The sequence below is a fragment of the Alexandromys fortis genome, unplaced genomic scaffold, assembly GCF_014885135.2.
Source record: "Alexandromys fortis isolate MF-2015 unplaced genomic scaffold, M_Fortis_MF-2015_v1.1 scaffold_163, whole genome shotgun sequence".
NCBI lineage: Eukaryota > Metazoa > Chordata > Mammalia > Rodentia > Cricetidae > Alexandromys > Alexandromys fortis.
The window spans coordinates 2,737,789-2,858,592 of record NW_026068085.1 but is presented as its reverse complement, the minus strand read 5'-3'; the positions used below and the strand labels follow the sequence as shown (position 1 = coordinate 2,858,592).

The following is a 120,804-nucleotide window of genomic DNA, read 5'->3' as shown; positions in this document are numbered from 1 at the left end:
ATATATATATGTATATATATATATTCTAGATTTAACAAACATATCAGTCCCTCTCAAGATCTGATGTTTTCATAAACAGTGGTCCTCAACACTGATTGTATGTATACTTATATATTTGTGATTCTTTTTCCTTTTATTGAAAATATATTTCTTTGTCCACATAATATAATCCATATTCAAACTACAGTTCCCCTCCCTCTACTCCTCCTAGTTCACCCCCATCTCCCTGTCCTTTCTGTCTCTCATTAGAAAACAAACAGGCAGCCTGGTGTTGTGGCCCCACACCTTTAGACCCAGCAGAGGCAAATCTCTAGGAAAACAAGGCCGCTTGGTCTGCTAACTAAATTTCTCTGGGACAGTCAAGGCTATTCCAAAGAGAAACCCTGTCTTGAAAAACCAAGAAAATCTAAAAGAAAAAAAATTGACCAGCACTTGGGAAGCAGAGGCACGCAGATCGCTATAAGTTTGAGGCCAGCCTGGTCTACAGAGCAAGTTCCAGGATAGCCAGCACTACATAAAAAGAAACCTCATCTAGAAAAAGGAAGGAAAGAAAACAAACAGGCTTCTAAGAGATAATAATAATAAAACAAATAAGATAAAACAAAAACTAACACATTGGAATTGGACAAAAAGAAAAACAAAAAGTGTTCAAGAGAAGGCACAAGAATTAAAGACCCACTTGGTCAAACATTCAGAAATCCCATAAAAACACTAAACTGGAAGACAATACATATACAAAGGACCCGGTACAGATCCATGTAGGCCCTGTGCATACTGCCTCAGTCTCTGTGAGATCGTATAAGTTCTAATCATGTTGATTTAATAGGCCTTGTTCTCTTGGTGTCCTCTATTCCCTTTGACTCTTACACTCTTTCTGTGCCTTCTTCTGCAAGGGAGGGCAAGGATTTGATGAAAGCATCTCTTTTAGGACTGAGCATCCCAAGGTCTCCCACTCTCTGCATAATGTCTGACTGTAATCTTTGTACTTGCAATCAGCTGCAGGAGGAACCTGAGGAAGGCACTGATCTACGAGTATAGCAGAATGTCATTAAGAGTCTTTTTATTACTATTTTTTTCTTTTTTGAACAGGCATTACATCATTGTAGATCAAAGAATTTGTGGCTGGGCTGATGTTTACATTTTTCTTTTGTACAGAGCCCCTAGCACATAGGGAGAAAGCCCTATGACGGCACTAGCTCAACTTCTCTGAGCTGTGTAGGTGTTGTCTTCAGTGGGACCTTGCTGTCAGTAGGGGAGAAACCTTTAATCTCGGCAACAGCCTGTGTTGTTTAGCAGTTCCCATTGAAATGAGCTCCTAAGGCCAACAACTAAATTAGATGTACCCAATCCCAGAAATGCAAGCTCCATTTGATGACATGAGATGTCCAATTAGGGCTCTGTCTCCCCAATTATTTGGTGATTTCATTTAGATCGTTTTACTATATGTATATCTTTCAGAAAGCATCTACTGTATTAGGATTCCATACTACCTCTCAAATGGCTCTTAATTTTTGTTGTCTCTTCCAGTATTCCAGTCCACTCCTCCATCCGTAACTACTGTTTCTATTTCCACTTCCTAGGGAGTTCTGTTTCTCTAATCCCTTACACTATACCTAACCTCTGTGGTTCTATGGTTTTAGCTTATAATAGATTTAACAGCTAATATTCACATACAAGTATATACGCACCAAGTTTGTCTTTCTGGATATGGAATACCTCATGTGCAATGACTTTTTCTAGTTGCACCCATTTACCTACCAATTTTACGATTTCATTTTTTAATGACTGAGTAATAATACTCCACTGTATAAATTTACCATATTTTCTTTATCCATTCTTGTGTTGAGAGACATCTAGGTTGTTTCCTATTACTGGCTATTATAAATAGAGCAGCAATGAAAACGGTTGAGCAAGTGTCTCTGTGAAGCATCTTTTGCCTACTTGCCCAAAGTACTATAGCTCAATCTTAAGGTAAGTAGATTACCACTTTTCTGAGGAGCTGTCACACTGATTTCCATAGTAGCTGCACAAATGTGCAGTCTCACCAGCAATGAACAATTACATGTTCCCCTTACTCAGCATTTTTTCCAGCTTATCACTGTTTGATTGATCTTAGCCATCATGACAGATGTAAGATGAAATCTCGGAGTAGTTTTTATTTGCATTTTCCTGATGGCTAAGGATGATAAACATTTCTTATTGTTTCTCAGCCATGTAAGTTTCCTCTTTTGATAGTTCTCTATTTAGAGCTGTACTCCATTTTTTTAAAAATTAAGTTGCTTCCTTGATATCTAGTTTTTCACATTCTTTATGTACTTTGATATTAGCCCTTTATCAGATATGTAGCTTGGTAAAAATCTATTTCCCTATCTTTAGGCTGCTGCTTTGCCCTAATGATGGCGTCCTTTGCCATGCAAAAGCTTCTCAGTTTCATGAAGTTACATTTATTGCTGATCTTAGTGCCTGTACTAATGGTGTTCCATTCAGAAAATCTTTTTTCTGTTCCAGTGAGTTCAAGGCTACTCCATACTTTCTCTTCTATCAGGTTCAGTGTGCCTGGTTTATATTGAGGTCTTTGATCCATTTGGAGTTGAGTTTTGTGCAGGGTGATAAGTATGGCTCTATTTGCATTTTCTACTTCAACCATCTACTTTGGCCAACATCATTTGTTGAAGATAATATTTTTAAGTGTGTATTTCTGACCTCATAAAAATTCAGGTATCCATAGGTGTGTGTATTTATGTCTCTTTTCTTGTTTCCGACATCCAGATTTAACCTGTGGTAATCTGATAGGATGCAGGGTTTTGTTTCAATTTTCTTGTACCTGTTGAGACTTCCTTTGTGTCTGAGTACGTGGCTAATTTGGAAGAAAGTTCCAGGAGGCACAGAGTAGAGATATATTCTTTTGTGTTTGGGTGAAATGTTCTGTAAATATGTTGGTTCCATAACTTCAGCTAGTTCCCTCATGTCTCTCTTTAGTTGTCTGGATGACCTGTTGGTGAGGGTTCGGTATTGAAGTCTCCCACTATCAGTGTGTAAGGATCAATATATGATTTAAGATATAGTAGTGAACTTGGGTGTCCTTGTGTTCAGTGCATAGATGTTAAGAACTGCAATGTCCTCTTAGTCGATTTTTTCTTAGATGAGCATGTAATGTCCTTCCCTATCTCTTCTGGTTAGTTTCGGTTTGAAGTATATTTTGCTAGATATTAAAATAACTATACCATCTTTTTTTCTCATGCTCATTTGCTTGGAATATTTTTTCATCTTTTTCCCTAAGGTGATATCTATCCTGGATGTTAAGGTGTGTTTTTTAGATGCAACAGAAGAGTGGATCCTGGTTTTGCATCCATTCTGTCACTCTGTGTCTTTTATTGGGGAATTAACATCATTGATGTTGAGAGATTTCAATAAGAAGTGTTTGTTGATTTTGTTTTGTTCTGCTGCTGCTGCTGCTGCTGCTGCTGCTGATGATGATGATGATGATGATGATGATGATGATGGTGTTTCCCCTCTTTTGATTTGTTGATTTGGGGTTAAACTCTTTATAACGATATTTTTCTTCTAGTGCTTTCAGTAGGATTGGATCTATAGATAATAAATTACTTAAATGTTTTATTTCATCCATATATTGTGATTGAAAGTTTTTCTGGGTAAAATATTCTGGGCTGGCATCTGTGGTCTCTCAGTCTGTAGAAGATTCATCTAGGCCCTTCTAGCTTTTAGTGTCTCCATTGAGAAATCAGGTGTTATTCTAGTAGATCTGCGTTTATGTGTTACTTGATCTTTTTACTTTGAAACTTATATTATTTCTTTGTTCTATATGTTTAGTGTTTTATTTTGTGTCCAGGAGACTTTCTTTTATGGTCTTGACGATTTGGAATTTTGTATCCTTCTTGTACTTTAATATGCATTTCCTTTAGGGTTAGGAGATTTTGTTAAAAATATTTTATGTGTCTTTGAGCTGGATTTCTTCCTCTTCCTCTATTTCTATTATTCTTAAATTTGGTCTTTTCATTAGTATCCTAGATTTTCTAGATGTCTTATACCAGGAGTTTCATAGATTTAACATTTTCTTTGACCAAAGTATCCATTACTTCTATCATGTCTTAAAAGCCTGGAATTCTCTTCTATTTCTTCTATTCTTCTCTTCATTCTATTGGTAAGTCTTGCCTCTGAGGTTCTTCTTTGAATTCCTAAAGTTTTCATATCTAGATTTCCCTGAGTTTCTGTTTTCTTTATTGATTCTATTTCTACTCATAGGTCTTGATCTATTTAATTAATTTCCTTCCATCATTTGTGTTTTCATAAATTTCATTAAAGGAATTTTTTTTCATTCCCTTTTAAAGGACCTCTATCATACTTATAAAGGCTATTTTAAGGGTTTTTTTTTTTCCTTTTTTCTTGTGCTCCAGCTATGTTACAATGCTCATAGCCTGCTGTGGCAGGTTTAAGGGCTATTTCTGTGTCTTACACAGTGGAGTCTAAGCTTCTGGGTAGATATTCTGGCTTCTGAAATGTAAGGCAGCAAACCACAACAAGCCAGGAAAGCTCAGTTGAGGAACCAGAAGACCAGGTAGCAAAAGAGGACTCAGAGCAGCACAGGTTAATGGCATGAAACACTCCTTTGTTCCTAGATGTAACAATGCTCCTTTTTTTTCCAGACTTCTTAGCTCATCCTGTGTTCCCCTCCTTGCCTTCCTGAAGGTCTTTTGAAGTGTCCCAAATGCTTCTCTGATTCATCCTGTCAAAGTTACTTTCAATGTATATAACCCTATACATAAGAAGTACTTATAATTGTTGCTTTAACATTAGTGGAATTATTCTGTTTTGCTCTTTCATGCTTTGCAGTATTGCAAAACAAATATAGGGCATTGTGCTTGCTAGTTATGCACTCTCCCAATGAGCTAGCCTCTCGGCCAGAAGCAGGTATCGGAATTCAGACAAATGAAAGTATTCACATTGAAGATGGGTTTAAAAGTCCTTTATCAACATTTTCACTTGTCCTACAAAAGTGGTTAGAAAAAAAATGATGCCAATCTTTAAGACATTGTTTCTTTGATCCAGATGCCAAAGTGATTGAGGGTGATGAAATAAGAGAAGAAAATAAGAATACTAAGGAGTTCAACAGAGGAAATTTGCAGCATTTACTTATGCCTGGAGCCCTGTTGTGTACAGGCCACTTGCGTTTTTGGTTAGAGACCGTTGGTTCCAGTTCAGGACTGAGAATGTCAACAGATGCAAATGCTTAGAAGAAACTGTCATCAAAATAGAAAATGCTGCTGCTGTAAACCCCACCCCTGGACCAGCTCATTCTTTCTCTTATACAATAAAGGGGTAAAAATAAAAAACAACTGTGTTTTAGAACATCATTAGGAAAGATGTGTGGCTCTAAAATGTGCTGGGGAAGACATTTCTCCATTCAAGAACTCAGCCCAGCCACTCCAGTATGGACTCTGTGTTCATACACAGTTCTGGAACTAAATGGACTTGCATTCTAACGATATGCTCTGACAAGTACAGCTCTAAGAGCTAGGAAGGAAGAAATCTGCAAAGCTAGAAAATCTTGTCTGTCGACAAGAGGTCTTTAGAAGGCAGAACTTTCATTTTCTTAAAGCAAAATCACCAATCCTTCTCATCAGCCTGCTGCTTACAAAACAAGAACAGATTTATGGTTAATCTACAGCTGCAGATTCAAAACAATTTCATTTGTTCCAGTTGGCTTTTCTTTAGTGATGTAAAAATAAAACAACCCCCAGAGTGAAGAAGAGCAGAGATGTGAAGAAGGGAGTAGTCAAAAAGGCTACTGAGTAACCAACAGGCTTGACTGTTAAGCCATGACTAGTTTTTAAATCTTGTTTTCTTATCCCTTAGGCTTCCCTTTTCTTTCTGAACATTCATACAGACCCGCAGAGTTTACAGAGGTGTATAATTTTCTACTACCAATTCTTGTTAAGGATTTCCCAGATTTTAAACTACTGCTTATATCATGAAGTTAAAGGAATTGCTAAAGAACCAAGACAAAGAACCAGAGGATGGATAGCCAACATTTCAGTTCTTCCCAACCATTTTTTTTTTTTTGCCTTTGAACAAAGAATTTCTTCTCTTTGAAGGTTCATTCCCTTTCTAGGAAGTAAGGGAGGACAGATTATTTACTCTTAGATTTCTTCTAACTCAATCTTTTTCTGACACTAGAAATACATACTTAAGCACAATATGTTATCTTAAATTTTTCAGTAGCCACATAAAAACGTTTTAGAACAAATAAAATGAATTAAATAATTATTCATTCATCCTAGAATATTCAAATTATTAACACTTCACCAAATAATCTCTATAAAAATATTACTACTTTATAATATCATTAACAGCTTACAATCTACTAGACCTTCATTATGATATGTAATTGATAAAAATTTTCTCAATTCACAGTCACAGTTCAAGTCCTCAGCAAGCACTGTTGGCTAGTGTTTAGGGCAAGGCAATTTTAGACTGGCACTGAACATTATTCCAAAGACTTTCTATTCTGGTAAGAAGTTCAGTTTTGTATCCATATAACTGTTTCTGTCACAAAAGATTACCTCTGTAGAAGGAGCAGCAGGCTGCATTCCTGCCACCCGGCTCCTGGCCGCCTGGCTAGCTTATGCCCTGAAAGAATAACACTAAAACTGTGTTCATTTAAACACTGCCTGGTCCATTAGTTTCAGCCTCTTATTGGCTAATTCTCACATCTTGATTAACCCATTTCTAATAGTCTGTGTAGCGCCACTATGTGATGGCTTACTGGGAAAGATTCAGCATGTCTGACCTGGTGGCTGGCTCCCTGGTGGCTGCCCCAGAGAGGAGAGGCATAGCAATTGCCTAACTTCCCTTCTTCTCAGCATTCTGTTCTGTTTACTCCACCCACCTAAGGGCTGGCCTATCAAATGGCCAAGGCAGTTTCTTTATGAACCAATGAAATCAACACAGAACAGAAGACCCTCCCACATTTACCTCTTACCGACACATTCCAGTCACCAGCAGTAACTAGTAAGCTACCTAGATTATTCAGCTTCTATAGCAAACCTTTGATTAAGAGCAGCTCATCTCCCTAAAATATATTTGATCTACAAGTAAAGTTTTCTTGATTGGTTGTTAGGTCTTGACTCTGAACAATTTGAATAAAATATAATTATGAATTAATAGTTTAAAATATCTGTGTACTTTGGAATAGTATTAAAATACTAGCTGAACCAAAGGGCTAATGTTTTTATTTTTTTACTTTTACAGAAAGCAATTTTAGAGAAACCAGTCACTTGCCTTCCCACAAAAAAAGTAAAAAATCTGAAATATAGCAAGCAGTGAAATTGTAATAGGTCACATATTATTTAACCACTGTACTGTTTTCCAGTGAACTCAACAAATGGCCTTGACTACTTTCTACTGGCCATACTCTGTGTTAAAGAGCATGTGGTTTAGTTCAAAGGTTTCAATAGGCCCATTGTCAGAGGCTCTGCCATGTAAGGGGTGAACAGAGGTGATGAGGTTTTTATTTTACAATCTCTTTTCTCCCTTCCAAAACTGATATATTTTTAAAAGGACTCCTTTTTATTCCTTCAAAACAATTCTTCCTAGAAAACAAAATGTACTGCATTCTGAATATGCTATAAATTTAAAAGTAACATACATTGTTAAAGAAAATATTCAGACAAATCAGAAATCTCTGTAATACAAAGTAAAAAATTTCCTCTCTCAAAGCATTATCCGCACGTGCTTCTGATAGCAGTGGCCACTGTTGGAAGTGATGTCCCAGAATTCTTCAAAAGCATAGGTGTATGTGAATATAATGCACATGTGTGTATACATATGAACATGTATACAAGTTCTGAGAACATGTTTTTATAGTAACATGATTATGATTATGAATAAATGTAAGTAACATAGAAGTAGATTAAAATGGAGTAGTCTATAGTCACATGCAATATTTTAAGAGCTATTTTAAGTAAAGTAACATATGGTTGTAGAATAATAAATTTTTCCTACTGCACATTTTTACAGTCTAAAAATAGTTCTGTGTATGTGGACTTGTGAAATTTCACATAAATATATATGCAGAGCTATGAAATGTTTTCAAATAATTATCATTGTGAAATACAGGGAGTGAACAGATCAATAAAGTAAATTCCTGAACATCAGCACATAAAATAAACTGTAACATTGCTACCCTTCTAGAAATCCCTCATTCCCAACTCTTGATCTCCACTCTGTACAGACTCCTTCCCAAAGGCCTCCACTATTCCTTTTCTGCCAGTAGTTCCTCTACTTTCTTAATTTTACCATGTATGCATACATCTGTAAACACTTCCTGATTTTAAGTTTGTTATTTAAATGTTTGTTATTTATTCCATATGTAAGTGTGTGCACCTCTGTGAGTTTATGTGCACTGTGTGCATGCAGGAAGAAGCCAGAAGTGGCATGAGATACCCAGAACTGGACCTACATGCACTTGTGAGCTACCATGTGGAACCTGGTCCTCTCCAAGAGTAGCAAGTGCTTTTAACTGCTAACCCCAGCTCCAGATTTTAGGGTTGGTATTTATGAATAGATAGATAGATCTATAGATCATATGTATTTCTTTAGTCTGGCTTCTTTTATTTCAAATATGATCTATTTTTAAATCAATATATCTTGGGCATTTTGATTCACTTAGATTTGCAATATGAAATCAAACACATTCACTGACAAATAATTTAACATTTTGGGCATTTACATTCACAATTTAGTTATTTTAAAATTAAAAGGCAATATATAAGTGTAAAATAAGAAGGTGGCATATCAATTATTTCAGAATTACTAAATTAGTCAGTGCTAAAGACAGTGAAGTAGCAGGGCTTTTTCTATTTCCAGACCCCTCTCTAAAACTTATATTTTGTTAAAAGAACAGTAAAAATATTTGGAACACTAATGCTGCTTTCACTTCTTTTTTGCAGTTTTTGGTGCTGGTGATTGAAGCACAACCTGTGCTAGGCTAGCCCTCTACTGAGCCACAGCCCCAATCATAAGCTATGTTCACTTGTTTGCCAGCACTCACAGTTACTAGAGAAACTTAGTAAAATATTTATTAGTATTTAATACCTTTAAATATGACCCTAATACATCAGGATACAATCTTATTTATTGTGCTATATCCAAGGCAATCCAAATTATGATCATGGTAGCAAAACAGGTTATTTCTCACTCATATAACAATCTAGTGCAGTGGACAGTGGACAGGGTGGAGAAGACAGCCCTAGTCTAAAAGGTTGCCTGTATGGTAGAGGCTGTTCTTTCACAATGTCCTTATTTTCAGAATTGATAAAGATAAAATAGGAAATTGAGATAAATAATTTCTCATGAGGAAGAACAGAAGTGTACACATCCTAATGCCAGACAGTACGGTCCCTAGGCTGGGGTGATTGCTGAGTCAGTAAAGTACATGCTGTACAGATATGAAGATATGAGTTTGATCCACAGCATCCACATGAGAATTTGGGTATACTGGTACATATATCCAGGATGGTTGAGACAGAGATCCAGGTGGATCTCTGGGGCTCATTAGGCATAATGAGCCCCAGACTAGGATAATGAGTGAGTTCCAGGCTATTGTCTCAAAATCAAAATAAAGGAACCTAAGGAACAACAACCAAGTTGACCTCTGGTCTTCACAAAGAACAGTCATGTACACACACACACACAAACACAAATGCAAAGCCAAGAAAAAAGTGACCACAGCTAATTATGAAATAGTTGAGGGTGGGTGGTTTCTAGCTCCATGCCCACATGCCTTCCTCAAGTTGGCATCCCTTGGGGTTAATGTCCAGAAAGAAAATGGATACTGGAGGTAGTGCTAGTCAGGGCCAGAGCTGGAAATTTCCTTAACGCCTATGTTTTCAAAATGTCACTAGCCATTGAGCTAGAAGACATTCTTTTCTATTTAATTTAAAATTAAGGCTACCATGTACCCTTAGAATCCCATACTCTATCAGAATTTACTAGGATAAGCAAGTATCAATTTATCATTGATAAGAATCGATGAACAGAATACCTAAAACTATATAGTTCAAGTCAAGAATCTTAAGAGGACTCTTTTTTGACTCTTCAGAAAATTATGAGGTGAATTACTATTATTGTCTGACTACAGATGAATAAATCACAATGGCGTAGAGGCCCTTGCCTATGCTTCAAAGTTAGTCTTTACTGCAGGCTAAAGACCTGAACAAGTCTATGTCTGTACACCAAGGTCTTACCATTTACAGAAACTAGCCTTTATATATGTTCAACATAAAATTTGTTGAGATCAGTGTTGGGATATAGCAATTTAAAATGGTACAATTGTTAGTAGAAAATATCGGAGACAGGCCAAACCCAAATTTTAAAGGTATTAGCTGTCATTCACTGAACCAACCCATGTCCTGGCAAGTGGCACCACAGACGTCAGTCTTGCTGGAACAGGTGTCTAAGCGACTTTTGTCCTTGTACTCCAGTACTCTACAACTGTAATCTGTTCCTGTCTTTACCCATAAATGTCTTCTGACACCAAGTCCTAGGAAGTTAAGCAATGGTATCAGCCATCTGGGGGAAATACACAGGATCACCAATCTGTGTATCTGCAATAACATGGCACGCTCCTGGCCATTAGTAGAAGGGGACGGTCTCTTACCCACTTTCCAAACCAGTTATATAGCATATTCAGCATGGAGATTGTCCCATTCGTGAATATCTTTGGTCTCCAGAGGTTACTAAAGGCATTGGGTAGCACACAGTGAAGATACCCAATACTTCTTCTCTAATATCTCCCAAGGTAAAGTGGTTTGAAAATGAAATGTCTCTTGTAGGACCCAGCTGATGGTACTGTTTTAGAAGGTGTAGGGTGTAGAAGCTATGGAACTTTACTATAGATGGGACACTATAGATAGATCTTGAGATTTTACAGCCAGGCCCACTTCCTGTCTCCTTCTTGCTTCCTGCCTACCGAAACAATGTGAGCATGTATTTCATGCTCCTTCTGACATGCCTTTCCCTCAAACTCAACACAATCTCCTTTATAAGCACATCTTCACTTGGTTTCTTAACTGTAGACATTATGTGACTACCTTCTTCACACTCCTACTATGCTTTTACTGCTATGGTGGACTATACCCATCAAGCAGTAAGCCAACATTAACCCTTCCTCTCTTTTTTGTCAAGCATTTGGTCACAGCAATACGAAAAGTACCTAAAACGCAAGGTATGGTTTTAGGCCAAGAAACAGAAGGAGGGAACAAAGTAGCCCTGTTCTTTTGCCCCAAGCAATATCACTATTCCTTTTACTTACATTCTTTATCTTGAGTTGATATTATCTAGCATACTACACTAAAGATAAAACTCAAAACTTATGTTGCTTTATAAACAATACTCTCAGAAAATATCTTAATAGCATACTTAAAATTTTTCATCTGTACTATGACCTGAAGACTAACTTCTTGCATATGTGTATATAATCTCACCATATAATATATGCATGCTAGAAAGTACTGGTATATAATGCTCTTAGTGCTGACTTTTTAGGTTATAGAGTGCTGTGGGACAATGGTCTTGTACCCTGTCACTGATATTGCATTGTTTTAATAAAACACTGATTGGCCAGTAGCCAGGCAAGAAGTATAGGCAGAGAGACCAGGCAGGAGGTAGAGACAGGTGATAAGAACAGGAGAATTCTGGGAAGAGGAAATACTCAGTCTGCAGCTGTCACCCAGATTCAGAGGAAGCAAGATGAAAATGCCTCACTGGTAGAAGGTACCAAGTCACATGGCTAACACAGACAAGAATTATGGTCTAATACAAGTTTTAAGAGTTAATAAGAAGCCTGAGCTAATAGGCCAACCATTTTGTGATTAATGCAGACCTCTGTGTGTTTCTTTGGGACCAAATGGCTGTAGGACCAGGTGGGACAAAAACCTCAGCCAACAACAGTTTCAGGTAACTGGGTTGTGCTTTTTCTCTACTTCTCTTCATTTTTCTACTTCGTCTATAAAAAAATTATCAACATTACATGATTGGCAGGGCTCCAAAGCTTCTAAAATCCATTATTCTTTAGTATGAACCACATTTGTACTTTTTCAGAAATGTACTGCAGTCTTTTGGATGTTGCCACCAATTTGCTGGAGGAGGCAATAAAGCTAGGTGTGAATTCATTCCCCACATTTGAAAATGTTAATCCATTCAAAAGCATAATTAAGTAGCCACCCAGTAACCCAACTGATTACAACTCATCAGACTCCAAACATTCAATCAAGATGCTCTTCGGCTCCACATGAGCATGCCTGATTTTAGTATCTAAATCACATTCATTATGAGGCTATGCATTTCTATATGACGTTACTGGATAGGGAGTTAAAGTTTCTAAAGAACATGCTTTGAACTGAAAAACTGAGTGACTTAAAATCATTAAGAATCTGAGCTGGAGCCAGGTGTGGTGGTGGATACCTTTACAGCAGCATTCAGGAGTAGAGGCAGAGAGAAAGATCTCTTACCTCACAAGCACACGGACCTGAGTTCTACCGGGTCGCACATAAATAACTCCTACAGCATCAAAGCTTGGGAACTTTACTATCCCTGGTCAGCCAGTCTAGCTGTTGTGTAATAGTATCCTCTAAGACTGAAACATTCCATTCCACAGGGAAGCTTCTTAAACAGAAAAGCAAACAACCCATAAAAGCTTCAAAAAGTCCCTGAAACTGACCAGATTCACAAGGCCTCTTTCAGAGTGAAGCTGAGCGTCCCTCTAAGACTGAAGGAAGCAGAGCCACAAAGACGACTGCAAGACCAGACCACCTGCGTGGGAGAAGCAGAAACTAGCCAGCAGCCTTAGACCACCTGGAGAAGGCACTCTCTAGCCTGTTGAGCAGCCTGCAGGCTGTGCAGTGTGCTCCAGGTTCCGTTTTTATTACCAACCACCCATGGGTTGGGCTCTGTTGATGCTTTTGTCTTTATTGTGCTCCTGGAAGCAACTTCTCATGCATACTTCCATAAGTAACCTCTCACCCATATTCCTGTAAGTAACCCCAGTAAAAGTCATTGGTTCACCAAGTTGGGTTTTAATGGTATAAGTACTCTGGTCTGTCATGGAATCCCTAGCTGGGGTGAATAGATGTGTGTGTAGAATCTCCCCAGGCAAAGATTTGTCACACAATAATAGCCTAATTTTTTAGAACAAACTAACACAAGACCCTATCACGAAGCACATGAATGAATTTCTTGAGTAGGATACTCAAGGTTGTCCTCCAGCATACACACACGCATATACACGTGTGCTTACCCACACACAGGCATGTGTGTGTGTGTGTGTGTGTGTGTGTGTGTGTGTGCATTAAGGGTAATGAATCTTCCATACTTTATAGTAGAGCTAGGTGTGCATTTGTTGTTAATATCTTGTGCCTTCTAAACAGAAATTAATAACACAACCGGTTCTAAATAGTTTTATTTTCTAATAAAAGAACAAAAGCCTAAGCATATACATCCATGTCAGAATCTATTAGCCTAGAATTTGAGACCCCAGTCCAGTGATTCTCAACCTAACTGCACAATAAAGCCATGTAAGAGTTTATACAATATGCCATTGCCTAAGCCCACTCCAAATTAATTTGCTCAAAATCTTAGGACATGTTTTGGGTATGGTATCTGAAGGAGCACAGAATATGTGGCTCTGGTAGCCTTGCCCTTCTCCCCCAGTTCCCCTGACTTGATAAAAAACAGTTAAGATTATATTCCTAAGCCTTGGCACCAAGTTCTATTCCCTTATTTGAGTGCTTCTTTCTCCTGATGCAGACTACCAAGGTCCAGCAATCAGAAGCCCCATTAGGCTCACCTAATTAACATGCCCAATTAAAATTAAACACCTGATCCTACACAGGTTTCCCCTTTTACCTTTATTAACCAGCATTTGCCTATGTACCCTGTCTATCTCCTCTCCATTCAGGGGCGGTCCTTTGTCTCCCAGAGATAAATATCCCTGGTCCTTCCCTTTGTCCCCTCCCTCTTCTCCGTTGCCCCCTCTCTCCTTTGCACCTTAGTTCATTGTAACAGTGACCTTCCCCCCTTTTTCTCTTTGTAAGAATGACCCTGCAAGGTCATTTGCTGCTGTTTTCTGGCTGAGACAGAAAGCAGCCTCTTTTAACTTTTCTTCCCTGCTTAATAAAGGATCTCTCTGTGAAAACAGGTGTTTGGGTGTGGTTCGTGCCTAATCAAGCATCTAGAAGAGGGCCTCTGCTATGTGGGAGTCCCCTTTAGTATCTATTTCCCCAACATTAGCCAATGGTTGTGAATGCTTTTGCATATGGTAATCATTAATGCTTCACTCATGACATAAGGACTATTGTCACTTGTGATGAATTGAGTCTTATCAAAGTAAATTTTCTTAGCCCCTCTAGAACAACAGATCCAACATCACACAAAGGCTCTATGGCACCTAGATTAGGCTATCCATTCTCATGGCCCTTCAGCCTGTCTGCCCAGGGTCCCTCAGCCTATATTCCCAGCATCCTTCAGCCTATTTTCCAGGGTCTTTCAGCCTATGTTCTTAGGGCCTCAGCAGTCCTCACAATTGCTGATGCTATAGAATTTATACTAAACAAAGATATAGCTATGGGTGAATAGCATTAAAAAGCACAGATTGATTTTATTAAAGACACCAGCACAAATACAATAGATGAGATCAATTATTTAGAAACACCTTGAGCCAATTAAAGTTGAGTCAGCACTGTGTTGCTGGTAGTGATTAGGAATGAGTCCTTGGCAGGAACAGAACCCCTTCAGTTCACAGTCCAAAAGACTGTTAAATGGTGCAAATTGAGGATTCCAAAAATCCAGAAATGTTTTATTAGGCCAAGTATTATTTATAAATGAACCACAAGCACTGGGTTCATTTCTAGAAGGGAAAGATTCTTAGGATTCTTATCTGCTGACTGAGGAATTCTGAATATAAATACCAGGTCAGCAAATCTGTTTACCTTTTGGGATTGTCAGCTATTTAAAAAAAATACTTTTTAAAATTTTATGTGTGATGAGTATTGCCTGAGGTTTTCTGTCCTGTCCATTCCTGCAGCCGTTAAGTCCCAAAGAATCACACAGAGTTCTACGTTAATCATAAACTGATTGTCTCAGTAGCTCCGGCTTCTTATTAACTAATTCTTATAACTTACATTAGCCCATAATTCTTGTCTGAGTTAGCCAAGTGGCTTGGTACCTTTTTCAGCGAGGCAGTCACATCTTGCTTCCTCTGAGGCTGGGTCACTACTCCAGACTGTGCTTCCCTCCTCCCAGCATTCTCATTGCTCCATCTCTATTTCCTGCCTAGTTGCCCCGCCTATAATTCCTGCTTGGCTACTGACCAATCAGCACTTTATTAAAAATAATACAAGTGACAGGATAAAAGATAAAATTTCCCACTGCATATGAGAGCCTTGCCCTTATGCATGTATGTGTACCTCAGTCATATAGTGACAATGGAATTCAGAAGGGAGGGATCCCCTGTAAATGCAGTTTCAGGTTTTTTTATGAGGTACCATGTATGTGGGAATGGAACCTGGGTAATCTGTATCAAGTGCTCTTAGCAAACCAGATGTCTCTTCAGTCCTGGTTTGTCAGCTATTATCAACTGAGACAAAGTAGTTGAAAATGGAAAGATGTAATTTGGTTCATTGCTTCAGGAGCTTTGGTCCATGGTCTACTAGCTCCATAGCTTTGGGTCCAGACAAAAGACAAAGAATGTCATGGCAATGGGCACATATGGGAGAGGATGCTCACTCTCCTTGGAGAAATGCCTGGGACAAAGCATATCTTCCCAATGTGTGACCCCAGTAGCTATTTCCTAATCTTCCCACTACTTCTCAACATTGGCACCAGATTTAAAATCCATTGACAAAGTCAGAGCTCTCATTTCACTTCTCAGTTATTGGACCACTAGCTAGGGACCAAGGCTGAAACCCAGTATCTTTCTAGGAGATACTTCATATTCAAACAAACACCTGTTGTATATGTATAGAAACAACTTACATGGGTTTGTGCAACTGCTTTGACTCAGACACTAGATATGTTTCATCTAGTCTAAGTAACAACAGAGGGAGGTGAAACCCCTATTCAAAATGGATCAAAACTGTTGATGTGGCAAATAATATTAATGTCATACTAGTTCTTCAGAATAGCTAATGGGTAGTCTAGGCTTTCATTACGTGTGGCAGAAATCTTCAAATTACTTTTAAAAGTAGGTCATGGGTACATTCCTGAGATAGAGGCCTATAACTCCTTAGAGATTCCTGTTGTATTGTGGAAGATGTCAAACAGGGTAGAAAGCAGCAACTTTTGTCTTGTCTCCAGCATGACCATTATGGAATGGAGCAACACGGTTTGATACCCCTTGGCTATTATCAGGGGATCAATTATTAAATTCACAACTAACCTAATAGGATATTGAGTAACATCATTAAGGGCACAGTAAGGTAATAAATGATTATAAAAGAACCTTGTGAAATTCCCTAGGTGTCTATGCCTGGGCTATACACTTATCAAATCCTATCTGCGGGTGCACAGGTAACCTGAAAGTGGAAATTGTTTAACTAGTAACTTCTAATTGAAAAAAGTCTAGCTTAAGTCTGTGCGTTGAATACTTATTGAATACTATGTCTTAGTTTATACGTAGGAATCTTAAATTAGTTACTGTTAAACCTGAAATCCAGTCATTAAGTCTCATAATACTTAAACTAAATGAAATACAACATTTAAAGTTTAGTAAGAGCAAAAGAATTTGACTGAGAAATGTAACAACTAAAAGTGCTGAAAGCAAGGGATTAAAATGCAGATTATTGGGTACTTCCCAGACCTGCTAACCCTCTCAGCACCTGGACCCAGGGATCTAAATTTTAACAAGCTCCCAGGTGATCCTCGTGTATAGTAAGGTCTAAGAACCTCTGCCAAAGGGTGACAATCCACACCTAAAAATCGTTCATTATCACCAAGTGTTAGAAAGTGTTGTATTTCCAACAGAACTTTGATTGCCCACAGGAAACCAGTACTTCTTAGTATTAGAAACAGTTCCTTTGCAGTTCAATTTCTTTTTATCTGGGGATATCGTTATTTATGTCCTGAAGACTCCCATAGAGGTGCTGAGGAAACCTGGTCTAGCCTATCTAACCCTATATAACCGTGAGCTCAACGCGTGCCCTCTTTTGAGTTTAATCACAGGCTCTTTATTTTGAATGCTCATTCATCTTTTCTAAAGTAAGAAAAAATATTATTTTTGTAACTAATTTTTTAAAGTACCTCTTTCCTGACCAACATTTTAAGGCATGTGTTCAATATTGCTCTTTTCAGTGTATTTATAACAGTTTGTCCCCTGACTATAAAGATTTCCACTCCCAAACAAATATTCTGTCTTTTAAAATACTATACCTAAGTCTGTCACAGCTAAGAAAAGGACAAATACAAAATAAAACAAAGAGAAGGGCATACCTTTAAGGTATGCAGGCAGACCTATCGTCTGAGGAGCTCAGGAATTTCCCACAGTCTCCAAAATTACTGCCTGAGTAGGAAATTTTGTGATTTGGGGAGAAAACACAAAGCTTAGAAACTACTTTTTTTTAAAAAAAGAGTAATGCAAAAGGTACCTTTCTTGTCTTTTCTTTTTTCTTTTTTTAAGAAGTTGCAATGCTTGTTTGTTTTGAGAAAATAACAGCCAGTACTTGATGAAAATAACATTTACATACTCACTGACTCACACACATAATGGAAATTGGAGCATACCTGCTAAGACAAGAAGTCCAATTTCCCCGAGCACTAGAAATCAAACCACTTTTATAAAGAAAATTCTCCCAATCAGACAGCATTCAGTCCCACCCTCATAAACATCGCTTCTCAAACGCGGTTTTAAGCAGGGTGAGTCATCACAGCTGGGTGCCACCAACGGCCACTCGACCCACAGGAAGCTGCTTATTAATGACTGGTAAGCTATTACCATAGTCTGGCTGCTAGGCAGACCCAAGCACCTGTCACCGGTGGCCATTTCTTGGGAAGCCCTCAAAGAAAGTTTTGGAAAGGGGAGTTTAGTAGATGGCTTTCCTGTAAATTTTTTGTGTTTTGATATTGATTTGGGAAAACACAACATAAATACCATAGAAGCTGAGGTCTCACTCTACCCAATAAAGGGGGAAATGAAGATTACCTAACATTTATTTTAGGTTTATAATCAGCATCTAAGTTGAACTTAAGAGACAGTAAAATTGTTGAGAAATAATTCATTTGCTTAAGATGACTGAAAGGAAAATTGGCTAAAGTACTTCACAGACATCTTCTTAGCAGTGATGTTCAAAGGCCAAATCTACTGAAAGTTACAATAAATGTGACTGTGTAGCACTGACAAAGAGTGGACACACAGGTCAATACAGAGCCCTGAGGCCAAAAATAGGCCCACGCAGACACTGGTTGATGGATTTTTGCCACAGGTGCAAAGGTAATTCAGTGAACTGTCTTTTTAACAAACAGTGCAATGACAAATGCCAGATAGTGAAGCCAGACACTATCTTAGACAAAATTAACTCCTAATGGACAACAGAGTTAAATACCGATGAAAACTTCGAAGACTTGGAGGGAAGCGAATGCATAAGAAAATCTTTGTGAGTTCTTAAACATACCACCAATGTATTATCTATAACAGAAAAAAATTGATAAATTGAACCTCATCAAAATTAAAATCAAGTTTGCCTTGCCAAAGAGAGTTTTAAGAAATAAAAAAATAAAGGCACAAACTCAGGACAAATGTTGACATTTACTGACGACAAAAAAAAGTGCGTGTGTGTGTGTGTGTGTGTGTGTGTGTGTGTTTGTGTGTGTGTCTGTGCTTATGCATTGTGAGTGTGTCTGTGCATGCGTGTGTGTATCAAAACTTAAATGATACAATACTTTTTAATAGTACATAAGATGTGAAGAGTTTTCAAAATGGTAAGTTAAGACATGAAACCGGCTCTGTAGCTTTAGTCCCTGGGGAAATGCAAATTGAAGCCACAATTGAGACACTACTATTCTTAAAAGAAACACTGAGACCAGTTAAATCTAACAAAATCTACATGGCCGAGAAAAGGGGCTGTAGAGACACACATTATTCCACAGGTGCAGGTGACATTCATAGCCAAAGTAATAATATGCATAAAGAAACAACCTCATGGAAGGACTTGCTCTTGCTTACTGGCAAGGCTGCCCCCATTTAGATGGATCAGATTCTGATTTGCACAAGTAAACATCTTTACTCTTAAAAACCTTTGGGATACCAGGATATGGGAATGCTTTTCAAAAATACTACTAAAGTCTTTCTAAGGAAAGAAAACGGAGAAGGGGGAGGGAGGAGGAGGAACAACCTGATTGATCAAAGTGACTAACTTTTGCAGTCTGTGATTGACTGAGTTTAGTTGCTTGATATCCTCTAATCTTGGCTTTAAGGCTACAATGGGATCACAAAGGAAGCTGAGAAAGGAGGAACAGGAACTTGAGGCAAGCCTGGACTACCTAGGGAGACTCTGCCTCAAATTAAACAAACTGAACCACCTATCTTAGAGTACTATTTGATGTGATGAAACACAATGACCAAAGAGACTTGGCGAGGAAAGGTTTATTTGGCTTAAACTTCCATATCACTGTTCATCATAGAAAGTCAGGACAGGGCAGGAACCTGGAGGTAGGAGCTGATGCAGAGAACATGGAGGGGTGCTGTTTACAGGTTTGCTCTTCATAGCTTGCTCAACCTGTTTTTTGTCTTGTTTTGTCGTTTTTTTTTTTTTTTTATAGAACCCATGGCACCACCCACAATAGGCTGGGCCCTCCACCATCAATCACCAATTAAGAAAATGCCGTACAGCCATTTTACGCTTAAGATTTACGCAATCTTAAGGAGGCATTTTCTCAATTGAAGTTCTCTCTTTTCAGATACCTCTAGGTTGTGTTAAGCTAACTGGGGTGGTTTGAATAGGCAAGAATCCTGTAGACTCATGAGTTTGAATACTTGTCCCATAAGGAGTAGCACTATAAGGGATTTGGCCTTGTTGGAGTAGGAAGTATGTCACTGTGGAGTTTGAGGTCTCATACACTCAAGCCATGCCCAGTGTGGTACACAGTCTCCAGTTGCCTGCACATCAAAATGTAGAACTTTCGCCTCTTCCTCCAGCACTATGTCTGCCTGCATGCTGCTGTTTTACACTACGATGATTATGGGCTAAACCTCTAAACCATAATCCAGCCCCAAGTAAATGTTTTCCTTTATATGTACAGTGGTCATAGTGTCTCTTCATAACTAACTAAGACATAAAATTAGCCAGCACCACACCCCAATCCAAAGGCACTGACAAGGGTCAGTTTTTAGTTTAAGTTACAATTTATTTCCATACCAAGCTAGGATATAGTTTACTCTCTAAAGAGCTATTTTGGCCGGGTGGTGGTGGCACACGCCTTTAATCCCAGCACTTGGGAGGCAGAGGCAGGCGGATCTCTGTGAGTTCGAGACCATTCTGGTCTACGAGAGCTAGTTCCAGGACAGGCTCCAAAACTACAGAGAAACGCTGTCTCAAAAAAAAAAAAAAAAAGTAATTCTGGGGGCTGGAAAGATGGCTCAGAGGTTAAGAGCACTGGCTGCTTTTCCAGAGGTCCTGGGTTCAATTCCCAACAACCACATGGTGACTCATAACCATCTGTAATGAGATCTGGTACCCTCTTCTGGGCAGAGGGCATACATACAGGTTGAACACTTTAAGAAACAAAAGTAAATAAATAAATAAAATAGCTATTTGGGCCACGTACCAACCCAGGTTTAAATTGAAATTATTTCAGCATCCTCTAAGTCAGTGGTTCTCAACTTGTGGGTCACGACCCCTATCAGATATCCTGAATATCAGACATTTACATTATGATTCATAACAGTAGCAAAATTGTAGTTATGAAACAGCTACAAAATAATTTTATGGTTGGAGGTCACCACAACATAAGGAACTGTATTAAAGGATCACAGCATTAAAAAGGTTGAGAACCACTGCTCTAAGATAACTAAAATAAATAAAAGCCTAACAAAACTAAGTTACCAAATGCTACGGTTGCAGAGAAACTTAAACCATCAAATGCAAAATGGTACAAACATTTTGGAAAATTGGCAGTTTATTACAAGGCCAAATACATGCTTGTAATACTTAGCTCACTTGTAGGTAAGTTCCCAAGAGAAATAATATTTATAGTCAAGTGAAAACCATTAGTGAAAGTATATAGTAACTTTATACTTAATACCCCCGTCTGGACACAACGTCAATATCCTTTAGCCACCATACAAACCGTATCCACACACACACGAAAAATGAAAAACTCTTTCTAAACAAGCAATAAGAGGTAAACTACAGGTGCATACAGCAACATGGGTGAATCTCAAGTGCATTGTGCTTAGTGAAAAGGCCGTCCCGCCTGCCTCAGTTTGCACTGGAAAAGGCAACAGTATATCAGAGAATGAAATGGGATGGGGGTTACTAAAGATTAAGGGTTGGCAGGGTGATGGTCTGAACTCAAATAGATAGTACATTTTCAAGGAAATTTTTTGGTGGCTATATAGGCTAATTTTGTCAACTTGACCCAAGCTAGAGACATCTCAGAGCAGGAAACCTCAACTGAGAAACTGCCTGCATCAGGCTACAGTCAGGCCTGTAGGGTATTTTCTTAATGATTGATGGGGGAAGGTCCAGCTCACTGTGAAAGGTGCTGCCTGTGAGCTGATGGTCCTAGATACTATAAGAGAGCAATGTGAACAAGTCCTGAAGCCCGAGACAGTAAAAAGCACTCGCCGTGGTCTCTGCATCAGCTCCTCCAAGTTCCTGACCAGTTTGAATTCCTGCCTTGGCTTCCCTCAGTGGACTGTAATTCAGACAGACTGTTTAAGAAAAACACTATTTCATCCCAACAATAGTAACCATATCTAAAGAAATGGCATGGGGTAGAAACAGTTAACATTGTTTGTCAATTATAAAAAGTATGTGCTCCAAAGAAGAAACTTTACCATTTAAAAATTACAAATCAATTTGAAAAGTTTATTTCAGTACTTGAATATTTTATAATAAACTTTTGGGATAGTTACCATATAAAACCCCCCAAAATTCCTCCACATTTAAGGTAAATGTCCACTGTATTTCTTGTCAAACATTCAAAATGATCATGAAATCAATCTGCTCAAATCTCTATAATCAGAGTGAGAACATAAAATATACTAATTTTTTAAGCTACAAGAGAGAATTGTTTTAAAAAAAAACTAAAAGTGAGGCAAAGATACTTAGCAAACCAAAATCTACTTAACTCAGACATCTTCTTTATGTAAAGCACTTTTCAACGAAGTAAAATCACGCTGCCTGGCTGTCTATACTACTGAAGGTTACTATAACCTGCTAATTTCAGCCTCAGGGCTTCGCCCTCGGTCACAGTCACAATAAATCAATATTCTAGACTGTTAGTTTTAAGAAATGTGGGTACCTCTGGTGGAACCTAATACTCCTTGCAGCTAAATCACACCTTATACCTTTTGCATTGTTTACATTGGTTTAATTGAGAGATATTGAGGAGAAATATTGCAGTTCAAATTTGAATGAGCTTTTAAATCATCTAGAATTATTTCCTTACATAACAGAAGTCATTTGTTCAGGGCAGGACTCAGAGGAACAGAATAATAAACCAAAGTCCTCTGATTCTTTGTCAGTGGCCATGCTTCTGGGATCTCAGATGACAGAGTCCTAGACACATTTCTGCTAAGTAGACATTATTAAAATGAATTTGCTAAAACAGTTTCAAAGTGACATCACTTTCAGTGTTAGGCAGTCATAGTAGCACCTGGAGCTACATGGCTTCCTTTCCTCTCCCAGTCCAATAAGATTTAGTTGTTCTGAAGTGAAATTTTGGTCCAGTTTGTACATATAGAATTTATTGTACACTCAGTAAACTTATTCAGAAAAAGTATGATATCAATAGAAATAAGCTTTTTACTAAAAATATTTTCAAATTATCGCTTGAGCCTCAAACTGTTCATCATCTCCTAGAGAATCCTTCAATTCAAACTTCTAGTACTAAGCCACCTGTGGTAATTGGTCTATCTACTTACTCATCCTGGTAATCTCCTTGGATCGTTCCAGATCAAAGAGCCATCAAGTTCCCAAACTGTCGCCTGAAATATCTGTGAGGTGTGCAAAGCCAAAACAACATTCTATGGGTGTACCAAACAACCATAAGGCCTAAAGAGTAGTAATGAATCCAACTCCTTTTTCTTCTATTCCAGAAATACATGTCTTATGCAAGCAACTTCAAGTAATGTCGAGCTAGGAAGATCTTGGCACCACACACACCAAAGGCAACAAATATTGTGCCAGTATGAGCAGTCCATGTACCATAACTCTAAATAGAAGAGAGGTGTTTCATCCTTAGCGTGGGCTTGGAATTTGGGAAGACTTTCCAATTCTTTCCTTTCCCATCTTTTTTTCCTCACCATCTCCCTTAGAAAACTTATTCAATTCCACCACTATTATTACTCCAAGGGGAAGATTCTGAGGTCTTAGACCCATATTTTCAGATGTCTGCCAGGCACTGAGTCCAACAGCACCTCTAATATAGCCAGCTCTTATCTGGACTTTTCTTCCTATCTCATCTCCTAGGAAATCAAACATGAAGATAGTAATTTCTGGTATATGCTCACCTGTCATTTCTAAACAGCCCAGGCAATCCAGCCTTTCCTACCATCTCAGAGTCTTTCATGACCTCCTCTTCCTCTGTTCCCATTATCAGTACTTATCTATGGGGTCCATTCTGTTTTGCTTCCTAACTTTGCTCCTTTCATCCACTACTTATTCTTCATTCCCCTGAACATCTCCAGTTTGAATTAGAGATCTCCAACTCAAGAGCCTCCACTAGATCCCATTGTTTACAAGTGTGTACTCCTGTTTTTGTTGTTGTTGATCTGTTTTGTTTTTCAAGATAGGATTTCACTACACAGCCTTGGCTATCCCAGAAGTAACTCTGTAGACCAGGCTGACCTTGAACTTGGAGATCCTCCTGCCTCTGACTCCAGAGTGCCAGGATTAAAGGCATGCGCCATCACTTCCTGGCAAGTCTGTGCTCCTTAAACCAATAGAAAAACTCTCTACAGAGTCTCCACAGAGTCTCTTGCAAGCACCTTCATGTGTCTCATATGCCAGTTAGACCAAAGTACTGTTGTTGTTGTTGTTTTGGTTTTTTTTTTTTTTTTTTTTTTTTTTTAACAGGGTTTCTCTGTAGCTTTGGAGCCTGTCTGGGAACTAGCTCTTGTAGGCCAGGCTGGCCTTGAACTCACAGAAATCCACCTGCCTCTGCCTTCTGGGATTAAAGGCGTGTGCCACAACTGCCTGGCCCAAAGTACTGTCTTTTCCCCCACCATCGCCCACTAGCTCCCAACATCCTTACTCTTCAGTGTTTTAATACTTTATCACAGGTACAATGCTCAATGGTTCTTTTCCTCTTGACTGTGACAGCTGACTGACAGAAGCATCCTAAGGAGAGAGAAGTTTATGTTAACTCACAGTTTGAGGGAATACCAACTAATCCTTGCGGTGGGAAAGCTTGGTGCCCAGCTTGGCTCTCTCTGCAGAGTAGTAGTTTCTTCTTAGAAGGAGCTGACTCACATTTCAGAAAGTCAGGAAGCAAAAAGGAAACCAGAAATATCACCCTCTAGCAAACTAGACCTTACATCCCAAAGGTTCCACCGCTCTCCAAAACATCACCACCAGCTAGGGACAGCATTGAATCCTGTGAGCCTGTAGAAGATGCTTAGCTCCAAGCCATAACACAAGCTTTACATTCCAATGCTAATTCTTCCATGAAGCTTCCCTTGCATGCCTAGCTAGATGATTTCTAGCCATCTAGAAACACTCTGCCTTGTCACTAATTGATGTCTATACAGGGCTTCTTGCATAACAAGCCTTATCCTTGGGGCTTATTTCCCAGAGACTGTACTGCCTAGTTCTAGCTCTGTAAATATATTCTAACCTAAAATTTAGGTTAATTTGTTTAATTTCCAAAATTCCAAGCAATAGCAAAAGGTCCCCAAACAGTACACTATAAAGGACCAAGGATCAAATACTTGAATCAGTATTTGAATGACTGAAAATAAAATGTAGCCCACCACAGCTGCGATTTTACCCTCTAAAATGGATCAAAAAGACCTTTCAAGTTTATAAGTGAGCTATAAATATTGCATACTTTCTGCCATAATAAGTACAAGAATCATGTAATAAAGTAACTAGCATTTTCCCATGGGAACAGGTGACATTATGGAAGTACACATTGTCAAATAAATCAAGGGTATGAATGACATGCAATATAAGCAAAGACATGACAACTATAATGTTTTAATTTTGAATTATCATTTGAGTTTTTCAAATGGCCTTGTATGTAGTCTGCATATTTATTACACAAAAGGTTTCAATGCAGCACAAATCATACATGCCTTATACAAAAATTAGAATTAGTTTTCATAAATCTCACTAAAGTCATCAAAACTGAATGGATCACTTTTTTCTTTCTTGCTATTTAGAAGTATGTTTAGTGTTTAGGTGAAAGAGGATGGTTCAGATGATTCAGTGGTCTTTCAAGAGTATCAACAAGCCGGGCGATGGTGGCTCACGCCTTTAATCCCAGCACTTGGGAGGCAGAGGCAGGCAGATCTCTGTGAGTTCGAGACCAGCCTGGTCTACAGAGCTAGTTCCAGGACAGGCTCCAAAGCCACAGAGAAACCCTGTCTCGAAAAACCAAAAAAAAAAAAAAAAAAAAAAAAAAAAAAAAAAAAAAAAAAAAAAAAAAAAAAAAAAAGAGTATCAACAAAAACAGCCCCCAATGTGTCCATAAGGGTCCAATAGCACATGCTCAGTTTACCTCTTCAGACCTCAGAGCCATGTCCAAAGGAGATTGCTCCACTGGGAAAAATGAAGTCTGAGATCTGGCCTGGTTCTGTTACTCAGACTTTGAATCATACATAACCTCTCCGAGTCTCACTTATCTCAAAAGTACAGAAAGTCTAGAACAATAGCTAACTCACAAAGTTCTAGGAGAAAGAAATACAGAGATACTATATATTAATTACTTTTAAGCTATGAAGCCTTATCAGGAATAAGCTAGGAAGCCTGGTACAGTGGGACATGACCGTGATTTCAGCAGAAACTGGAGGTGGTGAGTCTGAGGAAAGCCTGAGGGCTCCATCCAGCCCCTGTTCCTCTTGTTGATGGTGTGTGTTCACTGTGAGCAGGATTAGATGTGGAAAGCTGGACACACACGAGCACATCCCCTTCTACCTAAATCCTGAATTTAGTTGTAAACGTGTGAACTTCTTTTCCGCACTCTTCCTAGAATCCATTTGACCTCATCTTGGGCTTTGCACTATGCTGGAAAGCCAAAAAGCAATTATCACGTGAGAGGAGATTGTTGGTCACTGAGTTACAAACTAGACCCTTTATCAATATAGGAGTTAGCATTGTTGTTGTGGTGGTATTCAAGAGAATAACATATGACTTTGCTTTCCAAAGGACATGCAACCTCTTAAAGATGTCTCTTCAAATGAGGAAACACAAAAAAGAAAAGAGAAAAAAAATCAGAGCAAAGTAAGCTTATGTTGCATGAGATTTCTGAGTGCTTGGGGGAAAAAAAAAACTCTGAAAAACAGTCTTGTGGCCTCAGTTTCTTCAAAAACACAGAATTGCTCGTGGATTGTACTCTCAGGCCCCGCCCAGGTAGGGTGAAAAGGAATACATTTCAGATTATTCTTTATCACTGGCTGTTGCTGTTTGTTTATATGCTTTCATGAAAAATCATGTTTTTGCTGTTTGAGGCTTGCCCACCACCCTTCATTTTGCCCGTGATTACACACTTCACTCGTGACTCTTCTTAACCCTCAGAGTATTAAATTGCCTGGTACTCTAAATAAAGTTGGCTATTGCACTAGACTTTAGTCTGCCTCATTGATTGATTCCATTCCCCAGGTCCTACTACTGTTAGAGCAGTAAACAGCTTACAAGGGTGTTAGAAAAAAAAAAACGAAATATTAGAACTCTGGAAAAGAATCTGTTGTGTTTGATAGATCTAAAAAAAGAATAAAGATAACCCCATGAATCTACATTATTGCTACGCAGCTCCCAGTGTCAAGGAAGGAATAGAACAGAAGAGGATGCAGGGATGCTGCATGGCTGATCAGGTACCTAGAGGTTAACCAACTTTCCATACCCCAAGATCAAATACTGTCCTAAACGGAGGAAAGAGCCTTGGAGACTAAATATAGTGGATGATGGTCAGAGAAGGATGTCTCTCCTGTGGGAGGAAGCAGGGCTGCCTGTCCCAGGGTGTGCACAAACCAATCCAGTGTCCTTCTACTATCTAAGAGGGAGCTAAACATACAATCTACAGAAATACAAGATGTTTGCTAAAACCCAACTCAGTTCAAGTCCTCTGGTTCTTTTTTATCTATACAGCACTCCAGTCCATCTCTAACCCTTTCTAACAACAAATTATTAAGTAAGAGCCCACTCTAGTGTCCAACTTGGCCTGGAGCTCTTAATTCTCCTACTTCCAAAGTGCTGGAATAACAGGCTTGTCACTATGCCCTATTCAAAGACTTTACTGTACAGAGGACATACATTAATATGTTTGGTTAGATGCCAATAAAAATCAAAAGGTTCGCGTAAAAATTCATGTCTCCTAGCTTTGCCTAAAAATCAAATCTGTCAACACTGAGCCCCTTCAAGTTCACTTAAAATAATCTGTTTGACAAAGAAACGATCAGGCCTTTAAATACCCCCAGCTTACCATACTCTAGCACCACCATTCTTAGGACATTTTGTTTGGTTTGTTTCAATTATGCGGGTACCAAATGGGTTCTGAAGATAACAAAGACATTGAAAATAATCATTAAATATACAGCAACCAGAGACGAGGGGTGTTCCTACATGAGAAGTCCAGAAAATTTGAATGGTTGGGCAGTCTCTGTTTGAACTACACAGGTACACATCAAAGCCATGGTAGGCCCTGGCTCAAATTATTTCCCGTTGTCATTTTGTGGCACTAAGGTGGGCTTCTTCAACAGTATCTATTTGGTGTACAGAGGCACTAGATTAAAAAGCTGACTCAGAACCATCTCTTCCAATTAATGTTAGGAATGTTGCTTTGAAACTGACAGGGTCTGTGTTTCCTCATTCACAAAATGAATGGGTTTATCTAGAGTGATTATTACAATAATTTTGTTGGACTCTGTTTGTACCACCTCTACTTATCAGGAATCCATTTGGCCCTCAAGATACCTTAAAAGTTTTTAGTACCCCTACAAAACCTCCCTGGACTTCTTTTTTTGCATTTTTAAGCTAATCACCAACATATCCAAATCAGCATTTACTAATTCTCTAATTGCTTTGCTGTGTGTTGGTTCATTCACATTTATACAGAAAACTCCCCTGAAAACTGTAAGGTTTAATTTTTCAATTTTTCACAGCATGTTACACTTAGCTAGCATTCAATGACTCTTTAAGCTGAACAAAGATACAGAAAACATGTATGTGGGGGTAACTATCCCAAGAGTGACTTTCGTCAGCCTCCTTCAAATCTTTATGGGCAGCATAACTTGACCACATGATTTGGGCCAGCATAGTCAATTAAGAAATCTGTTAGACATTGCTCATAGAGATTACTGCCACCCTAGTTGGGAGTCTCAAAAGGGGAAAAGGAAGTACAAATAAACATTAACTTCCTACAACACCATATTACCCATTAAAAGGTTTGATTCTCATTAATACAACAAATGAGAAAAATTTACCTAAAATTAAGAAAATAATCAGCTACTAGAATATGGGGCAGAAATTAGACATTTGAAAACTTCCCCATCCTTTGGATGTCATCAGAATTCTTAGTAAGAGGAGACTAAGTTAGGATCTTCTGTGGGCGGGGATTTACCCACCCTCACCGGAAAAGCAGTGGCAGGCAGGCTTAACTTGTTCTAGTGAAGCCTCCCCCATCTCCGTCTTCACTCCACCCCAAATAACTAAGGCTTTAGATATTGCCCAGTTCTTCCCTATAGAAATAAAGGAAACAAGAATAAAGAAGAATTCACCCAGAATTTCTTTTCAGACTATATTTCACTTAAATATGAAATATTTGAGGAAGGTATTTTCATCTTTCCCCTGCTTAGGTAAATTTTGTAATTTATCCTTTGTTATTGCCTTAATTTCCTTATTGAGTGAATTTAAAGGAACTGACACCATCTGGACCACATGTTAACAGAGCCAATGCTAGTGGGCTGAAATAAGAATCATTTACAAAGCGGCCCTCCTGACGAGGCTAGACTTGATCCCATTCTTTTATTCGGTCTCTATACTAGAGAAAGATAATTCCTTTTGAGACTTGCAGTACACACATAGAAAGCTTGAGGGTCTGGAAAAAAGGAGATTTACTCAGGTGTGGAGTGATTACAGAATCAAAAGAGATCATGGCCCCAACTGTATTTAAAAGACAGTTTTACAAACTGAGAATGAAAGGTCTCAAATTTTAAAACAAAAACGAAAGAGTATCTTCACAGAATGCCTATCCCTGCTTTCAATTCTTTGTCTTGATTCTTTGTTGCTTAGTTTTTGTGGTTTCTATTTTGTTGCTGGTGTTTTTTTTTTGAGACGGGGCTAGGTCTGTAACCCAGTCAGCCTAGGGCCCTCCACAGTCCATGCCCCAGTCGCAGCTTACCAATTGTGTCGTGTGCGTGCTATTTTAAAATGATTATTATTAGTATTCTCTCAAATATTGCATCCTGACCTTGTCTTGTGTTTCTGATCACCCAACTAATTGACTTTCTCAGGGAAACCTGTCTCGTCTATACACACACAGTTAGAAGAGGACTGGCTTAGGCACCCTCCTCTAGCCATGCCCAGACACAGCATAAACCGGAGTGGAAAGTAAGCCAAGCCTCCTTACACTTTGGCCTCTACCTCCTCCTTTTAACCTCAATAAGACCTTCTCCTAGCCTAAAGCCTAGCCAGGTTTTCTCACAGCCCTGTCAAATGAAATGTGCCGATCTCAAACAGATTCAGAGAATGGGTGGTCTCCGTGTTTCTTTTCACCGAGGTCACGGTCAGTTCTACTCTTCTAAGGCCCTCTGAAAGAAGAAACCCCAAATGGCTTTCCCATGCCCCCATTAGAAGACATAAACCTGATCATATGGTGAGTGCCAGTGCATATTCTGTTCCTATGAAACCACATGCACGTATGAGTTGATTTTGAAAGACCTTGATGTTCAACTCTATTTCTTGTACCATGCCTACCACACGAAACACATTTAATCCTCTGGCATAATTTTGTGCTGAAGCTACTGAAGACTACAGTAATTTCAAGTCTGGAATAAAGTTCTCTTCCACCCCACTACCGAACTTCCTTTTAAGGAAAAGCTCTGGAGCCTGCCTACTGTGTCCGCCCCACAGGGGCACATCAAGGTCCAAAGCTTCTGCAGCTGTCGGAAGGCAAAATCCGTACTTGGTCACCGGTCCTGCCTTCACCCGCTCCGGATGGGGACCACCCCCACGGACTACAGGGGCAGGTAGACTCTGACACCGCGTTCGGCCCACTATTACCCTGCAAGGGGCGGGGCTCCGACTGAGACAACCAGACCTGGTAACCTTGACGCCCAGTTAGCAGGGGATCCCCAAATCAGTTCAGCCAATCTCCGCGGGCGAGGCAAGAAGAGACGTGACGTCAGATGCGATTAACTGGGCGCGTCACCCCGACGTCAGCCTCTCCTCTGTCGGACGTCCCGTCCGGAGCAAAACTCCGGCGACTTTGGGCCCCGCCCCCTCGAGGTGAAGGGCGGCCAATGAGGGCGGCTCTGTGCGGATCCAGGCCAATGAGCAGAGGCCAGGGCGGGGCGCGGCGCGAGGGTGGGGCGGCCGGCAGCCGTGGAAGCCCGAGGTCTGGCTGCGCGCAGTCTGTGACAGTACGTCAGCAGCGGGATGGCCGTAGCTGTGGCGGCGGCTGCAGGAGCCCAAGCAGCCGTGGCCGCAGTGGAGGCTGGAGCCCGAGCGGCGTCCGCGGTGGCACCCCGGGGAGTTTAAGATGGCGGCGGGGGGGGCAGCGGGGCTGCGGGAGGAGCAGCGCTACGGGCTGGCGTGCGGGCGGCTGGGGCAGGACAACATCACCGTGCTGCATGTGAAGCTCACCGAGACGGCGATCCGGGCGCTGGAGACTTACCAGAGCCACAAGGTGAGCGGCGGGCCGGGAGCGCTCCGGGAGGCGGCGGGCCGGGAGCGCTCCGGGAGGCGGCGGCCACTGCGCCTTCTGTCCGGCCCCTGGCACGGCGCCGGTGGGGCGCTGGCTGCCGCTGCTGCCTCGGCGCCCGCGGAGCTGAGCGGAGCGGGGCGGCCGGGGACGCCGACGCCGCGGGGACGAGGGCGCGGGCGGGCGGGCGGGCGGCCCCTGGTGGCGGGGTCGGTCCAGCCTGGGCTGCGCCGCCGCTGCGGGACTTTCCGACGGCACCCGCGGGGTTCCTGGCTGGTTTGGTCCACGGAGGGGGCTCGCGCAGTTACCAGTAAAGGAGCAAGGGCCGGCGGCCGCCCTCGGTGCGAGTTTTCGGGGAAACGCCGAGGGGCGGCAAAGCGGCAGAGCGAGGGGCAGCGGCGCTCCGTGGGGGTGAGGTCACAACTTGTACTCTCGGGGACTTGGAGGTACTGGCACCCCGCGTGTAGGCGGGAGTGTACACCGTGTACTCGGGAAGGCCGGGACACGGGAGCCGCGGGGAGGGGGAGGGGGACACACCTTGCACTCCCCGGGACTCTGGCGCTTTGCGGTGGGTTCCCCGAGACGCACCGCGTCCCGCGTGGCAGCAAACCGACACCACATCCTGGGGAGAAACTCAAACACTAACTGGAGCCGGGAATAGGACGGCAGGTTCTGGGGAAAGGAATTCTCGGAAGCTCGGCATAGCCGAGAGGCTCGCCGCGTCCGGTGCTGACTCGCGGTTTATAGAAAAGGAGCGAGCCCGAAGGTTGCGGGCAGACACGGCATCCTGAATTGAGACTCTGGTCTCCTCCAGGGCCCCGGAGAGAAACCTTCGCTGTCTCACTCATACCATACTCGGAGCGCCTGTCTCTACTACTAAAGGAAAAGGCTCAGAGGCACATAACCAGCAGTTCCAAACCCAGGAATACTTTCACACTGAAAGAGGGGGGACACCGAAAAGACATTTAACTAGCTGGGAGTACAAGGATGCCAATTTTGAACATCCTTTTCAAGGGTTTTGTGGAGTAGGTAGTCGAAAAGTGGACACTTTGTCGAAGGGAAGGCATACCATATGTGGGACCAGTGACATTTTGTTCAGAGACAGAAAGAGCTACACCCCGCAGGGCTTTCTGAAATAGCTCAGTGCATCTCATAAAACAGGCACAGTTCAGCAGAGGGACACCCAACTTAAACCTCACATACTTAGATAAAAGTGGAGAAAAGAATTAACATCTGTTGAGCTCCCACTAGTGCCAGGCACTTTAAATTCATACAGAGAAAAATAGTCTTTGGTAGAGCCACCAGAGAGGCAGAAACCTGGGCCATCAGAGCTTCCAGAGGCTCCCACACACATGCATACACACGGAGGAGGGCCCGAACAGTTGTGTACATCATGGGAGTACATGAGTTCACATGACAGGGTATTTATAAACAGAAAAGGCAAGATTCAGAGCGTACTCTTGGGAGGCTCCCAAAGAATTGGTTGGACAATGTTCTTCACAGAGAAACATATGGTGAAAAATAGTCACAGGTTTTGTGGGGGATTGAGGGGAGGGCAACAGGGAGAAGCACAGATAGAAATATACCTTCTTAATGCCCTGGGAGAATACCTCAGATATAACTAGGAGACCAACCAGTATACCACTAGGAAAGACACGGAAAGATAGAAGAAATGCCAAACTGAACGTGCCTGTAGCTACTCTCCACAGGTTCACAGGCAAGAAAGACACCAGCACCAGCTTGGAGTGGGAGGCCCATCTGGGGAAAGCCAGATAAGGGGGGGGGGGGGACTGACTGTGGAGAGAAACTCAGCCCTGCAAGATGGAGAGATAAGGTTGTGGGTTCTAAGGGAAGGGCATAGGAAGGAATGACAATGGGAAGAAGGTAGGTCAGGGATGTCAGAAGAGGAGCCCAGGCCTCAATTAGAAAATAAACCAAACCAACCTGGGGATAGGAAAGGCCACAGCACAGTGGGGCAGGATGTCACCTCCAGTTCCTGGAACAAGGCATGCAAACTGCACAGTTAAACAGTGGTATTGCACCACACACTGTTGGAACTGTGGAAAAGAGAAGATGGTGCCCATGATAACTGAAGTGACAGAGAAGCCCAGTGCCCACGGGTCTGTGTGCCTCTTGGAGTCCTAGAAGGGAGACTGTTTTCTTGCCTTTGTGTGGCCTTCACTTCGGCCTGGTGTTTCCACAGGCAAATTTAGTTCTTTGGGTGTTTCAAGTGGTCAGCTCCCCTCCGTTTCCATGTCAGTATCTTTCTAGATCTAAAATTACTTCTCTGTCAACCCTCTCTGTACTCAGTTTATTATTTTTATTTTTTAACATTTATTTAATTAAACGCTGAAGTCTGTGACGTTGTTCTTTACTGACCTTGATGCCTGTTTCTACCACCACTCGTTTTCTTTTCCTGGCATGTAAATTAGTGGATTGGCTCAGTCACAGTCTCCACTCTTCCCATTCTCCTGGAAAACTGGGGTGGAAGCAGCGGTGTGCAGCGGGTGGGAGTGGTTGAATAAGCTGACTTAGCTCTTTCTTTTGGACACCACCTTCTCCCTGAGTTAAACAGCTCCTGTCCTTAGCTTTGTCACTTAGTTAATACTTTCTTTTAAAAAAAAAATGCCTGTTAAGAGGCTTGGGAAATGGAGTCTACCTAGAATGGAAATGACAAGCCTGTTGTAGGAAGTGGAAGAACGCAACACTCCTCTTAATCACCCTTCCTGCAGGTTTCTCTGGAATACACAGCTTGAGCCTCCCATGGGCTGGCCTGGGTGACCAGGGTTCTCCACCTGGCACAGTAACAGTTGCCAGCAGTGGGCACCAGCCTGAACCCTTTCAACTAAAAAAAAAAAAAAAAAAAAAAACAGTTTGAGACTGTTGGTTTGCGGTGGATAATAAGGGAAAGGTTTGGGGATGGTTACTACTGTCCCTGCACTAGTAGAGGAGGGCACTCAGTGAAAAACAGTTACCAAGAAGCTTTGACTTCATAAGAGATGGATGTTTAATGACTTTCTAAGGGCCAAAAGTGTCAGCAAACTTTATTTGCTAAATTAAGCAACAAGAGTTCTTTTTGTCCACATTGTTTTATCTCTTTGATTTATTCTTCTAAATAATACACATGGCATGGAGCCTCATAGAAGCAGAGTTAGGAATTTAGAAGCTATGATTTAGGCAAAGTCTATAATTCTGTAGCTATAACCGAGCACATGCTCTGAGCTCTGGGTTCTCAGGACTCATGGAGATGGACTCTGATGGACACAGTGACATCTTAGTTTGCTCAGATCACAGCTCTTCTTGGTTTCATAAAACAAAGTTTGGCCTTCCCTGTTCCAGTTTCCTGTTTCCGGGAAGAACCTTGATGATGTTTGTAACTGGGCTCCAGGAGGAAGGAGTGCTAGTTGTGCCTTTTTCTCTCCCTGTGAAACTGGAGCCCTTTTCAAACATGCTTAGATGGGAAATACCAACTGGAAAGTTATTTTCATGATTTAAAGAAACTGTAGATGTTTTAATGCAGATCTCTAGCTGTCCAGCTTTGTCTAAACTTAGCTAGATGATTTTGAAGTAAAAGGGCAAGGAAGGAAATCCTCATAAATTACAGCGTTGTGCTCTGTGACTGTGTGGTCTGCCTGTGCTCAGCATATGTGAGAAGAGCTTTTATTATGATTTTATATTTCCCCCAATGTCAAACTATTTATATGATTAAAATACATTTTAGCTGACTTCCTTACTAATATACTTTCTTTCTTTTGGCATTTTAATAATATTCTCTTTTTTTGGTTTTTCGAGACAGGGTTTCTCTGTGGCTTTGGAGCCTGTCCTGGAATTAGCTGTTGTTGAACTCACAGAGATCCGCCTGCCTCTGCCTCTAGGCATCTGAGTGCTGGGATTAAAGGCGTGCGCCACCACCACCGCCCAGTTAATATTCTTATATAATAAAAAGAATCTCAAAATCCTGGCTTTAGATTTTGTTGTGCTAGACAAGTAACTCTACCACTGAACCCTCTTTGGAATAAGAATCTCATGCATTCCAGGCTGGCCTAGAAAACTCTAAATTGACGACAATGACCTTGAACTTCTGCTCGTCTTGCCCTCCCCTTCCAAGTACTAGGTTCACGCCTGGTGGCACCACCCTGTTCAAAGTAGTGTTGGGTTGCAAACACGACTTCCTGTGTGCTAGGCCAAATAATCCATTCCCGACTGAGCTACATTTCAACTATTTTCAGTCTCCTCCTTTCCTTTTGTTTTGAGGCACAGCCTTACTTGTTAGGGCTGGCCTTGAATTTACTTGGTAATTCAAGCACACCTTGAACTTGTAACTCCCTTCCCTCAGCTTTTCATAAAAATGTTTGCTAAAAGCTTCAGAAGTAGCCAGCTGGTGAGGGCGGCCCAAGTCTTTAATCTCAGCACCCAGGAAGCAGAGGCAGGTGGATCTCTGTGAGTTCCAGGACACTCTGGTCTGCAGAGTCCTGTAAGTCCTGAGTTAGCTAGGGCTGCACTGAGAAACCCTGTCTCAAAAAACAAAAACCTTCAGAAGTGGTTGGCTCAAATATTACTTTGCTTTTCCAGCTATAGCTTAAAAGTCTGACATGGCTGTTTGGGAGATCAGGGAGCAGCTGCCTTTTACTTCATTAATTCTTTAATCCTTTTCTTTTGTCAACTCTATTGGCTTAAAATTATTATTATTATTATTGATTATTATTTTGCTTTGATTTGTCATTTTAGAAAAATGTTAAATTTGAAAATTTTTTTACAAATGTACTTAATTTTGAGTCAAGTTCATTATCTGTATTTTTTTAAATTATATTATTTCTAATCAAAACACATGGTCTTAAAGGTCCAGGTAATGTGTCACTTGATCTTTGTTTTTTGTTTTGTTTTGTTTTTGTTGTTGTTTTTTGTTTGTTTGTTTGTTTGTTTTAGTTCTTGCTTCAACAGGTGGTAGGGCAGGCTTCTACCCTAAGACTTTTCTTCCAGATAAAGTTTTCAGCAATCAATTCACTGTGGGTTAAGGCAGAGAAAATAGGGGGCTGGAAAGATGGTTCAGCACTGGCTGCTCTTCTAGAGGACCCCCAGTTTCAATTCCCAGCACACACGTGGCAGCTCACAACTGTGTAACTCCAGTGGCAGAGGGTTGGACAGCCTCACATAGACACACATGCAGACAAAACACCAAGGTGCAAAAAATAAAAATAATCATCACACACAGAAAGTGATTGTCCCATGTTTTCTCCTCCTTGCTCCCAAATAATTATGTCTATATATTTTCAGCCGTCTGCTTTGTAAATCCAGAAGACATTCTTCGCCAGCTGCCACAACAGTGCCAGTGTTACCAGATGGTGTTTACTGAGCTAACCATGAGGTTTCTTGTAGATCCATTTGTCTGGACTTGATCTTCGCATGCTTTCAGTTCCTAATCAGAGAGAGACAACTGTGTGCCCCAGTTCTGTACTACTTGAAAAGTTTGTCCAAATGCTGAGTTAATTCTCAGTGCGAAGGAGAGTGCTCCACCCTGAAGAAAAGTAAGACAGCCAGGGAACCATGGCACCCAGATTGGGAGGAGAGAAAAAGATCGTATGTGAAGGCTTGGAACATGGTCAAGAAAAGAATTTAAAAGGAGTGTAGAATTATTGGAGTGGCTTCCAGGGAGGCTTACCACGGAGAGTCCCGAAGTTCAGCCTTCCCTTTGCTCCTTTCCCACTCTGGGAAGATTACAAAGGCTGTGCTGTCACGCTTGTTGGGCAGCTGGTGATAGGGCCACAGGAAGTCAGGCTAGGTCACGTTTGACAATTTGCAGTGAACCGTCTCTTTACCATTAGACTCTGGAGTTGGCACCATCATCCAGCCATTTTGTGCTAAACATATGTGGAATGTTTGAGAAGATAGCTCTAAAATATGGTATGATGGGTATTTCTGCTTTTACAATATAGAGAAAAAGCACGTAATAGATCTCCAAATTTGACTCTCTTACACGGCACACAGCTGTGTAGAACATTTCCTGTGACCTAAGCAGAAATGTAGAAAAGCCAGTCTGGAAACTAATATAATAAATTAATGACTATGTTTCTACTGCCAAATTAAAGCTAGAAGACATAGCATAATGCAAGTCAGGTCACCAGACAGAACTCCTTTTTCTGTCTTTGCTTTATTCATGTTTTTTCACTTTTTAAAAAATGTCCTTTTTTCTTTCCTAAATTTCTACCATCTGTAGTTAGTTCCTGCTGTGGTGTTAGGGCTCTTATGAGTAAGAGTAAGCCTCAGAAAGCACTGGTTTAAGAGTTTATACTAGTAGTTTGCCATCATAATCCAAGCCTCTCTCAAATTGCTGTGGCAGTGTAACAGAAGACATGGAAGATCGTATTAATCTACATGCTACTTAAAAACTCATGAGTCAAATCAGCACCTTGCATTGACCTCTGTTCCTCGGTCATTTGGCTAATGCTTTCATAGTAATTACATCATTAGACTAGCATGGATTTCTCTGCTTCCCGCAGTCTTTTTTGTTGTTAGTTTAGAAATAAAAGCCTTGGGTGTTAAAGGACTTGTGCATTAAGATTTTGAGTAACTAGAAACTGGTCTCGGGGACCACATCTCCACGAGAGCAAGTATCATAGGTAAATAAGGAACAGTGGTAGAAAAGCTGGGGCAGCTTCGGCAAATTGCCAGAGGGAGGGAGGAAAAACCAGCTGGGTTAAGGGCACAGCAGCAGGTTGGAGCAGACTGATCACCTTACTGAGTAGTTAGGACTTTGTTCTTCATGCTATGGGGAGACTGAGTGGAGATTTAAGGGCCTTTAAAATGCTGGGTTTGGCGTTCAGAATGACTGTAATGTGAGCCTGGAAGGAAGGAGTATGGAGTCCAAGCCAGAGATGATTGTGGAGTCTCTGTGAGGCCACATATACTGCTCTATTGGTATTTACTAGAGATGAACAGAATCACTAGGCCTGCATTGGAGGTGGTAGGGAGGTAGGGGAGCTAAGGCAGTAAAGTACCGTTTTTGTGAAAATTCATCTGTCTTTTGTTTGGTAATGAAAACATTAGTTGACTAGATAGATATTCTATATTTAAAAATAAAGTTGAGAAGCTGGGTGTGGTGGTACATACCTTTAATCCCAACACCCTGGAGGCAAAGGCAGGCAGAAGTCAAGGCCAGCTCAATCAAGTTCCAGTTCGGTTCTAGTTGAAAACCCCTGGCTTAGAGACTTTTATGTTTATCTGGGTACTGTTAGCATATCTTTAAATATTTATTATATCTATTTATTTAATGTTTATCTGGTTATTTAACTGTTAGCATATCTTTAAATTTTTATTATATCTATTTGTTGTATTTTGCTGTATATTTATGTGTGGATATGAGTATGACAGGGCACACTTAGATCATGGGAGACCTTTTGTGAGTCAGTTCTCTCCTTGACTATAAGTGTCTTAGGGATCAAATCTAGGTTGTCAGGCTTGGTGGCAAGTACCTTTACCCAATGGCCCATCTCACCAGCCTGTGTGTATTTCCCTAGGTAATAGTATCATTGATTCTGGTTCCGTGTAAGAATCCATGCTACCTCAAGGGATCAGGAAAGATATCCGTGTCATAAAAACTCAGTTGGATTTTTCATAAAATAATATTAAATATAAATAACTATAAGTAATTATAGATAAATAAAATTAATAATAAAATAGTAATAAAAGATGAAGAGATAGGAACAACTACCAAATGTATATTGTTTTCATTCTGCAAACATTTTTATTCACGTCTGACTTGCCTAGACACAGGGCGAGTTACTGAAGGTATGAAACTAAGCAGGACATGGATAGCTCTTGCCATCACTAAAGTGGTTGGCATTTACTAGAAGTAAGCAAACGTGTAAATATACACACACACACACATATGCACGTACGCATGCACGTCTGTGTTAACAGGAGAAAGTATGTGTGTGGAGATGAGTGGTGTCTTCACTTGTCATCTGCTGAGCCTGCTGTCTTTACCACACCCTTGAAAGTGTCCCTGACCAGGTGTCCAAGTTCCAAACATCTCCATCCCTCTCTTCCCACGATCAAGGCAGTCTAGGAAGATAGGCACTCCATTCAGCCGACCATATGTCTGTAAGAGTCACAGGGTTTCCCTCCCTCTGTCCTCTGCTGAGCGTCTCTGCCTATCTCAGTCCCAGCTCTCCTGCTTGTTCACTCTCTCTAGGTGAGTCTGTCTGGTTCTGAGGATTTAAATATCAGCTCTATAGTAATGAATTGCAAATGTTTATCTCCAGATCACACCTTTTTGAGATGGGTGTGGTGGCTTATGGCTGTAATTCCAGCACACAAGAAGAGAGGCAGTAGGATCAGCACAAGCTTGACTCCAACTTTGTCTGCATAGCAAGTTCCCTAGCTCAAAACTGGCAACAAAAATAACAACAAAAACTTTATTGGTCACACATGGTGTTACAGCACTCAGGAGGCAGAGACAGGCAGATCTGAGTTTGAGACCAGCTTGGTTTACATAATTCTAAGACATTGTTGAGAACCTGTCTTCAAAAATCAACAAAGAAAAAAAAACCTTAAAGACAAGAAAGTGCTACTCAACTCTAGTTTTTTAATTGTCAACATTTAATAAGCACCTCAAATTTGTAATCAGATATCGTTCTTGACAGCTCGCACACTCAATTATTTTTAGTGATTTTTCACCACTCCCCACCTTCCCTCTGACTTGATTTCACTTCTTGATCTGGTACCACTTGAATGAGCCCCGTATCATTAATGACCACATTTTCCAGTTGTCTGGAACTTAACTCATAGCTCTTTCTTTGTCTCCTCTTTTTTTGGTACGTTTGATCTATCATCAAATCCTGTCAGTGTTAAAGTGCCTGGAATCTGACTGCAGCCGTTACCACCGTTGCAGTGCTAGGCCCATCACTGCTCTTAGGACTACATTCCTGGACCAGCAGCTGGTTTTTGCATTTCCACTCTTCTCCCCATGGCCTGTTGGCCCCAGCCCCAGCCCCAGCATGGACTTTAAAACATTGAATATGATCATAAACTTGCCCAGTTTCAGCTCCCCATTGTGACTTAGCTGCTACAGATCTTTTAACCTTGTTCTATTTCACTACTTCTATTCCAGCAGTCATGATTCTTGGGGACAAGTTATATTTGGCATTAAGCTTATTATACAATTATAAAGCCAACATTCGGTTCCTGAGGGGAAATGATGGGATTATGCTTCAAGTATTGTTGGAGAAGTCTGGGTCACAGTAACATTTTGGCTGGTTTTTCAGCTCAGACCCTTCCATGTTTACTTAAGAGCTGTTTAAAATCTTAAGATTTAGGACAATGTATTTTTTTTAAGTTAGGTCTGCATTAAGTATTTCAAAAGCTCTATTTCAAAACAAGGACTGCATTATGCAGATTTGGGTGGGATTTTTTGTCTTGTTTTGGTTATTTTACTCTTTTTTTGTAATTTAGCTTAATAGCTAAAAAGAAATTACTACTTAAAATGCTGCATAGTCTTGTTTTTCCCAAATCTGTAAAAAGAGGGTTTCTCTCCCATCTGAGGTTGGCTTGACTCACGCGAAAATAGTAGATTGGATTTGTGACACTGGTGTGAAGGGTTTGAGGCAGAGAAGAGTGTTTGTGACATTTTTATTCAACTCCCAAGAAACCTGAACATTGCTTCTGTCTGTCACTGCAGGTCATGTCAGAAACCAGGTGTCACTTAGTATAATTATGTGGTAAATTATATAATTAGGTAATGGCTCTGATGTAGTTTGAGTACTTGGAAATATATGGACATATATTCATATATATCATAGATCTTGTTGCAACACTAACCTGAAGTGGTAAATAGGAAGAGTTCCCTATCCACACCAGGTTTCTTATACTTTCTCTACTCTTGACCTCTTTGTCAAAAACCTTTTTATATGCCCATAGTATTTAAATATGAAAATAGGTATTTAATCAAACATTGATGATAAATTATATACAAATCTACTTTTTGTTTTAAGACAATTCTTTTGTATACATATAATTTTACCATTTATTAAAACAATCATTTATTTTTATTAATGTATGATTGGGTATCTTGTTTTTACACAAAGAATTAAAATCTTGGCAGGAACTTTGATACTGCAGGATGTAGACATCTTCAAAGTTGTTCAAAGTTGGTCAGTATTTGTATTTTAAGATTGTCAGTGCCAAGAGCACATAGGACAAAATGATGAGGGTATGTTAAGGCAGTCTTAGAAATTGTTAGAAATCTACCCTAATTCCAAATCAAGTGTCTTCTCAGTCTGTAACTAAACATTTCCATTTCAGCCAGAGCAGAAAACTTCTTTGCTGTAGTATACACTAAAGCAGTACAGTTCCTAGCATACAGCAGTTTTGAATATGAGCTGAGATTTTCAGGTGTTGTCCATTGACACAGTGTGAAGTGACAGCACGCACAGTGCCCGTAAATGTATCTGCCTTGTGTTCAGAGCCAAGGTTACCATGTGTCATGTGATCCAACGCATAATGAGTTTGATTTTCATAACTGAAAATAATTTTTATCACTGAACATTCAGAAACCTTTTACTATTGCAGATTTTTGTACCCCTCCCCCACATTCAATTACACAATCCCATATGAGAGTCATGACCCAGAAGCTGGGGTCTATTTTTTTTATTATTATTTTTTTGTTTTGTTTTTTGAAGACAGGGTTTCTCTGTAGCTTTGGGTCCTGTCCTGGAACTAGCCCTTGTAGGGCTTGTAGGGCTGCCTCTGCCTCCTGAGTGCGGGATTAAAGGTGTGTGCCACCACCGCCTAGCTCTATTTCATCTCTGTACTTGAGTCTCTTTTGTAAACTGTGTACAGGGTTAGCTTAAGGTTAAAAAATCTTTTGATTAAACAATGTCAAAAGTAGCTTTTCGTGCCGTTTCCAATCTGCCCTGCTGCTTCTTGGCTGGATGTAGACATCAGATTACTGTCTTTCTTATTGCTCAGATGGGAACCCTAGAGCTGTGGTTCTCAACCCCTTTTCACACCTCTAGCTCCAAAAATATTTACATTACAACTCATAACAGCAAAATTATAGCTATGAAATAGCATTGAAAGTAGATTGTGGTTGGGGGATCGTGACAATTTTAGGAAACTTTATTAAAGGGTCGCAGCATTAAGAAGATTGAGAACCATTGCCCTATTTTTTTTTTCAGAAGAGCCACTTGCTGCAAACATTTGATAAAAGCTAAACAACAAAGAATGAAGCTCCATCAAAACCCATTCCTAAATGGGAATTGAATGAAAAAAGGAGCAAACATAACTGCGACTAGTTATTGTGGAGGAGAAAGTTTATTATGAACCTATGGGAGAGCAGAGGCAGGGACACCTGGGAGAGTCCAGAGTGGACGGGACCCTGAGCTTTGTGGGGGCAGGGGACCCAGGTGCAGCAGCCTGGAGGTCCAAAGGTACAAAGAGAGGGCAAGCAAAATGATTGGATTATATGGAGGAGCAGCCTGTCCCTGGGCTAGAGAGTTCAGGATGGGGGTGGGGCATGCCCGCTAGTAGGACCTTGTAACTAGTGGGGTCGGAGGGATGTTTGGAAGGGCACCTCAGCCCTTTGTCTGGGGTTTGAGACCAAACTGGAATGTATTGAGTTAAGAATTATTGTAATGCATGCTGTTTAATATTGGGCCACCTAGAAATATCTTTTAAAATTGACTTATATTTTATATTTTATTTATTACTTCAGACACATTTTATATTTTATTTATGTATTATTTAGAGACAGTATTTCTCTGGATAGCTCTGGCTGTCCTGGAACTCACTGTGTATACCAGACTGGCCTGAAACTCAGTGACCCACCTGCCTCTGCCTCCCAAGGGCTGGGATTAAAGGTGTGTGGCTGCACCACCAGTTTCTGGCTTTATATTTTAAATATACAGTGATTTGAGCATTACTTCTTTTCATGTGTGTGTGTGTGTGTGCGCGCACTCACCCACACAGCTCTGCCCTGTAGGTGTGTAAGACCAGAGTTTAACATCAGATGTCTTCCTTAGTTACTTTTCTGTTTTATTTATTTATTTATTTTTATTTTGAGGCAGAAGTGCTCACTGAATCTGGAGCTTGGTGTTGGAGTTAATCAGGCTAGCCAGTCAGGCCCTGGGATCAGCTGTCTCCTTCCCAAGTGCTGGGGTTACAGGCACACATGACCATGCCTAGCTTTTCTGTGGAGGTAGAGTGTCTGAATCCAGGCCGTCATGTATGCACAGTAAACACCTTACCCACTGAGCCTTCCTCCCAACCCTGAACATCGCCCTTTTACTAGTAACTAGACAAAACAAACAATAAAAGCCCATGTGGACAAAGAACCAGCATGTTTGAAATAACTGCTTAGAGCAGTTTTTGTTTTTTTGAGACTCAGTTTCTCTGTGTGTAGTTCTGGTTGTCCTGGAACTAACTCCCTTTGTGGACCAGGCTGACCTCAAACATAGAGATCCACCTGCTTCTGCTGGGATTAAAGGTGTGTGCCACCACCACCCAGCCAAGCAGCATTTACTTTTAGAACTTCAATTACTGATAGAAAACCTAGTTTGGAATGCTCATGTTAATAAGTATGTGTATGTCTGTAAAATCACTTTGCTTTGGCAGACAATGGGGAAGAACCACTTTAGGCTATGGGAGGTATGCTGAGAGTGGTGTCTGAGGGGGCTGACTAGCCATCTGAGTACTCAGAGGTAGAGAAGAAGGCCTTTATTTGGTTGCCAGGTGATACATACCTGAAATGGACCATGAACTGCCAAAGGAGACTAAAAGCTTAATTTGAGGGATTCTAGGGCAGAATCTAGGGACTGTTGTGGATGACTGCTAGCCCTGGAGCCACCTTAATACCATTTTTCTCTGGTGACTGATATTTAAACTATCATCACACCTACCTACCTTATCATTTCTCCTGGGAATGGCTGTGGGTTCACCATATCCTGTTGGCGTCACATGCAAGTCAGATTAACCGAGTCCTTTATCACCACTTTCAGAGTATTCTAAAGCATCCCATCGGGGCTGTTTTCAAAGCCATTTTCCCAGGCTTCCCCTACCCTAATCCATCTTTCTTCCTATGTCTTAAAAGCTGCCTTCCTTTTTAACAAAATATTTCTTTCAACAATTTCCTTCCTTCCTTCCTTCCTTCCTTCCTTCCTTCCTCCTTCCTTCCTTCCATCTTTTCAGACCACTTTCTTACTCAGAAAAGTATAAGCCTCTAATTGTTATCACCGTGAAGACAGGCTTAGACATCATTGGTGAAAGAGTAAGGAGGAAGGTTGGAAGAAGGTTATTTAACAGGGCGATACATTTTTTGAGCATAGACCTTGAAATCTGAAATTTGTCTTACCTATTCTATGGCAGACAGAAACTAAAAACAAAGACATACCCAGGGCAGGAGAGCTCAGGCAGGAGTCAGAGTTTCTGTCCTTCATTTTGTCCCCAGTGTCTCAGAGCTCTCTGCTGCAGATCTGCCTGTCGTTTCCTGAAGACACTCTTGCCCTTGAGCTTGTCTTTCCTCATCAGCCTCTCAGGTGTCCCTTCAAGTCACAGGCTCTACTTCCTTGCAATTCTTACTTTGTTTCCTGGTAAACTTAACCTAGTGCTTGATCATTCTCAGGATTTTCCCTCCAAAACTGTGAACTCCTGGGGAGTTGGGTCCCCATGCTCACATCTCCCCCAGCAGATGTGTGCGGAGGACACACATATGTATGAGAAAAGGAGGAAAAAAGAAGCTAAGTCCCTAGGTTCTGTTACCAGCTTAGTTATTAATGGAACACAAGGACCAGGGTTGGCGAAGAGAATATCAACTGTAATTTCTAAGTCTTCTGTATTTGGAGTTCTGTGATTCTAATGGCAAGTAACTGACTAACAGAATATGATGTGGGAGAGTGAGAAGAACTGTAAGTTAATTCTGGGGCTGTGAGCCTCACGAGCCAAGAAGCCATTGCCAGACAAGTCGGAAGGTTGCCAGGTTGGTCAGGGAGTTATGTTAGTGCTTGTCAGTCGGTGAATGCTTGCTGCCACAGGTCTCTAATGACTGTCCTGTAGGCAGTAATAAGCAGCCATCTTCGGGAAGACAGCTGAGGAATGGAAAAGAGATCCAGTTGTCATCACACCAGTATAGCAGGCCTGCAGGGTGGGGCTGATCTAGAGTGAGGAAAGGGCAGGTTCTGGCTTTTGAAATAAGGGCTGGTATCTCTTAACACAAGGAAGAGCGAACGTGCAGAGAAGTCAGCAATTTGAAAAGAGTTTGCTTTTAAATGGCACAGAACATTTAGTGAACTTGGAGAATTTCAGCTGCAGCGTGTGAGTCTGAGTGGACTGGCTCTGACCCACCTCCAAGGGAGTGCCCAGTACTGTAGTCAGGGGAGTCTAGGACTGACAGAAATGCTGAGAACTTGGGAACATGCTCTGGAGGGCAACCCTAAATCTGCGCCCATGGCTGATTTACTTCAGGAAGAGGAAGGTTGGCCGTAGAAGATAGTTTGGGGTGAGATTCGACTGGAAGCAGAGTCATCCATACCTTGCTGTTTTCAGGAGAGCCTCTGAATTAGAATGAGTCACCATTGATTTTGCTTTTTTCCAAATACACAATTACCTTTTTAACTTTCATTTTTAAAGAACTTCCTTTGCTTACACCAAGAATGAATTTGTCACTGGGAGCATTATGATTCTTTCCCTAAGTCTGAAGTTAAATATTGCCTTCTGGGGGTAGACCTGAAATACCAGTGCCAGCTGTGATGCTTCCCTGGGACATTATCTGTTTTCTTTTTGTAAATAACACCATTTTATTTTATATTCAGTTATGCCCACACTGATAGAAAATGCATTCTTCCTACCCTCTTTACTCTGTTTTAAGCCTGATGAGCACAAAACTGCAAAGGTGTTTGGGAAGAATAGAAGTTGTGTGCGCTGTGCGGAAGGGAGGGCCTCACGAGGCTTCTCTTTTTAGTTCAGGCAGAAATGAGACAGATACCACTTTTATTTTTGTTCATTGGGTTTAAATGTAAGGTAATGAAAGGTATTTCACAAGCTGATGTGTTCCTATTAAATACTGTTCAAGTCTACAATTTCCCCGTGACTCTCTTAATAATTCAGAAAGCTTTCCCTTGGATCATAGACTGGGGACCCCTGGAAATGTGGCTTATATTTGCCAATTTAGCTGTTCCTCCAAATGCACAGCTCTGTGACAAAATGCTACAAGAAATTATACTCTCCTAGTAAGGAGAAAAAAGGCAGCCTTTTTTTTACTCTTAAGTAAAAACTAGTCACAGGCAATGGAGAGGGGGATGCAGAACTACTGTTGATTCCTGGATATTTAAATTTTTAAATTTGTGGCATTCTGTTGAGTGTTTTTTTTTTTCAAAGTTCCTCAAATTTTCCTTTCCCTTTTCCCACTCCTTTTAAAAATAGGAAACATGAATTATTTTGAAAGACTGAATTGGTGTATTTTTCTTGCAGATCATGTCGGTCAGTTTGCAGTCATGAGTGCTACACTGCCCAAATCTACTCTTTGGTTGTATTAACTGTACAAATGGGAGCAGCTCACCAACACTTCTTAATGTGATTACATGTTGAAGTTGGCATATAATAAAACTGTTTTCTTTCATATTGTGAGATGAAGAAAACACATAGATTTTAGGTTTAATTATTTAGTTCTTTGTCATAGTAACTAAAGTTTATCTGTTTCTCTTTTTTTTTTTTTTTGTAGAATTTAATTCCTTTTCGACCTTCAATTCAGTTCCAGGGGCTCCAAGGGGTGAGTACTATCAATTTAGGAAAACAATCTAATTGTCTGATATACCCAAAGCTTTAAAATTTTCCCATCACTTTACTCTCTGTATAATCGGTTACGTATCTTGTGAGCTTCATGACTAAAGGGGATCTTCCGTCATGTTTAAGGTGCTTGGATTATCTTTATGGAAAACACAATTCAGGGACAGTTATAGGGTTTCTTGCATTTGAACCTTTTCACTGAAGATTAAACATCATGGCTTTATGGAAATATATTGTATTTACCACAACTAAACAATTCTATGCAAGTTAGTACTACAGTTGTTCATATTAATAAAATGTAGCTATGTGCTTAATCTTTTAATGTGACACAGTAGGAAAGTAAATGTATATGTAGAGAATGAGCTTTGCTAATATAGGCAGTTTTGTATGTCTGTCTTATTCTACACTTGGGGGTAGCTTGGAGGTGGTATGGTACCAAAACCAATCAGTATAATATATAACTTTTAATTAAGTGGATCTATGAATTTTGTGTTTTTAATGGATAGTTAGCTTTATAGGTAGTGTTAGTGCTCCTTTTATGTTTTTAGATTTGTTACTTTATTTACATGTATGAATGTTTGCTTGTGTTTATATATGTGCATCACATGCATGCTTGGTGCTCTCGGGGGTGAGAAGAGGATGGCTGGAGTTGCAGATGCTTGTGAGCTATCAGTAGGTGCCTGGCAGCAAGTGCTCTCTCTACTGCTGAGCCGTCTCTTCAGCCCTAGTATTATTTTTACTTGTTGCTATTGATATTTAAGATTAACAAACTAAAGTTGTTTCTATTCCTATATGCTAGCTATATAGCATGGTCATTTGGATTACCTAGTAGTGGATTTTAGCACCTCTAGAGAAAAGGCAAACTCAAGGAGGAGGTCATAAGCTTGATCACTGTAAATTACATACTTGTGACTTTTTGTAATATCAGAAATATGAAAATGTGCCTATGTGAATAAATGCAGTCTTTGCAAACCTTATAATTTGAAAATCTCTGGAACCAGATTAATTATATCATTCAGCGTACTACTGAGTCTTTTGTATAATGCTTACTTGAAGGGGATGTTTGTATGGGTGTCAGCTTTGCTTCTATATGACAGCTTTACAATGAAGTCCTTTCTTCCTCCTTAGTAACTAAGTGTGCATGCATGGGCCCTAATTGAAACAAGCATACTGATGCTGTACTTGAGGCCGGGTCAGTGGTTTCTTTAAGGCTTCTGCAGTTCCCTGCAGATTTTAATGGCATCAGTAATATTCGAAGGAAAGCTCCCTGGCAAGCCTGAGTCATAGAGCCTGCAGAGCTGCGGCTTCCCAGGAGAGGGGAGAGCAGCAAGCACATCAGGTGCAGTCGGAGCTGTGCTGCTCGGAGCTGGCAGGGCCACTGCTCTTGGCGACTGCCGCTTCTCCTGATTTTCTCTTTAACTCGGTGGAGATCTCAGACTAAGAAGATGCAAGTAAAGGACATTTTCTTAGGAGGCACCAAGTTAGACAAAGGCTAAATGATAGGGAATAAATCCTTGGGTCTACCAGACTTTGGTTCCAATTCAGGCATGCAGTCTTCACAGAGGACTGGGTTTCTACAGTCTACCTCTTACTTACTCTAGAGGGTCCTGGGTACCACAAAGCATGCAGCTTACAGAACAGATAGACAGACATTGGGCTTTCTTTTCCAAATACCTTACCCCTCTGCACAGCTATCCTCGAGCCCATGTGTTCAACCCTCTCCCCACTACTTATATTTGCTTCTACCACTGTGTCCCTTGCCTGAATATAGTTTGCCACCAAAGTTAGTTTAGTCGTAAAATGACAGATTAACAGATAAGCTTTCAGTTCAGATTATCTTTGGGTAGTGAAGGAGCTTGAACACACTGTAGATTGAGGGTGGGATGTTTGGCTCCACCTTGCTCGCTTTCTGTTTCTCATCAACACCCTGTCCCTTTTATTATTCTCCTGGGAACAAAATTATGGACTCAGCATTGTTTTAGAGCCTGCAGCTGCATTCCATCTGCCCTTCCCCCTTCCCTTTGCAGAGCTCTCCCCAGCCCTTTGGGACTTAGTAAAAACAAAGCCTCATTACAGGGGAGAGAGTGGGTTGGCACAGCCCACAGGGAAGAAGCAGAGCCATAACTGTGAGGGTCTTCTATACAGTGCTCCTCTGTTTTCTTTAGAGTCCTGATCATTTAACATCGCCTGTGCTGGTTGCTTTTAAAACCCTTTAGAAGTATGCTTACAGACTTTTCCTTTGTGGAAAATATTTAGGGTTTTAAATTGGAAGGTTTGAATTTAGATTTCCCACAACAGATACTATTCCTTAGTGAGAGATGTCGTTTTCCATCAAGTGTGATTGGAAATGTGCCTTACCTGCCATGATCGTGCCACCTGTGAGCAAGTTTGCAGTGTACTGAAACATTGTTCAGTACCCTTTTAACAGTGAACATATTGTGTTACAGATAGTTCCTGTTCGCCTGATGAAATTCATACTAAGTTTGCATGGATATGCTATTCTCTTTGCTAATTACAGGATCTTCCCACTTTGGTAATGTCTATAGAAGGTCAGACTTTTGGTCTTGGCAGTTTGCTTTTAAGCCTATTTGCTTTTCCGTTTGTTTGAACATGTTCTGTTAGGTTGATGTTAACTTCTACATAAATACAGACTGAAACATTAAAGTATGGCAGTATGCTGTTAGAGGGTGGAATTCTAAGAGTCATTGATTACTTGGGTTTCACATCTATAGCTAGGCAGTAGCTTTCATAGCAGAAAACGAAGGCTGTGTCTTTCAGAGTCATCTCTATAGGACTTCCCATAGAGGGAAAGGGCACACAGGATGTTAGATGCTAAACTGAGGATGTTTTCTGTAGGGGAGTAGTTGGTTCTGATCTAAGTTCATGAATGTTAGGAACTGAATTCCATTAACTAAAAATATCCTCATTTTTTTCTCGAGTGTGGGTCAGCGAGTTTCCTTCGTGGGTCTAATCCATACCTGGAGTACCTACTTGTAATTTAAGGTTACTTGAGACTAGAGGATTCAGAGGAGAATGACAAAACAGTGTACCAGTTTCCAAAAGCTGCATCTCCAAAGTCGAGTAAGCTTTCTGAAAGTAGCACTCTTCTCTCTTCCTGTAAACACTGCAAGTGAAGCAGGTGACTTTTCCAAGGACATCTGTTCCAGCCAAGTGGGAAAACCAACCTGGAGAAGGTTATGGGTATTGGACGTTTCTAAGAACACGGTTAGTGGAGGTCAGTTATGTAGCAGGTGACAAACTCTTCCCACTGCATTGGAGAGCTCCAAAAGAGTGTTTCTGGGAAGTTCAGTCAGGGTTTAACACAGTCACCTGTTGATAAAATTGACAACTAACACTTATTTCACAAACTAGTGCCTAGTTGACAGTTAGTAGAGTAAGTTATTACTCTGCCTGCTTCTTGATTTTATGGTGTTTTATGTTTTGTTTGTTTGGGGGTTTCTTAGATGTGGCCTCTCTGTGTTGCCCAGGCTAACCTGGAACTTTTAGTGTAGGTCAGATTGACCTTGAACTTGAAAGAGTCCTCCTACCTCTCCTTACCACCCAGTGCTGGAGTTACAGGCATTCAGCCACCTGCTCAGCTTATCTTTTTGTTTTGTGAGGTCTCCCCAGACTCCCCAGGCTATCCTGGACCTTGAGATCTTGACTTTGACTTCCAAAACATAAAGCATGCCCAAGCTTTGGGTTAGTGTGAAGGAATATAGAGCTAGGTAAGACATGGTCTTACTCTTAGAGAATTTAAGCTGACAAACACGTGCAGGCTAACATTTCGGAAAGGATTAGTTGTAAAGAAAGGGTTTAGCCAGAACCCTCACACAGCACTTCTATAGAAAGAACTATTCTGTAGAGACTGTCAATAACAAGGCTTTGTTTCTGACTGCTATGAATCAACACTTTAAACAAAGGTTTTTGTGGGTTCAGAAATGGTATATATTAGCTATACATGATGCTGTATACCTCGTAATGCCAGCATTTGGGATACTGAGGCAGGAAAATTTAGAGTTCAAGACCCACATGAGCGACTCGTCAAGGTATTGTATTTAAAAAAGAAAAGAAAAAGGAACATTGTATCTTGGCAATAAACATATAAAATTCTAAAAGCCTGATTAAGAACTGTGTAGTCACACAACATTTTACACACATAAATAGATGTGAGAAATGTGATAATTGGGGTAAAATCTGAAATAGCAAGATTTTCAACAGCAAATAAAGGCCACATTTGCTGGCAGTGGTGCCATTGCAATTGATTTGCTTGTGATTCCAAGGACTGATGTCCAGGGAGTGATTGCCCCATGAAAATGAGAAATGATATTAACACTGTCAGGGTATGAGATTGAGGAATCCATTCTGACTCAGTTATTTATCCTGAGATTGCTAACAGGCCTATTTAGTTGCTTACTTTCTGCCCGACCAGTTCCAGAGGCTGTAACTGATAGTAGTTTTGCATATGCAGTTTTTAGAAACTGTCTTAAAACTGTTGAAAATTTAAAAAAACGTTTTCTATGTACTATGTATTTTGTAAACTGAAGGAAACACAGTCACACATCACTTTTTCAAGTTCTAAATGTATGCCTCCCAGAAAGGCACAACTTGATCTCCTGAATGGGTTTAACTGGTGACGTTAAAAATGCTTGGATAGTGCTAGGAATTCTTACAGTAGAGTCATTAACTCCAAAGCACAGAGGTTTGGATTTTAAATTCTTTTTTTGTTATGCTCTGAATTTAGCATAACATTTAGAAATACTTTGCTAATTATTTATTTTACTTTGTAGGGCCTGGGGAGAAGATTGGGTCTAAAAGACTAAATTACACAGCATTTGAAATTAGTAGGCAATTTCAACCCACCCTGAATATGCTTCCCGCAGACAGCCCTTCCCTTCCCGACTTGGTACCTGGAAAGCAAAGATAACTATCAGCTTGGAAGAAGCAGCAAAGACAAAAATAAACCCCCAGCACTGCCGTTCCTCTTAGATGATATGCTCTCTTCCCCCGCTGGTTCTGGTGTGGCGTCTAGTCAGTCTGCCCAGAAGTTGCTGCTGAGGACCTGATACTCTTGTCTATGAATGTGACTAATACTAGAAGACCCTTAAAGTTATATTCCCCTAGAATGGTATTTTTTAACATTTTGGATTTTATAGTGATTTGTGCATAGAGACATTTATTTTAATATTTATATTGAATTACAATTCTTTACATGGTAACTGTCTAAGGTTAGTTAATTATTTAACTTATGCACACAAACATTTTTTTAAAAAATCTCATTTTAGCCAAGAATATGAGCTGCCCCTAGACACTCATTTTCTCCAAAGAATGAAATCATAGTTTGAAGCTATCGTAAATTAACCAGCTTCTCTAATTTTATGTTGCCACTTGTCTCTGCCCTGCTTTTCTTTCTGGATAAGGATTAGCCTCTGGGCTTGCTAAATGAGCAGAGGCAGTAAGCTAAATTCAGTATCTTCACAGCAGTAGTGCGGCTGCTGTTGTAGGCATGTGAGACACAGAGAGAGTGCCAGGAGTTCAGAATGGCGGAAGTGGGAAGATAACTGTCCATGTCTTCAGGGCCTTGGAACTATCTGGCAGTGTTTTCTGACTATATAGCTTTGCAGAGACCTCAGTAAGGGGAACAGTAAGATAGGTCCCCAAAGCACAAGTGTGGAGCGGAGTGCTCACCCCGTTCTGCTCCTCACTGATCTGAAGGGTCACAGATACTATACGTGAGTAATCCCAGTCTTCTCTCAGCAGTACAAGCAAACAGGACCTTCAGGTGCGGCTCTCACTCCTAGCTGGAATACATGGAATACATTCTTTGCTGACAAAATTTGTCATTGATGTTATTGAGGTTTGTGTCTTGTTTCCCATTAAACACTAAAATTTATGAAATTGAGTCATCTCTTTTTCAGATACTATCATTCAGATAGCACTCAGTTATTAAAGTTTGGAAAGAGTAATTTTGTCCTTCAGTGGCACTGGTGATCCTATATTTAATTAAATTGGAATCATTAGCAATGTTGAAATAGCAGTTTTGGCCTCTTTCTATGCCCTGTGTGCATGTATGACAAGATTTTAAGAACTGTATTTGAAGAAAAAAATTAATCCAGGAAAATAAAAATAAAACAGTAGTGCCCCAAATCTTACTTGAAACATTTTACACGTTAAAGGAAGCTGGGCTTTGGCTTTGGTGTGTGTGCGCTTTCCATTTGAACATGTAAGTCTTGTGAATTAGAAGGCATTGCGTTAGCAGCGGCAGCTCGTTTGTTTTGTCATGGTTTGGGAACACCTCGAAGTTTGTAGTTCTTCATCAAATCGTGACCCCTCTCCATCTTGCTAGACTCTTGGGTTTGGTTCCTGCTAACAGTGCAGTGCAAGTGTCTAAGCTGTGAGTGAGATTTCATCTCTGGGCTGTTTGTTTTCTCATTGTTGCTAAAGCTAGACAATTTAAAGAGAAGAAATATCTTTATAATTTTTTGTTACTGTTACGCAATTTACATATATTATTCTTGTCTAATTGCTACAGCAGTGCTATGACGTCTCTCTCTCTCTCTCTCTCTCTGATATATGAACTGTTGCTTCAGAGTCGATAGTACTGAAGTGCCAACAGGTGGTGCTTGTTGTTCCATTATCTGGTGGAGGAGGCTGCCTTCAGGTGTCGGCATCTGTTCTCATCACTACCTTTCTATGATAAGTGTTCAATATTTATTTTTATGTTTATTCTCACATTCACACAACCATTCTTTGACCGCTCTCCAGCCGTTAAGGAGCAGAGTGGTGGTCAGGAAGACATCAGAGAAGCGTTTTTGGAACTGAGTTCAAAGGGCCACCAGGAGCTGACTGGTGAGAGGACTTGAGCTTTCACAGCATGAGCAAAGTGGAAAGAGGTGTGGCAGGTGGCGCCCTTCTCAGGGATGGAAGTTTCGATGTGCAGACCACTGCTACTTGTCTGCTGCACTCTCTTTGGAGGTCTGTGGTGAGGTCTGGAAATCTGAACTTTGAAAACCATTCCTCCAATTTTCTTATGATAGCAGGATTCCCTGTAAGAGTATATATGTATGCCAATATATAGACTTTTCTAAGGAGATGATTTATATCTGTCATCTATTTCTGCGGGGAGGAAGCTATATCTGCAGATGATTTTCTTTCTAACATACTTACAAATTATTCACATTAATAAACAGTCTGCATAGGTGAAGTCTGTGCTTTGCAAGACTGAGACCTAAAACCAGATCTCTGACACATAAAATACAGGTGTGGCAGTGTACATCTGTGACCCTATCCCTATAAGGAGGGATGTATGAAGATCTTGGGCTCTCCATGTCCAGCAAATGTTGCTCAGTGAGAGATGCTGTCGCAAAAAAGAAAAAAAAAAAAGAAGAAAAGAAAAACCGAAAGTGATAGAGGAAGATACCCATGTAGACCTGGCCTCACAGTCAAATATCATATATAGGGCACATAAGCAATCATGCATGACACACACACATGACCGTGCACCAAGACAAAACAGTTACCTTGAGGTCTTAACACACATGATGTGCACATTCATGAAGCTGAAACAAAAGTTCCAGTGCACGGGATTTATTTTATCCTAACCTCACCTGCATTGTCCATGTTTTTTTTTTTTTATTATATTCTCTCTCATTTAAAAAGAATTCTGTAAGTAAATAAAAAGAGAGTTTTTCTAAGGAGGGTGGGGCTGGAGAGATGACACCTTAGCTAGGAGCTAACTCTGCTCTTGCAGAGTTTCTGGCATCCACCTGGGGCTGACAACCATCTCTAACACCAGTTCCAGGGGCTGCAATGCCCTCTTCTGCAAGCATCAGGCGCACATGTGGTACATAGACATGCATATAAACAGAATACCCACACACTAAATAAATAAATAAATAAATAAATAAATAAATAAATAAATAAATAGAGATTCTCAGTCCCAGTCCACTGAACTAATGTCACTGCCTTCTAGGAGGTTACACCCAGTGGTTTTCAAACCCTGCAGGAGACCATCATCTGTTTTTTAAGTTTTAGTCTAAGAATCACGGGGTCAGATTGCATTTCAGCATGCTTTGCCAATAGCTGCTGGACAAGATTCCCGGGATTTGGCTGATGAGAGAAGAGGTAAATGGGAACAGTGGAGAGGAGAAAGTCAAGGATAGCTCTGTGTTTGTTGCTTGAGTATTCGGTTGGATGGAGAAGTCGTACTCAAAATTGAAGTGGATGAGCTTGGGTCATGCTGTGTGGGAGCTGTTTCTGTCAGCTCTCCCATAACTCTGCCAGCCTTCTGCCAAAATGGAGCTGTCTGGTTGCCATCAGCACCAGAAACTTGTACCAAAAGGGTTTTCAAAAGGCAACTCCAAGGTACTTTTTTTCTAGTAAAAAGAGAAGATGGATATAGAAAGAAGGTTCTGAAATGAAGCTGCACTTACGGACTTTTTCAGCTGTGGAGAACATGCCTTTCCTTCAGGGAGCATCACTACTAAGAACAGCAACAGACTAGGGTGTGTACTAACTCAGTGTTGGAATACACAACGGTTAGGTGCATCATTATAACTCTGCAACACGGCAGTGAAATTGTCAAGAGAGCAGAAGACCACATAGGGTAATGTCACTTTTATCTAACGAGTATAGTCTTGAGTAGCCATTCAGGCAAAAGGTATATCACGTGGTTTTCTTACGATAAAAGTATTAAAAAGCAAACACAGTGATAACTGCAGAAGGCCCGGTACTGGTTACCTTTGGTAGGGAAAGGCAGGCAGAACCTCAGAGGAGACCCAGATTGCTGTAGAATTAAATATGTAAATTAAAGTTTGCCCTTGGTATTACTAACTTAAATGTAACTTTTTATCTTCATGGGTTAAGTGAAAAAGAAAACCAGAACATATTTCAGTAGAGGGCCTCAAAATTTTGTTAACTGTATTTCCTAAATGTAACATAAACAAATACAAAAGAAATTTTCTGAGATGTCAGGCTTAATATGAAAATCTAGGTAAAAGGCTGAATAATAAAGGTTTAAAAAAAGAGAAGAAGCTGCCAAGGAGGATGGAGAAGACAGCCTTGAGGACTGTCTGTAGTTAGACACAGCTGACTACGTGCTCCTCGCTGCTCGCAGAGCTGCCTTGTCATCTATCAGTGAAGAGAGGTGTGTGCCTTCTGAGTTAAGGCTGGGGCCGTGGTATTGTGAGGGCCACCGAGGGGTGGGGTGTTCAGCCTAGAAAAGACAGATTAGGGAATAAACTGCAGCATTGGTTAGATTTGCAGAGAGGGTGTGCTAGCAGAGTTAGGCTATCAAACTCAGTTCAGTAGAAAGTGATTAAGAGTTAAATTGGCCTGCTCCATACACCCCCTGAAAGAAGAGCAGTCTCTGAAATATTCTAAAAACTGATAGTCCTGCGTAGTCATTCAGTGTTGTGTTGGGGATATATCAGAATGGAAACAGAAATTGTAGCCACATTATGAATGTAGTAATACTCAACTAACCAATACTGGGCACATCTGTACAACTCAGGTAGATACTTTTGGTTTTCTCTGTTGATAAGTCTATCTTCAAAGATTATCAAGGGAGGTTCCATTTCCATCTGACAGTGAGCATGTGCTGACTTGCTTTGCCACAGCTGTCTGAAAGTTCTTTATTTGGCTGTAGAAAAACAGTTCTTGGGATGCTTGCAGTTTTGTTTCCTGTTTTCAGGGAAGGTAGTGCTCTGTGTCTTCCTCAGGGAACTTGAAGAAAACAGACTTGGAAGTCCAAGGTTGATGTTAGAGAAACAGCATTTTACAGTTGAAGACACTTTTTTTTCATGCAGGTTTCAAAATTTAAGCTGATTGAGTCATGAAGGGCAAATTTCATAGTGATGGTCTAGAAACTATTTTTATTCATCTTTTTTTGTTTCTGTTTGAGAAAGAAAGTGAATGGACGTGTTAGAACTATAAAGTATAGACAAGAAGAAGGGTGAGACAAGAGTCAAAGAAATTAGCTTCGATTTCTCCTAGTCTTTTTATTTTTTTTTCCATTCTCACATACATGTTTTTAAAAGTTGCAGAGCCACGTGGATGTGGTGGTGGATGTCTGTAATCCTAGAACTTGGTGTTGGTGGCAGGAAGATCTGGAGTTCATGACCAACTTCACCTACATAGTGAATTTGAGACTAGACTGAGCTACATGAGACCTCATCTTAAAAAGCAAAACACACACACAAAAATCTAGTAAATAAAATTTTAAATTTCATAGGCAGTATATTTATTGATTACTTTTTAAATATTCTATTTTTAAAGCTATATTAGCATTTTTCTATAGTAAAGGTTACATTGAAATAGCTGCTTAACCTTTTATTATGTGAATATACTATCACCCACTTAACTGTTCTTTGATTACTTCTGCTATAAGAATAAAGCTTGGGCATTCATTTTATTTTCCTGTCTGTTTCCTTAGTGTAGATTCAGAGATGTGGAACACTTTAGATCAAAAAATATGAATGTTTTCAGTGACTCCCTGGAAGGGTGCTGGGTTCTGGGCCCACAGCTTTTCTGAGTGCTTTCAGGAGTTTTTACAAATTGACGGTGTGATCTGCCGTATGATAAACACTGTAGTGTGTTTAGCAGTGTGGTCTGCCGCATGATAAACACTGTAGTGTGTTTATTTATTTATTTTTTCTTTTTTGTCTTTTCAAGACAGCGTTTTCTCAGTAGCTTTTGGTTCCTGTCCTGGAACTAGCTCTTGTAGACCAGGCTGGCCTCGAACTCACAGAGATCTGCCTGCCTCTGCCTCCCGAATGCTGGGATTAAAGGCGTGTGCCACCACCGCCTGGCTGTAGTGTCTTTAGATGCTATGAAGTATCACCAGATGTTTGTCAGTCCCCATCTGATAATACCAGAAGGGGTGGTTTTGAATTCTTTGCAATTTTAAATTCTGCATGTTCCTCCAAACAGTGGGGATAATCTTTATGTTCATAATGTAAGAGATCTTTGAGATAATTACCCTATTTCAGTAATTGTAAAAATAATTATAGTGCTTATGTAACCGTTGACATAGTATGCTGTTTTGACATTTCTGCATACCATTGTTTATAGTCCTAATAATTTAACATGCTTGGGTCTCTACACTCTCCTTTGATGGCTGTCTCCTCTAAAGGAACATTACAAACTTAGAAAGCTAGTGATCTCCTCCCTCCCACATGGCTGCGCACTGTAGGAATTGGGTGAGTTACTGGCTATTGATGAAGAGGTAAAATGATTTACTACTTCATACAACACTGTTGTCCTGCCACACCCCGCTAGAAGTATGCCCCTATCCAGAGGATAATCACCTAAGTGTTTCATAGCCTGCTTTGTCCACGTGCAGTACTGCTCTGCTGCTGATGTGTGAGAATGCCTTTCTCTTCTGTGTGGAGACATCAGCATACCTTGACTGTCCCAATAGGCCAGTCATACCCTCCGTCAACATCTTTTAATCCTTTGTTTCTTACAGTCTTAAATGAACTTATCTGGAGGTTTGACAGGTTCTCTTGCTTCCATCTTCTATAGGGCTTGCTAAGTCTCTTTAGGAATCAGGACTCTAATCTCTCATTTAGTACTTGATGTTCTGTATCCATAGCTGTGAAATCAAAAATAGTTCTTAATCCTTCATAGGTTTAATATGTGGTTTTGAATCATGAAAATTAAATAGAAATACATCTTGTAAAATTATGTATCTATTATTTTCGGAGCAGGTATTTGGAGAAAGATCTATAAAAATTCAAATACTAGCAGGCTTCATCTGTAGGATTATGTTTTGATACATGAAGCATGAAAAAACAAAAAATGAAGGCCAACTGGTCAACCTCAGAAATATATATTAAAATACTAATAATAACTGAACAACTAGTTGACCTCATTCTTTTACATTTACTTTTTTAAAAATTTAAAAGGCCAGAAGGTCAGCCTGCTTCTAGGAGTTAAGTCAGGAGGAAAAAGAGTGGCAGTAGAGGCAGGAGAGTAAGGACAACCAACTCCATTACACAGCCGGGAGGATGGGCGCCAGAGTCAAAGACATGTCCCACCATGCGCATTTATTAAAAAATAAGTTTAGATTTTTTTTTAAAAATCTAAATAGCTTTAAAAAGAAAAAGTCTTGCTATTGAGAGTGGAACACAGAATTAAGAGCTAGCCACCCCTCCACTTCAATTTGGAAATATTCTTCTTCAAGCCCAGTGTTGTTTATATTAGTCAGCATACAAGTTTTCGTGGTGATGTTGATTGAATTGAACTGAAACCATGCATTTTGCAAAATCTCAGGCCAACGCCAGCCTTTCTGTTGATCTTGAGGGCAGCTCCCACCTGTCAAGTCCCAGTCTCTCCACTAGATTTACACCACCGCTGGTGACTGCCAGGCATAAACCCGAGGTCCGCCAGTATTTGCCTGCAGTTCCTCCTGGCAGGGCTGGTGTGGCTTCCCTCAGGGCCCCAGGAGAACAGGAAGACAGGAGACCTGAGGGGATTTGGATCACATGTAACTTTTTTTTCCTTGTAGAATTCAGATTTGAGCTTTGTTTAAACAAACCATCTTTTCAAAAGACCAATTTCTGCCTTATAATTGACCAGGAGGATGCCTCGTTTGAGAAGTGTTTAGTCTCTCCCTGAGTCCTTTAAGATGCAGTGTGTTTTTAAGAGGTTGAGGAGTGTTTTCGAATGGAATTTGGTGAGGCCAGAGTTTCTGCATTTTAGTAAAGATGAACTACACTTTGTATTAAAAGACAAGCGTGCAATATAAATTTGAACACCACAAACCCAAGAAGCCACTTCCCCCCAGGTTTTGGGGCTAAACATAGCAGAAGAGGTTAAAAACTTCCTCCTCCTGACATTGGTGCCTCACAGCAGGCAGCTCTACCCTCCCTCTGTGGCGTCTCTGGAGCATCCTGGTTTTCCAAAGACCCTTAAGGGAGCTATTTCAAATTCATTTGTGATTTTTTTTTTTAAATCGCTGGCATTTTTTTTTTCAGATAAATCCTGCAAGTATTTATGAGGCATCTACAATGTCCCAAACATAAGTAAAATGGATAAGACCATGGCCCTTGCTTCTAAACAACTCAGTCTGTTGAGACAGATATAAACCAGTACTCAGTATTCAGCTTAGTAAAGACAGCAGGAAAGGGTGAGGAGACTGTGGGAACCCAGGAAAGGAGCAACTGAGCCCACCTCCCACAGAAAGCAAGGCTCCCTAAGGAGAAAAGGACCTGCACTGAGTCCTAAGTAAGAGAAATGTTGCCACAAGGTAAACAAGAAGTAGGGATGGAGCCCAGTGCTTTCTGGTTAGCAGTACTGCCTCTGAGAGTAAGGCCCAGTCCCGCTGGGTGTCTCCCACTTGTGCGGGGGGGGGGGGGTTGGCAGGATGGAAAACATCAGTACTGTGCTTTGTGGACTGCTGTGTTCAGACTGGCATATGAGAATAGTTTTGATTTAAAAACTTAGCGATGTAGGGGGAAAGAGCTGAATGATTTAAGGATGGCATTGGAAAGGGATCAAAATAGAAGCTGAAAGACATGTCAGAAGCACAAGAGGATTTGAACCAAAGCAGGGGAGATAGCTGAGAGCACACACTTGAGGAATCATCGGGGAGGAGGAGTAGAACGTGTAGAACATGAAGGGTGTCTGAGGAGAGGAGTGGAGGCTGAGTCGTCAAGATAACAGTGGCCTCAGTATCTACAGAGACGATTCAGGGATGTGAAGATACTTCCGTTCTCTTCGATGTCGGCATCAATCCTCTGTAATGTTTTTAGATGTTTAAGGTGATTTCTAAAAGAGCGGTGAGAGTGCTGAGCTAACTGCTGGGGGTTTGGAGTTCTTGCCTTCCGGCTCTTCATGTAGAGTCCAGCCATGACTACTGCATTTTGAACAAAGAACTCACTCAGATTTTTCCCATGGTTCTCTCACTTTTCTTTCAAAAGCTGCTTTAGTATTTGGCTCTAATTTCTATTCATTTTTAAATAAAATGTTTTATTCTCTCATGCACCTTAGGCCACACAGCTTTACCCTGGTGTGCCTCCAAGATCTATTATTTGCATCTTTTCCCTGACAATAACTGCCTACCCTACCCCACCCCAGTTTTTCCTGGAAATGCCCAGCGACTAACCAACTTACTCCTAACCACCTGGTGTCTTCTAAGTAATTTTAGCCATGATGCTGCAAAGTGAGTCATAACAGAACTGGTGTTGAAGCCCTTTTTAGTTGGTGAAACCAACAATGGTTAGTTGTATTTAAGATATATGCCCAGCTTGTATGTGGGTTCTGATCATCACTTTTAAGATTAAAAAAAATTGATGGAAGGAAAGAAAAGGAAGTGATCAGATGTTCATATGTATGCACACATTGAAGTGGTTCCATTCTTCCAGACAGAAGACCATGTCATTTAGTTCTCCTTCTCATTCCTCACAGTTCTTATGTCTAGGAGTCCTGCTGCCCTCTGTTGCTCCCTGTCTCCCACTCCTCGCCACCACCATCACACTAATAGATGTCTATACATAGACACAATGGCAGAGATCTTAGTTTTATTCAGCAGCATGCCATAGAAATTTAAACAGTACCCAACGTAGTAGCCCTCACTGAGTACTTGTGGAATAGATTAATGAAACTATAGTTCTACAAATAATACGAGTTGTAAATACTACCATTAATCAGTGTTTCCCCTACAGTGGTGACAGCCTGTAAAGAACACATTAGAGGTGTGAGAGTGTTAGGCTAGGAATCACCCAGTTTGAGGCTGCTGCCCTTTTGAAAGGGTTTGCTGGCTTGAGGTGAAGTGTGCGGAGACTAGAAGAGAATGCTGTTATCTCTTCTATTTCCCTTCCTTAGCAGACATCTTGCTAAGGATTAAATCAAAGAAGCAAATGGATTTATATTATCTTGAATTTTTTTATGTTTATTGCTACTTGATATACTTTTGGGGAGAATTTCCAGGATTTTTCTTTGTGCTGGCTGCATTTGACATTTTCCACTACCCTCATCAACAAAGTGTCTGTCATGAGCTTTCAGATGGCTCTGGCGTGTGTTAGACTCTCTCCAGCCCCTGCCTTAGTTTTTCCTTGTCTTTCTAGACTTCGTTTTTGTCTGCTGTCATAAATGGGTACCTCTACTTCCTATTTTTCTGCCCCACATTGGTTTGTACATCTGGGTTGTTCTGAGGCCATTTCTTTACTTCCCTAAACCTATTGTGTTGGGCCTAGAGTGAGAACAGAAACCCTCATCGGAGCTGTGGCTTTCAGGTTGAGGTTTCTGTTTTCTGTCCCGATTCTGCACCAGTACTGTGGGACCTGTATTGTGCATGCAAAAGACATCTCTAAACTATCTTCTATGTTATTAGGAAATCAGAGTCAATAAAAGTCCGGGAAGAGTTTGAAAGCAACAGCGAATTCTAATGCTTACATGCTTCCAGCAAGTTTCACCTGTATTTAAGCTTGGTGTTCAGTCTCGACACTGTAGAGCGGAGTGGTAAGCAGAGCAGTCAGATGGTACTAAGAGACATGCTGACTTCCCGAGGTACTGGGGGATTGGAAGAGGTAGACTTCCAGGTCACACTAATTGGTTCAAAACAACTACAGCCAGCATAGTCTTTTTGTTTAACTTGGCATTTCCCAAACTTATTTGAAGATAGAAGCCCCCCCCCTTTTTTTTTTTTTTTTTTGATTTTCGAGACAGGGTTTCTCCATAGCTTTTTGGTTCCTGTCCTGGAACTAGCTCTTGTAGACCAGGCTGGCCTCGAACTCACAGAGATCCACCTGCCTCTGCCTCCCGAGTGCTGGGATTAAAGGCGTGCGCCACTACTGCCCAGACACCCCCTTTTAAATAAAACGTTCCAGCATATTTTGGAAGCTCTGGTGCAAAGAGAGCAGACACCAGTTCTAGTTCTGCTTGAGACACTGATCGACATTTTTACTGACTTAGCAAATACTGCTTTGTGCTCTGCACCACGTAAGATGCTGGCAGTGCGTTCACAAGCACGCAAAGGCATCTTTCTTTGAGCAGCTTATATTCTAGTGGAGGAAGAAATGCCGTAAACATAAAAAATATGTTAATATCACCAGTTAATGAGTGTTTCAGACAGCAATGAAGCAGAGAAAGTGGTCTGAGAGTATAGGGGTGGTGATTTTAAATATGAATATAACTTCAAACAGCTCACTGATCCTCTTTGTCTCTAATTTATATAATGAAGACATTTGAAAAAATGACCTGGGCTCCCCTGGTCCTGTGATTCAGTTTCAACCCCAAGAACTGCCATATCAAACTGGCACTGCTGGGTCACAAATGTCTCATCGATCATTTATATCACTGTAGCAGAAAAGGTTAGGATGCTCATATGATTACTGTCAAAGAACAGCACTGCCATTTAAGACTTTTGTAATATCCACAAAATAAAACATTTAATTAAATGGAAAGGCCTTACTGTTTTTGTTTTAATCTAGCATATACTTTGATCCCATATGGAGTGGAAAGTATTTTACTTAACCATGGGGAACCTCTGCAGCACAGGTGTCAACTGCTGATAAGCAAATATCCATGTGCATGTGTGCAGTGTGTGCAATGTGTGCACTGTGCAGTGTGTGCATGTGTGCAATGTGTGCGTGTGTGCATGTGTGCAGTGTGTGCACGCGCTTCTGCCCTGGGTCCTTGAGGGAGCAAGTTTGTGAGTGATGTTGAAATGACCTTTTAACAGTACTCCATTGCCGCATGTCTGAGCCTGTATCTGAATAATTAGAGCCTTGACTTAACACACCATGGTATACAGTGCCTATGTTAATTATGAATGTCTGAAAGTTTCCTGGAACATGTTCTTCATAGCTTTTTATTAAAGACAGACTGCAGTTGGGAAGGAAGGTTGTGGATTGTGGACCTAAGTCTTTGATGTTTAGTCTCTTGTTTTTGGAATGAAAAGTAATAACTACTTTTGCAATTATCTGGATATGGTGATACATTTCTATACCCTTAATTCTAAATAAGAAACTGAAATTATGCAATCATTAATACTTTCTAATAGTATTTATTCTCAAGGGAGAAATTAGATGCAGTTTATTTATATAAGTATCTAAGTGTGCCCTCAAGAATGAAATGACTATACAGGGCATCACTTAGGTCTACAACTGGCAAGTTTGTATAGCACCATAGCCCCTGAGCAGAAAAACTGACATACTGGAAATGGCAGGCTATATATGACAATTAGAGCTGGTGAGGGAACAAAAGACTAAACTGGGAGGATTCAGTGAAGGCCCTATCTGGGGTAGGTCTGAGACCTTCTCTAATTCAGAGCCATTACAGAGAGGTAGAATCGCAGCAGAACTGAGAATATGCTCTATTCCCCTGTGCCAGGGACCTTGTCCCATTGTTTATATGGATAGCACTTTATTTTCACTTTCTTAGGAACCAGCCTTCAAATTGGTGGTACCCAGGAAGCAGCGTGGTGTGGAGAGAGCATGTACTGCTTTTCATAGACTTTAGGGTCAACCTTGAGGACTGGCTAACTAACTACCATGGGAAATCAGTTCTGGGGCCTAATTTAGAAGCAATCTAGCAAGAATATCCTTGGTGAGAGAGAAGCTTCTCAATTTTAATTTTAAGTATTTTAAGCTTTTCCTCTAGTCAGGGGAATGTCTTTAAGGACTCATGATCTATTTGAAACTTTTAGCTGATTACCTTAAGTTTTGTAACTTCCAATTAGAGAAAGAAAAGGAAAAAGTGTGCATAAGCCATATTTAAGAATATCTAGTTATTCTTTGGCTCATATGTTCTTGCTTATCTTTCCTGCTCTTCAGTTGTCTCATTGGAAGTTATAATTGAAATAAGGGCTCAAATAGTAAAGTGATTCCTTTCATTTGAAATAGATACTTTATTTCTTTAAAAGCTTAATTTTCTCTTCTATTTAGAAATCGATGGACTCTGAATTCCAATTTCTCTTTAAAGACGTCCACTTACCTGTTTCTAACCAAAGTTTCTGTATGGCCTTTGACTTCTTAGTCTGGCCAATTCTTTGTTGCTGAGGCTGTGCACTGTAGGGTTTTGTCAATATCTCTGACTTCCCATTAGGTGCCAGAAATATCTTCCCAGATCTCTTAGAGGAATGGCTAAATCACCGCTTGTTCCATTTGAACCTGTGTGCAATAAATTTCAAACCCTTCTGTGAAGGCATGGAGCCAGTTATACAAACGTATTTTTCATTGTGATTCTTTCCTATTCTGGTCATGATCATAATATGAAAGTCTCTTATATCTACCTTAGAACAAACCTGAACATGTTGAGTAGTGTGCACAGTGATTAATTCATGCAAAATATTTTTGTGATTGGATTCTCCAATTTGAGATAATAGCACACACACACACGCACGTACACATGCATATGCAAAAGTTAATGTTTTTTAAAAGATGTAGAGCTACACTATGTTTATTAGATATCTGAGCTAAAGGTGTAAGTTAGCTAAAACTTTTTGGTGAAAGAGTAGTGTATATTAAATAGAATTGGTAGAAGATTCTAATTCCTTGACACAAATTTACTGAGCTCCTACTATATACAGGAAGTATTATCTGATTCAGACACTGGGTATCAGAAGGAATCCTTACTAATAGGTGTTCTGTTCTCATCTCGCAGGGAAACAAGAACTTGAGCAAGGCCTCAGAAAAAACCTGGCCAAATGTTTATCTATAACCCCATCACTTGGGAGGGTAGAAGCAGGAAGGTGAGGGACTCAAAGCCTGTTTCAATTTATATGAGTTGAAGACCAGCCTGGCTACTTGAGACCCTATCTCAAAAACAAATAGAAAGAAAACCATGTCTGCCCATTTGAAAGTTGCTGCCCAGGACTCAGTCTGGGCAGGACTTACAATATGACCTCTGTGGACTGTTGACCCAATTGTATACACATGAGATTGAATGAAGGAATCATGGGACATCAAGACATGCTCCAAGCTGTCTGAACTTTTGCCTGTGCTGCTAGTTATTCTTCAAAGGTACTATTCAAAAAAGTAAGAACTAAAGATATTAAGTGTGTATTAAGACAGCAAAAGATTAGATTGACCATTTAGAAGCTGTTAGGCAGGCTCATATCTGAACAGGAGTGATATTTTTACCCACATGTAAGGGCAGAAATGAAGCAAGATCGTGCTGAGTTACAGGCATGTCTGTCAGGTTGCTTGAACTATTTGGTCATTTAAATGCTATAGAAATGGATGATTCACTTGGACAACCAGCAAGGTAGAATTTCATAAGCACTGAAGCGTTTCTCTCTTTCCCACCTTTTAGCTTGTCAAAATTCCCAAAAATGAGCCCCTCAGTGAAGTCCACAACTTTAACTTCTACCTGTCCAACGTGGGGAAAGATAACCCTCAGGGCAGCTTTGACTGCATCCAGCAAACACTCTCCAGGTAAGTACTATCCAGGACATGCTGCAGGGGCCACTTCCCAGTTCAGATGCTTACTTTTTAATCAACTAGTCCCTTGATGTTTATTGATTTGAATTATACAACTCATTTATTTAAACATATTCACCATCTGTCATATACTAGAACTTGTGTGTGTCACTGGAGTATAATCACAAAGTTATAGAATTCAAAAGTATTATAAAATGAGTTTTTAAATTAAAATCAGTTTTGAAGATTTTTTAAAATGATAATTGTATTTAAGTAAGGCTATCTCATATTGTACCCAAGAATTTTTGTAATGATAAGGAAGAAAAATATGTGTCCTGCACGTCTTCTTCCTATGCCTCTGCTCTATCAAGTCTTGCCTTGAGAGTTTTCTTCTCATTTTATTGCACAGCCTGCTGGACACCTGACATTCATTCCAACAAAAATATAAGAAAAAAAATTAAGATAAAATAAAAGAAGAATAAAAGAGTAGACACCTCCCTGGGTGCCATTACTCCCTCACCTACTTTGACTTAGAAAACTATGAGCCATTTGCTGTGTTTGTTTGTGGAAAGTGGGAACCCTTGAGCAGGAATTTGCATTCTGCCCCATGAAGATGAAAGGTTGTTGGTATCTGTCCCCCAGTGTATGGCTTTGACTCTGGAGCACAATACTAACACCAGTCCATGTCTGTGACTCATCTGCATATGGTGCTTGAATCTGTAGGAGCCACTGTGAGAAGGAAGGCTGAAAGAGCCAAGACACCTTCCTGAAAGCTCCCAGTTGCTCTTCCCATCTGACTTAAACTGCCCGTGTTTAAGTGTTGCTTTAAAATAAAACTTTTGGTATGAACTGCATCCATTATAGGTTATATAGCCTTTTATATTATGTTCACTTCCATATCTACTGGTTACCTGTGGTTGTGATATTCAGTTTTCAAAATTACTTTAATAAAGCTTAAAATTTCATTGTTTACGCTCACTAACATTTTACGGTCTCAAAACGTACATGTGGTCACCACAGTTACTACATCACAGATAGAGGATATTTCTACCACTGCAGGAAACTCCTGGATAGCACTACAGTAGACTGTAGAAACACCAGCTTTCGGGGTCTGATCTAACAGATGACCTGTCCATAGTTATATAAATGTGTTAACTTGTGGCTGGGCAAAAAGAGAACTGAAGGACTTGAGTTGAACTCTATGCCCTGAGGAACCACATGAAAAAGTTGTTCTTCCTTCAAAACCATGTCACATCATAGTCCTATGTTCTATCATAAAGTATGTGTATTTGACTAAGTGTGTGGAAGTGCTGTTGGCAAGCCTGGAACCTCAGCTTTGTTTCCAGAACTCAGAGTGAAAGGAGAGGCTGACTCCCGAAGTTCTTCTCTGACTGCACACGCTAGTGCACGCGCGTGCGCACACACACACACACACACACACACTATGGCACGCACACACTCACATGTGCACCCACATACAAAATAAAAGTTTTAATGTAAAGCATACTTAAATAAGTAATATGGTTTTATCCTTACATAACATAGACACCGTGTATTTATTTGTATTGTACTTACTTATAAATTTAAGAAATTTAAGAAAAACTTACGGTTAGTTATATATAAAACTGGCCATGATGCGGAAGAATGGTGAGAAAATTCAGACAATTACGTTAGTGTCTTTTCCACCAGAAAACAAAAGCTCTAAAAACTTTTTTGGTTCTCAGCCAGGTGTGGTGGCACACACCTTTAATCCCATCACTTAGAAGCAGAGGCAAGCGGATCTCTTTGAGCTCCCGGACAGCCAGGGCTATGTAGAAAAACCCTGTCTTTAAAACTTTTAATTCTCAGTCATCTGCTCCATCCTTTCTAGTCTTGATTGGTAACGCCATGTCTTCCAAGGCCTAGACTTCCTCAGACACGCTGGCTACACCTTCAAAACTTTTCTCACTTGGAAGATGGAGGAAATTTCAAGTCAAAAATTACCTTTCAAAGCCTCCTTAAATGTACTTATGCACAAGCTTATTGAAAATGTGCAGCTAAAGACATACAGTGATGTCTACTCAAGTGTGGGAAACAGTGATCCCAACCGAAGAGAAACAACCTTACAGGCGAGCTGAAATCCTCTCAGTAACCAAGCTAAGAGAGGCACAAGGAAAGAACTCTGTGGAGTGAAGCTGTCGTCCTCCACAGAGGAGCACTGCTTAAGATCTCTAGGTCATCATAACTGACATGAGTTCAGCTTATTCTCACTTTGTGTGTGTTCCTTCCTAAGAAGTAGGGGGAGATATGCTAAAACTCAGACTCTTTTTTTCTCTCTTCTGGGAGTTAAACCTCCTTCCTGGTCCTCTTTGATTGGTTTATATCAGTATTCAAAGATACTCAAGTCTCCTTGTTTAACAAGAAACAGGAACAGCTTTCATGCACCTGTCCACCGAGAGCCTGGCTTCAGCCCCCGCCACCTCACACCAACTCCTCCCTCAAATGCGCTGTGCCCTCCCTTGTCCTAAACAGCGCTTTATAACTCTCAGCGCTGGGCCGCCATCACTGCTGTCACAAAGTCGCTGTCCTAGTGGCTGCTACAGGGCAGATTGCTTCCTGAATCCTTGGCAACATTGTCATTCTTTTCTTCCTCTTCATGTTAATTGCTGTCTCCTAAGACTCTTGTTTCTTCAAAGTCTTCCACACCTACCTCTTAACCTGCCCTTTTTGAATGCAGTAGGTGGGTCCTTACAGTGACCTGAACACTGTCTGTTAGGGGAGGATGTTTGTTCATTCTCAGCTATCAAGACAATGAAGTAATCACTCAGAAACTATATTATTTGCAATACTGTTTGGCCAGTAGCTTAAGCATATTTCTAGCTAGCTCTTATAGCCTAAACTAACCCATCTCCATTAATCTGTGCATCACCACAACATTGTAGCCTACTGGCAAAGTTTTGGCAGGCTCCAGCAGCGGCTGCATGGCTTCTCTCTGACTCCGCCTACTCGCTCTTTCAGCCTGGCTTTACTCTGTTAAGCCATTGGCCAAAAGCAGCTTCTTTATTAGCCAATGGCAAGAAAGCATATTCACAGCATACTTCATCTCCCACATCAGCTATCTTTATTTTGTTTTTTTCCCTCTTCCTTCCATGTCTGTCACTGTTCAAATCCTATCAGTTCTGCCTCCCCCACATCTCTGACTACTCTGTTCAAAGTCCACTTCTGTGTCTAATCCTTTCGCGGATCTATCACCAGTGCATGTCTGGCTCATCTGCATAGTTAAAAACTGGTCTCCCATTGTTCACTCTTGCAGCCCAGCTCCTGCTTGGCTGTTCTCCATTACTGTGGTCTTCCTATGACATAAATGAGCTATTTTTCTGTTTTCAGTCTCTTATTCTCTTCAGATTCCATAACATGGCCCCAAAGCCCTGTGTGTTGCACTTTTCTATCCTCAGCTTCATGTCTATTGCAGTTTCTGTGTCTTATGCTCAGCCTGGGCCTGTACAAGGTGGTTATCCCTCTGGCACACTTTGCCCCTTCTCCCCTCTTGTTCAGGTGGCATTATGATCATCTGCTCAGATACCACTTCCTCTAGAAGGGCCAAGTGAAGTGTCCCTTCAGATAGTCCCCAACTCTTGCCTTTTGTCCCCTTTGCCTGTCTTTGTCACCTATTAGAGAAGCAGCTCCTTGAAGGAGGTACCATGTCTGCTTTGTCTTTGTCCTGGGTTTTGTTCTGCCCTACATTTATGAGATGAATTAACTATTTTCAAATAATAGTAGTTATAAAGAGAGTTTTTAGCAAAATTTACAAAATTTTAATCAACATTTTAATATCATAGCAAAGTTGTTTCCAGTATAGTTTGGAAGTAGAGAAGTAGGAGTGCTGACCCTCACTACATAGTTCCCATTTACTGTGAAGATGTATAGTATTTCTTTAAAATATTAGCTGTGGCTTTACCAAGATCTCTAAAATATGAGAATATAAACATTCTACATAACCATTACATTTACAAATTCACATTGCTGGTTTTAGGGTTGCAGTGTCTTCACACTGTTCCGTGTCACTCTGACAAGTCATTTCGGAGTCGGGGACAATACCCAGGCTGCTCTGGTGTTTTGTCTTGATTTTTATGTTTCAACAAGAACCACTGATTTCTCAGTGTTTGCTATGTAGAAAAGTGATAAATATAGATTCTACAAATTTTAGCTATACTACTAATATGTTATTGGAAAGAAAAAGAATTGTTGTCCTTTGTAAAGCATGTACATTATGTTTTCTCTAAAAAAGGTTTTGAGTGTTTCTCATGTCTGTAGCAAGAAAGTTGTGAAAACAGTTGATGAAATGAAAGTAGAATTTCAGGCTCGCTAGACTGCTGCTCTTCGTTCTTCTGTGTTTAAAGGTGTGATTTGGTCTCCAGGAGCTCATTTTACCCATTTTGTTCATAATGTAAAATAAGTTAAATAAATAAATAAATAAGCATTTTAAATAATGCTATTTTAAAATTAGTATCAGTTATTTTAGGACTGCTAACTTATTTAAGCTACTGATTTTAGGTTTTAATAAAGTTCTTGTTTTCTTTATTGTGAAAATGATAGTCGTCTCTAACAAAGCCACTATCTCACTTGACAGCTCTGGAGCCTCCCAGCTCAATTGCCTGGGATTTATACAAGATAAAATTACAGTGTGTGCAACAAATGACTCCTATCAGATGACAAGAGAAAGAATGACCCAGGCAGAGGAGGAATCCCGTAATCGAAGCACCAAAGTTATCAAACCCGGTGGACCATATGTAGGTTTGTATGGACATATTTCTCCTTCACACTGGTTGACTGGACTAATTCAAGATGACTGTAGGTAAATACTGGTAATACTAAGGATGGAAACACAGAAACTAATTTTCAGTACATAAAAAAGTCATGTTTTTTCTTCAGGCTTCTGGTAAGTTGATGAACATATTGTAAAGTTTTATTACTTTTGTAATTCTTGAGCTTTCTGTTGTCTACTTATTATTTCATAATACTGGGGTCTGGTCATGATACCAAATGGGGTTGTGGCAGTGGTCTTTTGTGTTTTACATCGTTGGATGATCTAAGTTCAATGATGGACAGTGTGGTTCCTGATTGTACTTTTATAGAGCTATTTTTATAATCAAAATCTCTTAGACAAAAATAAGTTGATAGCCTCATTGTTGTAGATTCTGCTTGTGTTTTTACAGGATTATTATACAGTCCTGCATTTTTATTGTAAAAGTATAAAATGAGCTTATGGTGGAGTCACAGGCAAGCAGCAGGATGATGATTCTCTAGTCACAGTTGTGATCCTCTCAGCCTCATCTACCCGTTAACTAAGACCCTCTCCCACCCTGATTGTCTTTATCGTCAACTGATGGAAGGAAAGTAAGACCAGATCAGCCAGGGGTCTTGTGAGCAGGGATCAGTTCACAGTGAGGACAGATAGAGTGGAGATGGCCAGAAGTGATGAACAGATAGTAATTTGGAAATGTCAGTGTTTCCAAAAGCAATTTCCTTGCTGGTCCAGCTATGTTGCCTTTGGCTTTGAGAGACTCCACCAGTGCCTTTAATAAGTGTCTTTGGAACAAAGCCAATGCTCCTGGGACTTGGTGCTCAGCTTAGATACATTTAGTTTGGTTTAACAACAATTCCTGGCTTCCCCAGACATTTATACACACAGGACCCAGTACCCTGACTCGGACTGTTACCAACGATGAGACTTCTCCCTTCCCTTTCCTGTGGAGTGAAGTAACAGTCCGCAGCCTTCTTTCTTCTCCTTTCTCCTTATTAAATAACTTAATTAGCTGTCTGTGTTAATAACCTAAATCTCAAATTATTTTTAAGTCCATAAGATTTTTCCTCCGCTTAACATTTTTACTATAAAATGTGAATTATCTGTCACTATCTTTAAAGTGTTTGCTTTAATCTAATACCACCATTTTATAAACATTGAAGCAATTGTTGTAGGGACTCAAATCATCAAAATGATTTTCCCCTAATATAACTAGCTGGGAACCCAAAACCAGCAAAAACTACTATACTCGTCCTATGGTTGGTGCTTAGATGTCTCCTGTGTTCGTAATGAATGCTGTATGCTTTGATAGTGTGGAAAGTAAGTCAGTCCACTTAGAGTTTATGCAGCTAGCTTGTGCGGAGCGTAGGCTGGCTGGCTTTGGGGAATCTCACACCATAGTCCAGGGTATACTGGACTTTACTTATCAAACAGGCTGGCTTTGAACTTGCAAACCTCCTGCCTTGAGCTTTCAAGAGCTAGGGTTACAGGCATGGGCCCGCATATCTAGTTCATATGACAAACATTTCAACATCTGGAATCCCTCTAACTTTGTAATGGTACCAGGAATTTTAGAGCTTACAAGTTTTCTTATAGGGATTATAGTTTACATGTACTTTAGGGGTAACCTGCCTTATCAAACTTCAAGTAAACAAAATGCTTTTTCACTCCTCTCATCAGAGCCCTACCATTATCTCTGCCATCCTATGGTGTGTCCTCTTTATTCTTTTCTTCCCAGTTTTGTCCTCAGTTCCTTGACCACTCAACTGTCACTATATAGTGTTCTTCTCTGATCTTAAATCTTGTCATTAACCTCCTTGGGCATTTTCTCTGAGTCACATAACCCAGGCTCCTTTTAATTTTCCTTAGTATGGCCTGTGTCACAACCTTTAGTTATTCATATTGTAATATCTGGACTCCCTCCAGTTCCTCACCAAACAGAATTATTAGTCAAAGCCAGATCAACTCTGAAGACCCTATGGTCCCATTGGACTTTGTTTTGTTTACTTTTTGTTCTACCTGGATATGTTACATTCGAGCTTTTTATCGTCTGTTATTTACAACATGGTCCTTTCCTGCTGGGCAGCTCATTTGTATTTTCCTACTTTTTATAATACCTGGCTCATTCAGCTCTTTAAAGTGTTAGTCAATGATTTCCCTATGAAGTAGGTTATGCCTATCTCTCCATTTTACACATCAAGTTGTTGGGCTCAGAAAAAAATAATGATGATGATGATATAGGCATGTCCTCATGTACAAATTGTATTCTCGTTCTTAAACAGCAAGTTACCACTCAGCTTATAATTGACTGTACCATGTAAAATGACACCAGACACTCACCTCTGCCAACACAGGTACCTGCAGAACAAGGTTTCTTTCAGTGGTGTGAGCCTGGGTGGAGGCAGACGAGAGTCACGCTGGTCCTGCTGTGGTGTGGTGTGGCGCAGTGCCAGGCTCGGCCTCTGCCAGCTGAGCTAGGCCACACAAGCCATGCTTAAGGGATGAAGTCTGAACTGTTAGGATCTAGGGGTCATCTGCCTAGTTTCCTGGACTGTTAGCTTCTGAAACTTTCCAGTGGGGAACATAACAAATCCTGTTTGTCTGGAGAGGAACCGGGGATGCTTTTACTTAGACAACATGGTGACATCTTCTTTAGTAACACTTCATCTCTGCTCTTTATGTTTGTGTCAGTGATGAACATTAGCATATTTTTCATAAGGAAAAGTCAATAATCCCCACCTTTTGATGCCTACCTAATTTCTGGAATTTTGTTGAACTACCATTTTTGTATATTTTGATACTTACGCAGGTATATAAAATAGCCCAGCAGATCTAATATCTATGATTGTCTTCTCAATTTTCCACCTTCCTTATTTTTGATGATTTAGTATATCTGAGTATTAAATGGATGAACTAGAGATGTACTTGTAAGTGTAACAGTTGACTCAGATATAGTCCCAGATTAGCCGACTCTGTTGGTACCACTGTGCTGTATATAAAAGAGCCTGGGGAATTGATTAGCAGTTGGGTCTGGGAAGAGAATTAGGTTCTCCCACAGGTTTTATTAAAAAGGGCCTTTCTGAGGCAAATATTAAAAAAAAAATACAGCTGCCCTGCCTTCTTTGAACATCTTTCCTCTTTACTTTCTTTTTCTTTAGCATCACAATTCTGTTAGTATTTATATCATGAAGTTTTCATCTGTAGCCTCTCTTTCCTGAGTCTTGGAGCTCCTTCCTGATTGAGAGATTGGAGATTTGGATTGAGGTTTGGAGAGACAGAGGCAAGTGATGTTTAAATGTAATTCAGCACCAGTACTGTTGTGTTGTTCTTTCAATCATTTGAAAGAACGGTGATGTTGGTGTACTGGGAAGAGGCAGCAGCCCAGCACTAGGCCCCGGGTTGTCCTCTCACTCATCAGAATCCATTCTTGTAGCCACTTCATGCTGGTTTCCCTTTTTGGGCCTGTTAGCCTCCTTCGTTTTTCCTGTGCTTCCTTCTGGGAGGGTGAGAGGAAACCCAGCAACCCCTGGGAGCCATTTTGAGACCAAGGAGCTGAGGTAAATGAGGTAGAAAGGCGTGACAAGGGCCGCGTGACTTCTACGTGACATTGTGGTTGGGAAAGAAGTTAAGGGCTCGCTTTCTGCGGAAATTGGCAGGCAGGGCAGAAGTGTGGAATTTAGAGGATTTCCTAAATTTTCATGACATTGACCCTATTTTTCCCCAGAAATTTCTATTGAATGATCAAAGAATGTGATGTTAACGCTGCCACAGCTGAGAAATGATAGACCAAAGGGTTTGCGTTAGAGATTTGTATGTGTCTTCGAACTGGTAGTCTGCTATGTGGGAAAGTACAGCCTCTGGCCTCTGTGCTTGCTGGCGTTGGCAGTCTTAGCACTGACTCATTCTGCTGGTGGAAAGCAGCCACGGCCTTGCCCTCACAGAGCTTACAGCCCCACTTGAAACAACAGGAAAGCATTAGGCATTCGTTCATAAAGCCTTTCCCACGAAGAGGGACACGTAAGGCGATTTGGGTGTGACCACGGACCTGCCCACCTTGCTAAGTAAGCACTTCGCTATTTTGAGCATCCCCCACTGAAAACCCCAGATTTCTCAACTGTGAAACGGAGATAAGGCTTACCTTGAAGAAATCACTGGCTTGAAGCCCTTAGATACATAGCCTTTCTTTCACTAAACCATAATCGGTACATGATAAATATTAGTCTTTTTCCATCTGACCCAACTTTTTCTAAATTATAAAATATATAAAAAAAAAACAGCTTTAAATCGTCTCTTAAAACATTACGTGATTAGTTTTCCTTATCATGAGGCAATGCCCACGTAGTGTTGTGTTCCTTCATTGTGCAGTAATTTCATCTGAGACTTGCCATCACTTATGTTCAAATTGCAAAGAAGTTTCCCAGCCATGAGGTAGGGTGATATCTACGTTTTGTCTGGGCCCAGCCTGGACAGAAACACTAGTAAGCAGAGCTCCTGGACCCGATTTATCTGTGCACCCAGCTCATTAGAGTGGCTTTTACTTGTCTGTCATTTCTGCATTTCGGTGTTGCTCCTGGTGAAGTCACCCTAGATGATGTGTCACCCCAGTTCTCCCTCTCCAATAGGGAGTGGCCTTGGCCATCATGTAAAGAAGCTAAGAGATTCTACTTCAGAACTGTAAAAAAAGATCCATACTGCTTTCTGTCCCACTTGAGGCTGAGTGAGGTGCTCTGTTTGGATAGATTTGAGTACAGAGTCCTCGGGTCACTTCTGATATACACACATTCTCTAGAAGTTACCAACTGTTGAGGTCTTCTGTCCAAGCAGAAAGTGTTACTGACGCAGTGACGTTGGCCCTGAGGGAGTGGTGTGCCTTCTTGTGCCATTTCCCATGCCTATCTGACCTGCTTGTGTGGTTTCTAAAGACAGATGGATTTGTGTTCTCTTCTGAGAATGTGGGTCGGTTGATTGGTCAGTTGGTCTGACTTTACTCCTCATGTGTGCTGTTGCCCACCAAAAAGGACCATCTTGAGTAGTCACCTTGTACATGTTCTCTGCTCTTTGTGATGGCTGTGTTTATGGGTTTATGAAACTACATCCTTGGCTTAGTCAAATGTGTTTTCTTATGAAGTCTGGCATGCATGGCTCCATGTGCTTTTGAGGCAGTGTCCTCTTGGTATATGAGTTCCTGGTTCTACTCACTTTTTTATAAGTGATGCATTACATGCAGATTTAAGTACTGTAAAGTACACAGGAAAGCATTGAAGTTACTTTATTTCTGCCTGTCTTCAAATAGCCAACAATCTAAAATTTTCTATTCTGTTGTTTGTATCAGTGATTATTATCCACATATAGCTAAATGGCAAAAGTACATCTATAATACATATTAATTTTAAGAAATAATTCTATTAAAAATTTCTGCTCCATATTATAGGAATTCTGTTAGAATACTTTCTGTTGTTATGTTTCTTTAAGGTAAAAATTGAAATAAAATGATCTTTCTTTCTTCTGGACATAAAAGTTACCTAAATTGGGTTGTGGAAGCTGACATGCTCCTTATATTCTAGCGCACAGATTTGTAACAGTGTCTTCCCCACTGGACTTCAGGGAAAAGAGTGCAAATTCGGAAAGCGCCTCAAGCCACCTCAGATGCAGTGCCTGAGAGGAAAAGGTCAACCCCCATGAACCCTGCAAATACAATTCGGAAGACTCATGGCAGCAGCAGTGTGTCTCAGAGGCCATACAGGGACAGAGTCATTCACTTACTGGCGCTAAAAGCCTACAAGAAACCTGAGCTGCTTGCCCGCCTGCAGAAAGATGGTGTCAATCAAAAGGACAAGAACTCCTTGGGAGCAATTCTGCAACAGGTGAGGACAACTAGGCTTCTGTGTGTGCCTTTTGAGGAGATCCACTTAAGAACACATGATGGACTATGGGTGTAGCTTATTTGCAGAGTACTTCCTCAGTGTGCTTTAAACTCTGTGTCTGATCCCTAGTACCACATAAATAGGACATGCCTATAGCAGTACTCAGGACGTGGAGACAGGAGAACCATCAAAAGTTCAGGATAATCCTGAGTTACAGAGTGAGTTCTGGCCTGGGTAGGCTCCTGTCTTCAAAACAACATATAAAATCTCTGCCAATTGCTAATATTGTCACTGTTTTTGAGATAGGAAAATTTCATGTATAAATATAACTCTTTAATATTATTAGGTTAGGGCATCTTGGGCTGTTTTCTTTTTTTTTTTTTTTTTTTAAGATGGAGTACTGCTAAGTTTCTCAGGCTTGCTTTAAACTCAGTTTTGGTGATCTTCCTGTCTCCACCTCCTGACTGCTCATAGTACTGGTATGTACCGCTATGTCCAGCTTAAGTCATCTTTTTTTAAAGCGTTTCAATAAAAGCTGGTTGAAATGTGAACATTATCCTCATTTGGTTAAAACCTTTGCCCAAAATTCATTAAGAACTGGGGAAGTTTTTGTTTGTTTTCATCTTAAGACACATAGACTATATATACCGCCTACATCTCATTGGTTTATAGAGGCAAAGTTGTATGATGGCCTCTGTTGGTCTTCCGTTGGTATAAGGCACAATAATACTTTTGCCTAGTAAATCGTTTAGAATGTGCGGTTACTCCCATATTCTTTGAAGCTCTTATTACCTTGTATCTTTTGGCCATTGTGTGCAAGATTAGTCACTTGTCTTTATTAAGGGATATGAGTATTTCAGGAGTAGCTATGAACAGTTACTTTATAATACATACTACAGTGTGAAGTAGGCATTTGTTCTCATTAAAGAACTATCAGATAATGATTTCCTTTATTTTTCATACTTACTTCGGGTGATGGATGTAAATTGACATTCAGATCTATCTTAAACAATTCCATCTATTTTTTTCTAAAAAAGTAATGACATTTTCAAAGTTGTTCTTAAATTTCATCATTTTTAGGATTCCATGTTTTATTTGATAACATGGAATACAATTTTAAGTCTGCTTTCATTAAGTTTTAGCTTATGTTCAAAACGTACTACTATAATGTTATAAGAGAGTAAAACCATCATCTGAAGGTTGGGATTAGCTAATCCCTCATTCATTTGGAGGGATCTTTATTTAATCTATATGTCACATAGCCCTTATTAAAGCTAAAGAGAAAGGATAAAAGGGAGAATGAATGAGAATGAGAGTGTGTGTTAGTTCAGTCTTCTGTTGAGGGAAGAGTCAGGTTGCATATCACAAAATACATGGTAAATTCATTGGTAAATGCATCTACAGGAAATATTAATTACCTTCTAAAGTACAAGAGAAATAAGGCAAAATGATGGAGAGTAACCTCATAGAAGCTACCACTGTACATGGCAGTAACTCTGTGATGCTGGGAGTATAGATAGCCATATCTTAAAATGGATATATTTGACCCTGAACACTTGGATACGAGAGTTAGTGGTCAGGTTGTTTTGAAAAATCATTGAGTACAGTTTCATCCTGGCTGTATATTTGAATATCCCAAAAATCTTTTTAATCTGCCTGTGGCAGATTCCTCCCTACACCAACCAGTGAAGCGCCTGAAAGAGGGACGTGAGCACAGTGTAGATAACTCTGGAGTAATCTGGATGCTCAGAGTGAGCAGAAACTGCTAGCCCAGTGAGAACAGACAGAGGCCCGGAGCACCCACCACTTGGGAAGCTCGTACTATGTGCCTCGTATCATTTCATCTTCAGAAGAAAGAAAACGGACACACAGAACTTTGATTAAAGCCAGTTCTTACGTGTCCATTCCTTATCCTGAACAGCTACCATAACTTCCGCTTCATGAAACTGACCAAAACTGGCATGGAAAGGAATAGGTAACAGAATAAGCAAGTTATAAAAAAAAAAAATGGTTATTTTGTCACCAACTAGTAGCAACATGCTAGCTAATGATCAGTTCTGTTTTACCCATGCCAATGGGTATTTTTGCTGATTTGTTATCTATATTGTAGTTTTTTTGAGTACCCTGTGAATGTTGTGAATTAAAATATTAAAATACTTATTAATGTGCTATATTTAAAAATGTGTACCACTAAGTATAGCTTCCTTTTCCTTAGAATGACTTTTCCTGGAAAGCCTTTTTTAAAAAATTCAAAACAACTCAATTAACCCGAATCTTAACCTTTGGGTTTTTGTGTCAAGCTCACATTCATTGCTCATTCATCTGTCCATTGAGTGCAGCTGGTTCTCTATATCAGTGGGGTCTATATTTATAACTTCAACTAATTGAAGACCGCAGTGTTTTTAATTGCATCTATACTGAACATATGTAGACTTTATTCCTCAAACAATAGCATGTAACAACCTTGTATATAAATTTATATTTTATTGGCTGTTGTAAGTAACTTAGAGGTTGTTTATAGTATATGGAAGATACTTTAAATCTATATAATCTTACGTGAAGGATATGGGGCCATCCCCTTTGAACACAGGGGCAACTGCGCCTGGATTATAGCAGATAATATGTTCCCTCACCACATGGTAAACCCTGGCCTTCTGAAGTATATCTACAAGGGGCTAGGCAAGAGATCTACTCCTAAAGGTGAGTTTAGGGAAACTCTTTCTTGGATGGTTATCTCTTAGCTGAAATGGCAAAAGACAAGAAGAGTCATCATTTCTGGAAGCCTGGCAGAGAGGAAAGAGATTAAATCCCAGAAGGCATTGCAGACCAAGGCTATGGAGATTGTGCTGAGAGAGATAGGAAGTAGCAGTGGAGTTTAAGCAAGAATATGCTGTAATCTGATCTGTACTTTCAATAAGAACACTCACTTTCATGTCAAGAATGGCACAAGGGTTGAGAACAGAAGAGAACAACTACTTAAATAAGTCTACTGCAGAAATCAAGGTGTGATGTGTTGTCGGCTTGGTCTGGTGGAGTTAGTTTCATAGATTAGAGCTACATTTTGAGAAGACCTTCCTAACAGAGATGAAGAGAAGAAAGGGCCTGAGCTTCTGGGTCAGTTCTGACCAGAGCAGTTTGTTAGTGGATGTTGAGTTACTGATTAGAGAAGTGCAGAAAGGGGACAGGTGTCAGGGTGTGGTAGCCAAGAGCTCTACTGAGATTCTCCTTGGAAATGTCGATTAGACAGATCCAATAGATGTGTTCATAAGTGCACATAAGTATTCAGAGGACATTTGGGGCTAAAGCCATACATTTAGGGATTATCATATAGATTGGGCATTGTAAATTTTAGTGAGTGAACTCAGGAAGGAGAAAAAAAGAGGAAAACAGGGCAAGAGGAAGTTACTGAGTGCATCCCCATATAAAGGCATGAGCATAGGAGCCGTAGAAGAGGCCCTCAGGGGAGGGAAGTGACCAGAGGTTGTCCTCACAGACCTCAAGAGGTGACTGTGCTGGGGAAGTGGTGTTAGTTTGTATGTTGTCAGAGAAAAGGAAAGCCATTGTCTGTACATTCCACTTCAAAGAAAGTCCTACTGCATCTTGTATGCATTTATTTACAGAGTTGAAAGGCTGCCTTATGACAACATTAATACTACATTAGTCTCATATGAGACAGACTGTTAAATCTGACAAACTTTTTAAAAGATACAACAAGAACTCAAATTACTGAAAAGACCATCCCCAAACCTATGGAAAGAATACCTGTTCCCTAGCCTTAAGTGTTTTGGGTGTGTAGGAGGGAAACTTGCTGAGAGGGAGGAGATAAGAGAATGCAGGATTAAAAGGACTAGAATTCATAAAGTATGAAGCTGTCAATAAAAATTTTTAGTGCTTTTGGTTTGGCCATAGATGTGTGAAGTGACTACATTATTGACCTGAACATTTCTAGAAACTGTAGTTAGGGGTTAGAAGAGATTTCTCTTGGGAATAAGCTCTCTAACAGAGGTCTGAGGGGCCTTCAGTTTGTGATTTTGCTTATTGGTCTGAGGTGATTTCAAGGATCTTGAATAAATGGTTCTTCAGGAAAGCTGGCAGATAAAAGAAATAAACTTAGTTATCACAAAAGAAATAAAAAGCAAGATTACCACAAATTGGTAGTTACTTATAGAAACACTTTGTGCTGCTGGTTGAGAGGTGATTATTTGCCATCCAGGATCCTGATTTCTGCTGAAATAGAAGTGACCAAGGAATTTTATAGTGACTCGGCGGCACTGGAAGTGGCTCAGGGAGTAGAAGTGCTTCTCTGCAAGCCTGGCTGTTAGAGTTGGTCCTCGGAGCACACCGAAGGTGTAAGGGAAAACTGACTCCACAGAGTTGTCCTCATATGAGTGTCATGGCATGTGTTAGCCTACAAAATTATATGTATACAAACATCAAACGTTCAAGAAAACATACAAGAAGGAACATGAGGATGGTTGTCTTCTGAGGCTATATTCCTTTACTTCATACAGTGCACATGCAGGCACCACATTTTCATGATCCCTTCCTCAGTAGAAGGTGAACAGCTAGACTGGCTTCATTTCCTTTCTGGTAGGCATACAGTAGCAGTGAACGTTAGGCACAAGTGTCTGTGGTAGGATGTGGGGTCCTTTGGGTATCTTCCCGGGAAAATCATAAAAATGATTTATATACCCAACAAAAATAGCTGACGCTCTATTTGCACTGTGTTCCAGGTGGCCAATCTGAATCCTAAGGACCTCTCTTATACCTTAAAGGATTATGTGTTTAAGGACCTGCAGCGAGACTGGCCAGGTTACAGTGAGACAGACAGACGCACACTGGAATCGGTTCTCTCCAGGTCAGACCCTCCTCCCTTTGTCTTTACAAATGGAACAGATAAGTAATATTCTGGTCAAAGGCCTCTTTATTACCTGGAAAATGCATTTTCCTTACAGGAAACTAAATCCGTCTCAGAATGCTGGCACTAGCCGGTCAGAGTCTCCCATGAGTTCCAACAAAGATGCTGCCTCATCTCCTCAGGTATGTCAGGAAGTTACAAAACCCTCGGCCTGCCCTGCAGCTCAGCGCAGTCAGCCAGCCAGTCTCTAATTTGTAAGTGACGGAAACCGCACAGATGACCTGGCCAAAGCCCAGAGCTAAGTCCTGGCCAAACTTGCCGTTTTGACCTCATTTAGAATGCTGTACACTGTGCTGCCTTGCTCGTCAAAGGGCTTAATGCATAGACCTTGCTTGCCACTTTTAAAATTTAAATTTATTGTAAAATTATCTGCTTTTCAGCTTGATCGCTAACTAGAAGACACATCCAGTTCCATATAATTCTCAGGTTATATGGAAAATTGAAGTTATTTGATTTTGTCTGAAATGTGTCTGGAGGAACATTCTTGTAGAATATATATTTTGGACAAATTAAAAAGTGGTAGCAGTTTTTAAATGCATTTCTTTAAAGTTTTTTTCAATTTGACAGTGATCAGAAGACTCATAATCAGACCGTATTCTAGTTTAGAAGCATCTCACTGGGATGTCTGAGAGTTCCCCTACCCTGAGTGCCCTACGCCACCCCCATACCTAGGGAGAAGCAGACAGATGTCTGGGGAGCACAAGCAAGAGGCTAGCTGTGTCTCAGAGTGGTGGATATCACTGTGAGGATCCTGCACAGCTGAGGACAAATGATTAGGTCCAGTTTCACATGTTGGGAGTCTGTGGAGACGTCACTTTTAATGACAACTACTGTGAAGCTATTTCATGTCTGATCGAATTACATATTTCATACTAAAGTGAAACAGAAATGAATTAACAGATTGATTATTCTTTTTAAGTTCAAGTACAAAATATAGCTGGCTTGTAATTTTATACTTTTCCGTTGTTCATTTTCCTTTGTAACTTACATAGCGTTACTGTGAGTACTGGGATGAGCTAATAAAGCAAGATTTATAAGTATATCTACCTCATTTTAATGAGCCAGTCTTCATAGAATGAGTTTACAACATTATGAACACATATGTACAGTGAAAAATTAAGATGACATTTCAAAAATGATAGCTGTATTTAGAGAAATGAGTGTAAAGATGAGCTAGTTCACAGTGTGATGATAAGACTGGTAAGTGGAGCACGTTAGCCAATCAGAGTGTGTCCATTGCCCTTTGCCAGCCTTAAAGTGCTAACAGAGTCAGACGGTGCAAACTGCAACTAGGACAGCTGCGCTAGCATGGAGGATGGTACTTCTGTTTAGTACTGTGAGTGTCTAATGCACGTAAATCAGAATAGTCTCTGGGACTGAGAGGAGCCTGCACGATATAAAAGTACTGTTTGGGCACTGTTCCCCTGTTCTTCTTTTGACAGAGGAACTAAAATTGGATTTTATGTTTGCTTGGGGTTCTTAGAGTGTGTGTGTGTGTGTGTGCGTGTGTGTGTGCGCGTGTGTGTGTGTGTGTGTGCGTGTGTGTGTGTGTGTGTGTGCGTGTGTGTGTGTGTGTGTGTGTTCTGGGAGGTTCTTTTTTGAGTAAACTTATAGTATGATGAGTAAGGCTACTCATCCATTTCCTCCCCCACCTCCAGAAACGGCCGTTGGATTCCGATTTCATTGATCCTTTAATGAACAAAAAAGCTCGAATATCTCACCTGACAAACAGAGTCCCACCAACATTAAATGGCCATTTGAATCCCACCAGTGAAAAATCTTCTGCAGGCCTCCTACCGCCCCCTGCAGCTGCAGCCATTCCCACGCCCTCACCACTGCCTTCAACCCACCTGCCTGTCTCAAATCCTCCTCAGACTGTAAATTCCAACTCCAATTCCCCTAGCACTCCAGAAGGCCGGGGGACTCAAGACCTACCTGTGGACAGTTTTAGTCAAAACGGTAGCATTTTTGAGGACCAGCAAGACAAATATACCTCTAGGACTTGTCTGGAAACCTTGCCCCCTGGCTCAGTTCTGCTAAAGTGTCCAAAGCCTATGGAAGAAAACCAATCAGTGTCTCACAAGAAGTCCAAAAAGAAGTCTAAAAAACACAAGGAAAAGGACCAAATAAAAAAGCACGACGTTGAGACAATGGAGGAAAAGGAAGAAGACCTTCAGAGAGAAGAACCTGCCAAGCTGAGGAGCTCCAGTCCGAACCCCAGTGAAGGTATTTTACATTTGTTCAAAGAGTAAAAGTGACCTGGGGGAGCATGAGCAGTAGGTGATGCTTGTAGAATAATCCCATTTCAGCAATTGACCTTCTATTGAATTAATCTTAATACTGTGCTTTTGTAGCATCTGGTTTTCCTCCACCTTGTAGCTGTCACTTCAGTCTCTTTAACCAAGTATTAAACATGAATTCTTTATGTGTATTTATAATGGTATTTTAAAGTGACTTTGCCATTCTCCAAAGATCCCCCTTTGGTACATTGCCCTTCTCTGTCATATTGTACAACCTCAGTGTAACAGGTACGTCCCATTCTTGAACTGATTGAAACAGAGACACAATAGGCAATGGCAATGTCCGTTTCCTTTTTTTTTTTTTTTTTTTTTTTTTTTTTTTTTTTTTTGAGAAGCCAAAGGTGCTCCTGCTGTAATTAATACTAGCACGGAAAGACTGTCAAATTCTTTGTAAAGCAGCCAAGCCTACATCGTCATCATTTGCTTCACAAGGTCCCTAGCTGATAGAGACCAGGGTGTTTTTGTTAGGAAACTGACATCTCTAGTTACTCCCTGTCTTTCTCGTAACACTGAAGGCTTGAAATCCTGGGGTTTAACTGACCATTTCTACCAAATGGAAGTTTTCATTATTTTCTCTTAGCGAAGTTTGCAGAGGAGGCCTTAAGAGTAAGACGCAGTTGACCTGGGTTGGGTTTGTCATCTCTTGAAGTGTGTAGAACAGCATAATAGTGGATAATGGCCCAAGTGTAAGCTATTTCCCCCCCACTTAGACTACTTTTTGTACTTGAGTGTGTCAAGTCAGGATAGGACCATGAAGTAAAATTTCATGTTTGGATTTAATAAACCAGATTCCTAGATACTCTCTCCTCCACACTCCCACCCTTAGGGGTGGTTCTGAGTCACCCTAGTACCAAGAGGACTGGATTCCAGTATGCTGAGACTACCATAGAAACTGTGTTTTCGGGGCTAGAGACTTGGGAAAACAGGCCTAATGTCTTTACGTCCTTCTTTTGTGGTATGTAAAAAAACTTCAGAACCAAGTGTGATCATCCCAAGTTGAGGACAGATCCAGACCTATCATCCTCTGTATCCTCCATCTATGGCAAGGAAGAAGGACTCTCTCCCTGATGCTCTTCCTTGAAGACTCAGGCTCTTGTGTGGCCATGTCTGAGTCAAAGTTATATAAGTGAACAATAAGCCCACAGAGTCTATGTTATCTATCTTTCAAACGATTTAAAAATTCAGATATTCACATTTGTTTTATAGTGAATATATGCTTTGCCAGCAAAATAAAGTTTCAGTTATTAAGTGTGCTTTTTAAAAAAAATATCTTAATGAAATGTTTAAACAATGCCCCTGGAAGCTGTATGTTAAACAATGGAATCCTGGGAATTTGACCTTTTAACAGCATGGTCAGGAATAACTACAACATTTTTTTGTTGTTGTTGTTTTCCCTGACCTCTATCTAGTACTGTAAGAAAGAACCAAAGGTGAGATAGAGGAGTGTTCGTCCACATTCATTAACACCTTGTTATGAACGATGGAAAAACTGCCTATGCAGCCCCACTGCCTGGCTCCAGAAGGGTGGCAGTAAAAATACAGTGATCCAAACAGGCTGCTACTGTAGACTTTATTATTTCTCCTGCCTTGTTTGGATCTCATGAAAAGTAGATGCTGGTGTAAAATGTTACCTTCATTGTCTGGCTGCATCTGCCACCACAGTCTTGGAATTGCTAGGCAGATGCCACACTGCTGATGAAAGCATAGAAGCTCGACCCTGGGTTAAGATGGAATTCCTTTACTGTGCAGACTCTGCAGTAGCCAGGGTGCTGTAAACTCCTGGCTTCAGCTCTGCTGGCACTGGTCACAGGCTCCATTGTTTGTGTTCCATTGTATCCCTTGCTTGCTGTTGCTTACTGAGGTGGAAGGAAAGAATTTGAGGAGAAGTTGTCCAGATGTTTCTAATCTATCTTAAAGTTAGAGGCATTTGATAACCATGCTGGTTGATGAACACTGATTTTTTTCCCCCTTCATAGGAGTTAAAGAAGGTTGCACTGCCTCCATGGAGCCTTCTTCAACAATTGAACTCCCAGATTATTTGATGTAAGTTTTCTGTCTGCCAATGGAGTAAGCTGTTTAATTTTAGAAAGTTTGCAAATTCTTTTCCCATAATTTGCAAATCAAAAAAAGTAAGAAATTCCAGAAATAGAATCCTCTGCTATTGAAAGGCCGCCCTTAAGCCTGCTGTCCGCAGTCCACCACTGTCTTCAGGGGCAGCTTTGCCTTCCCTGCTCAGAGCACAGTTGGTTTTTAAGAACAGAAAGCTTGTCTTTGTTCCAGGGCCAGACTGAGCGTCACAGCCTGCAAAGCTGATAGTCCATGAGTGCACAACCCCTAGAGGGGTCCACAGTGCTGCAGAGTGCCTGAACCTCCATGCTGAACAGTATAGAGCGTAATTTCATTTCTATATAAATAAAGGTCTTTTCTCAATTTTAGAAGGGAAGAATAGTAAAGTTATTTCATTTTAGTACCAGGTATGTTTTTCTTGTGACAACAGGTTGCTAAATGCTGAGCTAGGAATGTTGCTTGTAACTGCTTATCACAGAAATTATAACTTGGATTTATAATTCTAGCTTTTTCATACAATCAAAGGCTTCTGTGAGAAGAAAATTATTAAATTGCAAGTGCCTGGAAAGGTGGGGCATGGAAAATCAAAAAGCTCTGATATCAGATAGCTTTCAAAATGAAACAAATTTGCAAAATAGGTACAACATGGAACATGAAGATATAATCTAAGCTTTTCCATTAACGCCATCTCAAGGGCGAAGTTAGGTGATACTCTTACCTTGCTTCTTGCACAGAAGAGAATATTTTAGATTTCCAAAGCTGTCACTTCTGCCTAACACCAGTGTGAAAGCTGCACTTGCTGGAGGATGAGAAAGCCTGGTGCTCATCATCACCCTCAGCTCACAGGAACACGAGCAGCCTTCCTAAGTCCTCTGCCATCTGCGGAGGCCAGTCTGCCATGACAGTCCCACAGACTCACCCCTTCACCCGCCTGCTTCTCCTTAGACTTCTGAAAGCTGAGCCCTGGAGTCACACAGCATTTTTTTCTGATAGATTTTAAATCATTTTATTAATAGCGTATCCTAAAACTTCTACCATGAACTCAAAGCTTTTGCTGTGTTTGCCAGCATAACTGTAGTTATGAAATGTGTAGGCTAGTCTTAATGTTTTAATGTAGTCTTTCAGCAGAAACTGTTGCTCCTCTGCTTCTGCACATCCTTTCTCTTGTCATGTGCTTTATTTGCTTAAATAAAAGCAATGTATTTTACCCAAACTAAAAACTTAACTTTTATACCAACCAGTACAGCTATTTTCTAAAAGTAACAAGAACACTTCTAAAACACAGAACTTAAGTTACCTCATAAGAAAACCAAAAGGAGACTCAGTAAAACCTGTATGATTGGTGTTTGAATAATTCACTTGTAACTACAGTATTACTAATTTTTATATCCTAAGAGTGCTCTTGTTGCTTATGTGGTTGTAAGTTATCCCATATTTATACATTTTTACTCTTTCACCACATTAAAAACCAACTGTAAAATCATAAGAATTTGTTAAAAAATATTGACTGCTAAAATGCCAGTATCAAAGAGCATCACAATTATTGACCTACTTGGTATTTTTCCTTAACTAAGTTATTAAATAAAATAGTAAAGGTCAGATTTTCAGAAAGTGAAATAAATGATGACTTAAACCTAGGTTTCAAGATTGGCTTGGTCTTCTGCATGCTTATTCCCAGGAACCTCACTCGCCCTTGGGGCTTCCTCTGGCGCTGTGAGACCGCTCCTGTGTGGCTGGCAGCTCAGACCAGCAGGGCAGCTTAGATCATCAACACTGCCACTGCCTCAGTTACACTTAGAAAAACCCAGCCCCCACACTGTATTAACTCAGCAGAAATAAAAATATTAATGAGGACGCTCAGTTTGCACACTGCGTCACTTTTCCCACTTTCCCAGGAAGGCATCTGTGACACAGCAACTTAAATAAAACTGGTAGGGTTATATAAAACTGTCTGGAAGAGGCCCCAGTTCTAAGATGTTGCCACCATAAGGCCCAAGTGTGCGCCTCAGCATGCATCCTGCAGCTCCCATCAGCTGCCTGATCTCAGTTTTGACCCAAAATAATCAAAGAAATTGAGCCTTCCATGGCAGGAAAACAGAGGGCAGAACAGAAGGCTGACTGGGAACTAATGATACTGCCTGTTCTACTGTTAAAATGATCTTGTAACTGATGTACTGCTGAATCACCTGGCCTTCACTGTTAGATTCTAAGACCAGTCACAGATTTGTGGCATCGATTAATACAGTAAATTAGACTAAGCAGCACAGCGCTGGCCTTCTTAGTGTTGGAAAGTGCTGGAAGAACCCTCTGTGTGTGGCAGTACACACCTGTAATCTTAGCACTTAAAAAGTAGAGGTAGGATGATGGGGATTTCGAGGCCAGCCTCAACTACAGGGTAAAATGGAGGCCAGCCTTGGTAACCCCAAAGGTGGTCTATAGAGATGACGCTGTGGTGAAGAGCAGGTACTGCCCTTCAAGAAGACGAGGGTTCAGTTCCCAGCATTCTCGTTAAGTGGTTTACATCCATCTGAGTCCTGTTGAAGAGCCAATGCCCTATTCTAGATTCCATGGGATGGACATCAGGCACACATGTACATTCATGCAGGCAACTACATGTACACATATTAAATCCTTCTTTATCTGAAAGTGGGAGGAAGGTATAAAACTGGAGGGCCTCACTCTGTCAAAAAAAAATTTTTTTTTTAATTTGTCTAGTTAGAAACGTCAAGAAAGGAATGGAGAGAGCAAACCAGAGCCCCTTGTTGAAAATGTCTGCTTTTCGTGGGTCTAAAAGGCAACTTCTATCACAAAGCAAGGGGTCCTGGTCCAGCTATGGCTTGAGTGCTCAGTGGCTATGTGGCATTCTGTTGTCATGGAACCCATCAAGCACCTCTGTACAGAGATGACTGCGAGCAGATGGCTTGGTCTCCTCCACTGTGTGGAGTAAATTGTTGGGGACTGACCCTGGAAGAACACATTTCATGTTGTGTGCTTCCCTTCCAATTCCATTGCCACATTCGTTCTCCACGGACACTCTTGAGGCTCTCTGAGTGACCTTGCAACAAACCAGAGACAGAGTGACATTCAGTTACTGGAGACACATGCAAGAAGGTGGCATTCCAGGCTTCTTCCTTCTCTCCATTTATTCTGTTTCTCTCTCTTTTATTATTAGAAAATATATTGCTATTGTCTCCTATGAGCAGCGCCAGAATTACAAAGATGACTTCAATGCTGAATATGATGAGTACAGAGCTCTGCATGCCAGGATGGAGACAGTAGCCAGAAGATTCATTAAACTGGACGCACAACGAAAACGCCTTTCTCCAGGTTCAAAAGAGTACCAGGTAGATGGGCTGGTTTCTACTCTCACCTTCCCTACCGGCTATCGCCTTAGCTTTAGAGCAAGCTGCCTAGCAGACCAGCCTCACTGCTGCTTTAGGAAACAAATGTACTGAAATAGTTCTTAAATAAGGAAGCACAGTGGGGGGGGGGGGGAATGGTGTCCAATATAATATACGCTGTATTGTAAAACATACAACCACAACTACATAGGATGAGACACCAGTGTGTTACAGTCTACTAATTTAAACCATTAAGTTACTAAATAATTAAAATATAGTACTGTGTCTTGTTTTTAAGGATAGTATCAAACTACCCGTATTATTTTATACTTTGATTTTTTTTTTCACTAGTGTAATGCTTCATAGAGAATTTTTAAATCAGCCCAGAAAGCACTTCTGTGTTTGGTTTTTTTCCCCTGTCATCCCGGGTATCCTTTGTACTGCCTGGGAGGCATTCCCGTAGTGTGAAATGTCTTTTGCTGGACAGAGCTGCTAGTCTTATATCTGTCTGTATCATACACTTATCTGTCTGTATCATACACTTAGGTAGGTAGACATGCAGAACTTGTAGAATTGCTGAGTCAATTTTGCATTTGCTATTTTGATAACTGCTGCCAAACTGCCTAACGTAAAAATGTCCCAAGTTACATCTCTTCATCAGTATTTCCCACACCTTGCCAGATGCCTGTTAGATACTGTGCTGCCCCACCCCCACCCAAGGCCTTATGTTCTCATTTCTAATTTTTAATTTTGCAGAATGTTCATGAAGAAGTCTTACAAGAATATCAGAAGATCAAGCAGGTGGGTACCACTGTGCCATCTGGCCTGCAAAGCACTGTAAATTCTGTGACCTAATTCCTTATTGTTTTCTTTGTCTGCAGTCCAGTCCCAATTACCATGAAGAAAAATACAGATGCGAGTATCTTCATAACAAGCTGGCTCACATCAAAAGACTAATAGGTGAATTTGACCAACAGCAAGCAGAGTCATGGCACTAGAACTCTGCTTGAACCAGAAGATGTGAATAAACTTAAACTTATTTATTTAAAATTCCAGATGAGTTGCTCTAGATTCTAAAGGATGAGACTTGCTTGTGGAAGCTTCAGTGTTAGTGAACTTGAGTTCCTTTTTTTCTCTTCACTCTACTTTGCTTCCCTGAATTGTGAAGCTGCTTTCTTTTTCTCGTTCTCCTCCTACCCCAAAACTTGTTTGTTAATAGAAGCAATGTTCTAGATATTGGAGATCCAGTGTCTATACTTCAAATCAATTTTTCCTTGAAAACTTGTGTTTGTCATTAGAGATGATTTTTTTTTTTTTTTTTTTAGGTATCAGGGATGCAGTGTCCACACTTGAGTTGCTTATGTTTAAAACAAAACAGTAATGTGCAAGGTGAAATGCTTTTCACAAGCCTATTTTCTGACCTTTCCTAATGCAAACTCTTTGCCTTAAATGGTAGGATATTTAGACATTTGCACAAAATTTAAAAAAAAATCAAAACATTGTTTTGGAGGGTTGAAAAATAGAAAGTTGTGTGAATGTGTGTGTAGTTTTCTATGCACTTACATGCATACATACATGTGGGCTGACTGGCTCAAGAGTGTTAAATCTGCCCTGCAAGTTAAACCCCCCATTGCAATGGCTGCCTTAAGGTGTTTGCTCGTGTGTACCTTGTGTGGTTAATCAGTAGCTACACTGCTTCCCTGCGCTAATAGCTATGGGAAGTACACTGTGGCCTACCATGTGTGTTCAGCTTGTATGTCTGCAGAACTGATGTGGATGTGAGCTGTATGAAGGTAAAGAGCTGATCCTCAGTAGGCCAGGCGCTCAGGTTAAACAACTGGTGAGTGTTACCGTAGGTTGTTGGTGTTTGTTTGTTTGTTTGTTTCTGTCAAATTGCTACTTCTATTGTGGAAGACAAAAAGCATTTCCATTTCAACAGTTTGTCAGCTTTATTAATGTTGGGCAAAAAAATTTATATGTTAAAAATGAAACAGATCTATAGTTTTGGGGCAAAATGATAAAATTAAATGTGTAGGTAACCTATTTATATACTGCTATAAAGTATTTTTGGAAAGAGATATGCAAAGAAGCTATTACCTACATCAGATGTATATTTAAAGATTTTTTTTCATCCTGGATACCAGGAATATAAAAAATAGTAGAATATTTAACCATAACATACTGTGATTCATCAGACAGCACAAACTTTCATTTCATGGAGTTTATCTGTTAACGTTGATTTAAACTATCTCTTGTCTTATCATGTGGGAACGTAAGTTATGTGGTCAAAATATAAGGAGTTTGAACTAATGTTGATTCAGGTTGTGTTGTCTTGTATTGTCTTTTCAAAGTGCTGCCGGTTGAAAAGGGAAGCATTATGTTTACAAATCTGTTTTGAAATGTTTGCCAAAATTTTGGTAGTATCTTTAATAAAGATGTTTGTCTCCAGCATCCGAAAAAAAAGTAACTTTGTTGTGTATCACTGTAAACTAAAAATGTTAGTACTAAGGTCATGTGGCAGAATCTGTTGATGAACTTTCTCCTCTGGAGTTTTTCTGAAACATTAACTGGAAAGACTGGCCAATGTACTAGAAGTGCAGAGGCCTTCTAACCACTGAGACCACCTTTCAGTCTGCAACTCAGATGCCACTGCACAAATTCCGTTTCTGTGTAGCATGGTCCTTCTAGAGAATTCCTTTGAGATCCCTGGTGCTCTTTTACCTCAATATTGGTACAATCATTATTAAATGGAAATTTATCTCAGACTTTTGAGTTAAAAAGAATAAAAGAAGCTTAGCTGTGGCTAAACTGGGGCCTCCCATTACCCAGTAGAGTCAGTCTCTCTTTTGGGACACACAGAGTCTGGTGGAATACTCTAGTGAAATGGTGGCCTTTTAATCAAAGATTGCTGCTGGTTTTTGCTATGAACAATGTTTCTCAAAAGTGGGCTTCTTAAACGGCTTGCATTACCCACACTAGAGTCTCTTGGTAGGGCCCAGGTATCTGCATTTTTACAAAGTTCCTGCAGGGACATTTGCAACTCGATGTATGAGAATTACTTGGGTGAAGCTCTGAGTCTTAAGTCCCTTAATTTTGAGATGTGAAATTAGCAGATACCCAGTTTGGATTAGGCATAAAACTACCCAGCTGAATCTGTAGCTTCTAAACGTTTTCTGAAAAGAGAATGCAGAAGAAAGGAAAGGCCTCGGTTGAGCACTGGCATTAAAATCCTGCAACTATTGTGTCAACAGCGATGCTGGTCAATTCTACAGGGATCCTCAAAAATAAATGAGGGTCAGCTACCCTTCACCATCAGACATGTAGCTTTGTGTTTGTCTTAAACATTTACCTCTTGTCCTCAGCCCTAAAGTAAAACTATGGTGGACGTTTCATTACGTAAAACTTAGGAAAATTCAGTGACAAGTAGCCAAAGCCACCAAAATTAGAAAATGTAGATGTTTGTGGAAACATTGCTTTCCAGACAAGAGTAAATCCATTTTAACTGGCTGCAAAGGGGACAAGGCAGAAATAGGCTTGAAGAGTGGAGGTCAGATGTCTGCGTTGGGGGGGGGGGGGGTTGGACCTATCTGTACTGCCCTTTTGCTTCTGTTCTTCCGAGGCTGCACTGGGAGGACAGCAGTGGCCAAAGGGGCCCCTGACGTTTCATGAGTGCCTAATTCTCTACCATCTGAGACCGGTCTTGGTCAGCTTCTTCCTGCCTGATTCATCTGACCCACCAGGCTGGTTTTTCCTACTATGATTAATTAGACTATTAGTACAACATGGGAACGTGCAAACGCACAGTAAGTACTCCCTGTCTAGGTCTATGAAGTACAGGAAAGAGCTTCTTGAAGATGAGCCCACATGATTAGCTGGTGGGTTTGTATTAGCCAGCCTAGGACTTGTTGCTTGTCCTTCACTTTTGATGATTTCCTCAATGGGTTTACAGCTAATTGTTGGGTTGCATGGTTGCCCTACTCGGCCTCTCCACTCTCACTCCCATGTTAAACAAATATTGCACCGCTAGCTCTATGCTCCATTTCCTCGCTCTGCTGAGTCCTCATTCTGATGTTCCACTTGACTTTCCATATTGATAAGTCTTGCTTGATTCTGTGTCTCTCCTTCATGTCACATGTCACATTATGACTGGATACTAGTTTTATAAGAATTAGTTTAAAACAGAATGGAGACTGTCCTGATCATTCTAGTATCCGCAGCCCCTGGCTTAGGGCCTGGCATAGAAGTGGTGCTCATTAATGCTATTCTAGGAAAACGAGCAAGGCAGACTCTTGACTGAGGTCATATTTACCATTGAAGAGGAAAGGATGTGAATTACTGCCAAGGGTCCACTGGATCATCCAGGTGGCTGTGCCCCGCTGCTGCCTTCTCTGAGCTGGGATGTAGGCATTGGTCACAGTGGCAGGTTGCTACCCGTGCCACTTCCCTTTTGCTGTGATTAGCTGAATATTTTCAAAGGGGGAATCTCTTTCCAATTTCTGCATTTATACCTCCAGTTTCCTTTGGAATCTGAAATGAAATGTTTTGAGCTCTTTTTTCATTGGCCACAACTTGCATCTTGCATATAAGTTCTGATTTCATTTTCTGAATTTTTAAATTAACTTTATACATATTTACGTCTATGTATATGCATATATACATGTGTATGTACCCACAGCTACACATGTAGCAGTCAAAAGACAACTTTAAAGAATCATTTCCCTCCCTTCGTTATGTGGGTCCCAGACATTGAACTTGGGTCATCATGCTTGGCAACTAGCACCTTGGCCTGCTGAGCTATCTAGCTGGCCCAATAGTTTCTCTCAATAGCTTTCTCCTGTTTCTCAAGGATGTGGTAGAAGATAGCAGTCTAAAAATGGTACACCAATTCTCCAACATAGTCACAGCAGCTATAGAGAGGTTTCTTTAAATTCAGCACACATTTTGATTGACATTTCTTTTCCATTTGGCACTTGCTCAGCCCTCTAAGTAGTAGACACTGAGGATAACAGAAGGACTGTGGTGCTTCTGTAAGGGTGAAGAAGGAGGAGCATGGTACTCACAGTCACCAAAACTGCCCTCATTTTCTAACTAATGGAGCTCAGTGACAGCACATGGCCGAACAACAAGAGGCCTAGGTAGGGGAGCAGCTGCAGCTAGAAACCAACACAGATGAGAGGGTAGAGGAGCGGCCGCCACTGGAAAGCAGCACACAGAGCAGAGGTGGCATAAGTATCCGACAAGCACAGGCATCGGTGATGTGGTGCAGAGCATGTGTAGTTAAGTTAAATAGGGTGGCTTAGAATCCGTGCTCTGCCACTCAGAAGCTACAGATTGTGATCAAGTGAAGAAGACCCTCTGCTCTTCCTGTGAATGGGACAGGTAGTTCATTGGTTGTTATGGTAATATATATGTAGAGGGATACCTGGAACCTAGTAAATTTTCTCTATGTCTTTTGTTAAGTATTTGAGAATTATTCCTTTCCATCTTTTATTTGTATGTGCAACCCCACTGAGTTCATTTCAGAGATGGCTGTGGACAAGCCTTTATTCCTGCGGGAGCCCAATACTGCCTGTTCCTCCCTCTCTTGTCTGAATGAACAACCTTACTCCTCTGTTCTGGTCATATGCACATCTTAGCATTATGTATTTGTCTTTGACTAAGGATGAAGGCTTACAGATAGTAAGAAGGCCAACAGCTCAGAACAGAGACTGCAAAGTGACACCCCAAAAGTTTGGGTAGCAGTTGAAATGCTTCGTAGACCTGCATCCTGCTATGAATCTTAATTGTCAAATTGCCAACATGTGACCCATGGCAATTTGTCTCAACTCTGGGCTTTCTGACAATTTAGGATATCACGATTTGGGATAGATTAGCATTGAAGTGAAATGACTGAATATTGCCATCTAAAGCAGCGTTACCTGTTCTCAGCCTTGGTGGGTTCCCTAATTTCTCCAGAGCAGCTACCCAGGCTCTTGTAGTAGGGTCTCATTTCAGTACCGTCAGTACAGTCTTGTATAATAGCCAACACTCTACCCTGTGTTTACAATTAGAGCCTCCCCTCTCTTCCAGCTTCAGCTAGCTGTAGGCTAACAGCCACACAATTCTTGCATCCTCTTTCCTCTTACCATCCAGCTTGCAGCAGGAAGAAAGGAAGAGGGCAGATGGGGTCCATAGGGCAAGAGAGGTCTTGGATGACACCTTTGAGAGTGGCCTTGGTGTCTTCCAAATGCTGTCAAGTTCTTAAGCATCTCAAACCTTCCTGTGGCTTCTGACTGCTGGCCAAGCACCTCCTTTCTTTCGCTAGCCTCAGCAGTCCGCACTCCTTCCTACCCCACCCCCATGCATAGACAATCCTTGGCTTTGGGGGGGATAGGGAACTAGACATCTAGCGCCTCTTTTTAAATGGCTAGACTATTGTGTAAACTAGAGCAATGATACCTAGGTTATCGCCCTTAGATTAACACTTTGACCCTGACACCGAGGACACAGCAACTTCCCAAATGTATCCCTACTCTACTATAGACTTACATCAAGCATAAGTCTCACGCCAACCTTCAGAGTCCCTCACCTAGCTTGAGGAGTCACCAGTCAAAAAAGAGGCTTCCATTCGCCTGTGGTAAGGAAGAGCATGCCTTCTGCTCTCTCTGGAGACCTTTAGGAAGTGTTTGGCACTAGCTGTCTTTTCACCTGTGTTCCTTACGCCAATGAGAGGTCCCAGAAGCCAAGGGGAGGGATATAGCCTCTGCAAAGCCCTCTGCATGGTTCAGGGTCTGACTTCTGTTACGGAGTTAGACAGAAGTAGATGGTGTCAATTGTCTTGGGACATCAACAAAAACTGTCAGGAAGTCCTCTGATAAGCTTTGTTGCATAGTTGTTGAGTTTAGGCTGTGTTTAGTGAGTATTTATGTGCTTCTCCGTTTTGTGTTTGTAAGCAGGAAAACACCACTGAACAAGGCAAATGGGAGTTATGAGAAATGACTGCAGCTGGAGCAAGTGTGACACAGTAGGTTTGGCGAGCACGAAGTTACAGGCGTGCCTCACAGCGGGAAGCTGAAGGCAGGTGCTTGAGAGAGGATTAGCACCCACTGTCTGTTCATCCATTTCACTTCTTGTTAGCAAAAGTCGTGGCAGGTCTTTCCCTTTGGCTGTTGTGTTTTTTTCCTCTATTGCTGCTTCGCCGTTATTCAGCATTCCTGGGGAAGTAAAGCCAGAAAGGTGAATCCTTCTCTCCCGAGGGCCAGACGTTTAGTTGGAGGTTCTTATCAGGTGTCCTTGTGTTGCTAATTCCTGCAGAGGAAAGTTTCCAAAACGATATCATTTTAATAGGCCAATGAATCTCAACTGGCCCAAGAGGCTTCACATAGATCTGGGCAGGGGAAGGCTGGCGACTTTCTTTCCCAGGGAGAGCCGTGATGCCTGTCTTCCACTGGGTGAGAGTAACCAGCTCTGCTGCTACCTTCTCTGGGTAGACACTTCTGGAGTTAGAACAAGAAATCTAGGCCACATAGAAAAAGAGAACGCCTGTACAGTTAAAATTATCACCAGCTCTCTCTGCTATCAGTAGCCAGGTCATCTGAGTGATTCTGTTATTGGTGGGTAGATAGGATTCAAGTAACCAAGCAAGAAAAAAATGCCAAAGGGCTAGAGAAGACAGGAAATGGCAGTGTATTTACTTACCATTTGACAACAGTCTTCCACGGGCATCAGTTGATTCTTGCTTTAAACCATCTTTAGTGTGAGGCGGAATGACCTATAAAGAAGAAATGGGCCCAGCAGTGTCCTACTGGATGAGTGGCAGGTAAGAATACTGGGCAGGTGTCTCTACTAGACCCCAGTTCCTGTCTGTCAGCCTGCTTTCAGAGTTTGTCCTCTGGCTTGGTGGTGGTCCCCAAAGCAGGACCCACTAACTTCTCACAGGCCACCAGCATGCTTCCTCCATGAAGTTTTCCCGGGGAAAACTTAAGTAAACTTTTTCTGGGGAGAGGCGAAATCTGCAACCCTGCCTACACTCAGAGCCACAGTCTCCTCACTGCTCTGTCTCCTCCCAGAGGGTGACCACTTGCCTCTTCTGGAAGCGCATCCCTCTTCCAGGGGTCGCGAGTAGCCCTCTAGGATGTCAACCTCCACCTCGCCACCCCACCCCATCATGCCCAGCCTGGAAGTGAGATGCATTCACCATGGCCAGGCTAGTGTTCCACCTTCGGTGCCAATTATGGTCACTGCTGCTGACATTGGTAGCATTGTGGGTTGAACCCCCTTCGGGCTTTGAACACAACTCTACATCGCTGCTTATTTGCCTTGATGTTTGCTCTGTGTGTTCAGTTCCAGCATAACTGACCTTCATATTCAAGTAAGTGGCGTGCTTTCTCACCCCACAACTGTAATTCGTGATGTCTTCATTTTCTTAATTTATGACTTGGCAGCATTCATTGTTAGCTTTTCTAAACCCTATGCAGGAGATTAAAGATGTACTGCTTTTATATAATATTTAAAAAGGAATAGTTTGTGTACTTCTTTGGGTTTTCTTTCTCTAAAAAGAAAAAGGGAAAGTTGAATCACAAAGAAACTCCAGAATGGTCAGTGTACCATTTCCTGTGTCTTATGAGGTCTGGTGCAGTGGTGACCTAAAGTTTGAGATGACTGTGTATGGTGACGATTACAGGGGTATTTCTGAAATTGCCTCTCTATTGTCATTGGGATTGTTATCCACAAATGCCTAGGTACTTAGAAACACATGGCTGTGGCTATTTATTTAGCATTATCCCAAGTGGTTGCTGAGCATCCGGACTCTATAAACAACTTAGCGTAACATCACTTGAAAGGTTCAAGTCAAACTATTGGCTGGAACTGCAGCTGCCTCCAGTCTTGACCTGTCCAGAGAATCTGCCTCCTGACTGACCCCACAGCTGTATCCATGTTCAGCTTGCCTGAACTGAGACAGGGTCCTCATATGAAAAGAGTAATCAAAGGAACAGAGAGAGGGGGGACCCAAGATGAAAGCCACCAGTTTTCCACCTAATACCTGGGCTACAGACTTGAACTAGAGAAACATTCTCTACTGGGTCCACAGCAGCCTTCAGCCTCCCTCTCTCTCGGGCTGGGCTGGGAGCCCTATGCCTACGTGTTTTGTTAATTAAAAAATAAATAGTAGAATTGAACTCTTATTTCTGGAGTTTTTCTTATTTTTTCTGAATTTTTATTTTCTTCAGAACTCTTATTTCTGAAGAAAGTATGGAACTGTGGACTGAATGCCATAGAGCAGTCTATAATATGCCTAGTCATTGTCTTGCCTCTGATTGCCTACCCCAGGCCAAGAGGGAGAAAACAAGACAGTAATCAACTTTGAGAAATGTGATGTCTTGTCTATAGGACTCTCGCCTTTAATGGAAGAATCATTTAAACATGACACAATTGCCCTACGGCAACACTGAGACACACACACACACACGCTCGCACACACACAAAGCATAATCGTTGCCTTCAAAACGCTATCCAAAAGTTGCATTCCAAAAGTCAGTGCCAAGAGAAAACAACTACCAGGTATCAAAACTGAATGCCCAGGGAAAGCTTATGCTAGAAACCAAATAATGACACGAGAGGCCTATCAGGTCAGAGCACTACGTGACAGCAAAAGCAGGACAGGACAAAAGGTTCAAGTTTGGACAACAGGTCCTGAGTGTCTCCCAGCAACTCGGCCAGAATGGGGTCAGAAAAGGAGCCAACAGAGAACTCTTAAGCAAAATAGTTTGACCTGATTCTCTTCTCACTCCCAGCCCATGGCAATAGTACTCTAGAATAAAATGAAAACATGGCCTCTGCCTTCTTTAGTCTGTTGATAAAAATATGCTCTGGACCAGCTATGACCCAGAAACTTCCTCCCTGCGACAAGCCTTCCTAATATGAGAAGGTGCTGTGCAATCTGCTGAGAGGGAGGGAACCAGTCTTCCCCACTGTGATGCCCATGAGCCACAACAGTAGCCAGCATGGGGATATTCCTGAAGGTTCAATAGTAGCACTTATATCTTGGAGGTGACCAAGAGCCGCTAATTGGATGTAAGGCATGCCCAACAGAGGGATATCATTGTGGTAATGGAAACCTAGCCAACTATCCAGGGCTAATGAGATCATGTATCTTAGAGAAGGGCCTAACACTACTTCACTAACCTTATATAATTCCTAACTGCATTCGAAATATGTATCCTTAAATCCACAGGTAAGTCCAGCTAAAGGGCCCTCATTAAAAAGCTTCTCTTTGCAGCAGACAGAAGTCACAGCTGCTCGGATGCAGAGAGCAACTGTCCCTGGGATGCCCAGCCCCAGTTGATCCATGTCCAAAACAAACAGCTTCCCACAAGGCTCAGGAACATCCCAAAAGAGTGAATGGAAAGACTATAAAAGCCAGAGGTCTAAGAAGTCTGCCTCGAGGTCGTGTCTCGACCTGGAATGTCTGCCTATGAGACCTCAACAATAACACATGCTGACATGGAAGGCCCTGCCCCTAAACAGAAAACTACAGGGAACTAATGAGAGGAGGAGAACCCCCAACACTTAAGTTGTAACCCTGAAACCAAATACATACATGCAATAGTAAACAGACCCAGCAGGTTGTAGTTTTAGGTCATATACATACACATGTAACAAAAGAAAAGGCCATGAACTTGGCTCAAAGCAAGGAGTATGGCTTGGGTTGAGGAGAGGAGAGGGAGAAGGAAATTTATGTGACTATAAAAGTTTTAAAAATTGTAAGAAACAAAATTAATTTTTATAAGGAAAAAGACTCTAATATAACATTTAAGAATTGAGAGGTTAGGTGGGATGTGGTAGTACACGCCCAAGCATTTGGGAGACCTAAGCAGATGGATCTCTGTGAGTTCAAGGCCGGCCCAGTCCTAATAGTGAGTTCCGTGCCATCCAGACCTACATCAAGAGACCTGTCTCAAACAAGAAAAGAATTAGAACAAACAGAAAAGGATAGGAAATACACTGTGCAAAAATCCAAACAGTTTATACTGGACATAGTAAAAGCAGAAATCCCCCACTCCAGTGCACCAGACAAGAAAACACATCCATGAGTTTCTTTCTGTTGTTCAAATAAGATATCAAATGCAAGTTTTCACTTAGCAGCAATGCCTGACCATTATTCTGATATTCCCTCATGACCTGGCTCGTTCTTTCCAACACCTCTATGTCCATGAGGTATAGCCTGCTTTAATGTGCTAGCCGTTTCTGAGTTTTAGATTATTTGGCCCTAATTGTGAAACTCTAGAATTCTCAGCAACAATATCCAGAGGAATTCTGTGATTCTAAGTGTTTCACATTTAATAACTGACCCCTTGTCCTGTCTCTGCCCTACTTTGCCTCATAAAATCTCTTAAAAACCTAATATACATGGGAAGTAGAAAAAGACAAGATCTCCTAAATAAATTGGGAGTGTGGGGACCTTGAGAGAGGGTAGAAGGGGAAGCGGGAGAAAGGGAGGGGAGTAGAGAAAAACGTATAGCTCAATAAAAATTTTTAAAAAACTAAAATTTTGAGGATTATTTAATGAATATTCATAAATCTAATTTTTAACTTTTAATATTACATTGTTATTTTCTGGATTGAAAAATTAAGATTGTTTCTTGAATTTGGCAACTTCTGTAGCTATAGCTCTACACTGAATCCAAAGGAAGAAATGGAGTCTGTTTCATTTCCTTCCTACACAGGCTTTGTATCTCTGGATTGTACCATATTACATGTCTGTGTCACATGGTGTTTATAGTTTAGGGTTCCAGTAATGAGTTTGCTTCTTTAACCAAGACTCTGGATGTGTTCATTTTGCCTTGTGTTTAAAATGACCCAGGACTCTGTGTTCCCCTTTCCTGAGACTATTTTAACTCATTATTTACCAAAGTTTTGTTGTGCCCTCCTCTCCCTTTGCTGACTGACTATTTCTGTTGGGGGAGGGGAGCAGGAAACAAGATCAACCTGTTCTTCTTCCCTTCCATGAAGCTTGCTCTCGCAAAGTCAGTCACCAATCCTTGTATTGTTTCTGTGTGTCAGAGCTGACTGGTGTTAGTGTGTGTCTCCCTTCTGGCTTCCTCTTATCTGCACAGCTGTAACACACTTGACTTCAGTGGAGTTTTGATTTTACTTTGGGCTTTCTTCCTTGTTTCCTTATCCTGCTCTCTCATTTCAGACAACCATTACCTTTGGTTGGCAGGGGGCCATATGTATCAGCTGTCATTTTCTTTTTACTTAATTTCATTTATTTGGCCCCCTGCTTAAAGGCTACTTTGTTCTCTTTGGTCTGACCTCCCTCCATCGAGGGCATTTTCCATGATACCTTTCCTAACGTGGTTGTCATGACTCTGATGGCTTCATCGCCCTCACTCTCTTCCACTACTCCTACCTGACTTTCTCTTTTCTCTATTTTCTTTCACTGAGTTTCTCATTTATTTCTTTCCATGTTTCATTTAATTTCATTGAATTCATCAACAATATAAAGGCCATCTTAATAGAAAAGCAGTCAAAAACTAAGTAAAATATATATACAAACTCAGATTTGTTCTAGTATTTTGATTCAAAGCTGATTTTAAATTCCTACTGTATTCGGGGTGAGATGAGATGAAAATCAGTACAGGGTGAACGGCCCTGGGTCTGGGAGAAAACATTTACCTAAGTAATTGCCTGATGGTGGGGATATTGGTCAGTGATAGAGGACTTGAGTTACCTTTTTTTTTCTTTTGAGAATGTAGACAATTATGCAAAAGAAACTGTTTTCTGGAACAATCTTTCTTTCCTAAGAGTGTATTTGGACAAGGTAGCCCAGTCCTTACAGCTAAGCCAGATGGCCTGAGTACAAGGCCCTCTGCTGGCTTTGTGGTACACATATGTCACCTCCCCAGTAAATAAATGTAATTTTTTTAAAAAAAATAAGAGGTTATCCTTCACCCTTTTAGGTACAGAATGCCTTTACATTAGTGTTTGGGGACTTTGTATTCATTGAGGTTGGTGTTCCTGGCGTGTGTGAGTACATGCGAATCCGCTGAGTTCTGAAGGAAAGAGATTCTCCTGGCTTGCTAAATTGAAATACTGGAGATGAGTCAACGGAGCAAATTTGGCTCTTACTGCTCACAAAATTTTAGCAGTATGTGCCACCCACCCTCCCTGACCCTGCAGACGAGTGGCTACCCAGGCAGGCTGTCAGTCTGTAAGGATCATGACGGACACACCAGCTCTGCATCTGTGTTTGTGTCCAGTTTGCTTGTGGTTGGAACCTGCTCAGCCACTGCAAAGCTCTCTGCTCCTCTGCTTTTTATACTCCTGTTAACCTTCTAAATAGGATGTCTATTTTCAGAGAAAATAAACATATCTTGCTCAATAACTTCCTGCCATCTGTCTGGCCATCCTTTCCTTCTGTGCACAACAGAACCAGGTCCCAGGGGAGGCTCTGCATCCCTCCTGTGTCCTAACTGCATCTTTGGTCCCTGTATTAAAGGGGTCCTTGTCACCCCTCAGATGAGTTCCCATGCCCTCCCTCGTCTTTATACATGTTCACCATATTGGACATATTTGGCATTTAGGAGTTTCCTAGTTTTCTTGTAGATGGACCTTTTTATCAAAATTTCACACTTTAAAGTCATTGTGGGTGCTGGGGATGTAGTTGGAAGAGTCCCTGCCAAGCAGTCATGAAACCCTGGGTTCACACAGAGGACACAGATGACTGGAATGAAACCCACCTGTAACCCCAGCTCTCAGAAAGCACACTCAAGAGGACTGGCAGTTTAAGGATATCCTTGACTCCATAGCAAGTTTGAGGCCAGTCTGAGCTATATGAGACCCTGTCTCAAAAAAGAGAAAGAAACAGACAATGGGGTAGGGGCGAGGAGGAAGAAGAGTTCCTGTGATGGGTTTTGTATGAGTAAAGTAGACACTCTAGGCCGCCTCCTCCTAGGCATAATAATATTTTTCTAGGCTTTCCAACTCATAAAACCATGACTTACAGGAATTTATCTTCACTTCAAAACACTTATTGAGGAAAAATGCTTCCAAAGACAAAAAAGGAGTAAGACATAAGGCCTACTTTCAGAGAACACATGGCAACATTAATAAGGAGAAAAATGTGCGAGTCCAATAAGATACAGTAGTGGGTCAGTGACAGATCAGTCTCCCCTGTTATGCCGGTGATAGCGAAGATAGCGGCATCCACAGAAAGTTACACAAAGGGTGACACCACTAAGTCAGAGAATTCTTGAGTGGTATTTATTCTCACATGTTGTCCTATAGCATGGCAAGTGGGCAGGTCTAGGGGCTACATAAACCCTGGACTTGGCTCTCAGGTCACACTATAAGCATGTGCCCTCAGGAAAACTGGCTATGAGGTAAAGCACACACCATGGCCAACATGACTTAGAGATGAAGAAAATGGAGCATGTCAAAATTCTTGTGTGCTGCCTGCTCATAGAAGTCTGGTATTTTTAACTATAGTTAATTTTGGATTATCATACAAAAAATGTTTTACTGTAGCATTTTCACGAACACACACAGACACATGTGTCGTTAGACTGTCCTCTCATTCACTGCTCCCATGTCCTTGCTTAGCCACCTGCTCCCCACAAACACCCCCTTCTGCTTTCTTGTCTCATGGATTCTGTTACCCTTTCATTCTCCGTCTCTTGTTCCACTTTGTACTTCCATGTTCTATATACATACATGTACAAGTCTATAATTTAAATCTGCATTCTCTAAATAAGGGGATACACCGATGTTTATCTTTCTGAGGCTAATTCTTACAGTTCTTAATAGGCTGAATGTTAATAGCATCTAAGCAGTGTAGCCGGGACGGGTCTTCTCCCATTCTGTAGGCTCCTTCTGATGCTTCCCTTTGCTACAGAGCTTTTTGGCTTCTCCTGTCCGTCCAAGGGATCCCTTCCTGTGCTATTGAAACAGCTTTGCCTCTGCCTGTTCTTCAAGTATTTTGCAGTGTTTTCCTTGATAAACTTTAGCATTTCAAGGCTTACATTAAGGTTTTCTATCCATTTTGAATTGATTTTTGTCAAGGTAAGAAACATGAATCTGGTTTCATCCTTTTGCCTGTGGACACCCACTTTGCCCCCACCATCTCTAGAAGAGGCTGTTTCTTCCTTCCTGTATTTTTGTCACCTTTGTCAAACATTGGGTGGCTGTGTCTTGGGTTTGCTCTTCTGTGTGGCCTATACTCTACACCATTGGATGGTGTGTCTGCTTTATACCATTTCACAACAGGTATTTTTAAACGTCCATTTCCTTTTTATTTGTGTAACATGATCCATTCCTTAATTGTCGTGTTATTTTTTTAACTATTTGATGTATACGGTTCTTGAAGAAGGAGTGTTCTTCTGTGTTAATTATGCTGTGTAATTGTGGACCACCAAATGTCATTGCTCTGTAAGCCTGTGTGTGAAGGCACAAAAGACACTGCTGTGTCCCAAGTGCTAGCCATGTAAGAAAAAGTTATCATGGCGTGTCAGCACATGAGTTTATGTCCCCTCCTTCAAAAGGAGATGAAGCCCACTCTGAATAGGGGATGCCTTCAGCAGATTTTAGCTGGCTTCTCCGCTGGACTTTACATAGACCACTCTGCTGAGAGTTCTAAGGACCTGCCCGAGGCTGGTATGGGGCTTTGCCCGTGTTTTCCACAGAGCTGCAACATGATACACATGGACAGAAAATAGGTCAGAATCCTCTGGAGTTGTGCTGCCTCACTCTCCAGCTAAAGGTCATTCTTAATCCTCCCTCAGTTCCCAGAACACTGTGTGCAGTGATTCTTTTGTTCCAAGAAGGAAATGACTTCTATAAAGCAAAGCAGGGAACACGTTCTTCACGGAAGAAAAAAAAAGGCAAACAAAACAAAACCAAAAAACCCTAAATATTTCACACTTCCATTGACAAGATTACAAAGACGAGGTCTAGTAAAATTTGATGATGCCATCATCAAATTAGGAAATTGTATCTCTGTATAGAGCCATGACCGGGGCTTTAATCGTGAACCTCTGTGAAAGGAGTAGAAACAAGTCCAGGATCAGGACGTCACATGTGAATAGACAGGATGGCACTAAACAGAGCTGGGAGGCTTCCACTAGACTCCATCACAATCAAACTCGGAGCAAATGAGAACACGTTGCTCCTCAGAAAGGCTCCAAAGAAAGACAGGAGGCACCCGCACTTCTGTGAAGCACACACAGAATCCATGAGACCCACCATCCACAGCCAGCAGTTAGCCCTTCACAATGCTCGGGTTTCCATTGTTGACGACACGCTCTTTTCCAGTTCAGAGAAAGCCTTTCCAGAGAGATGAGTTTTCTCTGGACATGCTTTCCTTTCCACATGTTCTAAAGCTTCTGTTCCCTTCCTGTCTGTGTAGCTTTCACTCCGTGTATATCAAAATCTTGTAGCTCCCTTAGATATTCATCTGGAAATAACATGTTCCGGACTCAGCGACAAACAAGGAAGCAGGAGCCCTCTGGAATCATGCTGTCCACTCTGTGCCCTTCCATTCGCTTTCTGAGAGAGATGTTTATCTAGTGTCTTTTTATATGGGCCTAATAACATGCTCACAAAAAGAACCATAAAGTATGTATAATACATATTTTATATAAATACATACCTATCTTTGTACATTAAAATTGGCTAATGACAATATAATTTACTAACAAGTTATTGATAGCAGTCTCTCCTAAGAACTATTCCAAAATTAAAACTCTGCCACTAAACAGGTTAAAGAATGTGATTTCTGAGAGTCATTGAGTCCTTTTGCTTTTATTGTAGATGGAAGTTGCCTAATGTGAAATTCAGTTTTTCCTTTGCCTCATTTTAGTCCTCAGAATAAAGCCTTTCCTTGTAGATTTGTGTATTTATCTTAACAATGACTCAATCTGTTGTCCATGGTGGTCTTGAACTCACGTCAGTCAAGCTGCCTCGGCCTCACAAGTTCTGGGATTGCAGGTATTAGCTGCTGCTCTTGCATCTTTAAATTTGCATTTCTGTCATATGTTATCTCCTTGCTAGTAAGGTAGGTTTCCATCAAGCCCACACTCTGCCCAGGTCAAGAACTTGGGGCTGAAGTTATGCAAAAGTCTATCCAAGCTAGGTTCATGCTTGAGCCCAGACATTTCTCAACCCTTCCTGCCCCCACTCTCCAGCCACCCCGGATGTCACCTCCTGTCCATCAAGTGGCTATTGGCCCACCTTTTGTGCCAACCATCCCAGCTCCCTTTTAAAAGCCTGGAGGTCCTTATAGTCAAGATGGCTGTGAAATGCATCTTAAACGTTGCCCATCTGTATCGAATATCTATTTGGTCATCTTAGCAAGCCCTGGCAAGTGCAATACATATTCACTGTAGATTCCAATCCAACTTTGCCACTTCTTGCCATTAAACTCATTATAAAAGCCCGCCCTTTGAAGCTGTAAAAGTTGATTTGTGTGTATGTGCCAAGAGCCCACCTATCTCCATATCCCTTAAAATAGGGTTGCAAGATTGTGACACCACCAGGCCTGACTTCTACAGGCTTGAGAGGTTAAACTTGGATCCTCATACTTACAGAGCAAACAGATTAGTGAATGATTAATGCCCACCCCGAATCCTGAAACCTCGGTTTTGAAAGTAGATATGTCAAGAAGACATAGGCAGTACTGTCCATGTGAGTGTGCTTTGGACTGGTAGCAAGGAAACCACTATAGCTAGGAAGGGGAATAATGGGAAGAAATCTGAGAATCCATAACTCTGGAGATAGAAAAGATCTAAATACCTTTATTAACTAAATGAAGCTTAGAACCCCTTTCAGTCTCAAACTACCACAGTTATAGGTACTAGCAACTACTACCAACACCTTAAAGTAAGTATATCAAACAATTCCTTTGATATTTTGAATATAAAATACTTATTAAACACACTAGTTTTAATATATATATGTAATTGGTTTCTTGATGTCTTGTGTATTTTGTCTTGTGCTTTTAAACATACATCATCATTCTGCAAGGGGGCCAAAGGCTACATCATATTTAAGATGAGGCTATGGTTTCAAACCAAAGATTGAGAGTCTCTCCTGACCCCTCCCTGGGGGTGGGGTAAGGACCACTCTCCAGGGTATTTAAGTGATCTCCTGAAAGAGGAACACGTGGTCCCTTTTCCTTCCTCCCTCCCGGTGGGCGTTTTCATGTGGCTTCCTGGTTTCCCCTTGGGGCCACCCAAGAGCGCAGAGCTCCCATTAAACCTGGATATTTCTTAAGAAAAAAACAAAAGATTGAGAGTCTCAGAACCAGTTGGATTTCACAAATGAACTTGAACTGCTGGTTTATAAATACGCCAATCACAGTAGAAATAAGACAGGTAATAATGCTTCAGGAATTCCGTTTAGACATGGGCCTTGGACAGAGATTCAACCCTCCTGGGCCAAGAAACTTCAATGAAAGGGTGGAGAGAGAGTGCTCACCTATTGTCAGCAAGCTTTCCAAACTGCAAGGCAAGCCATTGCATACCATAGGTCTGATTCACTGGTAGGCTTCTTTTGTTCAGGTTGCTGAGATGGTGATCTTCTTGTCTTCAAGGATGATTACAGGTTACCTGGTCTGAGGGTTCAAAGTTGCCCTCTGCATCTGCTTTCGGTGCTTCTGACTTTGTAGGTGCTGTACATATAGTTCTCTAGTTACCCACCTAGTATCTTGTGCTTAGAGCTTCAACTCAGGGTTCCATGTAGCCCTTCATAGTGAAGCACTGACGTTTTAAAGTCAGTTCCTAGTGGATTTGAGGCAATTTTGGCCCGAGTACCAGCTGATCCTTGTTCTCAATGGCTGACTCAGTTATGACTCAATAATAACAGAATCATTTAAACTTATAAAATTCTAAGAGAACCATGTACAAGAATAGAAGGGGGAAGCATGTTAAATAAATGTCAAGAATAGGAAGAAAACATACCAAACGAGTGACTACCAATGTTCCTTTGTCTTGGTAGAAAAATGGGAGCTTTCCTAATAATAACACATAATTTATGTTTGAGCAATATTTTTATAGCCACTACTTTGTTTGATGTCCATAGAAACTCTATAGGGTAAACAGTTGCAAAAGCTGAGTCTCAGAGAACCCTAACGACCAGCCAGAGACCACAGAAGAGAAAATGGGACACGAGCGAGGACAGGGTGAATTCGGCCATTCTTTGGCATGGTCTCCCTTACAGCATTCAGTCTGGGTCCCAAAGCCTTCGGTAGTGTGATTTAAGAAAACTTAAGCAAAACAAGAACTGTGTGCTGATTGACAGCTCAGTGAGACCCAGGAGCAAAACTGCAAGCATAGTAGGTTTTCTGAGCCAGTTTGTAACACAGACGATAGGAAACGACACAAAAGCATCACTGGCCCTTTATAGAAAATAATAATATATGTCAAAGGTATGAGTTATCAAAGGAAACTGGAGGTCAAAAATAAATGAGACTCTATGAGTTGTTTTATTGCAAGTTTAATGCAAATCTATTCCTAGGTCTGTTTTGTCTAGAGATGATAGATAGATGATAGATAATAGATAGTTTGAAATTTTGTTAGAAGCACATGATTAATAAGCACTTTTATGCACTTTTTTACCACCTCTATTATTTATTATAATCTATAATAAAAACAAAATGCCTTAGTTTAAAAAATGTATTTCCTATATAGTTTGTTAAAAACACCTAACAAAAATATTTTCAACCATATTTCATTCTGTGTCTATAAACTAGCAATTACTTTCAGACTTTGTGTTGCAATTGGGAGGTTTCATTTTTTTAAAAAACAGTCTTTCCTAGCAATAGGGAAACCACAGGGCTCATAAAGAGAAGGTAGCAATGGGGCAGGGGTGGGCGGAGCAGAGCGGAGCAGACTCTCGCTTGTCTCTAAGCATTATGCGGGCGGTTGCTACACAGGTTTCCAGATCCTGATTTGAATCTCAGGGGCCAGAGCTGTGTGTGTTCCACAAATGGTCCTTTGAAACTTCCTTCCCTTCCTGGCTTGACAGAGCCCTGGATAGCTGGTCTCCGAGAGACAGACACGCTGGTTTGACCTGGATTCTGACCTCCTGTGAAGCACTGTGGACCATTCTTGTGTGCCCAGGGTCTGCCTAGCATACTTCCTCTATTATATTTAGCTCTTTGCTTATTTTCCTAATGAGCTGTCTGTTTGCCTGCAGCCATCCAACCAGAAGACGAATGTGTAGTCATAAACTGCACACGAACACTCAGAGCCTAAAGAGAAGCTCTTCCCACACCGGAGCTTTGGCTGTGGCTGTCCCTGTTTTCCCTTTGGCCCATGGCTGAGCAGGCTAGCTCGAGCTGTCCCCAGCTGTGGGCACACATAATCTTAAACAGTCACCCCTATAGCTGTCTTCAGTCAATTTTCCTACTACGCTAAGCTAGCAAGCCAAGCGCAGGCATAAGATGGCGACACACGGGAGAGAAGTTGGAAATATTTTATCAACCACGTAACCACCACTGACAAATTTAATATGTATCTGTGGCTTTGAACAGTCTTTCTGAACTGTGATTGGGAGGGAAGTAGAAAATGAACCTTGGTTGTTTTGATTTGACTCTCAGATCCTTATGGGCTATTGTCTTCTAGAGTCTGACAGGCTTTTGCTCTCTGAGCTCCTGGAGAAACTAACCCAGCAGTGACAGGGCTCAGTTAATCCTGCTGGGGACCTGGGCCTGACAGTCTGCCTCAAATGAACCATTAGCTTCCTACCACTCCCCCATTGCAGGACTCCAATTAATTAAGAAAATTTATGAGCCCAGTAGTTTGAGAGACTTGAATAACGAAGCCAATTAATGAAGTTCTCTCTTCTGTTGGAGGACAACCTGGAATTTTCGATACACACCAAATACATATGTAGTTATGGTTCACATATGTAAAACCTTGTATGACCCCACCTCTGGAGTCTCCTAAAGTCACACATATATATTCTGATTAGGTTATACATAGACTACATACAAGATAAACATTGGCATTTTTTAAGATCTAGTGATTATAACATAACAGAGTTCTCCATCAACTATACGAAGCGGTATACACTGAAAGATGGAAGAGCTTATGGGCAAGACCTGTCGGGGTAAGGACAGAAGTGCCCACATGGCGGTGTGTAAAGGTGGGACCCTTTTCACTCTAGGCAGCACCACATGGGTAGAAAAGGCTAGCGAAGATTTGGGCTTAATTTAGCAGCTATTAGCAGCTAATGACTGTATGAACACTTACTGCCAAAGAAATATATCACAAAAACTGAGGTCTACTGTGTACCCTGTACCTGCTCATCCTTCTCTGCCCCACAGGAAGGTGCCACAGAGCCTTTGACTTTATGAACATGAGGTCACTGCTCTCAGGAAGGACAGCCCCCATGCCTTGACAAGGACTGTCCTCCCACTGGACAGTCAGGTCTCACCTGGTTTTGCTTGCACCAAAGCAGGCCTAGGTGATAAGACACCTACCTGGTGGCTACATCGAGTCAAAACAGGCACGTGATCTGGGCCCATTTCCCTGGCAGTTTTTAAATGGAAATGAGAGTGGGCAGAAAGACTGTAGGCATTCCAACCCCTTGTCCTCAAGGTCTTTGACACTTTGTGGTGCTCGAAAAGATAAACTGTCCACCCCTCAGGTTGGGAATTCGTTGTTGAATGGGAGTTTGTCTAGCTTCACGCCTGCCTGCCGAGCAGCTAAGAAGGCCGCTCTGGGCTGCCTTTCCCTAGGCAGTCTCCCTTCCACACTCCAGACGGAAGGCCTTCAAAGAAGACCAGTGTTCTCCCCTTTCAGCCTGCCTTCTGTCAGTCACAAAGCAAACAGGGCCTTAGCAGCCGAGAGGGCTGCTCTTTACTAGCTTCTGACTGCGGTTCTATTTGTAAAGCACTTACCAGAGAGGTGAGTCTTTCTGCTCCTCCTTCCCCAGAAGCACACAGTCATTAAGGTTACCTGGAAACCTGGCCAGGAAACATGTGGCAAATAGCAAGCATGCAATAGAAACATCCGCCTTTGTCATCTAATGGAGATGACCCAGCAAGTCATGTTTGCGTAGAGGGCGAATGTGAAATTTAATTGGTTTGCATGTCCTGGCTGTTCCAGGGGCCCTGGCCTAGGCTTCTGAGGAATGGGCTTTGTTCCGAGATCATTCAAAGGGCATTTGGTTGCCACAAGCAAGAAGTGAGTAAGGACTGAGATAGACAACTCAGTACTGCGGATTACCCATGAGGCCGAGGGGCAACAGACACCTGAAGGCATTGCCTCCAATCAGAGACGTGCTGTCCCAAGAGAATGACCTGAGGACGTGTGTGTGTGTGTGTGTGTGTGTGTGTGTGTGTGTGTGTGTGTGTGTGTGTGTGTGTGTGTGCATTTTGGAAGGAAAGTAAGAAACTCTGAGCAGAAACTGTGGGATGCAGGATCATAACCCCAGCCCTTGGGAGGAGGAGGCAGGAGGATCAGAAATTCAAGGTAATACTTGATTAGTAAAGAGCTCAAGGCAAGGGGGCAACAGGAGAGCTTGTCTTTAAAATTAAATATAAAATGGCGCTGAGACAACCAGCGGAGACACCGAGAAGAGAGCTGGGTGCGCAGCGCAGAGCAGGGTGCGCGGCACAAAGCCGGGCACCCGGAGGTCCTGCCAGTGTGTGAGACCCCCTGGCTCTTGGCTTTTCCTCACAGGAAGGGCTTCTGCTGTCTTGAAAATCAGCCCCAGACTTTTCAAAAGAGCTCTCATCTTAAGAAAACAGTTGCCTTAAAATCAAAGAGCTTATTTCTACTGTGTCTCATGTCCCGCCCACCCCTTTCGGTGTCAGATGAGCTGATAACACATATAATTGTAGAGAAGCTGCAAAGTTGTGACTCAGCTGTTTCCTGTGAAGCCTCAGCAGTGGCAGGGACAGGGCTTTAGGAAGCCAGCTGGCACGCAGCCAAAAGCTTGGCTCTAGGAAGGTTTGACACGACCACTTCCGTTGCCTTTGCCCTGTGGTATAGGGTTTTTTTCTGGTCAGCGTGAGGAAGGATGACTGGTGGGCTATCAATTCTGAAAGTTTACTGTTGGCAACTTATTCTGAAGGTTCAGCAGGAGCATAGGACAGACTGAGGGTCAAGGCCTGGGGTTTCCTTGCCGGCTTCTCATTCTGCAGTCATCAGTTTTACCACCCGCATCTGGGCATGAGTCAGTAATGCATGGCCACGAATACTTGAGCAACTGTTAGCGAATTAGAGCCCGAAGATGCAGACAGGAGATCTCCATTATGCAAACAGTCCTCAGGAAGGGAAGGGGCGTGCATAATAAAAAGTCTGGCTGACATTCTATAATCCTCTAATTACATAAATCCAATCAGCCTGAGGGCATGGAGCAACCTCTCAGCTGTCCTGCAGGAGAGTGGGATCCTTCGGACCCTCCCCTGAGAGCTGGGGAAGGTCACAGCCCTACTGGAAGACCATCTTAATTTGTGAGTGGTACCTGACCTTGTTGACTCTAGAAAAGGCAATTAATCGCTTTTTAGAATTGAAATTGGTCTTTTTTTGTGACTTTTCAAACGTTTGAGAGGCAGAAACTTGAAGTCATTATTCAAAGTGGTCATAGCCACGCAGCTGACACACATACAAGTCATTATTCAAAGTGGCCGTAATCACACAACTGAGACACATACAAGTGCTCGGGTGTCACTCAAACCTACTTTGCCCTCGATACCAAAGTCAGATTAAGAGGTGACAGACTGGAGCAATGGCTCCTCTTCCAGAGAGGCTAAATTCAGTTCTGAACATCCATAGTGGCCATTCCCCAGCTGCCCGTGGTTCCACCTTCAAGGGATCCAAAGTGAAGCAACTGCACTCATGTGCTTACACCCACACACAGAAACATTCTATAATTTTAAAAAAAAAATCCCTTTAAAAGTAGTTCTCAGCCGGGCAGTGGTGGTACACGCCTTTAATCCCAGCTCTCGGGAGGCAGAGGCAGGCAGGGCTCTGTGAGTTCGAGGCCAGCCTGGTCTACAAGAGCTAGTGCCAGGACAGGCTCCAAAGCTACACAGAGAAATCCTGTCTTGGAAAACCAAAAATAAATAAATAAATAAATAAATAAATAAATAAATAAATAAATAAAAGCCCTTCCCAACCTTCCTGATGCTGCGACTCTTTATAGGCCCTTCCTCATGCCATGGTGACCCCAACCATAAAATTATTTATGTTATTACTTCATAACTATAATTGTGTTTCTGCTGTGAATTGTAAATACCTGTGTTTTCTGATGGTCCTTCGGGAGTCGCAAGCACTGCTTTAAAAAGTGACCGAGGAACCATGGGAGCATGTGGCAGTGCAAGAGTATTGACAGTGGTTTTCTTCAACAGCCTTTCTGGTCCCCACCGCCCTGTCCTCTCACACAGGGGACATACCTGCACAAACTCAGAGCTCTTTCCTTTTCTTCTACCCCAGTAATTCTCCTGTGAGGAAGAGAAGGGCAGGTGAGCCGACCTCTTCACACGCAGGGCTGTGCAGCACACACAGCCAGTGTCCACATGGGCGCTGTGTTTCCTGTGCACTGAGAGGCGAAGAGAAGTTCAGTTGGACAAAGCTAGGAGTGTTTTCACAAAATGTTTACTTTCTCTCTTTTGCTTCTGTGTTTGCTTGTTCAGTTGTTCATGCAAGATATCATAGTCTTGTGTCTGTTACGTGCCCAGCAAGTGCCCTCAGCCCTGCCCTCAGCCCTGCCCTCAGTCTTCATCCAACTCCCTTAAAGCCAGAACTAAGCAGAGCACCTACAGAGCTCACCACCAGTGAGGACAAGAAGGAGAGAAGGCTCAAGAGAGACTCCAAGAAGGTTCCTACTTTATTCTGTCCCAGAGATTATCCTTTTCCTAAGTAAAAAAACCAAAAACTATATAACAAACACGTGCTCTCTCTCTCTCTCTCTCTCTCTCACACACACACACACACACACACACACACACACAGAGACAGAGACAGAGAGAGACAGAGACAGAGACAGAGACAGAGACAGAGACAGAGACAGAGACAGAGACAGAGACAGAGAGAGGCATACACAGTGTACATACAAATGTCTCTTAGAGAGTCTGTGAAGGCAAACGAGATGGGGGTTTCACAAACTGAAAACTGGCTCTGAGATGAGCAGAGAACTCCTGAGGAACAAGTTAAACAGAATTAGACATGGAGTTTGGGGAACTTCTGGGGGTGTATTTCCCCTTAAATATGAGTAGAGGAACTTGGGGAACAGAGAACTCTAGAGGGAAGCACTGGAGGGAATCACCAACCACAGGACCTGGTAAGCTGCCAACTCCTTCCTGAGCCCAACCTCCAACCCAAGCTGAGTCTCTTGAGGTCTTCCTGGCTGCTGTCACCCAACCTCCTTCTGGATCACTTCCAGCCCTTCTAGCTTTGTTCCTCTCCTGTGTCTAGCTCTGTCCTGTGTCTTCCCCACACTTACCTAGTCTCCTAGACTCTTTGGAGCAGATTGACAGCAGTCAGTCACACACCTGGCGCAGCCATCACTCTCCTCGTGAGCAATCCCCTCTGGGGCTTCCTGCCACGGGAATGGTCTGTGAGTTTCCCCCGGGTTTCTGTACTAGGATGTGCACACGTAGACAGTAGACGCTCCTTTCCCTCCCAGTCACTCTTTCAGTTACCCTAACCATCAACAATATTCCAAAAGTACTAAATCGAAAATTCTAAAAATAAACACCTAGGTTTTAAACTACAGACCCACGCCCTCGAGTCTTGTGATGAAATCCCATCCTGCCCCACACAGTCCAGCCTGTTTGATGAATCATCTCCGCTGTACACGCTCTGTATATGCTACCCGCCCATTCATCAGAATGACTGTCAGATTGCAGGGCTTGACCGTGTTCAGCTCAGCTTTCTCAATTACAGCCCACAAAGTGTAAGAGGAATGACGCCTACAATTCAGGAACTCCAAAGAAGAGCTATGAAATGTCTAAGATAAAAATCTCCACCAATAAGGAAAGAAAGAAATACATGCTGTGGTGCTAAGATCTACCATAACGGTGATCTCCTATCCGTCAAATTGTGAAGGGAGAAAAAGAAGCCTGCACTAGTTTTTCTGTGGCTTCTCAAACTACAACAGACACGTCTACACACATGATAAGGCATATATGTATATATTAAAATGGTGTCTATAGGGCTTAATGCCACCAACAGTTTCAGGCATTCTATGGCGGTCACTCCCCTGCCCTCAAGGCAAGGGCCGAGCAGTGTGTGATATTTGAGACTAACCCGATTTTGAAGGACTGAATGATAAAAGTTTCACACGACAGATCTGTGCCAAGTGTTGCTGGTGGGGGTGGTGAGGTATGCCTTTAATCTCAGCACTCGGGAGACAGAGGCAGGTGGCTCTGGAGGTCAGGTTGGTCGATGTAGCCAGTTCCAAGTCATGCATAGTGAGACCTTATCTCGAAATAAAATTTAAAAAAGAAGGAAATTATGAAATACTCAAAAGCCTTCAGTAAGCATGAGATCAATGGGTGGTGACCTAAAGGTTCAAATAATGGCCCAAGTGAGGGGAAGTGGAATGTCGTCCCTAGTTTACAGAAAGTGCATCTGACTCACTGCAAGTTGCTGAAATTCCGCATGAATTCATGCTGCCTGTAAAAGCCAGGCATCAGCGGTGAGCAACCATGATCTCCGGTCAGTCAGGCAGAAGCACTTTGTTTTCCATTCGGTGGTGACGCCAGCCAGATCCCATTGCTTCTGACAAAGGCCCTCGTCAAACCTGTGTGTCATCGTTTGCGTATGCCACAGCTGCCCCGTGCACGCGCGGACCCACTTCCTGACCCACAGTAACTCTTTGGCTTCCTGACAGACGCGGTCCAGTGCGTCCGTGCGGAGTGCAGCGCCATCTCCTGGACGCTATGGGATAACCTGGAGTGGTTGCAAGGAACACTGGCAGAAATATGGAACCTACACCCAAACAAGTCCTCGAGGCTGCACATGACCCCTTCCTTGCCACAGAATGTGAGGCACATGTGCAAATGTTTATTCATGGTGTGTGTGTGTGTGTGTGTGTGTGTGTGTGTGTGTGTGTGTGTGTGTGTGTGTAAAGGATATGACCTTTCAAAAAGTAGGAAAAGTGACCATCACCACCCTCATTACTGGATTCGTATGAAATTTTACAATTGATAAACTTTTACTTAAGTAATCCCATATAGTTTCTCAGTACTCTGTATAAGCAGAAAGAGCGGAGAGGGGAGGGGGAAGTACCAGATATTGGCTTTTGCTAGTAGAATTACTCATGATTTAGCCACGTCTGAGATGGCAGCTAGGCTCCTTCCTTCTTTACCAAACTCTTTGCTCACTTGCTAAAAAAGGCAGGCTGGCCAAGGATGAGGAGGAGGAGATGAAGTAAAACCCAGGAAACTATGAGGCGTATGAGAGCAAACCTCAGTTATTCCCGAGTCTGGAAGTGGGTCTAGAAAACTCTGGCCAGCAGCAGCAGGTTTGAGTTTTGTCAGGTCCTCTAGCAGATCAGAGATGCACTTACGTCACACCACGAGGCACAATCACATACTGAGGTTTCTGGGGTGAACTCGACGTCTGTTAGAGGGGGCACAAAGGCAAGTAACTGCCTAGGCGCCCTTGGCTCTGCTGTGTGGGCCGTGTGTAAGTCTGGGGCTGTTCTGCGGATGTGGGCAAGCTCACAAGTGAGCTACGCAGTGTCTCCTGCCACTAACTGATGCGGGAGGCCTTGGGGTTCCATGGAATCCTTGAAACTGTTCTGAGATGTCCTGTGCTTCCCAGAGGAGGAGCCGGGAGGGAGGGAGGAGTCAACGGCCTAAGAACACAGCAGGGGCGGAGCGCTCTGGCCAGCTCTGGCTCTCCTTCCTGCAGTGACCCGCTCCTGGGGGCCTGCCAGCCTCTGAACTGCAGTATACTTTGCTACTTGCTTCAAGGCTAACTGTCTCGTTCCGCTCCCCACCACGTAGTAACCGTGACAGCAGCCAGCTCACACTGATCCCAGAGTGTAAACGACGGTGGTTTGAAGACAGGCTTTGCTTGCCTTTGTTGTCAACTTGAATGTCAGACTGAAAAATAGCTGGAACAAATAGTTCTGGGTTAGAGGTCAGGGGACAAACTGGACTCCAGGGCAAAACAAATAAGGCCTCTCTCAGTAGCTTGCAGGCGTGAGCTCACTAACCTGCCCTCAGTGAACAGACTTGGCACGCTGCCTGGCTCACCTTTAAGCAGCCCCAGCAGGCCGGGAAAGCATGGCCTGATGATCCATGTGAGGGTCTGAGCTTCTGCCTGGAAAGCGATGATGCCACAGCACAGGAACGCTCCATGATGCAGACCCGCAGCTGCTGTGGGACGGTTTGGTTCCACGATGCAAAGATGTTGTTGTCACAAGGTCTGTACCATGTCATGAAAAGTGGCAAAGGGACATTATGTTACAATAGTTTGCCTCTGGTGGAACCTTCCGGACAGACTGGCATTGTTTGCAGATTCCAGGATGCAGTTTGAACTTGCTGGGTAATCACAGTGATGTATTTTGTCAAAATCTTTCTCCACAGCTCCAGCTCATGTCTGCCAACACTATGGTTTCCCCATGGAGCTAACAATCCCTAACAGCAAGAAAAACGAACAAGTGCCCGGTGCCAGGTGTGGCTCTAAACTGTCCATCTTAACCCTAAAGCAGTGCTTCTCAACCCGCTAGTGCTGCGACCTCACAGTTCCTCATAGTGCAGAGAACCCCCCACACCACCACCATCACCACCACCACAACAACAAAATTATTTCATTGCTACTTTTTTAACTGTAATTTTGCTACTATTGGGAATCATAATGTAAATATCTGATATGCAGGGTATCTGATATGTGACCCCAAGAGGTCACAACCCACAGGCTGAGAACCAGTACTGTAAAAGGGGCAGGAGTTTGGCCAGGGCTGGGGCATGGGAGGTGGGGGTGTTGTCTCCAGGTGGTTAAGAGAGAGGAATGTGTGCTCTGGTACATCAAGTAGGACTTGGCCCTGGCCTCGCTGGCTGCCTTGGTGAGGCCCACCCCCAGGAGAACCAAGGCCCTGCAGAAAGCAGAAACTGGCTCTGTCTGGGTAGCACAGGTCTCAGGTCCTCAGACAAAAGCCCTTTGTCCAGGAGGTGGCTTCCAGGAGGCCACACCACACCACTCCCCCCCCCCAACTAATCCCCTTGCTACAGATAAGCTTGAAAGCCCTTTCCAGGAGTGAACTTGAAAATGTCCTACATGATAAGAGAAAATCTGAATTCCAATATTAAGAAAATTGTCTATCCCAGCTTGTGAAAGTTTATAAATATGTAGCAAAAGAAGATAAGAACAAAAGGAGGCTTCTTTTAGGCTCATGCAAAACCAAAAAAAAAAAAAAAAAAAAATTTGTCCATGGATCTGACAGTACAGAAGGTAAGTGTTGAAACTCCACACCTTGGCATAAACTCTCCAATGGGCCTTCTGTGCCACCACACCCGAATTGTTCAGGGCTAGGCTCCATCTCGGCCTCTGCACATTAAACAAGCACCCACTTGACAGCGTTCCACACCCATCCACAATGATAGTGTCTTCGTGTTGGAGGTAACCAGTATACTGAACTCTTAGCCATTCAGTTTTACTATAAATTTAAAATTGTTCCAGGTTTTTTAAAATTTTCTTATCTAAAGTAAGCAGTTTTTTTGAGTGTTGAGATTTTCTTATTCATTTCTTTGTTATTCTATCTTCCTACATGCTACTCTCATTTGTGTATCACTTTAATAATCAGAAAAGTAAAAATAGTTTTAAAAGCCTATCTCTTCCTGGGACAGGAACAGACTCAAGATTCCTCTGCTCTCCTAAAGACAATGGGAATAACTTACTAGGTTAGTCTTTTTTATCATTATTATTAAATTAATTTATTTTATATCCCCACGGAAGTTTCTCCTCCCTCCTCTCCTCTTATTCCCTCCCCCACTTCCCCTCTGGCCTCCTCACTCCATTCCTCCATTTCTGTTCAGAAAAGGAAAAGCCTCCCATGGATATCACCACAATATGGCTAATCAAGTTGCAGCAGGACTAAGCACTTGCCTTGTATCAAAGCTGAGCAAGACAAGTTTCATGATGTCATTGTTTTTACCAGCTGAGTAATACCCCATCATGTAGACGTCACACATTTTCTTTATCCATTCTTCAGTTGAGGGAAAGCTAGGTTGTTTCCAAGTTCTGGTTATTACAAATAAATCTGCTAGGAACATAGATGAGAAAGTATCCTTGTGGTATGATTGTGCATCCTTTGGGTATAGCTAGGCCTTAAGGTCCCAATTTTCTGAGAAACCACCATGTGGGCAGAGTTTTCCTGTCCTGCAGCAGCTCTCAGATAAACACACTGAGTCATATATTAACTAAAAATGCTCGGCCAATAGCTCAGGCTTATCACTAACTAACTCTTACATTTTAATTTAACCCATATTTCCTATTTATGTTTTGCCACATAACAATATCTTCTTTCAACACGACAGGATCCTCTCCTACTCCCTCTGTATCTGGCTCACAGCTCCAAACTCTGCCCTTCTTACTCCCATCATTCTCCTAGTCTGGCTCTCTTACCTACCCTTATTCTGTTCAACCCCTCAGTGTCTTTATTAAACTAATCATAGTAACATATGTTCACATGGTGTAAAGGGATATCCCGCAGCACCACCATATTGATGTCCAAAGTGGCTGTACAAGTTTGCACTCCCACCAACAGAAGATGCTCCACACCGTCTCCAGCATAAGTTGTCATTTCTGTGGGTTTTTTAAGATTTTTTTAAAGAGTTATTTTTTAAAGATTTATTTATTTATTATGTATACAGTGTTCTGGCATGTATGCCTACACACCAGAAGAGTACACCAAATCCCATAATAGATGGTTGTGAGCCACCATGTGCTTGCTGGGAATTGAACTCAGGACCTCTGGAAGAGCAGCCTGTGCTCATAACCTCTGAACCATCTCTCCAGCCCTAAGATTTATTTACTTATTATGCGTACAGTGCTCTGGCATTTATGACACCAAATCCCATTAAAGATGGTTTTGAGCAACCACATTGTTGTTGGGAATTGATCTCAGGTCCTCTGAAAGAG

General features: G+C 41.4%; 1 protein-coding gene, 1 long non-coding RNA gene and 1 pseudogene across 2 annotated transcripts; 2 read left to right on the top strand and 1 right to left on the bottom strand.

The window, feature by feature from the left end:
* Positions 1-19,166: 19,166 nt before the first annotated feature.
* On the top strand, positions 19,167-19,288 carry LOC126488623 (uncharacterized; annotated as a pseudogene).
* An 11,717-nt stretch (positions 19,289-31,005) lies between these two features.
* Positions 31,006-92,200, top strand: Ell2 (elongation factor for RNA polymerase II 2). Its single transcript, XM_050122177.1, has 12 exons — positions 31,006-31,296; positions 47,021-47,068; positions 66,343-66,464; positions 71,059-71,222; positions 76,837-77,096; positions 81,830-81,954; positions 82,052-82,136; positions 83,673-84,240; positions 86,291-86,357; positions 89,554-89,725; positions 90,479-90,523; positions 90,604-92,200. Exons 1-12 carry the CDS (start codon positions 31,150-31,152, stop codon positions 90,718-90,720), a joined length of 1,920 nt encoding a protein of 639 aa, XP_049978134.1. The 5' UTR covers positions 31,006-31,149; the 3' UTR covers positions 90,721-92,200.
* A 21,664-nt stretch (positions 92,201-113,864) lies between these two features.
* LOC126488616 (uncharacterized) lies at positions 113,865-116,496 on the bottom strand. The gene is made up of 4 exons (XR_007588767.1): positions 116,293-116,496; positions 115,960-116,130; positions 115,154-115,249; positions 113,865-114,250 (listed from the first exon to the last, which is right to left on the bottom strand). It is a non-coding gene; the product is annotated as an uncharacterized lncRNA (long non-coding RNA).
* Positions 116,497-120,804: the final 4,308 nt, after the last annotated feature.

Excerpts from the sequence above, each read along its gene's own strand:
- Ell2 (XM_050122177.1), top strand. The coding sequence starts at position 31,150 with ATGGCGGCGGGGGGGGCAGCGGGGCTGCGGGAGGAGCAGCGCTACGGG. Across the intron at positions 31,297-47,020 it reads AGACTTACCAGAGCCACAAG|AATTTAATTCCTTTTCGACC; the intron begins GTGAGCGGCGGG and ends TTTTTTTTGTAG. Across the intron at positions 90,524-90,603 it reads AATATCAGAAGATCAAGCAG|TCCAGTCCCAATTACCATGA; the intron begins GTGGGTACCACT and ends CTTTGTCTGCAG.